We start from the raw sequence: 144,179 nt of genomic DNA, 5'->3' as shown, positions 1-144,179 counted from the left end.
CTGTGAACCAGAAGACCCGGGTTCAAATCACGCTTACTACCATTGTGTCCCTGAGCAAGACACTTAACCCTAAGTTGCTCCGGGGGGGACTGTCCCCGTAACTACTGATTGTAAGTTATTCTGGATAAGGGTGTCTGGTAAATGCTGTAAATGTAAATGTAATGTAGTTTTCCTTGTTTTGTCTACTTATTTATGCAAATCCTTGTCAAACTAGCCCCACACTTAGCGCATACAGCAGTGTGCCTAGAGCCAGTTTAAAAGTAGTGCACAGCAATGGTCACCAAAACTCCGGGAGGGGAAATTTCTGGGGACCAGGCATCAAACTGGCCGCGAGATGTATCGTGTGATGTCCCACACTCATGAGGCTGCTGTTTCTTGTATTTTGTAAAGAGAAACTGTCCTTGTGTGCTTATTAAATCAAAAGACCATGATGCTTTTCCTGTGTAGGGTGAGGCTCTGCATTAATGGAGATAAAGTCATTTCTACTCTTCCTCCATAAGTTGACTTTTGCTTCCAGTATTTTACCAGTAAGCGCATCAGGAGTGATCGGCTGTCAAGCCAGAGTAACAGCACGACACGGTGATATTTTAATAATGAATGAGACAAATGGAGGCATGATGGCCAGAAAGCAGAAAATCACTCAGGCGGGGTCTAAACTAAAAGTAAACAGCAGGGACATGTACGAAGGGTTATGAACATTGATAACCAGCGTCCAGGGAGCAAGGAAATGAAATCAAAAGGAGAACATGGCAACGATAAGAAGGGCTAACAAGACACAGATGGTCCCAGGTTCAAATCCCGCTTACTACCATTGTGTCCCTGAACAAGACACTTCACCCTGAGTGTCTCCAGGGGGGGACTGTCCCTGTAACTACTGGTTGTAAGTGTATAATGGCGCCTGATAAATACCATAAATGTAGATGTTACATCGGTGCACCCTTTTCTCATGGCCAGTATATTTTACATCCTAATAGCCAGTTTTGTATGTGTCCCTGTCCCGCATTGGGTCAACGGAATAAGTTCAATCCTGCACCTCATTTCGCAATGCATTCAATAATTATCCTATCCTAAAGTAAATGTGTCTTTCATATATGTTCTGACTACAACAGTATTTGTTTAGTTGCACATTTGCATATTTGCTCCATATTACTTTTCTGTGTGTAGTGTGAAGTAGGCCTAATTGCATAAGCACTAGAGTGGAGCGTGATGGGAATCTGTGTGTGTGTGTAAGTATTACCCAATTTTTCACTCAGTTATTATACAGTTTTTTTAGCTTTTTTTTTAGTTTGTGAGCCATACTGTAGATGCGGGGAAATGGGCGCATTATAAAGTTAATTATTGGACTATATCGAGAAGACCCTACTCAAGATAATGGGACTCGTGAGATTGCTCATTCGCTTGCACGATTATGATTTAAATGATGTGCCATGATGTGTCTCCTGTTTCTCCTGCTTGGACACTTCCAGAACGGGAAGTGTTTCTGACCCCAACGTGAAACGTCTTGACTCAACTGCCTGGCAGTTTGCTGGTGTTATGTTGTTGAGCTCTAGAAGATCCCAGTGCTCCCTGGGAAGGGAAAAATTAGGACAGATCTAGATTATGTAAGCTTGAGGAGCTCTGTCGGGCACCGAGAGGACTGCATATGACTGCAAGTTGTGCACTGAAGGAGAAAGCCCAAATCTGTGTGTATTATTGAAGTAAACACTGGCTGATTAGTGTTTGTAGGAGAATAGCCGTTTCATTTTCATAAAAAAAAAAAAAAAAGCTGCAGATGAGACTTTTTTTTTTTTGTCAGCACTACTGTTCCTGTGTGGTCGTTCCTCTGAAGCACTTCTGCACTCCTGCCTTTGTGGCTGTAATGTACCAACGTCTGCGTGTGTCTCTGTGCATAAATTATTGAGTCAGTATCTATTCATGCATGCTTCAAGGACTGCATCCAGCGTGGAAACAGGGCTATCCTCACTGAGTGTGTTATGGTCCACCACAAAAAAAAAAACCAAAAAAAACCCTTTACATAATGCACAGTCACCTCTCGTGCCAAAAAACATAACCAATGGCCATTTAGACGTAAGCAAGGCAACGTATAACCAACGTTTTTCCCGTTTCATTTGGTCAAAATGTAATTGGAAAGAGTGTCTTTTAATTAGTGCTTCGGAGCCGATATTCGGAGTGTCACTGTGCATCTTGTACGAACATTTAGCACAGCTTGAGGCTGTGGGTGTGCGACGCTGTGACATTTATACGCGCTCATCGAGTCATGCTCATTCTCAGCGAGGACGACAACGCTCCGCTCCCATCCCGCTTCCTTCCCTCCCCTTCTTCTCAGCTGCGCGAGTGGGGAGTTTCACGCTCATCATTTCTAAGGGCTTCTTCTTTCCTTTCCTTTTTTCAGTAAACGCACCTGGGTCGCATATGCCATGTTTCATTCGATATCACCAGTGTGACCGTCTCTCGTGGTTCCAGCTTTAAAACGCAATGGCCACCGTTTTCCAACGAGACGTTCCTGAGCCTTGTTTGCTGCCGTGAGGTCCTCAGAGTCAGCATGAATAGATAAAAGAAGAAGGTATGATTTAAACCCGAGTCCATCAGTTCATCACACATTAAAGACTGCTTCGTTCTTATTTATACATTCATGTAAATCCCAGGGGACACCTTTGACCTTATTCAGCCCCACGCGCAGCACCAGTTGAAAAATACTGCCTCAGGAAGCAGGGAACTCTTTTACATTTACATTTACAGCATTTATCAGCCGCCCTTATCCAGAGCGACTTACAATCAGAAGTTACAGGGACAGTCCCCCTGGAGCAACTCAGGGTTAAGTGTCTTGCTCAGGGACACAATGGTAGTTAGCGGGATTCGAACCCGGGTCTTCCGGTTCACAGGCGAGTGTGCTACCCACTAGGCTACTACCACCCCTTTTCTCGGACCTTTGCCCTTGCCCCGCGCCGATCTACCGGTTATCAGCCCCTCCCAGCTGCAAATCTGCGCCAAAGACACGTCCTTCCCCCACCACCAAAAGTACAGATTCTGGGCCTTGGCATTCCATGATTAGGGAAGGTTCTGGCCATTATTGTCCCTGATTAATCATCTTAGAAGTGTGCAGGTTTGATGCACGTGCTGGTCGGGCCACATCGGACGCGCACGTGAACCTGTTTAATCAGGTCTTCAAGGGACAGAGCGAAGACGTTGCTACAGATCACCCTGGATCCCAAACAAACAAGACGTCTTATCTGGGAATAACAAATCTAATCCGTGGCAAAGCGCTTTGTTGGCCGCGCCGGTGAGTGTAATCGGCCCGGCGCCGGGTGGATGTAAACAACCGAGTGGCCTCATTACGGCGATGGAAGCGCTGAGAGCATATTGCAGGCGGTGTATAAAAAGCTTGCGTCTGCAGGAGAGTTCCGGGGTGAAGCTGTTATTTCAGGACGCCACACATTCGCCCCCCACCCCCATCTTCCGTTCACGGCACCCTTTAGCGCATGGGAAAGTCGCGGCGGTCTTCAGAGTGGAGCTGCACCGCTCAGTATTCTCGGGGGTGGATGGGTCTCCCTGGAGCGTTATTGCGGGGGCGGAGGAGGAATTCTGAGGGCTGGGCCAGATGGCGGGGTGGGGTCTGGACACGTTTTTAGGGACTCTCGGCCTCAGCCCTTTTCCGTTTCATTACATCATTTATCTGTTGGCTGCAAACAAACCCCCCCGCTGAGTCTTTTACCTGGATTGCACTGATAACCGATGCCATGTTTGCCGAAGTGGAATAGTTTGATGAGACATTGCTCCACTGGGAACCCTGATTATTTTTATTATCTAAATGACCTTCCTCCACGTGCCTATGGTGTTATATTCATGGTTGTGGACAATGCATGCAAAATATGAAGTCCTTATGGAGTTAGACTTGCATTAATATTTACACCCATTTATCCTTGGGATGTTTACCCAGCGAGGAATCAAGTGAACCCACAGCTAGTATTATTCCATGAGCCCTTTTCATTCATCATTATTGTCTAACTAAAGATGGTTGATAGAAGCCAAGAGTGAGAAATACTGTCATTGATCTGAAGAGCCTCAAATATGAAAGGTTTATGTTTACTCTACAACCTCACATGTTATTTCCTGAATTCCTAAATGTACAGTTTTGTTCTGTTATGTACCCATAAAGGAGTGATACCTTGTATGGACTCAAATATTCCCAAAGTCAGTGAATATTTCATTTATAAGGACTGTACTGGTTTGGGGCGGAAAGAAAATCTTCTCTGGTTTGGTGCTGAAAAGCTTCAGGGCAACTTCATTCACAACCTATTAAGCAAGCAAAAAATCGTGCCACACTGGGTTCTTCCATGATTTGGATAATCTGATTGTGATTTAGATAATAGACTCCCCAGCTGTGTTAATGCACATTAAGTCAGTGTTCTAATTATATGGTGAGCCACATTTGAACTGAATAATATACATTCGGCTGGATTTCATCACACACGCCTTGTTTCAGCTTAAACTAGGTGACCTGTTCTATTAATCAGTTCAAAGGTTCATTCAAACAGACATTTGGCCATTTAACGCATCTGAGATTCATTAAATGAATCTGTTCATTACAGCATCCATCAATTGCAATATGTCTCAGGCTAAATGTTTTGCCAAACAATTACACAACATTGTATTGCTGTAGGAAATCTCAATAAATTATTAAATTCTGACATTTTAATATTTTAGTATGTGTGTTAATTATTTAACGGACATTAAATGTCTAAAGATGTTTAGGGGCATGTGAAGATGCTCATTAATATAACAGTGCTTAGTTTTGGCATTTGGAATTTTATGCTGCAACTGTTATAAACATTATCAAGTTTTAATTTTTTTTTTAATTGTAATTTCTCTATTGACAAGGCTGAAGAGAGTGACAGTATCCATCAGGGTCCTTCAGCTGTCCTATCTGATGAAGTCAGGGGAAACTCAATGTTCCTAATTCAAATTAGGACAAATTAGTCTTGTGTAAATTGTAATGCCGACGTGGGGAAAGGAGGCGCAGGCGCATGGTGCAAAAGTGAGGGTTTTAACTAACAACGGGTTCCAATCACCATGACACAAGCACAGACTACCTGTGGGTGATCAGGACATGACTGTGAATTTTTGTCACCTGGTGGGCCAACTGCACCGTGGCATCACATAAATAAAACTACCTTTTCACCAATTTATACACCCCAGATTTCTATATCATGCAGTTATTCCACGTAGTTCATTTAATATCTGTGTTTTTATCAAACTATCAAAAAAAAGATATAAATATATACTTACATGCAGTGGTCTTTTATACTACATTCATTGTGGTTTCTGTATTCAGGCAGAAAAAAAAAAATTCTGTCAGAGCACAGCGATATTATTATGGCACTGGGGAATGTCTTTAGGACCACATCTCATCTAATTTCAAGCAACTTGTCCCTGACACCTCCTATCTGTCCAACATCATGATAAAATGGCTGTGAGTTGACTATGGATGGAAGCCCAGGGCCCCCGGACGTGTACAGTATGTGTGCCATGTTAAGGGCATGCAGAGAGACTGTCATTTTAAAGGAGACTTGCCTACATCTCCTCTGGGTTTTACACTGCATTTAATCCATAAACCAAGAATATGTCTGTGTGCAATTACCTAACAGCCCCCGGAGGAAAATAAAAGTCCTCCTTCAGACATCTGCACAGAGACACATATAATTGAGAGATGGCCATTTTCATTACTGGAAATTCAGTGAACTCTTTTATTTTATTTTTTCTGTTTGAGCTGCAATGTCAACAGTTTTTACAGAAATTTGTCTGAAAACCATTCCTCTCACAGCAAAGGATTATTTTCTTAAACTTTATTTGATTGGGAGACACAATGACATCCTCAATTTAAAAAGAAAATAAAATATTTTTGTGCGTGTGTGTATGTGTGTATGTATACATATACTATATATATATATATACATACATATATATATATATATATATATATATAGATAGATAGATAGATAGAGAGAGAGAGTATATGTGTGTGTGTGTGTGTGTATATATATATATGGTATATAGTATATATTCTGCCAATTGGTCAGTAAGAGTTTCACAAGGCTGTTAGCTATGGGAATCCAGATCAAAGAAATGACCTCTTACAGCAACGCTGCCGAGTATGGGGAGGATATGCCCCACTAGTTGCTATGGCAACCAGCTCAGTTACGGTATTTGTCTCAAAGGCCTGTAGGAAAAAGCAGTGGATAAAAATGACAACCTTTACAAAATCCCATGCAGCAAAACATTTAAAACACAAATGCTCCCCCAAATAGCTTTTCAAACACTGATCTTTCCTAGAGAGTAAAATCCGATACATATTTCACTCTTCACAATGTAATTCCTCATTTAATTATCTTTCCTGTTCTTATGAAAACAAATGTATAATATAAATAATTAATGCCATTAATAATACCAAATAATACCAAATGGTGTATGTATGTTACATTAACTGATTACAATACCAATATCAAATGAGAGGTAGAGAAGTGCATGAAAGCCTTCCTTGTTTTTTATTGGCAAAAAGTATATTATATTTATAGATTATATTTTTTTCAGAAATATCAGAACTTATGTAACGGCGCTTAAACAATATCATCATAAACAGGAAGACACTGGACAGTGATGCTGTCCACATGAATTAGATGAGGACTGCACAGGGTGATGTCATGTGACTGGGTTTTTTTATTTTAAATATATATATATTTCTTTAGTTCTCTTCGGTGACTGTTTGCATGTAGGCACGAATCACAAGTAAATGTTCCCATAGAGGGAATCCAGCATGAAAAATTCACTACTGCGCGTGGAATGGGATCAGGCATGGCCGTATGTAAAAATTTATAATTAAGCAGTCAGGATTAAGTAGGCAATGGTGATTAATGAAGTGTTTGAGTGAGTTCATAAACCGAGTCAAGGTGACTGGAGTTAACCCCATTATGATCTGAGGATACCAAAATGGCACAAACATGTCCTACCCTGCTCATCTGATTTCTCCATGTACATCTGAGAAGTTATCAATTATTTATCAGGCCCAAAATGTATAAAAATGGCTCATTAACATTTTGTAATGAGCTGACTGTCCATTGAATTGAAAGTAGAATTGTTACAGCCAGAGAACTGCATGTTCAACAGTGCAGTGTCCTCCTTTAAAATGCCGTAAAAAAGGCTTTCAGCTGCCATGTCTTGCCATACTGCTGAATTTACACATGCTGAAGGAATATGTTATTTATGATCTGAAAGGGGAACACTGGAATGGTTTTATCTTCTCAAGGCTCCACCACTTTCTGTCATCTCGCCCTGCAGCTACACACGTTTAGGGAAGACAACGTCGTGCAATGTTTGCATCTGAGCTGACTTTGGCAGAACCATACATTTCATATTTATGGCTTTTTACGTTTGGAGGTGCGCGTCTCAGAGCAATACAGCGCAGTTAAAGGCGTTGTCTTTAGTGCAGTTACTCATAAATAAGCTTAAAGTTAACCACAGGTTACACACGATTCTTGTCCTTTCTGCAAAATGATATGCTTTGTGGCACTGCAATGCAATCTTACTGATGAATAAATCAGTAGAAACTACGAAATATTACTTGTAAATTTAGGATTTCAGCAATCAGGAACTGGAATATAGTCTGCAATTCATTTACATTTTCATGTTACAGTAATGGTATTTTGAAAGTAAAAGTGAAGTGATTGTCATTAGGAAACACTGCAGCACAGCACATGGTGACACAACGAAATGTGTCCTCTGCTTTTAACCATCACCCTTGGTGAGCAGTGGGCAGCCATGCCAAGCGCCCGGGGAGTAGTGTGTGGTAACGGTGCTTTGTTCAGCGACACCTCTGTGGCACCTTACCGGGTCGGGATTCAAACCGGCAACCTTGTAATTATAAGGCTGTTTCCATTCTTTACCTTACTAGACCAAGCACTGCAGACAACCTGGACTTTCAGTGAATACTTTCAGATACTGATTCACTAGGGCCCGGGGTAATAACACCGTTAGTATTGTAGTAAACAGGCTCCGTGATGGGGAGAGAAGAGACTCTTGATACAGTGGAGTGGCTCAGAGAAGCCTATTATTAGCTAACACCTATTGACTCAGGTACCAGCACAAGAGCTTAACAGCAGGGCAACAGGGGAGGCATTCACCCAAGATAACTATACACCCTCTACCTGCTCCAGTTACCCCTGATTCCCAGGCAACAGCCCACTACATCCCTCAACACTCACCCTAACGGTGGGTCACCCTTGCCTTACTAACCCCAGAGGTGGCCCTTATGTAAATTAGGCCAGCCCTATTGGCTGCCAACGCTACAGTATTAATATAAAAGAAAAAAAATCAAAACTCTGTTGACGTGTAATAGAGTAAGAGTGCTTGCAGAATGAAGTTCATTGGACCACATAAGAGCCAAGTTTCAGTATTTTGCATTTGATGTTAGCTACAGGGAGTCAGTGCAGGGAGAGTAGCAATGGGATGGTGTAAGAGAACGTCCGAAGGTGGAGGACGATTCATGCAGCTGCTTTTAGGATCATTTGGGATAATGCAGCTCGGATGCAGACCTGGCAGGTGTGAACTTCAGTGGTCAGGTAGAGGACCAGTGACAGGACAAGTACCCGAGTGGCCAGTGTGGTAAGAAATGGACAGTTCCTGTAGATGCTGAAGAGTTTGTATCGACAGGAACAGGATTAGCAGAAGGAGGAATGTTTGTCCACGGTTGGAGTGATTGGGAGAGACACTGAAGAGTTGTCCAGGGAGGTGAATCCGCCAGGATGGACAGCAGTTCAGTTTCTGCTGATGAGCTGCCATCCAGGATGAGATGTCTGCCAGACAACCAGAAATATGGGACAGGAGAGGGAGGAGAGGAAGTGTCCTCTGCACACCTTTTTGAAGACACCTGTGATTAAACATCCATTTATACAACCGTAGGTCTTTCCTTATTTAATCAGCGATATCGAAAGAAGGTGTGGTTACACTTGAGAATGAAGTCATGGTCAGCCATGGCTGCTTGAGTCCAGCTGCAGGACCCTAAATAATAAATGTTTTTTTTTATTATGTTTTTTTTTTACCTAAACTTTGGCATGCAGGGTCCATCTAGTGTTCTAGTGGTGTGCCAGGTGTCACCAAGGTGAAATAGGATTAAGACATATTGGGGTGGTCAAACTGAATGTGTTGCATGATTGTGATTCAATTTTAATATCTGAAGCGGTAAAATAAATCAACACAGCGACATTTTTATTTACTGTATGACAGCATTGCCGTTTTACACCTTTACACTGTGAAAAGTGTGGTGGGGTGAGAGAACAGAGTGTAAAAAACTCTTTCTCCCTCCACACAAAAGCACTGTATTCAACCACTCCAACTTGATGTTACCTGGCAGAAAGAGGCATGGCACAATAGAGATAAAAAAATGAACAGTTTCTAATTTATTAACACCGGTAAATTATTATTGCAATTTGTCATGGCCAACGCGCCTCCAGCCCGCTAGAGGGCACCTCACCAGCCTGGGAGACGACGACCCGGAAGAGGAAATGGAAGCGGGCGGTGGCAAGTATAAAAGGGAGGTAACACCAAGGAGACACGCCCGCTCTTTGTAGCTCTCTCACCCACGACCTACGATAATTGAGATTCCCGTAATACGACCTTCGCCTGCCCACGACTTCGAGAATTGCCTGATCCCCTGGAAACCACGAAAGGAACCCCGACCGGAACTTCCTGACTACAACCTCTTCCTGCCCCTGACCTTGAACCTACCTGACCCATCGGTTAAGACGGGATTCCATGCTCCCCTACCTTCCTGCCGCCCAAGACCTACTCCCGTCCTGTCCAAGATCCCGAACCATCCTGAAACCCGCCGTCTTCCGGTTCTCCTCTGCCCCGGTCCTTCCCAAAGATCCGGAACTGACTCCCCGCTGCGTTGCAGCGCGTCCATTACTTCCTCATTCCTCGCCGGCCAGGCGCCCCCGGTCCTCCTGCCCCGCTCGCCCAGCGTCCTCTACCGCTACGACGGCTTATCCCTACGCCGAAAGTATGTCTGCAAGTACGTCATCGAATTCCCCCTGTGACACAATTACATGTGAATTTTGTATGTAAAAAGGTACCAAGGTTACAGAGAAAACAAAAATGAGAAGAAAGAGTAAAGGGGGAGAGAAAGAGAGAGAAAGAGGCAGAGCCATGAGAAAAAATGAGATGATAGAGCTGACTCGAAAACCGGAAAATCCAGTTTCGATGGAAAGACAGCTGGAAAAGAAAAGTCCCTTCCCCACATGTGAACAGACCTTTATACCCCTGGCCTACAGGAAGTTGTCACAGACCAATCAGAACCTGTTGTTTCTGATGTCACGCCCACGGTGCCTCCCATCTGGGGAAGACAAAGAGAGTGGGCGGTCCTGACGGCCGACACTTCACACGTTTGGCTTTTTTCACAATCACAGCCCGATTTATTGTGTCAGCCAATCAGTATGGTTTGCAAGCGCTAGACTAGACTAAGAGGGAAAAGAAAATGATGTGGTTGGATGTAAATATTTGAATGTTGCATGTTGAGATGTGTGTTACATGTGGGTTGAACACAGTTTAGTTTAGGTGGGCGGTGCCGCCCTCTCAGCATTCAAAATAGGGAAGTGCGATACCACAGATTTCCATTCCGATCAGTATTGACAATACTGAGCCGATTCTGATACTTTATACAAACATTGAATAGACTGAATAGGATGCTTTTACTTTAAATGAACTCTGTAATGAATAAAGGTGAACACAGGAAGTGATTTATTAAGTAAAAGGTCGATGTCTGTGCTGTGATTTGATTCAGCGGCCTAATTAAAGCTCCACACTTGAATCCGCTTCCGCTCCGCATTAAGCCACTGTTGTGAACCGAGTCATTGAGCAGAACAGCGCGCTGCGGCACCTACAAATTTCTACAGCCGCATTTCACACACTGTACGAAGACGGAAGAAGAAGTAGTTCCTAGGTATTGTTTTATACAATCCTGATAGTATCTTCACTTTTCCACATTTACTTTCTGTTGGAACGTGGGACTGATAGTAGAAGAGCAAAAATATTGATCCCATTGTATCAATCTGATACTAATACCAACTTAGATTGATCTGCCAATCCCTAATTCAGAAAACTGGGAATGTTGTAATGTCAGCTCCACCTAGCCTGTTACAAAAATGGACATTTTCATGAAAGGAGACACATGGCTGAGAAAGTTCTGGAATATGGAAACAATGCATGTAGTAGCACATGACGTGGCTCGGCGGGCTGACGGGGGGAGGAAGCGCAGAGGCGGGATATGCTGGGAAGGGGGTTTTATTACAAATAAACAATAAACACAAATAAATAATGGCAGGGTGGCCAATAAACGGGGAATAAAGGGGAGAACGACCTTCTCGTCGCCCTCCAGTGCTGAGTCTTCTTGCCCCGGATCCTGACTGGAGGGGCAGAGTTGGGTCAGGGTCTGGCTGATCAAACGCCTTCAATCTCTCCAGGAAGTCCCGACAACTCATTCTATCTGTGTCTCCCCGCTGCCAGAGGGCTGCGCCCCAGCCCAATGCTGACCCAGTCAGACACGCGAGTATGGTGGTGATTTTATCCGCGTCTGAAAGGGAGGGATAAGCAGCAAAGTACATGCCCCAGGATGTTATAAAAGACTGGCACGTACTTGCTGCTCCATTGTAGGTTCCCGGGACCATTGGGAAGTCCTATACAGGGCTGGGCGCGTAAGTGGAGATGGTGGTGGGCATGTGGCGTGGAGGGTGGTGGACGTCTTCTCTGGCAGGTGGTGATGCACTGCCGTTCAGCTGGGGAACATCCGGGCAGAGGTAAGGCGGGTCGGCGACTGGAGCTGGAAAGGCGTCTTTCCCGTGATGCAGTTCCGGCAGTGCAGTTGCTGGCTGGCGACCTCCCATCGCCCTCTTCCACCAGCTTACCCCGGCATCACCGTCTTTCTCCTCGCTGTTGTCACACCTCTGGGAGTGACGTGGGTCTCCACAGACCTTGTGACGATCCTGGACGGGCACGATGGGTGGAGCCTTCCCGGCACCGACCGCCCAACCGCTGTCATCCTCGTCATAGTCCGTGTCAACCTCGAACCCTCGGATGTCACGCAGGTCATCACGGACGCCTCGATGATCTCGGACGCGCGGGTTGGGCGAAGCCATCCCAGCACGGACCGCCAAAGAAAATCCACGTCATCGTTGCTTTTGTCCTCCGTGTTCTCCCACCGGTGACTCCGAGGGTCGTCCACCCTGCGGACATCCTGGACCCATGGCGCGATCACTTCCCATGGGCAGTACTCTGTCCATTCGGGCTGGAGCCTGCCCACCTCCTTGCTGGAGGAACGCCGGCGTTGTCGCTTCTCACACCCCTGGAAATGACGTGGATCCCCACGGACCTCGCGACGATCGTGGACAGGCACAATGGGCGGAGCCCAACTCGCGTCTCCAGTGCTCTCGTCGTCATCGTCCGTGTCGTCCCAGTCCACGGGGAGCCTGGCCAGCAGAGCGCAGAGTTCCTGGCTCGACATGGCGAAGATCGTGGGGGTCGCATCCTCTGCGCTCGCTGCTCACGTCACTTCCTCGCTGCTGCCGACACCATCTTCTTTGGTCCGCCCACTCCCCCGTTGACGTTGCCGCTTCCGTTTTTTGTGGAGTCTCCCGGGGGTGACGTCATCACACGGCGCCGCGCGCCATGGCTCATCGGGGAGAAAGCGCTCCACCAGAACCGTCGCACCAGGCTGCGTCCTTCGCGGTGCTTCTTTTCCTCTGCCTTTTACCTCTGCGCTTTTGTGGGGAGAGACAGCATTCTGTCAGGATGGCAGGCTGACGGGGGAAGGAAGCGCAGAGACGGGACATGCTGGGAAGGGGGTTTTATTATAAATAAACAATAAACACAAATAAACAACGGCACGGTGGTCAATAAACGGGGAATAAAGGGGAGAACACAAACAAACCTGCAGGCGTGTGGCGATTGCCAGAACTCAGAAATACACACATGCACAAACGTGCACTAAAGTCCACTAAAATGCCGTCGCTCCCGAAGGGGCGGAAATCTCCGGTTTTTATGCGCTGCCCGGATTGGGCACAGGTGATGAGTCCAGCTGCAGTCAATCCTGACACTCACTACGTAAAGCCAGCAAAGATACCTGCACTAGTTATGAATGTTATAGTTGTAAATGTAGATTTTATATGACTTTATATGTTTATTTTGTGTTCCATGACTTTTCAAGACCTGGAGAGTTCTATTTTCAAATTCCATGACTTTTCCAGGTTTTTTCCAGGGCCTACAATCCAGTTCAAACTGAACAAGAAGCACCCCCATTGAGTTTTAAATATTATAGCTAGCTATAATATTTAAGCTTTAGTCATACACTTTAGGATTCATCACGATTGATGTTAACAAATTCATTGCAAATGTAGCTTTTTAAATGATTGACAGCTCAAAAAGATTTAGTTAAAATTGATAACCATGAGATCAGAAACATCGAATTTAAGCTTGGTTTCGTCTTCTTCAGAAGAAAACTTTTACATCAGGCAATATGTCGTATGGGCTCTCATTGTCATCGTTTGATGAGTGCAAGAAGCTGCTTTATTTCAGGTACTAATGCTCAGGTTTATTTGCAAACTTAGTTTTATTGCCTTTGTCCATGTATAGTTAAGCAACGACTCATTTATTTGATATATTGTGTAGCCTGCTGTACATGAATAAAACATAGATTTTGCAATGGCAATAGACTGGCACAAACACTATACAGATACCATTGCACACCGCTGTTATAACATGTTTACAACCCAACCTTATTGTAAAAGCCACACATTGGATAACCTTCTTTGTATTCTGTAGTATGTATGTGTATGAATGACGTGTTAAAATTAGCTACTCGACACCTAAATTTCCTTTGGGATAAATAAAGTTGGAGAATGTTCACTAACATGGGCGTCTCTGCCAAGTCTACTGAACTTATAAATGTATAGGCTCAGTAGTGTGCATGCAAATAATCCTGCAAAATAAAAACAACAACAATCAATTTTGTAACAGCAGGTCCATAAAGTTTCTGCATCTGGATTAATGGAGGTACAAATAGTGCTCCCGTGGGTCACTGAGCCTCGCCGAGCTCTCCATAATTCACGCTGATGCCATATTTATGGCGAAGGACAGGTAGAAGGGCCATAAAAATGCATTTGTTTAGCCCTCCTTTCATGATAGTAACGGATGTAACGTCAGCGCTTTGTGATCATTGTGGCGAGGGGAGTGGGGTCTGATGGTGCCCACGATGTGGTGCCTGTTGTGATGGGGCCCTGGCACCACGCTGACGTGTCTGAAGAGCTGACGCTAATCCTGTTAGTGCTCCGAGTGATCGGCGTGACTGAGGGTCTGAACAAAACAGGGGGAGGCAGGGCAGGGGACAGTGCTGTGTGCATGACTTCTGGACCGAAATAAAAAGAGCCTCATGAACATTTGAGCATCGCGGTTTAAAGCTCTCCATTCACTCAACTCCGAGACGTGAGCGGGGACCATGTTGTCAATGAACCGCCAACAAACCATTCCGTGGTTATTATTTCTTTATGTGCAATTTTTATGACAGGGTGTAAATAAGGGCAGACAGCGGTCTTTTCATGCCTCTGTGTCCCATGAAAAATTGCTGCAGTCATCACTGCCGTAGGCAGCATCCCTCCTACCCTATAGAGGGAGTTATGTAAAGGGTTGCCATGGCCATTATGACAGGACTTACTCATCCACTGAGCTGATTTCTTGAGATTCAGGAAAGGAAACGAAAAGCTTTCGCAAACACCAAAATGCCTTCATCCCAAAGAGACGTGCGTAACCTTTCTAAACCTTCACTGATTTCGTTTTTGTCAATCTGTTTATGTCAGTTTGAGTAAAGGATGGCCAATCTGCTCTGCCCTACCAGCGGGGAATGCTAACACACACGCACATTGTAATGTCCCTGGAGCGTTCGGTTGAGCGGAGTGAGTGAGCGGAATGTTAAAGGTGCTGGGCTCGACGGGCGGGTGCAGAATGCCACCTAAAGGGAGCTGAGAAGCATTGGGGTGACAGCAGATGAAGGCGGAGAACTCGCAGTCCCGGATGTTGCCTCCGCAGCCTCGTCCCAGAGCTGCCGAGCTGCCTTTGTTAGTCGGCATGACACAGGCGGCCCGGGTCAGGCTGGGGACTACGTCAGCACCAGCGATGGGAGGCAACATACTTGAGTTGAGTTTTCGGGTGTCTTTACCTTATTTATTTTCCTACCAACAGAAACGAATCTGTCTCTTCTACTCTTGTTACTCTAGTTACAATTAAAACGAGAGATAATGTTTATTATAAAGCTTTTTATTTTTCAGGGATGGCCACCATCTAGAAATCAAGATGGATTTCATCCTTATAGAATGGGGATTATAAACACACAGCAATGAGAATCCCAGTGGCAGATCCATCTTTGTATGCGATACACAACAAGACAATGGAGGCAAAAATCTCCGCTGTACTAACGTTGGATCATATATTCATCTATACAAGTTGTATCTATTTATGTGAATCCCAAGGGCACCTTTTGCCCTACACTAGAGATTAGTCCCATGCTTAGAGCGTAGCGCTGCACTTAAGGCCAGTTTGAAGATAGTGCCCCTCAAACTTTTAACTTGTAGGTCAGGGGCAGTGGTGGCCTAGCGGTTAAGGAAGCGGCCCCGTAATCAGAAGGTTGCCGGTTCGAATCCCAATCCGCCAAGGTGCCACTGAGGTGCCACTGAGCAAAGCACCGTCCCCACACACTGCTCCCCGGGCGCCGGTCATGGCTGCCCACTGCTCACTCAGGGTGATGGGTTAAATGCAGAGGACAAATTTCACTGTGTGCACTGTGTGCTGTGCTGCTGTGTATCACATGTGACAATCACTTCACTTTTTTTTTTTTCTCTTTTTAAAAAGATGTTGGCTCAATTTTCACCAGAGTAATTTTCTACACCTCTACTTGAGTGAAGAACCCTCTGATCCTCACTCACTTCAGAGGACATCAGAGACTATTTAGGAACGCGTGCGACTCCTCTTTTTAACCAAGCGACTGCATGAAAAGAATGTCTTCAAAAGTCTTCCACTGATCTTCCACCAGCGTGGGTGAACAAAAGCTGTCCACCCCACATGTAAATCGCTGTTTATCACTTATTATTTGTCAAGCCTGGTAATTCCCATGTCAGCTCTAATTACCCCTTTGTGTGGCGATTCGTAAACTTTTGTTGGGACGTCAGTCCCTGTAGTCGTGTAATGATTGCTCTGCGCATCATAATTCGGGGTGAGAGAGTGGTCCGCTCTTATTGTCGTTATTGGTAAAACGAGCAGACACGCGGAGTCACCGAAGCTCTCTAATGGGAAGAGGAATCGGGGGAGACGCACAAAAGCTGTTGTACCAAACGGAGCGGATTGTTGTGTTTAACGCGGAGCGTCGCTCCGGTCCTCCTGACGGAGTGGCGTCTGTGTGGAGAGGCCTTCAGGAGTTGTCAGGGAGAGACACAGACTCCTTTCAAACTGGCACAGGATTAGCTGAGAGGCTGAGAAAGGCAGAAAGAATTAAAATGCAAATTAGCCAGGGATTACAGAGGAAGAGAACATTAACTCTGTTAGTGTTTCTCCTTCTAATTGGAGCCATTGTTGCTTATTTTAAACATTTATCACACACTCCAAACACATTTCACTTGTACAAATGCTGCTTGCATAACTTGTTTTTTTGTGTGAGGCAGAAGAGTCCTCCGCCGCTGTTTAACCAACTTCATTTTTTACGTCTCGTACACGGTAATTAAATGGTCATTTAGCTTTAATGAAGACAGGAGGAGGATTAAAACACATCACCACGCTGGAATGGCACCAGAAAGGTAACTGTTATCTCTCATTGATTCCCTGGACTCACGAGTAAAATTATCTCGGAAATGAAAATGGATAAGTTGCCAGGGTTGAGTCGGGTGTCTATAGCACCTTTACTTCAAAAGACCCCACCAAACCCACACACACACACACACACACACATCCTCCCCAGCAGCAGGCCTGCCCACCCCACTCTTGACACGAGTGCAGACTCAGAGAATTTGCTGTAGGGTCGATTATTACTTGACACAGGCACTCGAAGAACACACTTTGATCTCTGTTCACGTTTTTGGCAGGGAGCGGAGTTGCGTTTGATTATGAATTTCCACACCGAACAATTATTGAAATGGGAGTGTGATGTTTTATAAGTAGTGACTTTTCTATTGACAAAAAGGGGTGAGTGTGTGTGTGTGTACCCTGCAGTGGGATGGCTCCCCACCCTGAGCCCACTCTCCCAGCATTCCAGATGGGTGTTTAAATTGTACCTGGGTGGTAGTAGCCTAGTGGGTAACACACTCGCCTATGAACCAATAGACCCAGGTTCGAATCCCACTTACTGCCATTGTGTCCCTGAGCAAGACACTTAACCCTAAATTGCTCCAGGGGGGGACTGTCCCTCTAACTACTGATTGTAAGTCGCTCTGGATAAGGACGTCTGATAAATGCTGTAAATGTAAATGGGATACAATATGAGTACTAAAGCTGCATCTTTCCTGAACAATTGTAGAAAGTGTGCCCAACCTGTGGATTTTGTTGATATATAACTACATATTTACATATCAACAAAGTCCATAAGTTGTTCACATTTTCTACAATTGTTTAATAAAGATGCAGTTTTATGTTCCATCTATAGTACTCATATTGTATCCCAGGTACAGTCCCTAGTTTTTGGTTTGAAAATGGAAAAATACCAAGTGTACCTGGTCTACCTAACGTAGCCATACCAATGGATTTAATGACTAAAGACCTTAAGACCCTTAGTACCTGTCTAAGTTATTATTCCCTTTAAATACCCCCTTTAATAAAATGTAGTGACTAATTCATGAAGATGTGCTGGTTCTTGAAGTGTTAAGAGGTTAATATGCCACTCTACATACTCCCTAATCCCCGAGCTCTGTTAGGGAATTAAATACAAGCTGCATCAGAACATCCATCTCCGGCCTTTCATCTGGCACTAGTAAAGCACAGTAGTGAAGGAATCCTATAATCGCTGTGAAAGGGAAATGTCTCTGAAGGACAGTAAACATCGGACAATTCAAAATGGACTGTCATTTGAACATGTAAGGATTACGTCTGATATAACATTAGCCGTGTAGAAAGTAGGAAAGCTTACTGCTACTGCCAAAAAGATGGAAGCAGGCAAATAATATACCTGGGCGACTTCGACAAGGGCCAAATGGTAATACAGGACAAACAGGCCGGTACATCTCCAGTATGAAGGCATCTAATCTCAACCCACACTTGATTAGCACAAATTACTGAAACATCAGTGCTAACCAAGACTGAACGCTGTCCGAATGTGTGACCAGTTGGAGTTTTTGTCCACCGCAAAAGCAGCGCATGCAGTGTGCACATGAGCATCAGAAATGGAACAATGGTAGAAGGTGGCCTGGTCTGGCAAGTCACATTTTTATTTTAGACGAGGTGTCGTTAACTCGGCAGCCGGATCCTTACTTTGACATGCACCACCTACGTGCTGCAGACCACGCAGAGCCTTCGTGGCGATGTCAGCGCCCTCTTTCAGCAGCACAATGCGCTGTGCCACACGGAACAAATTGTTCCGGAATGGTTGCGGTCCAAAGTGTTGACTGTGCTTCCAAATTCTTTACATCTCAATCCAATTGAGCCCAGAACACACGCGAGATCCATGAGGACCCACCTCACAGGACCTGCTTCTAACATCTTGCTGCCAGGAACCAGCGAGCATTGCTACGTGAGAGTCATTTAGACAGCATCAAGCAGCTGCTTTTAATGTTGTGGCATATAGTGTGCAGAATATTTGGTGCGATTTGTAAAGCTAGATGTACAATGATACCTAAAAAAATGCTCCTAGAAATACCTAAAAATTTGGCTAGACCCCCTACATCAAACCTTGATATGGTTTCATTCATTAAGAGAAGTGACAGATGTGGCACATAAAATACACTCTTATTAGCCAGCTATTAAGGAGCTGTTAACTGATAGCGCACAAGACGTGTAAAAAAAATAAGTCATACTTCAGGCCATAAATTATTTGATAGCCGAAACGATCGGAGATAGAGTGTGCAGTGTTTAAACAAACATCATCTGACACTGTTCACAAATGAACAGCACTCATTAATCAACCCGCTGTTTCTCAGAAAGGCCAGTTTCCCTACAGCTAGATGGTGACATTCTCAGCTCAGAATATTAACCTGTAATAAACGTGCATGCATTTGGGCGTCAGCCGTTCATTACACAGTTCATGTTAAATGTGCATCGTGTATTGATGCCGCTGCTCAGTTAAAAGTTCATTTAATGGCTTTTGTGAATCAGTGCCATCTGTCACAGTGTAAGGACGTGATCTGTGAAATGAGTCTCAGTCGGCACAGTCCAGCAAATCATCTGATGATCACAGGGGTTTGTCATTTCTTGTGTGTGAATGGTGTGGAGGAGCGGCGCGCCGCAGTCAACTGTTGGCCAACAGCCTCCTCTGCTGGTACAAATGAACCATAACAATACATCTGTGATTATGATAAGTTTTAAAATTTGGGAAAAATAATGTTAATGTTAATTTGAATAGACAGTTTATGGGCAACCTGTCACTTGATAAGATGAGATAAGGAGGCTTCATGAGGTTAGTTTTAAATTATGAATTTCGAAAAAATGAATTTTATCAGAATTATTTAGAAATACATAATATATTTAATTCTAATATAAATAGAAGTACTTTTTATTTATTATGCTGAATTTTGCTGGCTGTATTTACGCCAACGTAATTATCAGGATGAAGGTAATAATATATGTTCAAAAACTCTTATGTTTTTTTGCTTGTTTCCATTGGTAATACATGTTTTCCTCATTGTTTAAAAGGTCTCACCTAGAAAAGTAGTTCACATTTTAGAAAATTAGTTCCAATTTCAATGGAACATCCATTGCACAACCAATGTAGACTGTATTTTACCAAATACTTGTATGTAAAACCCCGATTCAACCCTCTCTACTCTTCACCAGGCATGGGTCAAATAAGGTGTTTGTGGAACACGGAAACATCTGAGACCAGGGATAGCGATCCCTAAAATGACTCAATATCTAGCATGTATTATTAATACACGTTATAAAAACATGTAGGACAATAAAAAAAAAAAAAAACACCAGGAGAATGTTTTTGTGTTTATATCCCTGCAGTGGTCAAAACTTCACTGTTTAGCTCATGCAAGCAGCTAAACTTCCCTTTTCATTATAAAGCTGTCAAACTAACATTTTGATATATATATATATATATATATATATATAAATTGTGTGTCTGCTAAAATGGTGCATTTTACACCATAGTACCTACTAAACTGTTCTATGCACTGATTTATGCATCCATTTTTAGCCTAGATAGGTTCATTGTACAGTGACAGCATTAATACCCAGACTGCACAAAGCATACAATTATGGTACACAAGCTACAGATATTATACCTAATTTACTCTGCAGTGCAATTAAGTTCTTGGCACTTTGAAACTCTTCTTCCCTCGCTTTTTCTAAAGCCTTGTGTTCAGCTGGGACAAATCCTCTTCATTTTGCTCCCTCTCTCATGTGGGATTTTACACATGAATGGGGCCAAGGGTGAGGGGTGATGCGGCCTGACCCCCCGGGTCACACAGGGGGACAAATCCAGCCACTGCTGGCAGAGAGAAAACCCTCCCATGGCCCCTTCAGGGGGAGGAGCCTCGCTAACTGCCATTTTAACAGGGGTGGTCGTGGCCAGTGTTACAACAGGCCACAAATTAAAAATACTGCGTGTAGTTTCATATCTTTAATAAGGGGTGGTCGTGGCCAGTGTAAAACAGGCCACAAATTAAAAATACTGCGTGTAGATTCATAATTTTAACAGGGGTGGTTGTGGTCGGTGTTACAAAAAGGACAGAAATTAAAAATACTGCGTGTAATTTCATATCTTTAACAGGGGTGATCGTGGCCAGTGTTACAACAGGCCACAAATTAAAAATACTGCGTGTAGTTTCATATCTTTAATAAGGGGTGGTCGTGGCCAGTGTAAAACAGTCCACAAATTAAAAATACTGCGTGTAATTTCATATCTTTAACAGGGGTGGTTGTGGCCAGTGTTACAACAGGCCACAAATTAAAAATACTGCGTGTAGATTCATAATTTTAACAGGGGTGGTTGTGGTCGGTGTTACAAAAAGGACAGAAATTAAAAATACTGCGTGTAATTTCATATGTGAATTTTTTCTCACTTTCTAGAGAGAGACGTTGACTCTGCATTTGGTTCCTGTCCTGTTCCTGACTGCTGGCAACAAGTTACTGCTTTAAACTGTGCAGCATTTTGGTTTGATTAAATAAGATCGTTTCATGACACTTTATCTATAAAAGTTTTGGATCTGTTTTCACTCACACGAAATACCTTTTGCAGTGCAAAAATGCTTATTACACTCTGTGCACGCTTTTAGAAATCAGCGATAAAGTAAAAATATATATATATATATATATAAAAATACGATATTTTTTTTGTATGTGTTGATTTTAGATGTAATTTGTAATTTTTGGTTTCTGTGCATTAACAGATAACTACGAGCGGCACGAGTTCGGTTCGAACCGGCGGCGAGTGGCGGGATTGGCGGCCGGGAGCCCCCATGCTAATGAAGCAGCCGGGCCGCCAGATATTTACGTTCGCCGGGGAGCCGCCCTGCACTCGCCACATGGTCCGGGGAGAAGCGCGCATTCGCGCCACTTTTTTTTTCTTTCTTTCTTTCTCTCTCGTCCCCCCCTCCTCCTCCTCCCTCCTTCCTTCCTCCTCGCGCTCCCCCCGCTCGACGTGACGCCGTCCGCGCGGCGAACTTTCTGCGCGCGAGTTCGGTCGGCTTCGCCCGGAGCGCCGGCGGCGGACGGTGAGTGAAGATGGTGGGTCCGCGGGCGTCTTTACTGCGCGCCAGTCGCGGACGTGAAACCTGTTGTTGTTGTTGTTGTTTTTTTGCCGCTTAATTCTCCTCCGACCCCCGCTTTTTATTTCTCGCACCCCGTTTTTTTTGTTGTTTTCTTTTTCGTGCGCTTCAGCCGCCCGACTTGGGGGGGAGAACAGCTCCGTTCGCCGGTGAAACGCGGCGTGGAAGCGCGATGAAAACAGTGTAGTAAAAGAGGCGCATGGCAGCCCCGCTCCTCCATACTTACTGGAACCGGGGCGCTTTCGTGGGGGGAACCGCAGCGGGGCAGGGCGGCCGCGGAGCGGAGCCCCGCCGTCGGACTCGGCGCGGGAACCTACGCGGGGATATTCTCGCCGCGGCGGCGCCTTTTTTTTTTTACTTCTTTTTTTTTTTGGATAAGCGGCTCCAGAACAAAGCGGCCAGCACATGGGGGGCAGCGGCAGGCCGCGCGGCTGTTAGCCGCTTAGCCTGGCAGGCTAGCGGCGGCACGTTTCATTAAAAAAAGAAAAGAAAAAAGACCCACGTCCACGCCGCTCTGGACGCGGCCATTTCTACTCCGGCCGCGAGGTTTTAATGGCGATTAAATAACAGAATAAAATGCTAACTAAGAACCGAGAGCGCCGCCGCGCAGCCCGGGCCGGGCGGCCGGTCCTGTTAGCGAGTTTCCCTCCAGTCACGAGTTGCGCTTTTGTTTGCGCGGCGGGCGCGTAACTCTGCGGACTCGCCGGAGCCGCCGCCGGTCCGAGCGGCAGCGCGGGTTCCCGCGGAGCCGTCGTCCGCGGCGGGAGCCCAGCGCGCAGCGCGCTTTGTGGGATGCTAGGTCTGCTAACTTCGCCGCCGTGGACGGCGAGTTTTCCATTTTCTTTCTTCTTGCGTGGTTTTCGCGGCGAGGGCGCACTTTTAACCAGTTCGCGTTATTTCGCACGCGTTTTTTTATTTTATTTTTATTTTTTTGTCCGCGTGTTCGCCTCCGTCGTTCCCGGAACAACGTGACTTACTACTCCAGTCCGCCGAGGCTCGCTTTTAAAGCGTAACCATGTGGTTTCGGGGTGTAAATACTAGTTGCCGAGTGTTTTTTTTTTTTTTTTTTTTTTTTCCCACGTTGGAGTTACGTGGACGGCGTCGAACGGCGAGCAGCCCCTCGCCGTCCGCCGTGGCAGTGGCGGGACGGGTCGCGGGCGTCTTTGTGCACTTCGCCCCGCGCCCGGGATCGACGCTGGACGCGGAGGAGAGCGCCGTGGACTCGGCGGCGCCATGTTGGTGCGGGCCGTGGGGGAGGGTTGCGGCAGGACCGCGTCGCCACGCGCATGCGCGTCTCGGTCGTTTTTTTAATTCGGATCTCGCGGGCCGCAGTAAAAAACGACCACGTGAAACGCAGGCGCGCTGGCCCACGCGTGGACTTGTTGCGCGCTCATTATGCAAATACACTTAAATTACACGTCCACGGCGTTGCATAAAGTGGTTTAGATCTATCATGATGTGTCTGATGCAATTAAAAAGAGAAAAAAAGACAACTTTTCCCCTCTTCTTTTGCAGGTACTCGCCGACGTCGAAGGACCATGCGGAGCTGGCGAAGGAGTCATTGTAGTGTCAAAGTGCTTACAGTGCAGGTAGTTCCGTGTTATGTCTACTGCAGTGGAGGCACTTCAAGCACTACTTTGACGCGGCCCGCGGCGAGGTGCCCCGACACCGCCTCTCTGTTTCTAGTGCTTATGCTAAGGTGCATCTAGTGCAGATAGTGAAGTAGACTAGCACCTACTGCCCTAAGTGCTCCTTCTGGCATAAGGGGCTGGGACTTGCATCTCGTCTTCGCTGTGCTGCTCCCCCCCCCCGCCCTCTCCCGCCCCCATGCAGCTCTCTGCTAGTTTTGCATAGTTGCACTACAAGAAAAAACGAGTTGTGCAAATCTATGCAAAACTGATGGTGGCCTGCTACCCCGTCTTCTCTCTCTGTCTCTCTCTCTCTCTCTCTCTCTCTCTCTCTGTCTGTTTGCTTGCGTGAGTGCGAATGCGTGTGCCCGTCCCTCTCCTCCCCGTCCCCAGCATCCTTTACGGCAGGTTTCAGCAGTATTAAAGTGCTTATAGTGCAGGTAGTTACTAAAACATCTACTGCAGTGTGAGCACTTGAAGTACTTCTAGATGCGGGCATCGCTGTGGCGTGCGACCGTAATTGGACCGTTGCGCACTGCACTGGTTAGTTTTGCTGGTTTGCATCTAGCTTTTTGAGCGGTTGCTGTGCAAATCCATGCAAAACTGATCATGGCGGTGAATCGTCCGCTGTCTCAGATTAGTAATCCCTTTCTGTGCAGGTTGGGATGAGTGGCAATGCTCTGTGCTTGGAAGGTATTGCACTTGTCCCGGCCTGTTGAGGACTTGGGGAATTTTCCTGCTGCTTAGATGTTGCTTTTAAATTCTCTGTTTAAAGCTTGTATAAGTAAAGCGCTTGTTCTCTTTCTGCTTTGCATTGTTGTCTAATGCTTTCCCCCTTTCTTGTTTTCACACACATCTTAAATGTCTGATTTCTTTGACTACGGAGTTTGTAACATTTACTGTAATAAACATCAAAGATTATATTGTGTCTAAAGTTTTATTGATTGTTATATGGAAACGCAGTTAATTTTTGTGGGATGTGGGGAAAACTGAAATTAGCTGCTGTTTTAATTTGTAAGGAATAATGGTCTCGAGAACCAAATGTAAATTGCCGATTGTGAAAGTGAAGTGGTTGTCGTTGTGAAACACTACAGCACATGGTGTGTCCTCTGCATTTAACCATCACCCTTGGTGAGCAGTGGGCCGCCACGACAGGTGCCCGGAAAGCAGTGTGTGGGGACGGTGCTTTGCTTGGAGGCACCTTGGCGGCTCTGGATTCGAACCGGCAACCTTCCGATTACGGGGCCGCCACTGCCACCACAAAGTGGATGAATTCTAGCAGTACAAGATTCAACAAGTGGTTTTACACTTCTTTCTGCAAAGAAGGTCGCTGTTGTGAAGGTAGAAATCTTATGATGGAGCAGCAGAGATGTATTACTCCCGTTATATTCGTGACCAGCAGGGGGCGCCACATGAGCGCTGGCCGGTGTGGAGGCAGCTTGGATTAGAAATACTTTTAAGCCGGACGAGTAACTCCTGATGCGGGCGAGACGGACACGCTTCTGCTTATAAACAGTGAAACTTGTCCCCTGCGTGTAGCCCGTCAGATTTAGTGGACACCCAGGACGGTGGGACCTCGGCTGTTCGGGATTTAAAACCGTAACCATTCGATTACTTGTGTGTGTGTGTCTAAATATGTTGGGAGATGTTAAAATGTTAATGTTAGCTATGTCAGCTTTACAGTAGGTCAGAAAGATAGTTTATAAATGTCGCTATTCACACAGGGTCGGCACTTACTGGTTCAACGTAAACTTTAAAACTCCGACCGCCTTAAATGCGTACAAGATGATGGTCTTCCAGACATTTAAAACCAGATCTCGTATGAAAGGCTCACTTTAAATTTACAGCATTTACCAGACACCCTTATCCACAGCGACTTACAATCAGTAGTTACAGGGACAGTCCCCCCCTGGAGACACTCAGGGTTAAGTGTCTTGCTCAGGGACACGATGGTAGTAAGTGGGATTTGAACCTGGGTCTTCTGGTTCACAGGCGAGTGTGTTACCCACTAGGCCACTACCACCCTACTTGGTTTCGAATGTGGTGGCTTTGCTCGTGGAACCACCTCATCGTCACCCAGCAGAATGGTTGTCTCAATGATTACTGGGTCAATTCGTTTCATCAGTTAATGTGCACAATAAGAGGCATTCCTGTTCAGATTATGCAGTTCAGATCCCGTTATTTGGGAATGATGAACCCGTAAGGTTCAAGTTTGGACAACAGGGGGCACTGAAGCACAAGGGCTCTTGCTTCTCTCGGCCTGATGAAGAGCACTTGCAAAGCCAAGTCGTCTGTCGTTTCTGCAGGATGCTGTGGTGCTGTTGTCTTTTACCACTTGATCTCGTGAGAGATCTCATGTCCCTCGACAAGCGGAGTCCGAGCAGCTGGCTGAACCTTCTCAAGTGACAACTGGCTGCTGAGACCTCGCCCGCCCTCCTCTCTGCCAGGGTCCCGCCAGTGGACTAGCCGAGGATTTGGTGGTGCAGATGTCCGCGGACCAACTGCTAGACACATTCTTGGCTCCAGATGGGCTGGAAGATTATACCGAGGGTAACATGGCCCTTACGTGTCCACGAATTATCACGGCATGTCCACCTTTTTCCCCCTTAATGCAGTAAGAGATTATCGCATTAACAGCAAATAAGTAAAGTGAACAAACCTAAAATACTTACGCGAGCGGTGGTTCAGAATAGGCGGATTCTGGCCCGGATTCTCAGGAGGCTGTTGGTTGACAGGACTGGCACTGGCGTATCGAAGAGCTCACAGACGGGAAGTAACAGTCTGACATCTGTGAGCATTTTTTTTTAATAAAGCAGAGCTGTATGGCATGTGTACAATCTAGCCATCTGGGATTATATGGGGAAAATGAGAATAATTTCATCTGTGGAGAAAAACCCCCTCATGACTCACAGTCATAACTAAAGTACACTCAAACCTTTTCTGTACCAAATATTAACATATTAAAATTTTTCTCTGCAATGAGTCACAAAAAAACTGAGTTAATAGACGTCAACAGTTTTACAAACTGCTGTATTGATGCATGCATTCAATTTGTCCACGTTCTCCGTAACGGTTACGTGATCTATAAACCATGAATTACTGTTTTATTACGTTGTAGAGGAGGCTACAATGCCTGATCAGATGCACAAACGCAGGGAAACCAAGTTCTACACTGTTAGGCTGTTTTGGAGAACCTTGGTCCAATGGACAGAATATAGAAACATATCCGGCCTAGCGTGGCGAAGGCTCTCATGAATGTGACGCGAGGACTTCACTCCTGTCCCTAACAGGGTGGAACGTGTTCATAGCCGTTGTCTGCACAATCTGCCCATGATTGTTCACTTTTCACCCGCTGAGCGTGTATTCCTAACAATGAAAGATTTCACTATCCTGACCGAATGCAAAAAGAAAACGGGAAAGACTCGTTCCTGTAGATTCATTTGTATTCTTTTTTTTTGGATATACATTTGCACATATTAGATCAGTTCCACGTTGGCATAATGTCAATGTAAAATAATATTCACATATGGTAATGATATGTGTAATAGTATTGATTGTAATTTGATTTGGGCTTAATGGTTATTGTGAAGGGGAAAAATTGCTTATTCTTCATGTACGTCTCCGCCCGTCTTTTTGCACGGTGAAAGAGCATCAGTGCATTCTCTAAAAAACCAACATGAAGCTTGTGCTCCGAGATGGTGGGGTTTTTTTTGTTATTTTGTTGACTTTGGTGAATTCCACTGGGCCAGAGGGCAAAAAAAAAAAACATTTTTATTTTTTTATTCAGGGCCTGTCGGTCTGTGTGTTTGTTTGCTCGGCCGTGCAGCGTTATGCAGAGGATGTCGTGGGATGCAGAGGTGCATATTCATGCCGAGCCGTCTGGGAGGTCGGAAAGGAGCGGTGAAACTCCTCCTCGGCTGAACCCCTCCGTCTTATTTCCCCGTCTGACCTTGTTTGAGTACGTGGAATAACACTCCCCAGTCGGGCCAGGCTATCAGCGCGCCTAACGTCCAGAGACGAACGAGGTCGTGTCTGACGTGCGAGTAAAGCGCTTGATAAAAACTCACATCGCCTTCGTGGCTGTTGGAACTCTTCAGCTCCCCTGATGTTTGCCATCGCAAGATTCTGTTCTTTCAGATGTGGTTAGAAGATGAAATAAATTAGTCCTGATTGGGGCTTATATACACACTTCATTCCGAAAAAGACATGGGAATTTCCAAAAGATATGATATTGATTTGGTTTAAATTTGTATATGTGGCAGAAAACAAGTATTCAGATTTTTTTTTTCTTTTACATAGTGCACCCGTAATTAAAATTTTGCACAACTTGCACAATCGGTGGCTGCCCCACTGTATACACAATACTAGACCCCACCCTACAGTCTCCAAGTGTTCCATTTCAGATATTACCCTCAAAACCGACACACCACCTCTCCTGCGGGGCGTAACGCCAGTCAAGATTCCCCACGTCCATCTGCCAACCCATCTATGACATTTCCTTGTTTTTAATATACAGCGACACCCATTTCTCTGACTGATGCAACAGTCCATAAATATTTCCTTTGCAGTCTTCTTGCCAGCTGTCTGACACTTAAGACTTGAGCTGTGCATGTGGAGAATTGGAATCCGATCGCCTGAGATGTTATTCAATGATGCCTACATGATGAGCATCAGGCCAGTCGGTATTTCGTGACATTAGCCGAGCAAAAATGACTTTCCGACAGTCGGTGTATATTTGTACGGGTTTATGGGCACGCTGCCTCTCGAAATTGCCCGGGGGAACACTGAATTATTGAACCTTAATAATGTTTTTATTATGTAGATCTTTTATGTGGAATATTTTTACACCCTCTTCTTGTTTCAAAGAGTCGGCCTCATTAAGGAGAGGAAGGCGATATTTAAAGAAGTCAAAGCGAGGGTGGCGCTCATCCCAGACATTTGATTCGATTTATTTTTTTTATTCCCTCAGTCTTTTCACTTTTTTTTTTTTTTTTTTCGTTTCCCCATTTGTTGGTGAACACGCAGGAGGAAGGATGTTTGCAGACCGTTTCTGGCGAGGAGATTCTGTTTCCCTCCCACAGTATTATCTTACATTAACAAGCTGCATTTCAAAGAATAGAGTTTTGGCACCAAAGCCCTGATAGGGCCGGCAGGCAGCATTCTGCAAATTTATTAACACTTTAAAAAAAATTATCCACAGAGCAATATGGTAATAATTCTGGTAACAACACAGAATTGTTGTTGTCGCTTTTATGGCAATTTTTTTTATTATTAAGTCATTTAAAACTGGACATTTATAAAAAAGAAAAAAAGGTTTAATTTCTGTGGGGTCTGATGTTCGGTGTGGGTTGCTCTGCTGATGATGTGGACCGGGAATTGGCCGGCTGTCAGATCAGCATTATTGTCTGCCTCGGAGTTTGTAGCGAATGAGACTTCCGGTCTCCAAGGTGATCGCTCCATGCAGCTCCACGCTTGTACAGGCAGCCTCTCGGTCAGAATTTCCGTCCAAGCGAGTCGGAATTCAGACCTGGGAGTGCGGACTTGTTTGACTTACAGCATGTAGACAGCGCAGATTGCACAAAAAACGTCTTCATAAATGTTCCTTTTGATCAGCAGTTGGAAGGAAGCATTTTCTAACAGTAGACCTTGTATGTATGCATATGTAAGAAATTAGATCCGGGTCCAAATCCAGGCCTTGTTCTCCCAGGTTCTTACTGCGTTCGGTTTTGACTGCTTGACTTGGCGATGAGCTTTACGTCCGGAGAAAATACGCTATGCCCTGTCCAGATAAAAGCTGGGAGCTTTATAGACTGAGGTGTTACCTGACATTTCTCCACCTCTAATAATGATTTTTAAATCTCTGTATGCGAATGTATGCCTCTGTATGCTCTTTGTTCTATCCACTTTCTGCCGTGACAAATGCAATTTCCCACTTGTGGGACTAATAAAGGTTTATCTTGTCTTATCTTATCTTATCTTATCTAAGTTGTACATATGTTACAGAAAGTGTGATGCTCACGACATTCTCAAGATGTCGATCGTGTTGTCCTCCTGCGTCGCATGACAGACGGGGTGTTAGTTCTTCATCTTGTGGATTTGTATTTCTCTGATTATTTAAATTTTGTTGTTCTATAAGAAAACAAAAAAAATGTGTGTATTAGGATATTGGGTGAGTGAGAGTGAGTGGATACATGTCAAAATGAAGACATTTCTGAGCCATAGAAATATGCACACATACGCAGTTTCTGAAATGACACAAACACTACCTCCAATCATGTTCAATCTGTTTTTGAATAAACAAAGCAGGCAAGACACGTGCAGATGCAATACAGTAAAGGAACTACCTGTCCTCTATCTAATATGCTTCTATCTGGATAAGGGTGTCTGCCAAATGCCTTAAATGTAAATGTAAATGATGATGATTTTACCGGCCACCACTGTTAGACCAGCTAAGGAAATTCTTTTTAAAAAATCGGTTTGTCATTAGTCATTTTGCCTAAAATGAGTTGTACTAATTTGAATGCAATAAGCACTCTTGAAGGCAAGCACCTTTGTACTTTTTTTCACTTGGAAGTTTTCTAGAACAAGATTTTTATTTACCATTATTTACCTTCAGATCTAAGGGACAGAAACACTGGTACCAACTTTTTATAGCGAAGGAACACCAAAAAGGGACTAGTGAAAAAAATATTTATGCAGAAATCTCCCAATCTTGTCCTTGTAATGAAAAGAGCTCAAACAATGTGTGCACAGTTGCAATTTCTGCTTAGAATTATTTAAAAGTTTAGACTTATTTTACAAGAACCAATGAATTGAATATGATCTGCACGTTGCACTTTTCTCAGTGCTATATATTTATTATGTATAAGTCACAAAGGTTTTATACTTAGCTCGAGGCTTACTGTCACAGCGCAAAGGAAGGACAGAAAAGCGCGATTTGCAGCCTCACATGTTCCACTTGATATTGTCTGACATACGGTAAAACATTTAAAACACCGTTTGTTTTACAATAAAACACTGTAAATGCCAGAATGCCGTTTTTGTTGTAAATAATACCCACTGGCACTCCCCCCTCATCCTGGTTCATGCCAGCGAGTGTGAAGTGTCCCCAAGATGCCGTCTGAGGTTTCACCTGCCAATATATTCACTGGGCACTTTCAAGGAGTCTGGGAAGCAAGAGGTCATTTCGATCAGCAGCGGGCGTCGGCCTGGGAGAAGACGCGCCGTTTATTTACCTCCAGACTCTGCAGCCGAGCCGGGGCGCTTCTGAGCAGAAGGAGGAAGGATGACATATTAGGACAGCCCTCCCCACTTCACAGGTCTAATCTGCAGGCCCTGTGTGTCGACCACTGTTTGGAGATTGAAATCGATTGGTCACCCGGCCATAACAACAGAATGTTGTTTTTTTGAGATTTCTTGGACATTCTGGACAGAAACCGCTGCCAGTCAGCATAAATAAACTGGGCCCTTCATCGAAGTTCGTTCTGCATTGCCTAGCAGGGCCTTTTCTGAGGATGTCTCCCACTTGAATAACACTGTGAGATTAGTTAGGGTGCATCGATCCAGAGCCTGATCATGACTGAGGAGATCTTGAAATGAAGAAACCCAAAGAGAACGATTCAAACATTTTCAAGTGAGGTGATGCGTTGCAAAATCACAATTTCTTGATAGTGAAGTGATTGTGAAACAAAGCACGAGGTGCACACAACAAAATTTGTCCTCTGCATTTATCCCATCAGCCCATTAGTGAGCAGTGGGCAGTCGTGGAGCAGTAAGTGGGGACGGTTCTGATTACAGGTCCACTTCCTTACCCACTAGGCCACCACTCTCCCAGTGCATTCCAGCACTTCTTGTGGTTTCCATTGATCTTGGTCACAGTGTCATAATCTGCAACATAGAAGCGAAATATTATGTTGAAGGGAATGCTAATAATCCAGTTGGGCTTGTTGTATGAAAGATTTGTTTTGCTCTTGAACACTTGTGTTGTATTTCAGTGCATTCAGATTACAGCATGTTCATCGTTTTTGAAGGCAATATCTTTAATTTGGGTGTAATGTCTCTTTCACTGTAGCCACAATCTGAAACAACTCATTTAAACATGGAGTCATTTTACCGATCATTAGGCCACTGAGATTACACTGTGATATGGCGCCGTGCAGTTTCATTATAAAACAGTATAAAGCTCATGCTCTACCAGATTTGATTAAGAAGACTGCTGCTTATGAACTGAAGGGACAGATTAGTTTTTTTGTGCACTGACCTGACATGAATAACAGGATTTATTGTCTTGTCTGAAATGACTTTGTTTTGCCGAGCCATTCTTTCTGGAACATGTTAAAACTGTTTCTTTTCTCTCTCTTGTCATATTTAGTATGTGTTGGATCATTACAACAAGCATTTTTATTGAAAAGATAATTGCTTTTGTGGCTTCACCAGTGACAAATGGATCACCATTATTAGAAAATCACTTCAGTGGAAAATGTGCTGAATAAGCCACAGATTGTCATATTAACTCAGATTACCATGGGAGGGTTGTTTGGAGTGACCCTCATCAATAAGTCTTCAAATCCAGCATCACACCAATCAAAGACATGTATTTGAGATATTAACTTATTAAATGCCATATATAAAACTTGCTCCATTGTTTTGTTTCATTTAAGTATAGTTTTAAAGGTTCTACACTAGTTTGCTCATATATTAGCAATTTAATGAAATGCAAAATCCTGTACTCAGTGCTCTATAGCTGGTGGGTTAGGATTATTGTCATTGATCTTAAATCAGTGTATTTCATAATCCAACAAGTGGTCTTATGATCTAGGTTATAGATACAAAAGTACTGGTACTAAGTAATATTTCTACATTTCTTCCATTTGCTTTTATATATATATATATATATATATATTATGTTAAAGTAAGAAATACAATCAGTTCACGTCTAAAGTAGCCATTTGTTCTATAGTACAGACTTCGTAACCTCTGGCCAAAACAGCAGCTACAGCAGCACTCATTGCAAACCTGGCTGCAAACTGCTCCAAATTGGGTTTCTTTGTTGAAAAGCTTTGTCGGTTATTTCGGCCCTTTCGCTTTCAGAAAGGTCATTAGGGATAATCCTCTTGTCACGCATAACAGATCTAAAATAGGGTTTAGTCCGAGGGCGGGCCAAAAGTTAAAGCAATTTAAAAGCAACAAAATACAATTCAAAGGCCTGGAACCCATTTCAAGAAATTGACGAGACACACAAGTCTGTCAGAAAAAGTTCATGAATAACATTTTCTTTGTGAACTTCAACCTTTATTACCAATTTGAGGTGGAAATGTTGAACTAAAGTCTGATTAATATTTACAGCAGCTTCTGTGTAGAAATACAAACCACCTCAAGGGCCACATATTCAGCTAAGCGTCATGACACGGGGTGAGAAGGATGCTCGACATGTGAAAATGAAAGTGTCTTTAATAACAGAAAAGAAAACAGCATGATGGACCGAAACGTACAGCTAAAGCAACAGAAAAGCAGCTTAACAGCACCAACTAAACAGAACAAAGCAGGACAATTGAGAAGGAGAAAAGCAACATACAGGGAGTGCAGAATTATTAGGCAAGTTGTATTTTTGAGGAATAATTTTATTATTGAACCACCATGTTCTCAATCAACCCAAAAAACTTCTTAATATCAAAGCTGAATGTTTTTGGAAGTATTTTTTAGTTTGTTTTTATTTTTAGCTATTTTAGGGGGATATCTGTGTGTGCAGGTGAATATTACTGTGCATAATTATTAGACAACTTAACAAAAAACAAATATAACCAATTTCAATGATTTATTTTTACAAGTGAAACCAATATAACATCTCCACATTCACAAATATACATTTCTGACATTCAAAAACAAAACAAAAACAAATCAGTGACCAATATAGCCACCTTTCTTTGCAAGGACACTCAAAAGCCTGCCATCCATGGATTCTGTCAGTGTTTTGATCTGTTCACCATCAACATTGCGTGCAGCAGCAACGACAGCCTTCCAGACACTGTTCAGAGAGGTGTACTGTTTTCCCTCCTTGTAAATCTCACATTTGATGATGGACCACAGGTTCTCAATGGGGTTCAGATCAGGTGAACAAGGAGGCCATGTCATTAGTTTTTCTTCTTTTATACCCTTTCTTGCCAGCCACGCTGTGGAGTACTTGGATGCGTGTGATGGAGCATTGTCCTACATGAAAATCATGTTTTTCTTGAAGGATGCAGACTTCTTCCTGTACCACTGCTTGAAGAAGGTGTCTTCCAGAAACTGGCCGTAGGACTGGGAGTTGAGCTTGACTCCATCCTCAACCCGAAAAGGCCCCACATGATACCAGCCCAAACCAGTACTCCACCTCCACCTTGCTGGCATCTGAGTCGGACTGGAGCTCTCTGCCCTTTACCAATCCAGCCACGGGCCCATCCATCTGTCCCATCAAGACTCACTCTCATTTCATCAGTCCATAAAACCTTAGAAAAATCAGTCTTGAGATATTTCTTGGCCCAGTCTTGACGTTTCAGCTTGTGTGTCTTGTTCAGTGGTGGTCGTCTTTCAGCCTTTCTTACCTTGGCCATGTCTCTGAGTATTGCACACCTTGTGCTTTTGGGCACTCCAGTGATGTTGCAGCTCTGAAATATGGCCAAACTGGTGGCAAGTGGCATCTTGGCAGCTGCACGCTTGACTTTTCTCAGTTCATGGGCAGTTATTTTGCGCCTTGGTTTTTCCGCACGCTTCTTGCGACCCTGTTGACTATTTTGAATGAAACGCTTGATTGTTCGATGATCGCGCTTCAGAAGCTTTGCAATTTTAAGAGTGCTGCATCCCTCTGCAAGATATCTCACTATTTTTGACTTTTCTGAGCCTGTCAAGTCCTTCTTTTGACCCATTTTGCCAAATGAAAGGAAGTTGCCTAATAATTATGCACACCTGATATAGGGTGTTGATGTCATTAGACCACACCCCTTCTCATTACAGAGATGCACATCACCTAATATGCTTAATTGGTAGTAGGCTTTCGAGCCTATACAGCTTGGAGTAAGACAACATGCATGAAGAGAATGATGTGAACAAAATACTCATTTGCCTAATAATTCTGCACTCTCTGTATAAAGGGCCAAACCAGCACCAGCTGGGGGTGATTCGAACCCTTGCCTGCATGTCACTGGCTGCGTCTGGCTAACCCAGGGCTGCCTTGGAGTCACAGTGCCCCCCCACAACTGCGCCTTCCGAACCCCAATGTGACAGAAGGTAATAAACCTCGAAAGAGGTTTAGTTCATGAAACAGAAAAGGTGTTAAAATGTAAATGAAAGAATTTCTGTGGACACTGAACAGTTTGTACCCACACCACCCTCCACGCATCTTTGTGGTTCCCCTCACCTGGGAAGGCGTGCATTGCGGCAACCTATTCACCTATGTTCCAAAATTTCAACGCATATAACCAAATATATCGGCCATGGTATATTTCAATGATTAATGAAGACGACATCAAGATTCAAAATTCAAGATTGGTTTATTATCAGTACAACAGCATACACCGTGTATTGAAATAATGTTTCACACAGTTCCCCCATAGTGCAATCATATAAGAAAAATATATATGGATATACACACTAAACTAAACTACATCATCTAAAACTAAAGCTTAAGCGATTCAGTGATTCAAACATGTGTCACGTGTTATTTTGAACAGGGTGTCGTGTCCATTCATCATTGGAATATGGCCATGACCAATATATATGGTGAAAGTTTGGATGCACCTACTCATTTATGGGTCTTGTATTTCTTACATTATAGAACAAAACTGAACTTATTGTAAGTCGCTCTGGATAAGGTCTTCTGATAAATGGCGTACATGGCCACCACCCTGCCCATGGGGTCTACTACCCAGAAGCCCACGCTTCAGTAGTAATTAACCTCCTCTGTTTTCTGCTCGTCTTTTGTTGGGTTGACCTCGCCTCACACTGACTCTTTTTTCTGACCCTCGGCTGAACCCTGACTCCTCTCCTGCCAGCCCCTTGTCTGATTTGGATTCTATCGGCAGCCTGCTTTTTGTTCATCCATTGTTACGTCTCTGAACGTACGCTCCCACGTGTTCTGTGTGGCTGGCTGTGTTTTTGTGTCCTGTCTCTTTTAGGTTGACTTTGTGGGAGGAGTTGAAGCCAACAAGCTCCACCTACCATCTGCCTATTGGCCACCTCCACCTATATAAAGAGTCTTTGGATTGGTTTTTGGGAGGTCCCCAGGGTCTGCTAGGCCCTTACTGTTTTGGGAGGTCCCCAGGGTTCACAGAGAGCTGCAAGGAGCTCCGCAAGGAGCTCCGTTGGGGATCTCATTCATGTGTCTTGTTGCTTTGTGTGGTAGACCCTTTGTTGTTAGCCTGTTAGCTTTACGTGCCCTTTTCGTTAACTTTTGTGTGTGTTTGAGTTGTCCCTCCGTTGGTTAGCTGGGCTGAGTCTGCTGTTTTATTTTACGTGTTAGCACCCTGTAAATAAAAGCACTGTTTGTATGCTTTGTTTGGTTGTGAGTGTGTAATAGTGGATGTCCTCCTCTCCACACCCTTGTCACGTTTCTTAGACCCCTAGTGTTTCGGGCCACTGTTGGACTGCTGTCTGCTCCGGCAGTCCTGCCTCATGTCTCCACACGTTTCCCCAAAGTAACCCCGCCCCTTCTCTTCCCCAGCCGCCAGAGACATGTCAGTGAATGCACCCCCTGGAGCCTCCTGTGATAAGTTGAGGCCAAAATGATTAACCCCCAGGAATTATGGAACAATGTTTGCAGCATAGATGAAACTTGATATAATCAAACATTCACCCATGTTGTTTGATACATTTTGTAACGTAAAAAAAACATTTTAGGCTTGCTGTATATCAGATTTAGTAAAAAATGGAGAGGTCAAAATAGTCCAATGTGAATGTTTGCTTTCAGAAACACACCTACAGTAATGAACCATTCAGCATCCCTGTGCAGTCAACTGGCTTCCAAATGCCATTCAATCAGCATAAAAAGAGTCCAAGGAACAGGGCACCTGAACACATGAGAGGGACGTCTGCTAGAAAATCAGTCTGGAGCTCAGAAGAAAGATAGTAGCTGCTTCACTGTCATCTCAAAGACATTCACTAGATGTCTAGAACTGCTGTACGTGGCATAATACAAGTGCAAGGAGACTAATTCTGTAAGAAACAAACCTGGCCGTGGCCAGATGACAAGATTTCGAGAACTCTGGAGCCCTGGACTTCTACCAAGCTGATTGTTGCTGACCTAATCTCTTCTGGAGTCAGTGTTTCAAGGAACACAGCTGTGAGGGCTCTTCAAAGTGGTGGGCTTCAGGGCCATCGTCCCAGAATGTCATGTCCCCATCTAGGGGTTGGGAAACGTGACCACGAAGGTGAGGGATGTGTGAGGCAGAACACACGAGCGCCAGACCGGAGCGAAATATTGTGCATTTATTTACAGTGAGACGTGAACAAACAATCAGAACCTGGAGTGCTGTACACAACAACAACAACAACCAACAGGAGGAACAACACACACACACACAGAAGGGGACACTATATATAGTTTACATGGGAAAAAAGCCATTTCTCCAACGCTCCCTAAATCTCCTTTCTGTCCTCCTCTGGCTCAACAACAAGTTCTCAAATGCTCCTGCCTGATGAGTTGATTTGTAGATGGATGATGAGGGGATAGGTAGGCTGAACCATCAATCCAAAACTCCACCCAGCTCACAGCCTGAAAGGGAAACACACACCAACACAGAGCACCCCCCCAAACCGCTCACAGGATGTGACACAGAAGAACCCCGTCATTCAAAGAGCAGCACATCAGAACCTGACTGAGGTTCGCCTGAGAACATTGGAAATTTTGAAGTCTGAGCTTTGGTCCGATGAGACTAAATTGGGACAGTTTGGGCACATGGATGTTGCTTATGTTTGGTGAAGAAAGGGAGAGGCCTTCAACCCCAGGAACACAGTTCTCTCAGATAAACATGGTGGTGGGCGCATCATGCTGTGGGCCTGTTTGGGTGCCTCAGGCATCATGAAAAAGGGAATTGATGTGGACATTTTGAAGGAGAATATGTCTTGGCTTAGGTCATCGCTGGGTCTTCCAACACAACAATGACCCAAAGTATACATTAAATTTAGTGCAACATCTCCTCAAGGAGACCAAAACCAAGATCCTGGAGTGGCCCGCACCAACCTCAGACCTCATCTGAGAAATTGAATGTCCATGCCAAGAAACCGTACAATTTGGATCAGCAAGGACAATTTGCAATGGAGGATCGGACCAAAATCTCGCAGGAGACCTGTGCCAACCTAGTAAAGAACTACTCTAAAAGATTGGTGTTGTGGCTCAGAAAGGGTATACACTATTCACTATTAATGTCCAGGGGGCTAAATCTCTGTTTCAAGTCAGTAAAATATCCTTCTTAATCTTGGTGTTAATCATTGTAATGTATAGAATATTTATTTCCAAAATAACAAACACTTGTTGTTAATGGTCATTTTCATGGAGGAATCAAAAGTGTTGTCTAATCATTTTAGACATATATACAGTATAGGCCAAAGGTTTGGACACATCTTCTCCTTCAATGTGTTTTCTTTATTTTCATGACTATTTACGTTGGAAGATTCTCACTGAAGGCATCAAAACTATGAATGAACACGTGTTGAGTTATGTACTTAACAAAAACAGGTGAAATAACTGAAAACATGTTTTATATTCTAGTTTCTTTGCTCTGATTACTGCTTTGCACACTCTTGGCATTCTCTCGATGAGCTTCAAGAGGTCGTCACCTGAAATGGTTCTCCAACAGTCTTGAAGGAGTTCCCAGAGGTGTTTAGCACTTGTTGGCCCCTTTGCCTTCACTCTGCGGTCCAGATCACCCCAAACCATCTGGATTGGGTTCAGGTCCGGTGACTGTGGAGGTCAGGTCTCCACTTTTTGTTAAGTACACAACTCCACATGTGATCATTCATAGTTTTGATGCCTTCAGTGAGAATCTACGAATGTAAATGGTCATGAAAATAAAGAAAACACATTGAATTAGAAGGTGTGTCCAAACTTTTGGCCTGTACTGTATATATGATGCCAAATATATGACACATCACACACACACATACACACACACACACACTAAAAGCATAACAGTAGACACTATTATTTCCCATCTCTTTGCCTCCATCATTTGCATTTTGCATGAATCTAATTCTGCCGACTGGAGGCTTGTTTGACACAGTTGAATTAAGCTTTAATGAGCATGGTCAGCATAAAATGTAATATTCATTTTCTTCTCTCATCTTTACTTATGAAAGTACATCCATCACCTCTGCTAGTTATGAATGCAGGTTCTTGTTTAGTTTCTTAAAGCGCGCTACAATATTGCTCTTTTGTTTCCAGGAGACGACCAAATGATATTATTGATGCATTCCTGAAATGAACACCTTATAGAGCAGATTTTCAGGCAGGTCTTCAACTTACCCAGTAATAACCCGCAGGCCATGCCATTTAATGAAGTTAATAAGTTCTCTTATATATTTTTGAATACGAGTTAAAATCACCCACGTACGTGGCCTTTTATTAAAAAAAATATATATTTATAAAAAAATGTTCTATATTACAATCGTGTGTGTTTATTCTGTAAACAGGTGTGTTTTACTGTACTGTCGTTCTTACCTGCTGTGTGTGTGTGTGTGTGTGTGTGTGTGCCCTGCTCTATATAAGGAACCGTTAACCGCGCCGCGCGCTCCCGGCTCTCCTCCTCCTCCTCCTCCTCCTCATCACCTTCCTCGCCGGAGAGGAGAAGTAAGTTTTTTTTGGGGGGGTTCGGGGAGGGTGGCGGGGAGGAGGCGGACCGGCCGGGTTGACGCGGCGGCTGCTCCGGTCCGCGCTCTCTCCGCTCCGGCATGTAGCGCGCCGCGCCGGCGGACGCCCCGGAGTAAACCATGCGGAGCCTGCGGGCCGCGCTGTGCGCCCTGGCCGCGCTGTGCGTCGGCGCCCGGGCGGACATCCAGACGCGCAACTGCAGCGCGGTGCGGGACGCGGTGGCCGCCAGAGGCTTCAGCTTCGCCGACGCGCCTCTCCACGAGATCCCAGGTAATGCGAGAAAAACTTCACGCGGCCAGATTCTAGCGAGATGAGGGTTGTACGGTCCGAACTTCAGGTCTGCTTCATCGGACAAAATTGTCCATGTGTCCTAAAGAGGACCCGATTTACATTTACAGCATTTACCAGACGCCCTTATCCAGAGCGACTTACAGTAGTTACAGGGACAGTCCCCCCCTGGAGACACTCGGGGTTAAGTGTCTTGCTCAGGGACACGATGGTAGTAAGTGGGGTTTGAACCTGGGTCTTCTGGTTCATAGGCGATTGTCTTTACCGTCAATAAATGCCACACTATTAATTGAACACGCCATATTGAGAGTGGTCTTGTCTCAGTGATTGATTGTAACATAAGAGGCAGGCGAGCAGAGGAGCGGTCCTGACCACGGTGTGTCACCGATGGTCACAGCATCCGCAGACACGGACTCACCTCGTTCAAGTGCAAACCAGCACCGCAGGACGTATGTTCAGCGTTCATGGCAACGACAGCAGGGGAAAAAAGAGCCGATCCCAGGCAAAAAAATTCAGCCCTTGCTGATGGAAGCGTTCGAGGCGTAAATTGAACGAAAGTTGAAACCGCGGAGGTCCGCATCCTGCGTTAATTAACCGGTTAACACCCTTGGAAATGCTTCGCAGCACCAATTAGACCACCAGCACTCTTCCAAGCGACTTGTTCGGTATTTTGCGACTTATGGCGCCAGTACATAAAGCCCAACTGCAGCAGTGTTATAATGTGCACAGAAGTCAGCTTCGGATGTTCGTATGTTATCAGAAACTTTTATTTTATGCCGTGTCAGTCATTTGACCGACCTTGTGCTATATGCCTGTCTCGAGCGTCTTCCTCGGGGGGGACGGCATTTACCACTAATTGTAGTTCGGGAGGAGCAGGGCCACCCCGGGCGTCCGTACGGTTCCCACACGTGGACCGGCTTGTGCTGCAAGCCTTGCTATAAATCCCCAGAAGTGGTGATGCAGCGTTGCGCCGGGGGGTGGAGTTGCATGATAATGATTGCGTGCCTTTATCTCGGTCAGCTTTCCATTGTTGCGCTTGTGTTGACTCGACCCTTTGGTGGTGTTGGTACTGAAAGCAGGGCAGCAGTAGCCTAGCGGGTAACACACTCGTCTACGAACCAGAAGACCCAGGTTCAAACCCCACTTACTACCATCGTGCCCCTGAGCAAGACACTTAACCCTGAGTGTCTCCAGGGGGGGACTGTCCCTGTAACTACTGATTGTACGTTGCTCTGGATAAGGGTGTCTGGTAAATGCTGTAAATGTAAATGAAAGCAATGCCAATTATTATAATTTGAACTTGCCGTTCCTCGACTGTTTCTGCAAAAAAATAGAACTACATAAACCCGTCTGCGGGCAGGTGTTTTTTTTTTTTTTTCTGTGTAATACTGCTCCCAATATGGCAAGAATGCTGATGATCCTTATGGTGTTTTAATTAGGAGGATTGGACTTTCAGTAGAAACTTCCTGGTTGGAAGGGTAGCAGGACGTTACACGGAAGCTGCAGCCTTATCACATCGATTGATTGGCTGTATTACATATTCTCCTCGGCGCACCTCTTCCTTTTAAGGACGCACCGGGCTGGACCCCCACGCAGCAGGCCGGAGCGGCTGCTCCGCATGCGAATGAACGCCAGGTCCGTGCGGAATCGGTCAGGTCGGCCTGAATGTCACAGCAGTGGCGTTATTGACAGCGGCGATGCCGCTTTCAGGGGTGGAGACTCTGCCTCCACGGAAAGGCAATTGTTGAGCAGAAAGCAGAAAGAAAAAAAAAAACCTCGGACCCTAAAGCCATAAATTATTCCGTGGGTCCAGTCATAGCCACGCTCAGGACTGATGTGGTGAGACGCTAAAGCGGCACGGACGGTACCGCTGGACCCTGCTACTTAATGTCACTCTCTCTCGACTGACTCTTGGCCTTGGGGTTGGATGGAAATGACGCCGCTGACATTTTCCGAGTTACTTTGCATGATAAGCAGAGAATTACATCTGCCGGTGGATATGCTGTGATGCGGTCTCTCTCTCTCTCTCTCTCTCTCTCTCTCTCTCTCTCTGTCTAAGAGTGGCTCCTATATAACGAAGTTATCCGAGCCTATTTCATATCTGAAACACTGACACACACACAATAGCGACCATATTGGTGTAGGCTACTCAATGGTGATATTTCGAGAGATGCGCAGCCAATAAGCGTTTTTTTTTCCCCTTCGTAAAATTAACAAACGATCAAAGCTGATATACAAACCTACATTTTTGAGACACAATTCGGACCCGTGGAAAGCCTGTATTATTTGGCCCGATTAAGAGCAATTAAATGATCCACCGCTGCAAAAACGTTTTCCATTTTGCGCCAAAGCAGCTACATCTTCACAGTTTCCAACCCTAATGTGTGCTGTAATTGTCTAGATATACAATCTGCGAAATGCTTTATTTCTTTAGCATTTATTGAAGTGAAGCGCCCTGTTAATTGACAACTGCGACTTTCAGAGCTTGCCACCTTTAGGGAGAGATACTGACTTTCATTTTTAATTTCTCATTTTGGGGTAGTCACATTTATCAAGCCTGACATAATTCAGACCTGTGATGTTCTGCTAATAATGTTGTTATTAAAACCCATTAATCAAAGTTATGAATGCAAAAAAAAAAAAGGGGCACAGTATGATGGTCTGGTCCCTATCAACAGGCACTCCTGCTTTGTGGAGGAATAGTGAAGGCTGTCTGCATGCTAATGTCTTTCTTCCTCAGAGGCACTTTTCATCATCTATTAACCTGCTGTGCCAGAACAGACATAGGGGACACGGTGGTGTTAATACATCACCAGAGAACATGGAGAATGGTGAACTGGCACTAAAAATGGTCTGGCAAGAACAGATCAGATCACACACGGGGGAAAATTCAATCAAATAAAGAGCCATTGTCAACACTTCATCAAAGTAAAACATTCAAATGAAACATGTGCTTGAAATAAATAGCTCTTTAGTGTTGAACTATGACTGAGCAGCTCATGTAAAATATTGATTTTGTGATATAAAGGTTTATGCGTTCCTCAGCACACATTTTCTTGCATATTTATAATTCTTTTTGTTTTACCAACAGCCATTAACCTAGTTCTATGAATGTACAAATCTGACCCCGGTGGCATGCTTTGTTATTATGCCCATTTTAATGCCCAGACTATCTAGCATTTTAGATTTGTTGTCGTGAAAATACGGTTATATTTTTAGGGTTCATCATTCAGCTCTTTGCTATTGCATAGACACACGCACGCACACACACACACACACACACACACACAACCCTTCATTTAGGGCTGGTAGTAGCCTAGTGGGTAACACACTCGCCTATGAACCAGAAGACCCGGGTTCGAATCCCACTTACTACCATTGTGTCCCTGAGCAAGACACTTAACCCTGAGTGTCTCCAGGGGGGGACTGTCCCTGTAACTACTGTTTGTAAGTCGCTCTGGATAAGGGCGTCTGATAAATGCTGTAAATGTAAATGTAAAATTTAAAAGTAAAGGCCCACAGGGGACCTCAGCAGAACAACTTATTGTGAGGTCAAAAAGTTGCACTTGTGAGTACATTTGTGAGTCTGTGCTGTTATGTGATGAAAAAAACACACGGTGACAATAAAGGGCAAGTCGCACGTTTTCAGCGCAGTCTGAACAAATTTGGCTGTGGTTATTCGTTTTTACAGAGAGACTTTGATAACAGGAAGATTTATTTGGTTCTGACTAACGCTGTCCAATTAAAACGTCACCCACGGCAACAGTTTTAATGCAGCCAAGTAAATATGAGGTGGGGCGTCTCCTGTATATGTTTTTGTAGTAAATATAAACCGCCAGCGCTGTTCTTTACCGTGGTGCTAGATAAGATCTGACATTAGAAAGGTGTGTGGATGGAGAACCCTGTACTTTTCCTTTCTTTTCTTATTTTTTTTTTTTTTGTTCTCGTCACCCTGTCAAAACACTGCACCTCCAAGACTCCCTGCGAACGTTCTGCGTCTATCTTTAGCTGACTGTCGTTCGTTCACGCTGACGTCTGGCTAGACAAGCGCACCTCCAGGAGCTGCTGCGTTTAAAGCGCTCTCGCAAGGGAAGTCGAGTGTTTCTCTGTGTGTGGTGACTGGGGTTCCGCGAGGGACGAACGCGTGCCAACCCAGCGAAAACGAAACCCTCGTGCATCTAAATGAGGAGAGATGTCTGATGACTGCGTGAAGGCGAGGGGGGGACCTCGCTCAACCAACAGCTGCTACCTGTAGCACTTAGCCACGCTCCAGTTGCCAGTCATCAGTGTAGCGTAAGGAGCCTTCTCATCACTCCCGAGGGCCTGCTGACCCTGCCGCCCATTAGCATCATCTGCCAGCAGCAGGCTTTCCATTCCCATGTCAGTCGGCTCATTACCTGCCCTTTGTCTCCATGCAACAGAAATGCTGATTCTGTCGTGTTTGTGGTGTCTTTATTACCTCTGGGCAGGTTACTTTGTACGACGTATAAAACGAGAAGACAGCTGCTTCTACAGAGTTCCTTGCTGTTGCTACTGGTGTCATTGATACCTTTCCACGTAGTCAGACTGCTCAAATCAGAGTTTGCTGTCAGTTCTCTTGCTCAGATGTAAATGTGACACGTGCGGCCACGTGCACACAACATGTTAAAAATGTTGTGATTGTCTTAAAAATGTAATATACGTGTTTTTTTTACGTGCATTTGCATGCGTGATCTCAGCAGACCACTAAATCACACGGTGCCATAAACTGAACAGCGCTGCATTCATGTGCACAGGTAGCACAGATCGGGCAGTCGCAGCAACCCAGCAAATGTCTTGCATGCACCAACAAAAATGTCTGCTGAAGACAGTGCCAGTTGGGTCTAACTGGTAAAAAAAAATGCTTCTGGTAACTTTTACTGTAGAACATCTTTTTAAAAAAACAGTGGGGATCCCTAATATGGCACTGAATACTAATAAGCAATCATTACTCAAAGCTAATTGTTTATTGATTAATACCTTGTTATTTAATGACATTTTTCAAATAATTGACACACGAAAATCCATTGCATCTCAGGCTTATAGAACAATTTGCTTGATTGAAGACAGAAAATGTCCTTCACTGAAAATGTGTTCCTTGTTTTTCACTAAAAGTGTTATAGTAGCATCATGGCTTTTAGTGGAATTTATGCTTTTTAGACACTCAGCAGTTGTGTAATATTTGCTCGACCTGGAAAGTTACTGTAAAAATGCATTCAGGCTTTCTCAAACCTCAGGTTCTGGGTTATCAATTGGTGATGACCGTGACTGGGGTCCTCCCGTTCGGCCGTGGGCTGCATTTAAACTGTGGAAGGGACCTTTTTTTCCAGTCAGCTTGAGGGCCCCTGCTGAATTTGTGTTTCTCCTCTAAGGTAAATCAAGAGGTGAAGTATTACATAATGTTCGCAAAGATCAATATCCAGCTGTACCAAGTTCTGTACTGAGGCAACCTGCATAAAACATTTTTTAGATCTCATTCCCATTCCCGCCATGATAAAGGACATTGTGTCTCCGTGGAACATGTCAAGGATGCTGCACTCACTATAACAAATACCCTTTGTGAATGTGGGACAAGTTCATCCTCTGCGGTCAGGGTAGCACAAAATAAATATATAATATTGACACGAAAACAAGCTGGGATGAAATAGCGGGACGCTTAATCATCCGCCGGGCCATCATACTCAGAAAATCGTCGATGATAAGGTCCTTTTTTTTAAAAGCTCTTTTTTTTTTGAAAGGGGGTTGTTTTTTTTGCCTTTGAAGACAGGAGTGTTTTAAAAGTTTAGCAGTGGGGACCAGGGGACCTACCAGATGGCAGTGGACATATGCTCAGGGCCACTTTGGCCGGATACACTGATGAATACCAGACTTCACAGGGTTGGCCTGCCTTTCCTGCATAGTAACGTGGTTTCATTGCACTTGTAATTGTGTTATTGCACTTAAACTGCCGCTCGGTCTTGATGGCTGATGTTTTAATCTGTTAGCCGAGCGCCGTATATATGTCCAAGAAGCACTGATCTGGGGGACCACGGTGGCAGAGAGTGATTAGCGAGCTGCCGTTGCTCAACGTATTTTGCGATCAGCACTTTTGAACTTGTGGGGAATTTCTTAAACCTATCAGCCCGCATTACCTCTGTTGAGCCAGATTTAGGGACACAGCAATTTCCGTGAATGCAAATGATTGCAGGTACGAAATTGCCCTTCTCCGCATCCCACCTCTTGTGCGTGGCGGAAGAGCGGAGGGTAGAAAGTGTGATGAATATAAATGGCGTATTTTATTAGAGTGGAAGGATTCATCAGTGGTGATAATGTGGAAGGTGTTGTCATCTGCAGACGATGACTGACACTCCAGTTGATTGCAGACTCGAGCGGCAGCATGTAATTCCGGATCATGAAGTTGGCGCGTATAGCTGTTGATATAACACTGAATGCATGCATAAGTCTCACTCGTTTCCCGAGTACTTGAACATTTCTTCTGAATTGCGGTGACGAATCTGGACGCCTGCGTGAGGGTCTCCCAGTGAGAAATGGCAGCTCCTGTAGCCCTGTGGCCTACCAGCCTTCAACTTTGCCCTTTATACATGTCAAATGCGTGGGAGTGGCCTAGTGGGTAACACACTCGCCTATAAACCAGAAGACACGGGTTCAAACCCCACTTACTACCACTGTGTCCCTGAGCAAGACACTTAACCCTGAGTGTCTCCAGGGGGGGACTGTCCCTGTAACTACTGATTGTAGGGTCACTCTGGATAAGGGCGTCTGATAAATGCTGTAAATGTAAACGAAATATTAACGAAGTATTAGCTACAAATGCAGATGCCGGGCGTGTTCGTTGCTCTGCTACGTGGACGTCACACCGGGACACGTCTCTTTGTTTTTGCCTTCATACTGAGCAGTTTGCCAGCGGCCACCTTTGGTATAGCAGGGAGCAACTTCCCCCTCAGCAGTCTGAGGAGTGCAGGGTTTGCTCAGCGCTGCGGGTCACTTTCAGCGTCCCTGTACTCCTTAGAGCAATTCCAGAGCAAACAGGAGCCTTGTGTACATATTTGTCTATGCGAATCAGCACTGTGCGCTGATGTGCAGCACTGGCCTGTCGCAGTCACTCGAATTGAGCCGTATGTCTCTGTGCTTCTTATATTTCCTCGGATTCTCCCAACAGTGTTCATGGAATGAATCAACCCTATGGAGTTCACAAAATCATTTTAGAACATTTATAAAACATTTGCATAGAACACAATTGCTGATTTGAAACCTGTAGACGTTTAATTATCTCGCATCGTCTTATCTATTGTCTCTTGGACCTTTGTTATATGACCCAGAGATCGTGGTTTTTGTAAGACAGAGCACACAGGGAGTGTTTGCTAATGGATGTGAAAGTGAAGTGATCGTCATTGTGAAACACTGCAGCACAGCACACGGTGACACAACGAAATGTGTCCTCTGCTTTTAACCCTCGCCCTTGGTAAGCAGTGGGCAGCCATGACAGGCACCCGGGGAGCAGTGTGTGGGGACGTAACACGTAAACCGTATGCCATGTCTTCTGGTTCTCCAGAAATGGAACAGACTCTAGATGAGCGGTGAGGCTAAACATCTAGAACCTTTTTGTCTAAGTGTCATTAATTCTGTCCCCCATAAAACCAGATTTAATGATGTTTATACAAAGATCAACATGGCACCATGATTGACAACTCTTATGCACCCTACTTCCTCATTCTGTCAGAATGCATCCCATGCGCAGGTGTAGAGGAAGGTCCCATCTCCTTTTTTCCTCCTCTGCTTCCGTCCATTTTCTATAACACCAACTGCTGTAGACTTTGCGTATTCAACATTTTAAACTCCATTCTAAGATATGAGCATTTCATTCTGCCTCGTTTTTCAGATTCAGTCTTATCTGCATGTCTCTGTGCTTTCCATACTCGCTGTAACCTTGGGCTGGAAGGACAGTGAATTTGGCGGAGTCAAGTCCCTTGAAAGCTTTGGCCAGGATGTTGATCTATGACAGACTAATTTTATGTGATGTTCTGCGCTGTTGAGACTGCTGGCTGGTCCTGTCGGTCGGTCCGTGTGACAAGTCAGGTGGTGTGCGGCGCTCAGACCTCTGACCATGGCCACTCAGATGTGCCTCACTAACTGCCCCCCGTGTTTGGACGGCCACTCAAAAGGTCACAAACACAGCGGTCAGCGATAGGACCCTGAAAGAGATGAATATGTTAGCCGCTGAACTCGGGTCAGGCCCATCATTTCGTGAGCAGATGGAGCAGATGGCGCAGAGAGGTTCACAATACAGGTATCTTACTTTCTCTCAGCAGCCTGCAGATCTGTTAAATGCTTGAACTGTCAAAGCACGTAGCATATCATGTTCTTCCACTTCTTCCTCTTCGTTTGTTGGTCTCCCTCGAATCACAGGCCCCTTTTACCAGGAGTGATGCTCACAACTTGGATGATTCCAGTTCCCTCATTCCCCTGTAAACCATGTCTATTCATCTCTGTTTTTTTTACTTTTCCCTTGGTTCTATGTGATCACTAAAATTTATGATGTGTAAAACTGGGAATAGAATGTGCAATGTGCTCAATATTAAATTCTTGATGGTGGGCACCATTCACTTTGGTTTATTGGTGATAATTTGTTTCCCTACTAACAAGAACAAGGACTACTGCTACATCTACCACATCTTGAGCTACATCGACATTTACGTTTATGGCATTTAGCAGATGCCCTTATCCAGAGTGACTTACAATCAGTAGTTACAGAGACAGTCTGTCTGGAGGCGTACCCCTTAAGCCTTACATATTGACCTAGGACTATGACTGATACATCATTGCATTGTACTTTCCTAAGGTCATTAAAATCCTGGACGTGGCCAAGACTCCAACTGTAGCACCATAATAACTTTTGTGTCCCTCAAGTGTAATGGTCTTTTTCTCCTCTTTTACCGTCCATCACATCTACCCAAGCATTGATGCTCATTTCTGTGGGCCATCCTGCTCTGCTGCTGTCTAGTCTAATGTTAAACTGGTTTACATTTACATTTACATTTAAGCCATTTGGCAGACGTCCTTATCCAGAGACTTACAACGTGCTTCCAGGTGACCATCAATGAAGTGATCAATTCTGGTTCACTAGGACCCCCAACTATGAAAACAATCTTTTTATTCACTCTGTTGTAGTTTCTATGCATAAGTCAGATAATATGAAGGTTACAAGTTAATCTAAATAAAGAGGAAGGTCTAAATATGATAAATAAAGAGGAAGGTCTAGAGCTGCCATCTGAAAATACTCAGTGACTGTGCTGTTCTGACATCGAGGGATAGTTCATATCACCACTGAGGGGCCAAGACAGAGAAGAGTCTAGATGAGCGTCTTCCTTTTACCTCCATGATGGAGGGACCAGACGAGCAGTACTGGAGGCTCGGAGAATACGAAGTGCAGGGCGAGGTATATGGTTCCTGTTTACATTTACATTTATGGCATTTATCAGACGGCCTTATCCAGAGCGACTTACAATCAGTAGTTACAGGGACTGGAGACCCCTGGAGACACTGAGGGTTAAGTGTCTTGCTCAGGGATACAATGGTAGTAAGTGGGATTTGAACCCAGGTCTTCTGGTTCATAGGCGAGTGTGTTACCCACTAGGCTACTACCTCCTTGTTGATTGCTCCATTCAGCTGGACTCTATGCCCTCTTGGACACCTTCTTCATTTTTTCAGCGCTTGGATTTAATGTCTCGGGTCAAGGGCCTTCTTCCAAGTTCTTGTTTCATTGGATGACTGCTTTCCCGAGGGACTCCAGGGGTGACGTACCCAAAAAGAATTCCAGTGTGATGACTTTAAAAATATTGCTCCTTCAACATCTGGACCTTGTCTGGGCCTTAGTGCACCAGCCTTCTAGCAACGCAATTTTGAGATTGTCAGCCCATTGAGACATGTGATTATGGGCTATATAAGAAATAAATGTTGTTGTTGTTGTTGTTGTAGGTGACAAGCACAGTGCCCATCAGTGGTCACAACATGATACTTCAGCCCTGATGAGTGTCATTATGTTCTGTGTCATTATGTACTGTGTTTTTCATCAGCAGTGTGTACTTTCTGTTAATGCAACTCATCTGGCCAGGCTATGCCATGTGTTTCATCCTGTACATGCATCCTTTGTCACTGGTTTAACACACCTGCTGTATTTGGCGCCTTGACAGATTCTAGGCCTGTGACATTTGGCTCTTCCAAATGTTGCTGTAGACACTTTCTTGCAATCTTTTGTCATTATTGTTGTCGCACAGTGGATTGGTGGGGAACAGTTGTCTCTGTGTATGCAGTTTCTGGACTTCTCCAACACTCAGTGATCTTGCCAACAGAGGGTGCTCAGTGATTGAGGTCTTCCAACGCTTCTGCTGTAGTTCTGGCAAACACTTGGCACGAGTCTTTGTTCTGGCATTTCACTGTGTGCCATTCTGTAGATATTCCAAGCGCTGACGTCATTAGTCCAGCTGCTGATACCATCAACTCAGTTCTTAAAATCAGGTTTTCTTTACCTTCATGCTGTTATTATTATTCATATTATTATTATTATTAAGCTACATATGAGAGGTCATGAATGGCTAAGAAATGTAATATGATGCATTTTAATGATTCCTTTTGAACATTTTCATTATTGTGACAAAGTATGAATGGATTTTTGTGTATTTGTGCCTGTTTTAGGTGAGCACCTGCGCATCTGCTCCCAAGAAAAGACCTGCTGCTCGTCGGAAATGGAGGACAGCTTTGGCCATCAGAGCAAAACAGTGTTTGAAAACATGTTTGATGGAATAAGTGAGGACTTAAGAACCACATTCATGTCGAGACATAAAAGGTTTGACGGTAAGACATACTTTACTTGAAAATCAAGTTTTCAGTCTGTTTCCTAATGTTCTTTTTGCAATATTGGGATGTTACATTTTTTTACATTGCATTTTGAGAAATCTACTGTGTGATTTATAGGCACTTCTTTAAAAGCCACTGTTTTGTTCTAGCTTATCTTAACTAACATGAGATTCCTCTTCAGTTGCTTAGTGCTCGGATTCTCGCACAGCTTTGATGAAGAAGCCTTGTGCCACGTTTCTGTCAGGGGAAATGTCAAATTGGCAAAGCCTGGATTGGTTGAGTCCTTTCCGAGATTCTCAGACATTTTACTCTCCCGGTGTCCATCCAAGCTGCATCTTGTCCTACAGCCTGGATGGACATGAGAGCAATTTGCTACCAAAAATTATATCCTTTACAGCTGCATTAACAGCTGTATATACAAAGCATTTTATATACAATATATATATATATATATATATATATATATATATATATATATATATACAAGAGAGAGAGAGAAAGAGAGAGAGAGAGAGATATATATATATTGCAAAAGCATATTGCAAAGCATTTTATATACTATATATATATATATATACATACTATATATATATACATCTCTCTCTAAGGTCTTTGAGAGAAAAGTTCAATTTTACATTTTTTCTGTCATGATGATTCTGCAACGCAGTTCAGTCGTCGCCCATCTTAGGCCACGCTGGGGGACGCACAGTGAAGCTGCTGCTCCGTTAAATCCCTTTTGCTCATTAGCGTTTCCAGCGTTCAAGAGCCTGCGACTTGCGTGAAAAAAGCACAGTGTTGACTGCTTTGGTGGTTTCTGGGTTGTATGGAGTGCTGCATAAGTGCCAGCCAGCTGGTTGAAGCAGCAGACTGGCATCTGAATGATTCTGTCGAGAATCTCGTGCATATGGCGTGACTTTTGCAACCATCTGCAACTAAAATCCTGCCATTTTTTTCCCCTCAAGCATTGTTCTACATGAATCCAGGATTTTTGCGGAAACATCCTACAAAAACATCTAAAAAACATTGCACATTGCTGTTCATTGGTTCGATTTCTTTCATATGAATGAGTACCAGAAACATAGCGCTTCGCCTTTTTAATGCTTCTATTGGTTGTGAATGGCAAATTTTAAACCTCATTACTTTTTCTGAAAGGAGTCAAGGGCCTCGTCTAAAATGTTGTTGCGGCTTTCAGAGATTAGCCGTTTCACCTCATTCAGCTCTGCTCAAAATGTTGTGCAGAGAAATCTTATTAACTCAATAACCAGCATTTTAAAAATGTAATTTAAAAACCTTAAATAAGAATGGCTATTAAAGGGCAGCACAATGTTTCTGATATTTCCTTCTGATATGTTCCAGTTTGCACGTGATTCATTTTATCATTTTCAACATTAAGTTTGTAATCGCATTGGAAATTGGAGCTTTTTTATGTATATGTCACAAATACTATGAGAATATGATTCATATAACTTCACTTTCCTCAATCACATTTTCTTCATGGTCACTCGTGTACCACGCAGATATGAAAGATTTAGAAATCGTTATATATTTAATAAGGCAACGTATGAAACAGCACTTCTATGTAAAAACCTGGCCTTGCTTTCACTCCGCAGTATGTGCACACACGTTTCAGCTGTGCTCACAGCCGCTACCTGTGATGTTTAATGAAACAGAAATGCTACATTATTGAAGGCAACTTCAGAGTCTATAAAATGGCTTTTAGATCAAAGTAATAAGCAGGTTGTTGCCAGCCATTAGAGTTTCATGATTCCGTCGTCTGGCAGAAATGCAAGTTGTGTCACCTGTCAGTAACACAAAAAAAGAACGGAAATAAATAAATGAAAAGGAAAAGGGCCCAGAGTGCCAATTGTGTCAATGCATCGTCTGCAGATGTAAACTCTGAAAGGCTTAATGAGATGACAGGACTCATCTCAGGGAAGGGTGAAAAAAGACTTTCACTAAACTTTGAATGAATGAATGCCTTTTATTGTCACTATACCCATGCACAAGTGAGATTAAAAGCAACTCCTGTATTGAGGAGTGCTTGGGTGGGTGCAGTTCTTGAGCATCAGGGAGGGGACAGCCAGTGATCTTCTGCTCTGTCTTTACGACTCTCTGAAGCCTCTCCCTGTTTGCCAGACTGCGATGCATTTCGTCAGCAGACCTCAGGAAGGTCAGGAGCAGGTTGGAGTCCAGGTTATACCTTCTGAAGACCCTCAAAAGGTGCATCTGCTGCTGTGCCTTCCCAATGACCACTGTGATGCGGTCTGTCCAGGAGATGACCCCATCCGATATATCGTGCAGACAGATCCACAGAGGACGCCATTGCCGTAGCTCTCCACTCCGCACTGAGCCATCTGAAGCAGTGACAGTTTCATGGTTATAGCTCAGCCCTCAATACAATATTTCCTGACATTCTCATCCTTAAACTGGACACTCTTGGCTCGCCAAACCCCCCCCAAACACGTGCCTGGATAAAAGACTTACCAAACCGACCCCAGACTTCTTCTGCACTCGTACACTGAACGCCGGTTCCCCACGGTCCCCTCTCATTCTGTCCCTACACCCACGACCGCGGTGCGGCCCACGTCAACGACATCAGAGTCAAGTTTGCTGATGACGCCACTGTGGACGGCCTCACCTCAAAAAGGGGCGAGGCAGCTTACCGAGAACAGGTCCTGAGGTTGGCAACCTGGTGCTGAAATAACAACCTTTGAACACCAAGAGAACCAAGGAGAACATTGCTGATCATTGTTTTCGTCCCAACCTGCCACATCATTAGCCGTGTCCCATTTCAGGCATGGCCTTTTAAGACCCCGTACTTCAAAGGCTGCAGCCCCTGAGTGTTGTTAAATGGGACAATCTGGCCTGTGGATAATTTCCCATTTGTGTCACCGGCTGACAATAATGTGTAAAGAAGACAGGAATACGTTGGGACAGGAAGGATCCGGTGGGTGCATCACTGTCTCCTGGAAAAAGGATGATGTATTTTGGGTCACAGTTCAAGGAGCCTTGCTGTTACATTAGCCGCCGCCTCATTGCATCCCCACATTGTAGCAAGTCAGTACCCCCCTGTCATCATGGCACGGCACTGACATTTCATCATCATCATCATCATCATCATCATTATCATCATCATCATCATCACACAAAGCCTCTTCCTGACTGTACAACAATTTAGTAGGTAAAAAATATGTGAATAAACAGTCTATCTAATTTGCCATACTGGCTTTGTACAGTGGCGCGGATCCATAATTTTAGGCAGCCTGGTTGGCTGATCAGTAAAAGTCAGTTGTTATAAATTGATTTGTTATAAATATATTTTAATCTTTTTTGATTTTTTCAAATATGTTGATGATTAAATGTTTTAAAATCCTGTCCATATATGGGGTCATAACCTGGATCATCTTACCTGCACTATAACTCAGTGCTTTCTTTATATTCACTCCTTACTTTAAATTGTAAATATTCAGGACCTTTATTTAATTTTACTTATATTTTTACTTATCTTTGTCAGATCTGTCTATAATGGCTAAATATAACATCATTGCAAATGATGTTATGTGCATGGTATACCTGTAAATATACCTGTAAATATACAGCAGAATCACATGCAGAGTACAGAATTGCATTTTTTTCTCCTGTGGCCACTCGATACGGTAAAAGCTATACGTTGATATCACGACCACTAATAAAAAAACACACTGTTTTAGTACAGTATTACTAAGACCTTCTAAAGATTAACAACTAGTTTTTATACAAAAATGTATATGAACATCACCGTTTTGGAGTTCATATGGCACGATCAATAGAATCTGAAATTTCAGGTCGCTTGTGTGCTTTTCTGAAACCCAGTGGCTTCCGGAAACGGCTCAGATGTGGTCGCGAACAGGGTTTGGTCAGCACTTAAGCACATGGCTGGAGGCGCCCTGTTCCTCAAGAGGAAGGCTACCACTCTGCATAATTTAATGAGTGTCAGGACGGATGCTGTGTGCAGCGTTTGACACACTTATTTGCTACGTTCAGGGAGATTTCTGGAGGCACCGCAGCTGCTGGAGCCCAAACAAGCCTACTGAGAATTTGTTTATGGAATTGGTTTCAGGTTTTCTTTGTCAGTCAAGTTAATCTTCTCGGAACGGGCATGAATTTCCAGGAGTTGCTCCTATTTTCCCGCAGATACCGAAGCTGTTTTTCAGTTAGAGGGGCGGTTTTGTGAATTCCTACATATCCAACTGGAATGAATGGAGTGCAGTGTGAACGGTGTAATATGGTCATTTTGAAAACAGAAAACAATGTTTTATTTCATTAGCCAATGAAAGTGGACTGGAAAACACTTACTGTATATCTTACGGTATATATTTTGTCCGTCCTCCAATTTTGTTTATACACATACATACACACACACACTAGGCATTTAGGTATATTTGCCAAGTATTTTGGGGTTAGAAGTAATTACAGCTCAAAACATGCTTGCCATATTCTTGCCATTTTCATTTTTACTGATTTGTTGTATGATTGTTCAAACAAAATTGGATGGTGGATTGTTAAATGCTATTTAAAAATATATACAGTATATATATGACCATTTACATTGGTAGATTCTCACTGAAGGCCTCAAAACTATGAATGAACACATGTGGAGTTATGTACTTAATAAAAAGGGGAGACCTGGCCTCCACAGTCACCGAACCTGAACCCAACCGAGATGGTTTGGGGTGAGCTGGACCGCAGATTCAAGGCAAAGGGGCCAACAAGTGCTAAACACCTCTGGGAACTCCTTCAAGACTGTTGGAGAACCATTTCAGGTGATGACCTCTTGAAGCTCATCGAGAGAATGCCAAGAGGGCAAAGCAGTAATCAGAGCAAAGAAACTAGAATATAAAACATGTTTTCAGTTATTTCACCTTTTTGTGTTAAGTACATAACTCCACATGTGTTCATTCATAGTTTTGATGAGTTCATTGAGAATCTACCAACGTAAATGGTCCAGAAAATAAAGAAAACACATTGAATGAGAAGGTGCGTCCAAACTTTTGGCCTGTATTGTATTTATACACACACACGCACACACACACACATTGATTCCATGCTGATTATCCCTTGAACAGTGCAGTATGAATTCTGTGTTGAATGCTCTGTGTTTTCAGTGTTACAGTGAAATCCCAGACATACATACATTTACATCACGATTTGTGCCTCAGGGGAAATGTCAGCATCGACAAAGAGACTAAAATAACGAGCTTACAGAAAATAAATACTGCTGAAGGGATTTCAAATTGGTCAGATCCATCAGACCCCAACCAAGTGAAGTCCTGGGGGTGTGGCCAGGAGAGGCCAGGAAGCATGGGCTGTCAGTCAGTGCTGTTGTTAGTGCTTTATTTTTTATTTTTTTGTTTCTTTGGCGTCTTTTTTAAATGCCTGGGATTATTACTGTATGCTCTATGTTCTGTTCTGTTTTTATATACTCATATATTTTGTATTTATGTGTATTAGTGTGGTGTTTTCATAAGATCTTGGTGATGTTAGCAAGGCTATAAGTAATGAGCTTTTCACAACTCTAAAAATGTCTAGTTGTGTCACGGGAACATGGTACATGGAAGGATGTACGCCCACAACTCCATGGAAATGACAAGGGTTTAATGACAGGCAAACATTACATGGACAAGAAACATGTAACGAGGGTATGTCGATGATCCCCATACTCAGCCTAGACACATTCAGGTACTTAAGTAGATTACGTACAGGACAATGGAACAATACGAAAACCTGACCCGGAGTACCAGGGACAGTTTGGGATGATTTGATGTGGATTTGGTATTTGCTCAATAAAACACATGACTTCCTTTTACATTTTTTAATAATAATAAAAAAAAGTAAAGTAGTGAATAGTGCTCAGGCCTTGCAGCTCGTGCCAGTTACACCGGACAGAATATAGGTGATGAAAGTGGAGAAGTTTTCATTCTAGTGAAGACTAGATGTTCTAAATATGAAAACAGGTCTTACCCCCATACACAGTTTCGCTCACTGCATCCGCACCTAAGACTCTGCAGGACCCTGTTAAAAAATTAATCGGTGCGGGTGTTTGCCGCGCAGTGCATACATAATCAAGGTGCCTGGCGAAGCACGCGTCGCGCACGTCCTTTAGCCCCCCACCCCGAGCCCGACAGCATACGCCTCCGGGCACAGCAGCCCCCTGGCAGACGGACGGGTGCCTGGCTGTGGTCTCCTGTCAGGAAAACTGAGAGTTTCCTGCTGAGGCATTAAAGATAGAAACAGCAGTCTTGCGCACCGGAGGCTGCACCCTAAGTCATTCTGTTATTATTTGTATGTTCTTCTGAGTGTAATGCACATTCCTTTCTTGATAGACCACCAGGTGTTGCAAACATAATTTTAGCCTGTCTAGCCTGTCTGCAGTGGCCAGAAATGGCGATGGGTGTAAAGAGTGCTTCACATTCTGCTTCACCGTTCAGAGAACAGACGCTCAGATGGTTGGACCTGGAATTTGTCCCCTTATGTCGTCATAAGGGGAAAGGTTACATGGTGTCTGCACCAAACATTGTGGTTGGTGAATGGTGATGGTGATGTCATTTCCGCCTCATTAGCATTTAAAGCTACAGACAACAAAATGGCACGTCCTGGTGAAATCCCTTTATGTGACTGGCTCAAAATTGGCTGTAATTCTGCACCGAGACTTCAGATACAGTATTAGGGGACCAACAAGACCTACATAAAACTTCTGAGAATGTAAAGGAATGTATTAGACACCCTTATCCAGAGAGCTTTACAATCAGTACATACAGGGACAGTCCCCCTGGAGACACTCAGGGTTAAGTGCCTTTCTCAGGGACACCTTTCTCAGTGCCTTTCTCTCTTGACTTCAATATAAACCGCTTTTCTTTCTGGGCCGTGTCAGTAAGGTAATCCAGGAGCTGGAATCTGTTTGTATTCGGCATTATCATTAGAGGCGTGTGCAATTGCTTTCAAGGTTGATCATAATATCTCACAGGCTGACTTGTATTAAACGTGGAGCAGCATGGCTGTCTGCTGGTCTGATCTCGGGAGAGGCGTCTGTAATTAACTACGGCCCACAGGCCTTCCTCACACCAGCCACTCCACCGCGTCCACATACTCGCACACTATCGCGGCAGCATTTCTTACTCTATATTTAGAGAAAGAGAGATGGAGAGCGCCAGAGTGTCCCTTTGAAGATTAGTAACAGCTGAACGTACCTCTTATCTTCTGTTCATCTTGTACGCTAATTAGCATTAATTTTTTTTACCCAATGTCTCTGTCTTCCTCATGAAATTCTGGTTAATTTATGGCTAATTCTGACTAATAATAATCTGTTATGAGTAAGGATAAAGTTAAATGCATTAATACACAGTGGATGTTTTAACCTTACTGACAAATCTTTATTTTTAATTCTTCTCTACTAAGTATATATCTGTATATTGACGCTTGTCACAATGAGAAGCACACTTACAACTATGTCCTAAGAGAAATTCTGTAACACATCACTCATATTTAGCTGTGCAGAGAAAATGAGTAATTTCTTAGCCGTTATTTATGCTGAGTAGTTCGGGACTAAAAACATTGTATTTATGGTGTGTTGTAGCTGGTAGCTGGCACAATAAATATGTATAGAATACAGTATGTGAACTGAACTGATATCGAAGCTGGTGCTTCTATATGCTTCCCTTGTGTATAGCAATGTTTTATATGTCAGAAAGTAAGCAACGAACAACAATATCAGATATCCCTTGAATTGTGCTTTCATAAAAAAAAAGTACGGCCACACACCAAGCAAATAAATATTTGACTGAAACAGATGGAATAAGTGCTGTGATTTGTTGCAACATCCAATATAATAACCTGTTTTGAAGAGGATGAATGAAGATTTTATGATATTAGGAAGTTTCCTGTTACAAATAAATCTTGCCCACATACATGTACATCTCAACCCTGAATGTGAACAGCAAAAAACAGATTAATATTCCCTGTAAGCTTTCACAAGAAAAATGAACATGTAATATCTGGTGGTCACAGATAGAAAACAAGCTACTTGGACCTACTTGTCTAAAATTAGAATGGAAATATCCAGGTTTTACTCAAAAGGAAAAGCTCTGCTCCCTGTCTTGACCCTGCCATTGCACATCTTAAATGCAACATACCACATCAGGGTGTTGAATACTGCCAGTTGAAATGACTTTTTGGATTTATCTCAGACCTAAACAAAAGCTAAAAAATATTTTACTCAACACTAAAAATATGAGCAGAGATGGTGGCCCTTATTCCTTCCCATAAGCACTTTTTTGTTTAGTTATTTAAGTGTTTGGGTCACGACCCACCACCTCATCCTCACTTTACTAAATGTAGTAAATGACATTTCCATCAAGTGAACTAAAGAGCAATCATTAGCCAAATTGAGTCATCCTTTTTCCAGTCCAAGTCTGGTGGTTATGCTGGATCGACCTGGCAGCCAGAATCCCTCCTACTAGATCCCCTTTCCACAGGTCCTGTTCCATCAAAGCTCTTCATCCTGTATATGCCTACAGAACAAAAAACATCTTCTCTCACAGTTTCTTAGTTTATCACGCTTTAACCTTCATTTTAGAGGCTAAGTTAACATTACAGGTAGGTTGGCTGTGAGCAGTTTTCTTTTGAAGTTAAGAGTGTTTTTTTTTTTTTTAATACAGATACATAAAACATATTTAATACATATTTAATGTACATCTGGCCATTGACAGTCTTTATGTCTTGGTCCAGACAACTTTTTTTAGTCAACAGAAATGATAGTGTGACAGGTTGACCAGTGCAGGGAAGATGCAAGATGAGGAACATGCATCCTTCTCTTTCACAAGATGCATGGTGTGGTTTGAATTTCACCCCCTGAGAGAAAGTAACTAATGCATTCATTATTTATTGTACTGTGTGAGAAAATGTGACGCCTTGGTGCCCATGGCATTGAATCACAGGGCTGCCCACAGATGTACACTGCGGCCCCCAAATAACGTGTGTCCATTGTGTGCGCTGTCCCCACCGAATCATGGGTGTGTGAGCCGCCGCTCGTTTGGTGTGGGTGAATAGAACCCTTCATACCGTATTTCAGAATGTGTGCATCATGCGCTATCATGCGTGGGGAAGTGGCTGTGTGGATGCCGCTCCCTGTATGCTGTTTGGTGTTCTTTTGACCATCACTCCATTTTCTTTTGTGTGAGCGGTTTGCCTCATCACTCCTTCACTTGCGCGGCATTACAATAACACTGCTCTAACAAATTATTGTAGTCATTCACTGTCCATTTTATGATGAGGTAAATGTATCGTACTTTCTGGAATTACTGTATTAAACTGTATCCATAAAATGCATAAAAAAATATCATGTTATTAACCTAAATCACACATGTAAAAATGTCACTTTATCTAGTTAACACTCAACTTGTTTTATACAGAGTTTTTCCTGGAGCTCCTGGACAACACAGAGCGGTCCCTGAATGAGATGTTTGTTCGGACATATGGGAAGCCGTACATGCAGAATGCCGAGGTCTTCCAGAACCTCTTTGCCGAGCTGAAACGCTACTACACAGGCGGAAACGTCAACCTGGAAGAAATGCTCAATGACTTCTGGACGCGGCTGTTGGAACGCATGTTCCAGCTTCTCAATTCCCAGTACTCGATCACAGAGGACTATCTGGAATGCATCAACAAGTACATGGACCAGCTCAAGCCCTTTGGAGATGTGCCCAGGAAGCTCAAATCTCAGGTTACTCGGGCATTCATCGCGGCACGCACGTTCGTCCAGGGGCTCATGGTTGGCCGAGAGGTGGCAAATAGAGTATCCAAGGTAAGATGTTATTTTTTTGTGATTTACACTTTTCAGAACAGGACATTCAATTAAGTCGATAAACTAATACTAATACTAAACTAATACTAATACCCACCTTTTGATTTAATTACAGCATTCGGTCTTCTTAGGTAGTCTGTCAGCATTGCACGCGTTGACTTGGCAGTATTTGCCCACATATTCTTGCAAAAATGTTCTAAATCTGTCAGATATGTGAGGGCATCGCTTTTCAGGTCAGCCCACTGATTTGCTGTTGGATTTAGGTTTGGGCTCTGGAATAGGCCATTTCAAAACTTCCATTTTCTTCCTGTGAAGCCATTCTTTTTTCCGATTTGGATGTATTCTTGGGGTCGGTGTCATGCTGAAAGGTGATATTTCTCCTTATCTTCAGCTTTCTAGCAGAAGTCTGAAGGTTTGGGTCCAAAAGTCATTAAAAGTGAGAAAAGGTTTTGAAATTACAGTCTAATTTTTACATCATAAAATACTGCCCTTTTAACAGGGGTGTGTACATTCATTTTGCTTGTATATTTTTTATATATACAGTGGGGGGAAAAGTATTTAGTCAGCCACCAATTGTGCAAGTTCTACCACTTAAAAAGATGAGAGAGGCCTGTAATTTTCATCATAGGTATACCTCAACCATGAGAGACAAAAAGAGAAAAAAATCCAGAAAATCACATCCTCTGATTTTTTAAGATTGCATGGAAGAATGGGCCAAAATACCAGCAACAGTGTGTGAAAACCTTGTGAAGACTTCCAGAAAACATTTGACCTCTGTCATTGCCAACAAAGGGTATATAACAAAGTATAACAAAGGAACTTTTGTTAGTCACCAAATACTAATTTTCCACCATAATCAGAGGATGTGATTTTCTGGATTTCTTTCTAATTAATAGGTATACCTATGATGAAAATTACAGGCCTCTCTCGTCTTTTTAATGGTAGAACTTGCACAATTGGTGGCTGACTAAATATTTTTTTGCCCCACTATATAAGCTTATATATTTTTGTTAGAGACATGTAATACAGTTTAGAGTTTCCTGTAAAGGTTTTTTAATTAAAAATGTTACAAATACTAATAAAAAGTATAGTAGCAATGGACTCCGTGATGGGGAGAGAAGAGACACTTAACACAGCGAAGTAGCCCAGAGAAGCCTTTGTGCTTTGGAGACTAGGTGTGTGTGTGTGTGTGTGTGTCTATTTATATATAAATAAATAGACACACACACCTAGTCTCCAAAGCACACTGTAAAATAGGTGTGAAATATTATACTATTAAGAAGTCTTTCTTTCTTTATAACCCTGACAATCAATATAAACCTTTATAAAATACATATAATATTGTACAAAAATACAAAAACTGTATACAGCATGTGTGTCTGTTTCCAAAGAAAAACCCTCATGTTCCAGGCTCTTGTGTTCCAGCTGACTCACCAGCTCTGGCTTCCCAATCTGCCCATGGGCCATAATTCTGAAGATAGACGTGCAGATAGACTTCTGCTGTGTCTTGTAATGACTCCAGTTGGGCCTGAGCTCTGTTAAAGTCAACGGCCTGCGGCACATTCAGAGAAGCTGACCCCAGGCAGCGCTGAAATCAATTTTTTGCCCTTTTTTTTTTGCAATGTTTGCTTACATAAGTAGTGGCTCTTCTTCTGCCATAAATTAATCATAGTGGATATATTCTGTTTGATGTGAGACCTATACAGTGGGTTGTAGCCTACAGTGATATCATGAGCAGGCTAGTTATTGATCAGAAAGATAAATGCAAGTCCTATAGCCTCAATCTGAATTGTCTGAATTGTATTATTTAAAAAAAAATCCAATTAATGCAAGCATGATGATTCACTTAAAATCTTTTGTGAAGTAAATTTTACAATTTGAAGATAAGTTCTATGTAAACAATCCATTTTCTTTTGTTCCACATGAGTTCAAGGTGTAACTGAGTTATGTAACCATCAGCTTGCTGTAGCTGAATCCCTTTCATATACTTCATTCTTCAGACTAGTCATCTGCAGAAGCATCAGGCAGCTTCACTGTTGATGGTCAACACAGAAGACCAGTAGTAAAAGCCACACAGGATGAGGTACACTGACACTGACTAAAAAGTGCATCAATAATTTGAAGAGGAAAGCGGAAATACGACAAACCTCAAGCCTAAAACTTGCATGATTTAAAATAGTTTTGTTTGATGAGGTCCAGGCAGAATAATTACAGTTCGATTATCTTCACTTCAGTCGGCCAGACCAGCATGTGTTACGGGTCAAAATTGTGGCGTCAGTACACGTAATTAAAAAAAATGAAACAAGTACAGTTCAACCCAGCTATTTTTTTGTGGATTTTGCACAGGTCACCACACTAAGCTCCACCGATGATGGTTTACCTGATTAATAACATCAGAAAGGGACCACGGAACGTGACGGCCACGTCCAACGCGAAGCCTCTCTCTCCAGACGCGTGCGTGAAGTGAGCCGCATGACGAAACCGACACTGGTCCATGCCGGGCAGTGCCGGGCAACATTTGATGTCGGGGGCACGTGCCCGTCTGTCAGGATGAGTTTTTCTGATCCTTTCTTCAAACCAGTCTCTGAGGACACAGCTGATGCAGTTGTCTACTCCCACTGCGTGGATACACACTTGTGCGCTGAGAGAGGAAGACATCAAAGTGGAGCACAAAAAAAAAAAATCCCACAAAGTAACCTTAAAAGTGAACTTTTAATTGCATCTTATACATCTTCTATGTTCAGTGCACATGTTAAACAGAATAGAAAAAGAGAAACATATATTTTTTAAAAAGGACCGATTAGAGAAAAGATTTCAAGAGAATAATCCTCACTAAGCCCTGTAAAACGTTTTATTTTTTTCTCCGCTATTTATTTTAAAGTCTAGCACGCTTGGCAGCAGTCTGAGTGCTCCAGCCAGCTCCTCTGGCATCACCCAATCAAACAATGCGTGTTCTTGCAAGGAGTCGGCAGCACATTGTCCTTGTCATCTCTTTTGTTGACTTCAGATGACCTTCTGTCTTGCAAATGCTCTCAGTGCTTGCAGACAAAAACACGTCTGGCAGATGAGGAGCCCGCACTATAAAAAAACAACCTATAGAATCTACCCCAACAAAAATTAAGGGAACAATTTGCACACATTTTGTTAAGCTACTTTATATACAATTTTTTTAGTAAATAGAATTTTAGTTAAGATATACTCAACCGAATAGGGTAAATTCTAATGAACACTGCATATTATTAATAAATATTACCTTATTTAAGAAATACCTAAACAAACTAAAACTTAAATTAAATTGGGAATCTTTTATGTTGTACACATTTGTTACCTACTAACATGCACTAATAACTAATCTGTTTCATTTATTAGCCCACACCTATTCTGTGCGTTTAAGATTTACCCCCCAACTACTTTTCAAATGCAGCTGTTCATGTCATCATCTTTAATCAATAAGATTATCAAATACACAATGAGATACAATTTAGGCAGGCAATGCATATTGCAGTTAGAGCCATACAATAGCGGGACAGACAGGAGTACTCCAAATTATCACAGCAATCCCCGCACTTTGCTAAATGTCACCAACCCATCAGCCGAAATAGCAATCGGCCAAACAGTGTGTGCCCACAGTAACCTCCTTGTTCAGGTCGTCCCCTCCCCTTCTCCGGTGGTAACACTGCTGTCCCCACAACATCACCAACATTGACACACAATGTATAAACCATGCTCGTAAACCCCCAGTAGGCGGTCACATGCAGATTAACCCATGCAAAAAAATCCCACCCCACATCATGTGGACGTTGTGGTCCAGCTGCTCTTACACTTAAAAACTGGGTAGTGTGGGTATGATTTACCTAATTATTTTGATGCGGTTCATTACTGTAATTAAGGAGTTTCATCCGACCAGCAGGAAAGCTTTTTTAGTTTCTTTGATGAGGAGCCAGACAATCGCATAAGCGATGATGATTGGCTAAGCTTGATGAGCCAAACAGATGCAGAAGTGAGTGGGATGTACTGGGATGTAATACACATGCAGGAGAGACACAGCAATGGCAAGGTCAAAAGTAGCGCTTTTACGGTGGAAATACAGACATGACTTTTCCCTTGTTTAAATTAAAGGTTAGAATGTATTTATTGAATATATATTATGCCATGGAACTCAGTCTTTATCCACAAGCAATACAAACCCAGTGAAGCTCCTCTCATCATTTCACACGAACTATTGGCCAAGAATGTGGAAGCTGATAGCAGCCACACCCTCCACGATTTTAACATATTGAAAGCTACTTATATAGTTACTTGTATAATGCTGTAGCTCAATTAGTAACTCAGTTACTTTTTGAAAGAACTAGCTAGTAACTATAACTAACTACTTTTTTGATGTAATGTGCCCAACACTGAACACTAGCAGGTCAGAATTTGGATGCACCTACCCTGTGGTGGTTATGGAGACTAAGACAGAGTAATTCTGAAGAATCCAATGCAAGAAATATGTTTAGAGACATAAGCAAGTGTTCTGCACAAACCTTCATGACTGTTCCCTGTTGTCCAACATTGGCAAATGCAAAAGCTCCATACTTTGGAGAGAATCAAATGTTGTTTGCTCTTTTTTGTTTATTTATTTGTTTATTACATAACTGCATATGTGTTACTTCATAGTCCTGTATCTTCTGTTTTGTTATGTAAACCATATAAATGAGTGGGTGTGTCCAAACTTTTGACTGGTTGTGTAGGTGGGTGTGTGTGTGTGTCTGTTTAGATATAAGTAAACAGGGCAGTGAATCAATAATAATAATTATTATAATATTCTTAAGACTAAAGTTTGCTATATACAGTTCAGGTGTGTACAAACAAAAGTTTGTACACACCATCTCATTCAATGTGTTTTCTTTATTTTCATGACCATTTATGTTGGTAGATTCTCACTGAAGGCATGAATGAACACATGTGGAGTTATGTACTTAACATAAAGTGGAGACCTGGCCTCCACAGTCACCGGACCTGAACCCAGTCGAGATGGTTTGGGGTGAGCTGGACCACAGAGTGAAGGCAAAGGGGCCAACAAGTGCTAAACACCTCTGGGAACTCCTTCAAGACTGTTGGAGAACCATTTCCGGTGACGACCTCTTGAAGCTCATCGAGAGAATGCCAAGAGTGTGCAAAGCAGTAATCACAGCAAAGAAACTAGAATATAAAACATGTTTTCAGAAATTTCACCTTTTTTTGTTAAGTACATAACTCCACATGTGTTCATTCATAGTTTTGATGCCTTCAGTGAGAATCTACCAACGTAAATGGTCCATAAAATAAAAAAAAAAACATTGAATGAGAAGGTGTCCAAACTTTTGGCCTGTACTGTAGTTTGAAATTATTACAGTGACAACTGTTAGAAAGAGGCTTGTTTTGAACACCCTCAAAATCATTCTAATGTCTCTATTTTATTTCTCACTGCAAGACAAGCTGCAGAAAATACAGCATAAACATTAAACTATCTAAACCAAAGTCATCTTTGAATGATGATTTTTGAATCATTCACGGCATCCATGGTCCTTTCAGCAACTTGTCGAATAAAAGCATGCAAAATCCATGTTGAAAGTTTGAGACATAATTAGTAACCATATCTTGTCTGGCGCTGCCAGCTACAGTCTCTCGAAACGTTTGAATTGTCCTTTGAGAAAATTAAAACTCTTGATCTGTGGTCAAGAAGAACGTCTGCTGGTGCTTTATGTGCTGATAACAGAAGAGCCCGGTAACGTAGGGTAAAGCATTGCTGTCAGACCATTTTCCTCAATGTCACACTACACTGAGTTGGAGGACACAAGTGGGAGTTTCAAACCAGATATTCACAGCAATCAGCACCATCAGGATACCTGGTTGAGACTGTATTGTAAACTACTCTGCTGCAGCTTTCTCTAACGGTACTAGCCAGGAGCTGTGCATTTAAATGCAGTTTTGTTATTATTTTTAATATCCCCAGTTGATATCTTCACCTGCAGAATTGTGAGTGGATGTCAGTCAATAATAAATAATGTCCATATCGTAATGAAATTGCATCAAACTGATTCTTTTTTTCTACATTTACAGCATTTACCAGACGCCCTTATCCAGAGCGACTTACAATCAGTAGTGACAGGGACAGTTCTCCCCTGGAGACACTCAGGGTTAAGTGTCTTGCTCAGGGACACGATGGTAGTAAGTGGGATTTGAACCTGTGTCTTCTGGTTCATAGGAGAGTGTGTAACCGCTAGGCTACTATCACCCATTTTGGATGCCAAACATGTTCTGAGGTCATGCTCATTGTGAGAAGAACCACTGGTCTGACAGATATTCTGCAGTTATGACTAATATAATCTAATATTACAATTGTAATGCACACGAGGTCATACTTTATTGGTCATGTATTAAACATTTTGTCCTTAAGTGATTTATCATGTCAAGTGTGGTTACTTACACATAACAGAATGAAAATAACTTCTATCCTATTTTGCGATGAACTGCTGCTTGATTGTTCTGTAGAAATAAAGAGTCGTAACGTGTCTCACGTTGTCAGTAATTGATTCTCTGGCCTTGTAGGTAAACTTGACCCCGGCCTGCATCAGAGCGCTCACCAAAATGCTGTACTGCCCTTACTGCCAGGGCATGGCGTCAGAGAAGCCCTGCAGGAACTACTGCCTGAATGTGGTGAAGGGCTGTCTGGCCAACCAGGCCGACCTGGACCCCGAATGGACTCAGTACATCGGTGAGTTTGTCCCTGTCTCTCAAAGGTCGAAGTTGGCCGGCGCGACTTTCTCCAGCAGGTGGTTTTGCACATTCAGAAGCCCATTATTCATTAAACCCGGGGTTCCTGCTGCGGAGACGCAGGCATGGGGATCATATGGCTGCTCAGATAGCACTTCAATGGTGTGTGAAGTTCAAAGGCGCGATACGAATCTGTCATGACATTTCTTTCTTCAGTAATGCTCCGTTCAGATACGCGCCGCATTCAGAAATGTCAGGACCGGGAGGGAATCTCTGGAGGACGACGCAATAACATGTTAGCACGATGTTCTGCCAAACCCTTCGGCAAGAACGTTGTAAGACAGGAAGTGTGGCCACTTTCCTCAGAAGCAGGATGTCAGAAAAGCAAGTTCTCCTTGTCAGAATCGTGCCGCGGCGGTTCCGAGTTTGTAGAAAAGCAATTTAAAGTGTCAGATGATGTTGGTGTGTGTTGCTAGCAGTTGCCTGCATTGGCATGATTGTGTTTGATTGTCTCTTAACAATTTTTACATTCGAGACACCAATATGACTTGATATTTAACTCTGTTGTCAGTCAGTCATGAACATTTTCAGTGAATGTGAGAAAAAGTCACATTTATTAGTTTAGCATCTGTACTGGTAAGTATTAGAGTTACCTGTAATATGCTAATTTGTGAGGAAATGCCATCGTTATACCATTGTTAGCGTTAGCAGCTAATAGAGTGCAGTGAGGGTGAATTTCTTTTAACATCACCTTCACAAACATGTATGGGCGGGTTATATTAAATCATGAAGGGTTAGAATACATTGATGATCTGTCAAAGCGGAGAGATCGTAGTGTCGTTTAAAGGGGACATTATTTCCATTCCATCCCCTCAAATCAGAGGCGTCATTTCAGTTTTACATCACGATATCTGCACTCTGGATACTGATGTGTTTGCGCAGGGTTTTCCGTAATGTTTTGAGCGTGTGAGCTCGATATGATATTGTTGCCATATTGCCCACCCTTACAAATATATCATATTGTAATTGTCATGATCCGGTCCGGCAGGGGTTACTCCGGGTTCGGAGTTCGAACTGGAGTTTCATGTTCGTCCTGTGGAATTTTTCTTGATTGTTATTGCCTGTATTTCTTTGTATAAAGCTCTCCTGTTCGTGTCTGTTCGTCGTCAGGTCATTGTTTGGTGATGTTTCCCTTGTCGCGTTTATTATGTATTAAACCTACGGTGGCCCTGAAGTGCAAACCACACAAACAAATTGAGAATCACAAAAACAAATGAAGAATCACAAAAACAAAAGAAGATTCACAAAAACAAATGAAGAATCACAAAAACAAAAGAAGAATCACTAAACAAAAGAAGAATCACAAAAACAAATTGAGAATCACAAAAACAAAAGAAGAATCTCAAAAACAAATTGAGAATCACAAGGGTGGTAGTAGCCTAGTGGGTAACACACTCGCCTATGAACCAGAAGACCCAGCTCAAATCCCACTTACTACCATTGTGTCCCTGAGCAAGACACTTAACCCTAAGTTGCTCCAGGGAGACTGTCCCTGTAACTATTGATTGTAAGTCGCTCTGGATAAGGGCGTCTGATAAATGCTGTAAATGTAAATGTAATGTAATGTAAAAACAAATTGAGAATCACAATTACATTAACAATCTGGAAAGGGTAGGTACCAGTCAGCAACAGGAGACATCACTGATTGGACATATGCTCAAGTGTAATCATGACATTTCAATTAGTATGCGGACACTGAAAATGCATCTAAAAGAATCTGGACTGTACAGACGAGGCAACTACCGCTGCAAAAGTTCAGTGACTCCTCCACCAACTTTTTCCCACAAGCTGAACAAAACATTCCGCCGTTCAAACGAAATGCGCTACAGGCAGAGGAACGTCCGGTTCCAAAGACGAAAGACTGTCGTCCAATCAGTGATGTCTCCTGTTGCTGATTGGTACCTACCCTTTCCGGTTTCTTAATGTAATTTTGATTCTCAATTTGTTTTTGTGATTCTCAATTTGTTTGTGTGGTTTGCACTTCAGGGCCACCGTATAAACCCCTGTCCTGTGACATCGTGCAAATGCGTCCTCCTTCTTCGCCATGTCCAGCCCAACGTGACAGTAATGTAATTATTCTAAAATTGCTATAGGTTTTTGGCCATGTGCTGACATGGTGTTTATGCATCACACTTCCAAGGTCATGAGTTTGAAACCAGTTTCGTCTCGTCTCCCAACCGCATGCAAACTATGTGAATTGGTGACTCTAAACTGGCCGTGTGTGTGTGTGTGTGTGTGTGTGTGTGTGACATGTACAGTCCTTTGATTATCTGAGGTCATTTTTTTAATTCCTATCTTCACCAGCGTTTCTGAGTATGAATGAACAATCAAGCTCCACCAGATCAAGGAGGGGGGGGTATGTAATCCTTGCACCACGCAGACTGACAGGATCCTGTTTCCAGCTGTGTCTGTCGAGGGGAGCGTACGGATCAGCTTCGCTGGCGGGGTGCTATCAGGGGATATTGTGGGAAGGGAAGCTCGCTCCCGCCAGAAGCTGCTGGAAACCTCAGGAAATCCTCTGCAGCTGCAAACTTGAGCCGCCAACGGCAACCGATTCATCCCGCGCCGCCTTCCCCTCTCCAGCACCTGCGAGCGCCGCCGCATTAATACACTTACACGAGCTAAAGGAAAGAAAGGGCCACCAACTCACATTAGCCTCCGTTTGACCTTCTCCCATCCCATCCCGCTCTCAGAGCAGGAAACGGAGTTGCTGCCAAAAGCAGGCCTGAGCAGATGTTCCTTCACTCTGCAGCTGTGCCTACATCCACCCCGTCCAGAACACGGAGTCCCAACATTTACGTTCCGCGCCGCCGCTATTTACAGCGTGAGGTAATTCGGTTTGTTAGAAACCAGCAAGTGGACGGGCGCTGATGAAGATTTGGTGAATGGCAATGTCAGATGCTGTGGCTTGTTGCCTATTTTGGTACCAGCCGAGAGCCGCAGGTTCTGGAGGAGTGCGTGGCACCGTCCAACCCAGTCATTACTTGCCCTTGGGACGTTGTTTTGTTTGTTCTTGAATAGAAAAATGTCTCGGTCTCGCAACCAGGAAAAAAATAAACTGTGACAAATTCCTCAGCGGTTGGCACAGGAGGGAATCAGATGATGAGGGATGCTGAGCGAGGGGGTCACGGAAGTTCAGTAGTGGACGTGAAGCAAGCACTCACGCACAAACTGGTGTTTCATCCCAGGCATTGAACTGGGTGCCAATTTCACTCTATTGTTGAAAGAGTCATCAGGGTGGGGCCAACATGTTGAAAACATCCAGTCGTGTGATTATGTGCTGTGGCAGTTTAAAACTAGCTTTTCTTGCATAATTCATAGGTATTTTGTAGAACAACTCCATAAACATTGTCATTATAGTGTTATGTTGCTGTACTGTTCGACTTTCTTTCGACAGATTATGTTTCTTAATTCAAATCCATGTTTTTTTGCATTTAGTTGAACTTGCTTTATTGCATTCATTCAATTCTGGGTCTCCAGCAAATATCCAAATAAATATGACATCATGTTTGTCCTTTTTATGAACCACCATAAAGTACAAACGTCCATTGAACTCTTCAAACTGAGAATTATGTAAAGCTAATAGACATCATGATAAAATGTCATTTTAGGGCATAGTGCGCAGTTCTTTTGGAAATATTATTACATTGTACGGGATCTGTCTATTATTTGTCAGTAACTAATAAATAAATCATGATTTTTTGAGTAAAAATAAAAATCATAAAACTCATGAACGTTGGAAATGTTTTTCTGATATGTGCCAGTCTGAACATACGTGCAGCTTGTGAGGCCTTATTAAGATAAATCTCTGGGTTTTCAGCCTCTCCTCCTACGTAACCAGTGGTTACGATGACTAAATGGGTGGCCCTTCTCAGGAACACCCTGTGTTTTGCTCACCATAATCACCGTAGATTTACCGTAAAAACACATTATTCACGTGGCAGAGGAACTGTGTCACTGTGAAAATGGCTCAAAATAAATAAATTAAAAAGTTGGCAAGTCGTGTTTTGGACCGGGTGACAAATTGCCTGAGATTCTCCCTGCTGATACAGAATCATGGCGTACATCGTGAAATTGATGTTTCACTCACCCAGTGGCAGCAGAGCATTCGTTATGTGGTAGAATATTCAGCGGCTGAAATAAACCTTGACCCACTTCGCTGCGCCCTCTGCATTCGTATCATTATTCTCATTATTAATGTGGACGGGCGGGGCTGCAGGTCAGCTAAACACTTTCTCCTTCTGCGTGGCACTTTACAGGGGCAGTGGTGGCCTAGCGGTTAAGGAGGCGGCCCCGTAATCAGAAGGTACGAATCCCGATCCGCCAAGGTGCCACTGAGCAAAGCAATGTCCCCAAATGCTGCTCCCGGGCTGCACCCGAGGGTGATGGTTAAATACAGAGAAGCAATTTCGTTGAGTCACCGTGTGCTGTGCTGCAGTGTTTCACAATGACAATCACTTCACTTCAGTCACTGCAAATAACCTCATTATCTTTTCACCCCTCCATAAAAAATAATGATTATTTCCATCCTCTCTGCAGTCTTTTGTCACCAGAGGGTAAGAGGATCTGTACATTGATTTTTATTTGCTTGTTCCTTCTTTAATTGGCCTGGTTTGTATCCATAAGGTAATTAGATCTTGATGGTTCATTAAACCGTGCACAAAAATACCTTTGTCTGCCAAGGTCTAAACACAAATTGGGAGGTGAGAGGCAAAGAAAATCACGCTGAAAAGTCCCATTTACTGAGGGAACTCTCTACGGACTTCACATGCGTGGCATGAAAATTGGCACTGGGCTCATTAGAGTTTGAAATGTTAAGTGTTTATTTATTTACTTATTTATTTTTCAGTCATTGCAGGCAGAACTCCAGACTTTGAAATAAAAAGCGATTCACAATACCAAAGCAACAAAACTTCAGTACAAATTTGACCGAATAGAATAAAATAGAGTCAGAATGGAGGAGAATTGGAGGTAGAGGGTGTATATAAATGTACAGTACAGGCCAAAAGTGTGGTCACACCTTCTCATTCAATGTGTTTTCTTTATTATCTGGACCATTTACGTTGGTAGATTCTCACTGAAGGCATCAAAACTATGAATGAACACATGTGGAGTTATGTACTTAACAAAAAAGGTGAAATAACTGAGAACATGTTTTATATTCTAGTTTCTTTGCTCTGATTACTGCTTTGCCCTCTTGGCATTCTCTCGATGAGCTTCAAGAGGTTGTCACCTGAAATGCTTTTCCAACAGTCTTGAAGGAGTTCCCAGAGGTGTTTAGCACTTGTTGGCCCCTTTACCTTTACTCTGCGGTCCAGCTCACCCCAACCCATCTGGATTGGGTTCAGGTCTGGTGACTGTGGAGTCCAGGTCTCCACTTTTTGTTAAGTACATAACTCCACATGTGTTCATTCATAGTTTTGATGCCTTCAGTGAGAATCTACCAACGTAAATGGTCATGAAAATAAAGAAAACACATTGAATGAGAACTTTTGGCCTGTACTGTATACTGTAGCTGTTCTTTCTGTGTTTTATTTATGAAAGTATTAGCACTATCTGTTTTCTGTTACTGAGAATTTGGTGTTAAGACCATATAGTCATATTGGACTTATATATATACACACACACACAGAGACATAAATAATTGCATCTGGTAATCTATTAAATATTCAATTTCAATTTTTTTTCTTCTTCCAATCACTTAATCAACACTAGGGCTGTGGGTCAGAGAAGAGGATTCACCATTCAGTCACACACTCGCGGTTCTGTCCAATTTTGCACTAGGCCAATGTGAGAAGCCGGTGGAAATTCACACCGTGCAAGCTCTCCCGGATGATGGAGGTGCGAAGCTTCAGCCGTAGACGCTACTCCTCATTTCCACCACTGATATTTCTCATTATCTGTATGCATTCCAAAAAGTGATGAATTCATTGTTTATTCTTCTGTCATTTATTTATGCAGACAATGAACGTGTGTATGAAGTGAAGGGGGATCTCCAGTTGCCATCTGGTTTCAAATCAAATTTGCACCCTGAAGTTAAACATTCAGAACTCCCTCTTAAAATGCCACATTTAATTAAAGAAGCTGCTGCAAGGACTGAAAATGACTTGCAAATGAATTACGTGCTGAATAGTTGTGCGATTTGACCTGAAGAAATAAAACACTGATGCCTTCAGTGCCGTGCAGAGCTGGATGGGCTTTACACAAATAAACGCCCATGGCTTCCGAAGGGGCTTCATTGAAGTTTGCTGAATATTCATGCAATAATTTCGTAAATTATTAAGCGATTATTGTTTTGATGCCATTTTCGTATTTTTCCAAAGCCACCCAGTGGGATGTTTGCCCTTTTTGTTAAAGAAGTCCCACCAAGCTGTCTTCTTGATTTAGTCCTAAATTAATCCTAAATAATTAAAAAGAACAAAAAAAAATTCCCGCTAGTGCTTTGCCTTTACGCAGCCATTGGTTACGTGTTTTAGAATGACATTCGCAGCTTAATTACTGTAATTGTTATATGTTTCATGACACAATTTGTAAATGAATTAGCTTGTGTTAATTTATTTATGTGAGACCCACACGAGACTTAAAAAGGCCCCCGTCTCGTGCACCACAGAAAAAGCAGGATTAATTGACCTGAAACCTGATAACGCATCGAATAACACATCATCTGAGCGTGCAGTTGTGTAATTTGGATCTGCAGTCGCATCCATCAGAGGTGCTTAACGCCTTGGGCCTCATAGCCCACATGTGATTACAGTTCGTTTCAGGGACATTAATGAGTCGTAAGCGTCTCCCTTATGCGCTGTGTTACTTTAATGAGATGAAGAAACGCGTGATGTCTTCGCGCTGACAGAGGACACCTTCGCACTTGTTCCACCTCGTCCATCTCGAACCCCACGGAAATGGGTTTATAATAGCTGTTTACACGCGTACCGCGGTCTCTGAGGCTTATTTAACTATGCTGGAGCACAGGGTTCAACGAATACAAATACGCTGTATTATGTCCTCCATGAAGCACGGTGGAGAGACGTTAATGGGGTGCAGCTGTGCAGAAGGTGCTGGGGGCAGTGGTGGATTATGGGAGGAACGGGTACATTAACCTTCAGCTGTGGTGCTACCCACCTGGACTTTGTGTTCTAGTTTTCTTTTTGGATAATAAAAGCATGGCATTTACCAGACGCGCTTATCCAGTAGTTACAGGGACAGTCCCCCCCCAGAGACGCTCAGGGTTAAGTGTCTTGCTCAGGGACACAATGGTAGTAAGTGGGACTTTGTGATCGTCTGGTTTATAGGCTACCACCCGGCCTTTTGTATTCTACTCTCCTCTCCTGTCGTTTTTTGATCATTTCTTCTCAAATTATGAACACACTGTCTCGTACACTGGACGTGGTCTCCCTGGCCTTGGTTCATGGCATCTTTTGCTTCTTGTGGACAGAAACCAGCGGTGCCATTGTGTCTGAGGATGTTGGTAATTAAATCGTTCGGATGGACGGCCCGCAAAACCCGTCCGTCCCTCTCGGATTTCGGGCATGCCAAGTGTCTGGACCCGTCTCCAGAACACGTCCGGGGTTTTGTGGCGTTGATTTGTTTTCGAAACATGTGGCTTTCCACTCGAGCAAGCACTGGATCTTGACTGGAACGAAGCGTTTCCTCGACACGTTGAGACAACATAGTTGAAACACCCTTGTCAGATGGGATTACAGATCTCGGGACGGATACACTGGTAAGAAGTAAATAGCCGGGACTAAATGACCCCCAGCTCCCATTAGTAACGGGATCCTGTAGAAAATGTTGCATTATTGGATTGTGCTGCCGGGTTTCGACAGCACCGGTGTAGTACATGCGATCCCCAGGGGAGCGTAGTGTTCCTTCCTAAATAAGGCTGCTTATTATGCTTCGGTTTCAGAGTGTTGTGCCCATAAACCTAGGAATATTAACGGGCCAATATTTTCGATGTGAGATGCATGTCTGCCTCTCTGTTGCTTTCTGTCCGTGGCTGCAGCAGGATGAGAGCTTGTGTGCCGGCTCCTCGCGTGGTGTAACGCGCAGCTTTGACACAAGGTCAGTGCTCTGAAAGCATTGCAGGGCACATGAAATAGAAAGTGGGGGCAGATTGGAGAACTTGGCCTTATTTTGGGGAGAATTCGCAAAGACGAATTCGCAAAGCACCGGGCTATTAGTCTTGTGACGCAGCAGTCGAAAGGAACTTTATCCCTTTTGATATTTATATAATTACCCTGAAGGACTGGGTTCCTCTAAAAATACTATTTATGCAGAAAGATGAACGAATGAACAACTGGATTTATTACAGTTGTAACATCACTTTCTTTTACTTGCATGTTTCATGTATATCAGATTTTTTCTTAGGTGGTGTTCATGCAGAAATTTTCTTTGGAGATGTTCATTTTAAGAATGGCCATTTGTATATTGGTAAATACTTAAACCATTGCTAAATGCTAATTTTCTAAAAAAAAAAAAAAAAAAGAATCACTAATTTCTTGGCTGTGCATGGTGTGGGTTGAGGTATGTTGTAAATTGGCTTGTTTAGATGATGTGAATAAACTTGCACACGTATGAGAGTCAGCATGAAGACATATTTTGTATTTTTATTTTCGTGAAAAATATTGTTTAGGAAATGACCCGATAAAACAATTTTAGATGTGTTAAGAGTTTAATGAGTTCAGATACGTGGGTGAAACAGTCCTGAGCAATAGGACGTGTGAAAGAGAGGCGAAGAAGAGAGTACAGGCAGGGTGGAGAAGAGAGGTGATTTGTGACAAGCGGGTACCAGTAAGAGTGAAAGGGGCGGTTTATTAGACAGTAGTGAGACCAGCGATGTTACATTCAGCCATGTAGTGGACATTTGTTGCCTGAAACATTTCCATGCCATTTACAATGTCAATATTTGATAGGAGATATAAGGTCTATGCATGAGGCAACAATGGCTTACGTATGACATACTGTATATCGGTGGAATTTATTTTGCACATAATATGTTAAACAATCACCTTAAAGTGAACTGACAGAATCTGAGACAGATGCTCGAGACATTTCAGAAGCCTGCTTTAACCGAGCAGCGATGCTGAACTGGGTCCACTGATAATGGACATTTCTCTTCACTCCACCTTCGGCATCGTTCTTTCACACGTGTACCAACTGATATCTCCTCGTCACATTACACAAAGCTTCACCTCATCCCTCAGCAGCAGATCCCATAGGCGCGTACACGCCCATATCTGCCAGCATGCCAATATCATGTCCTGAGTAATGCCTAATGCACACGACAAAGTGATAAGAGCCTTTAAATCAGGTTCATTTGCCTTCAAAAGGTCCGTGTTTCAAACAATATTTTACTTTTCGCTCCACAGAGCAGAGGTGAAGCGCGTGACCTTGGTGTAAATCCGCGCTGCTAAGCTGAGGTTTGATATTGAATATGTATTTCACTCTATTCCTCTCTAGCGTTCTGCTAGCTTCTTTCAGCAACAGTGACTATATAGAATTATTATGTACATTTATGGTTATATACAGTACGTATCAAATGGAAGGTGCCTTTTTTTGGTGAATATGTCTGTCACTGGGGCCGAGCCATGGACAATTAATTTATTTATTCATTTTTATTTTTTTTTCCCCTGTCGGTGCACATACATTTTGACACGGTCACATTGCACCATTAGTTTCCAGAGTGAGCCACAGATGAGCCACACTGCACAGAATCCAAATTACACCAGGGCCATTTTTCACCCAGGAGATTACAGTCAAAAGCAAAGACCAATATATTGGCCTTTTGTGTTGTCTTATTTGTCTCTGTCACCAAGCCGGCACTTCAGCAGGAAAGCGTTTCGACGAGCCGAGAGCGATGAGAACTCTTTGCCCTTAATAAAAGAAAACACAAGTAGATTGTGCATTTACTGCACACTCCCGGCCAATCCCACCATTCATTAGCGTCTCTGTATTAGAGACTTTTTTTTTTTTTTTAAATTGCCTGCCCTTGTAATTTGTAGCAGCTTTGGAGGAAGAGAAAGGGGTGAAATGAGCCGATTTGCATGGTGTTAACCGTTGATAACCAGATTTTGTCATGCTGGATGTGGGCCTATCTGTGGCGGACAGGGTTGGGGAGTGAAGTACGGCCCACACGAGACGGATACACAGCGGAGGAGACTCGCCGCCGCGGCCTAAAATGAGAGCAATTCATTCTACGCTGCTAAGTCCCTCTGCTGTGCTTGGGGACAGAGTGTCCCCGCTGTGACTGCAGAGTGTGTCCCTGTGCCTAAACACTGTCAACCCCCCCTCCTCCCAACCAACAGCTTTCCTGACACATTTCTCTTTCTCTCGCTCTCTTTTTCGCAACCTCTTTTTTCCTTTACTTTCTTTAAACTCTTTTTTTTTTTTTTTGCCACCCGCCCTACTCTTTATCTGCGAGTAGCCGTGGCGTTTAAAGTCTGATGCGCCGTGGTGCCATCTGATAACATCCCCCCCCCTTTTTTTTTTACCCCCCTAAAACTGAATTCTTTGGCTGGGGACTGCATGTCAGATCGTGGCCAAGTCGGTGCTGCACTGCTTCCATTTGCACTTTTTCCCCCTGGTGAGCTCTGCAGGCAGCATTTGTGGACTGGATTGGTCGATTTTACCCTGAGCATAATGGAATATGTAGTTTCACTGTGTTTACATGGACAGCAATAGTCTGAGCTTAACCCGGATTAGACGATATTCTGGTCAGCAATTTTTTATACATTTTCTTTCATGATCATATTTGGAATAAGAATTACACAGAATACGAAGGAATGGCTATATTCTCCATAAACGTTTTTTTTCCTCCAGCATTTCCTGGGGCACAATGACTCTGGACTTTGTCCACCATGGAGCACAGCTTCAGAATAGGAACTTCATTCGGCATCAGTGGATTCAGTCTTAAACGACTCTCTCCCACCAGTCCTTACATCAGATGTGTATCCATCATCTCATATTTCTCATGAAGACTTTAAGAATAGTAGACGGACAAGCAGCGCAAAATAGTTTCGTCCTGCGTTTATTGCCATGTACATAATATTTGAAATATTTGAAAATACTACACGGAATAATAATACAACACTATTGTTTTTTGGGGGTCTTGTGGTTGGTCCTTGGCCTCATCAGTGGTGGTCTAACTGGTAAGGAAGCGGTCCCGTAATCCCGAACCGCCAAGGTGCCACTGAGCGAAGCACCGTCCCCACACACTTCTCTCCGTGAGCCTGTCATGGCTGCCCACTGCCCACCAAGGGTGACGGTTAAAAAGCAGAGGACACATTTCAATGTGTGCACCGTGTGCTGTGCTGCAGAGTTTCACAATGACGATCACTTTCACTTTCTGAGGTGGAACTCTGTGAATTGCATGGAATATTCTGGAATATGATGATGCAAACAGCATCATTTTGAATATTGTCTCATAGTGAATGAGTTCAGTATTCAGAATGTAACTGTAGTCTCTGCTAGACGGCTCATCACATAGTTTTCACATAGTTTTCTCTAACAGGTGAACCATTTTTTCTGGCAGGCAGATCGTTGAAAGCCAGGTCAGATGTTTGCTCTCTTCATTAGAGTGTACTTGCCTAGGGTTCTTCTAACAGCTAGAGGTAATTGGTGGGAAATGGAAAAGCACTTACTTTTTTTTAAAAAAGATATTAAAGTGAACCACCGGCGATACTCGTTTCTTTCAACAGTCGTGCCTGCGTTGACCTACAGGATCCATTCCAGGTATGTGTGTTTGTGGCCACACAGGATTTACATGTTTTTTAACCAGTCAATCTCAAAAGCTTTTTCTACACCTCAATGAAACACATAAAGATACACTAACAGGTACTCACAGGTCCACTAACAGCTGAAAAACTATATCGTGGAATAAATGTATAAGAATATAGAAGCCATCTGCTTCTATATTCTGCTCAGGGGTAGACTGAGTTTGGAATATCGGCGATTCCTACACGTCAAGAGCTTCTGATTGGCTGCCAGTTGGACTGAAAGTTGTGTGTGACAGTGGCCCAAATGGATCTGTTCTCCAGACAGACAATTGTCCCGTTACAGAGCGTACAGAGCGCCTGCTGTGCCGAATATATCGCCTCTCCCTCCCGATCTGCCCTCACTGTACAACCGACCGTATTTTGACAGATGCCATGTTGCTTGTGACGGACAGGCTTGAGGGACCCTTCAACATCGAGTCCGTCATGGAGCCAATTGATGTCAAGATCTCTGAAGCCATCATGAACATGCAGGACAACAGCGTGCAGATCTCCCACAGAGTAGGTGCAACCATCACCTCGTCTTTTCTTATTTTTTGCACTAGATAAGTTACAGAACACAGTTCAGAACATTCTTACCAATCCATCCACCAGCAGATGACATATCATGTGACAGGACGGGCTGGTCCTTATCCACATACTTTGGTAAATAGTAGGAATGATGTTGCTCGTGTCTGTCGGTGCCCATCCTGGGACACTGGGCACAGGGTTGGGCACCAGCCCACTGGAGGTCACACACACACACACTTCACATATTCACCTAGTGTACATGCCTTTGGACGAGGGGTGGGAAATAGGAGAACCCGGAGGAAACCCTCACCAACACTGGGAGAATGCGTAAGCTCCGCCCACACATGACCAGAGTAGAGAGTAGTTGGGATCTGAAAATCATGTGTGAGGTTCTCATCATGGAGAAGGTTTGAGATTTAAAGGAGGCACCTGTGGCACCTTTTTTTGGCATTTTTTAATCAGTGCAGGGCCTGGAAGCCACCGTGCCAGATATAATTGCGAGAACCTTGGCTTAACAGCGCTGCATTTTTTTTTTTGCCCACCACAAATTGTAGATACTCAAGGAGAGGAGGGGTATTACATGGGGAATTCTGGCTGAGGTCAGGTTATAATTGGACCCGCCGGTTGGCCTCTCGGTAATTCTGCCTGCGGACGGAGCGCGGCGCGTAATTTGAAGCCGCAAAATTACATACGGTCGGTCGCGATCCCCGAAGAATCACAGCTACGGTTCACTTGGCTTTACGTTGACCCTTAGTTGCCATTGTGTTGTTCTTGCACACTGGAACGCACGTCGTTGTCGTCATTCTCAGTTTTCATGTAATTCCAGCCTTTCCGCGCAGAACGACGCTCGGACACGTTTATCTTCTGTAATTGCAGGTCTTTCAAGGATGCGGTCAGCCCAAAGCCTCAGGAATGGCCAGGCCTGCCCGCGGCATCTCGGACGCGTTCAGCGGCCGCTTCAGGCCGTACGGCCCGGACGAGCGTCGCACCACCGCGGCCGGCACCAGCCTGGACCGACTGGTAAGGGAGGGAACACCATTCGTCTTCTCCGGGCTCTGGCACCGCTGATTGAACCCCCTTCTTTCCCCCTTCAGTGGCCGAAATGAATGCCTCACCTCTGTCTCCTGGTCAGATTTGTGTTCGTTGACGGATTGGCAGCGGAAAGTGCAAAGTTGTCATCGCTCCTGGCTTGAGACTCACTAGCATTGCAAAAATCAGCGCGGCGCCTTCCGATTCTCTTCCGAACTCAGATGAGGTCACGGCGCGGTGACCTCTACCAATCTGATGGTGATCTTAGAACGGGACGTGTAGCTGACAGTCCAATTCAGATGAGGGACATTTCTCATTAAGGATTATCTCAGGGGCCGGTGAGGAGATACCTTACCGTACCTTTCTCTTTTTAACCTCTTTTTCTCCTCCTCCTTGATATCAGTTTTGGGTAGTTCTCGATAAACATCTCTAGAGATGATGAGACAACGCTGGGGAATGGGATCCATCTGGACGCCGCTCCTTCGTCCGGAGGATTTAATATGAATTATCTGTCCAATTATGAGTTCTTATTCTGTCTGTGTTCCTTCTGAGGCTTAATTAAGCAGCCAGTGTTCTCTGCTGTGCAAATACATTTTCATTAAAACCTCCCTGTCTGTCTCTCTCTCCTTCTCTCTTTTTTAACGCTGCCTGCCAGAGGATTGTCTGGAGGACAATGCAACACAGTGTAAGCTCTGTCAGTTTCACATTTGACTTCAGCCATTCTCTTTTTCCCCCTCAGAGACCCCAATCCTGTCTTCTTGTCTGTTATGTGGTTCCGAATGCACGGAATAAATAATGCTTTATCATCTTACCAGACGTCCACAGTTTGAGTTTGAAGAGTTTGAAACTTGAGTGCCACGATGGTTCACCATTACGGATAACAAGATTGATTTTTTTTCTTCGTTCTTTTCTGGACGTCCTGTTTTGATAGCAGCGAAATGTTCAATGGGCTGAAAACCATCGACATGTTTATCAAATGCAGAGGCTTCTGTAGCGAAAATTCACTAATGGAGTCGGGTCCTGGATGGCAGGGCACCATGCAGTGAGGAGGTCGAGGCTGGTGCACTCAGGAGCCTGCAGGAAAGGACTTAATTCATAAATGGTACAAAACAGGGAGCCTTCTATATGGAGGCGTGCACCTATTCGCTTAACTCTCCTAAAAATTAGGGCTGTCAAAATGAACTCATTTATCGTGGCAATTAATTTATTCATTTTAATATTTTACGCATAAACAATAAATTATTTTGCAGTTAGGCTATGTTTTGTTTGCTAACATGTGGAATTCTACTCACATGAAGGTGGAAAATTAAAACAAATTTTGAGAAACCTAAAGTTTCCTTTAATTTACTGTCAGAGTCTGCAGGGTTGTTCATGTTTAAAATGACAAGATAATCTCTTCTTCCGATTTTTTAGGAATAACTAATTAATGCATACATTTACTATTTGTATTTACAGTAAGGCTGTTAATCAATTCAAAAAGTAATTAATTACACATTTTCCCATCATTTAATTGTGATTGAAACAAATGTAGACAAGTGTGGGCGTCTGAGACGGACTCTTTCATAGTTTTATATATGCATTGAAGTTAAATTTGGTCATTGGATAATATGCAATTAATAAGTGACCTGGAATTAATAGTAATGACATCACTACTACAAATACAAATAATAAAATGTATTTGTAGTAGTAAATAAGGAATAGTTCATTTGTAGGTGGCAGATGCTGGTCAAAAATACTAGTCATTGGCAATAAAATTTGTCGTTGGACAAAAATAATAACAATAATAATACTTCACACTAATATTCAAGCATTTGATTTTAATTTATGAGAAACTGTTATGAAATTAGTCTGTGATCCATACAAGGGCCACCTAAAGCATTTTCACGATAAAAGCCACCAAAATTAGTTATTTTTTCTTGATTTGTATTTTGATCTCTGGTTTATTATTAGATAAGAGCACTGTCATTCAGCAAGATATTTTTATATGAACCACAAGAAAATTATCCCGTATTCCCAAAGTAGCTCTGCCAGGAGCAGCCACGTTTAATTAGCTACTTCTGATTTCTGTAATGATCCTTCTGCCTTCTCGCTCTCTCCTCTTCACATGTCCACACCATGCTGGTTATCTAACACGTATTTGCCATGCTTCTATCCTGCTTGCTCACCTGTCTGGATGATCACACTCCCACTTCTCCAAATGCGCCTTAAGCGCAGCTGACAAAGGAGGCTTTCCCCCGTTCTGCCAAACAGCTTTGATTTCTCATTAGTCGCAGAGTGTGTGACATAAACGCATGAGGTGCCTGTGATCACAGCATGGGTGTGCTCACCATCTCCGGGTGCCAGTGGGAGTTCCTAAAGAATCTGCTCCACCCCTCTTATATCCTGCAGCACCATCGGAAGCCTCCGCCGTGATCATGGACATGAGACCTTATCATGAATGAGCTGTCATCCCTTAGTTTCCTGTCAGTAGAATGCCTGATGGGATGCTAGAGGTTGATGAGATTGTCAGTATGGCAGTAGATGAATTTGTTTGTTTTTTTGGTTTATACTTAACATGCTGATGCCCTAATGTGGATAGAAATTGAAATAAGGAAAGATAAGATAATGCTCTATTAATGTCACAACTCGGGGTTGTGGGGGGAAGGAAGCACAGAAGCAGGACATTGTTTTAATAAACACAAAATAACACGGCTCGAGGGACAGAAATAGAAAGACTTTAAACCAACCCGAAGGTGTGTGTCATAAAGACAGGAACTGAAAACAAACGCAAAGGGGACAGGAGTACAGACCCACATCAACACAGCTGCCACTGCCTGTTCTCATGGAGTCCTGACCAATCCAGCCTAACTGGTTTCAGCCTGGATTTATCAGGACTCAATAATCGCCCCGTCTCCATGCCGTCTCCGTTGGAGGTACAGGGGCTTCACGGGACTCCGCCCAGTCTGCGTCCATTGGGACCCAGCAGGCCGTCTCCCTGCACGTCCCGACTGGCCCAGCTGCCACCCTGGGGACTCAGTGGCACTCTGTCCCGTGTAGGCTGTCCCAGGCCTGAGCCTGGCCTGCACTCCACCCTGGCTACCTGGGGGACCAGCCCTGTCACTTCCCAGCCCCCCTACCCCCCCTCAGAAGAAGCCACAAACCTGGCCTGCGCCCCCCAGAAAAAACTTCGGGGTAGCTGTGGCACTCTCGGCACTGGTGTGGCTGGCAGGCACGTCTGTCTGGACACAGGATGTGGTGGGATCCAGCGCCTGCATTTGTCCAGGATGCTGCTGCTGACCACTGATGGCTTTGAAAGGTGCTGTCAATCTTCTTTCACTGCTTGTGGTGTAATAATGTGTCCAGTGGGGGGCATAAGCCTCTTGTCTGCAGAAACGAATGGGGATTTAATAGTAAACAAAACAAAGCGGCATGGGGGTCAACATAAAGGTGAAACACAGAGGAGAGCAGACAGACATGCACATGTGACCTGGGTGGGAATGGCATGGGGACAGACAAGGGCTGCACACTGCAGGGATAGATTTAGAGAATCGATAAAGGAAATCAGGGAGTGATGAGACAAGGTAAAGACAAAGCACCGGTCTGGAAAGGGCTTTAATATAATGTCACCCTCAATGTCATTTGTACAGAAGATCCTAGAAGTTCTTATTTTAATCTTTTTTTTCTTGTCTTGTTATCTTCAGATTACTACCTTTTTACTCGTAATCTTAAAGTTAATTTCAATATCGGTTATGATGCGATAGCAAGAAATATAAGTTGTGATCTTGAGATAACATGACCAAAAAAAGATTAAAAAGCATGTGTGAACATCTGCAAACTGGTGGTTAGTTCTGCCTCTTTTTTCACTGCTGACTGCAATGTTAACTTTAAATTACACCTAGTAGAAAATGACATAAAATGCCAACAGTGGTCATCACAAACATGTCATATTATTCAAGCATTAGTAAATCTGTGAATTTAACATTTGGGAACACCCCCAATGTGAATGCATGTAGCACCTCCGAAATATTCCCCCATGAGACACATGACAAATTGTTACACTTTCTTACTCTGCTTTTGTATTTCTATATTTATTAGATTCATCAGCTTTGATCAACTCTGTATTTTTCCACCAAAGAAATCTAGGCTCGAGTAGATTTGCACCGTTCGCAAATTAGCATAGAACGCAGCCACCTGATACGCATGGGTCCATGTCCATAAACTCATGCGCCTGCACGTGTCCGGTCCTAAATGGCTTATGTACGTGGGGATTAATTGTGGCTGCCAGTTGATTGCATTTGGCCAGCTGAGCTCATGGTTTCTGGGCAAATGTGGTGCCTCGTGTGAGAAACTGGATCCAGATGCTCTTCTGCCTTTTGTATTATCTGGGTTCTTGTCTGTCTGTCTTAAACGCTGCATCTTTTACTTCTTTTTTTTTTTTTTGGTATTCTTCTTCTATTTGTGTTTTCAGTGTACTTGTGCTGGGGCGTATTAATTATAACGGCTGCCTCTCTTTTTTTCTCGCACTCTCTCTCTCTCTCTCTCTCTCTTGCTTTTTGTTCTTTGGCACAGCTTCATTAAAGTACAGCCATTTTCATAGCGCCAGCATTTATTTATCTTTGCTCGAGCCAGGCCATTATGTAATGCTAGCTGCTGCAGATTCCTTGAGCATAATTATAACTGGAAGCAAAACCACACCAAGGCAAACATGTAAAAACATTAAGAGTTGCATTTATACTTCTATTTATTTACATTTGCAAATATATAAAGTTTATTTTCTGCATCGCTGATTGAAGATCTCAGGCAGTGAAGTATGTGAGAGCAGAGCTGTTAGCTGTAAACAGATGTTCAGAAAAATGGGCAACTATTATGGGTACTACAAAACAACAGTGGCGGTGGTATGGCTCTGTGTTGTCATGGCGACCACATTTTTGAGTTTTTTTTTCCTTGCGCCCGGTTTGGAAAGTGGGGTTAAGGAGATGAGTGCTGTCAGTTACAGCGCTGCTCATGCTGGAGCCATGTTGTCAGTGATGAACGGCCACTGGATTGAGATGTTTGCATGTGCATTTCCGGAACTTGCCGTGACTGCTAGATTTACAGTGCACACCTTGTCTTTGGATCCTTACATTAACATTTACATTTACAAGATTTATCAGATGCCCTTATCCAGAGCGACTTACAATCCGTAGTTACAGGGACAGTCCCCCCCCTGGAGACACTCAGGGTTAAGTGTCTTGCTCAGAGACACAATGGCAGTAAGTGGGATTTGAACCTGGGTCTTCTGGTTCATAGGTGAGTGTGTTACCCACTAGGCTACTACCACCCTACAATCCTTACAATGTTACCTGCATTTTCTGGTCAATGGCCAGACTTTTCATGCAGTGTATCACCTAAAAAAAATGTATTCCTCATATGAATATTATGAATTCCCATAACTTTTACATTGGTGCCTTTTGTGTTTGTACAGTGGGCAAGCAAACATTTTAAATGTCTCTTATTATTACCAAAAAAACCAAGATGTCTCTGTCACAGCGCGAACCACACCGCCACATCAGAGGGGGGCGAACACGACCAAGCGGCGTCTGCAAGAACCATGAAGAACAAGAAATAAAAGCAGTGGCAAGCCATGCTCATTTTTCATGGAGACTTGCTACTGCTGTTACTTACATTTACATTTATGGCATTTATCAGACGCCCTTATCCAGAGCGACTTACAATCAGTATTTACAAGGACAGTCCCCCCCTGGAGCAACTTGGGGTTAAGTGTCTTGCTCAGGGACACAATGGTAGTAAGTGGGATTTGAACCTGGGTCTTCTGGTTCATAGGCCAGTGTGTTACCCACTAGGCTACTACCACCCTTACTGGATCGTTTCACGTGCATGAACCTGTGTTTATCCCTGGATCTCTCGGATTATCCCTCACTGTCAGATTGAGGTCTCCTTGACCCCTCTCCTGGCAGGTTCCACTGGTCAGATGGAATTTCTGGGCCTTGACCCCTGCCTGCCCTGCGACCATTCTCTCAGCCTCAACTTTATTGGACAGTATTCACGGCAATGATCCAGGCACGGCAGTGACTTCTGTCTCCAGCGCATTCCCTGTCTTAACTTCATCACACATAATTCTTCACACCTGTCCCACGGCAGCCACGGGCAAAAGCACCCGCTCCGGATCCCAGCTGCAACCCTCCGTTCCCGGTGACTTTGCAGCCCCTCCTTTGCACACAGCGCAGACGGTCTTAAGTTCTAATTCCATGTCTGCGAATGCGCCCAACAGCTACGTGCCAGACAGTCTCTTACTGTGAAGTCACAGTGTCCCTGGGCCACCAGGTGGCACCAGGTCACAGACGGGTCCTAATAACCGATGCACCTGTTAAATGTTACTGCTTCACCTCACTCCCTTGTCATGGTCTGGCCCATATGTGTCTAATTTGCTTTGATGTGTCTAAATTGCTTTGTTTTGTGTGTTCAACCCATTTTGAACCACAAGCTGGTTAATTTCTTAATAATCTCACTTTTTTGTCCACCATGTCATGCACCTGTGCCTCGTTCTTTACCCAACATGGCATCACACTTAATATTACCATAAAGCATAAAGTTGAAGATGACAGTTTGCCTCATTTACATGGATAAATATATAAAAAAAAGGCTTGTATCTGAAAGTTAAGATAACATAATCCTTTATTAGTCCCACAAGTGGGAAATTTACATTGTCAAGTGGACAGTACAAGATAAGAGCAGCAAAATGTGTTACCTGCTAACACCTGACTATTACAGCTTGTTAAGGCTTTTTGTAGAAGCTAAGAGATCATGCAGGCCGTAATTTTGTAACATTCATCCTAGGTTTGACTGGTAGGTTTTACCTACCAGTATTATTATTTTATTTTTGCTTTAGTTACATTAATTGGCCTACTTTTTTATGCCTGCTTGTATTGTACAGCACTTTGGTCAGCCTTGTTGATGTTTTAAAACTGATCCGTTATGGTATGGTTTGGCGACCTCTTTTCATCATATTTTTTATGTTTATTTGAATCCATTCTTCCCTCTACCTGTGAAACGTTCCCCACCAACTTCAGCACAATCGCAAATCCTGATTGACCTGCCCCCATTCTTAATTGTTGATATTCTTTTCCTGGTGTTTGGCACCATGTTCGTTCCTCACAAGCCTTTGCACAAGTTCTGTTCCGACCTCATAATTCCACTGGACGAGTGTCCATAGTGCATCAGGTTCACTTCTGTTATCATGAAGGTCATCGCATATACCGCTGTTCAGGTGTCATAGTCTGATAGTTTTGTGTCCCATAGATGTTTTTTTTATTTGCCTTTCCAATTATCAAACGGTTCTTCCAGACCTCCATCTTTTTCATTAACTTGTTCAAATGAATGACAGAACAGACAAACTACAGCCCAGCCCACACCACACCTTCATAAATTCTTGTATCGGGTACCACGTTTTCATAAACGGTTTTAAAATGCATTTCTTAGCAATCATCATACCATTTACCAAGACTGGATGAATGTCATGATCGAAAATCCAAATAGTGCCGTTCCAGGACCTGGCAACAACTTTCAGACCTCCATTTGAATTTTACTCTTTACCATTCCTGTATCGCTGTCTTCTTCTATCCTTCTGCTGTTTTGTCTTTTCAGAAAGTGAGGGCAATACTGAGAGGAGCCCATGGCTGTTGATTTGATGTGTGAGAATTTCTACATTGTCTGCATCATCTGGCCTTTACTAATTATAACTGTGAACAATCCACAGTTCAACTAAGCTAATTATGGTCTAGAACACTGGAAATTCAAGTATTCAAATGCATCGGGGTATGTAAACTTTCCCTTTCCTTTTCTCACTCTGTAACTGAGCGAAACAAAATAAAATAAAAAACACAAATCTTGCATTAAATGCTGAAAAGAACTGCTAAACCATACTCAATAACAGACATTAGGTGTGCCCTAATACTGCTGGTCGTGGCTCCAAACCAGTGATCCTGCATCACTCTGTGGGGCAGTGGTGGCCAAGCAGGTAAGGAGGCAGCCCGGTAATCAGAAGGTTCGAATCCCGATCCGCCAAGGTGCCACTGAGCACTGTTCCCACACACTGCACCCACTGCACCATGGGTGATGGTTAAAAGCAGAGGACACATTTCACTTCACTTTCACTCTGTGGTCAACACATCTTACATCAACACATCTTATGTGGCATGCTTTGTGAGCATGAGCAGCTTGTTTATCTCCTTTAATCAGATATTAACAAGTGGTGGCAACATACCGGCAGCCGTGGGACGCCGTCCTTCTGTCTGGGAATGACGTCTGCCTGATCTCTTGCTCACTCAGCTCTCTCACCAACAAATGGCCTTGCTATTAAAGCGCCGCTACACTCCATATCTGTCAATACATTAATGAGGTGCTTTGGCCCCATTATGCACTGGTCCCGGCGCTCCTCCGGAGATCGGGCGGCTGGGAGAACGGCCTGCTGGTGATTGCCCTGTTCTTCAGAGCAGCGTGCTGCATCCCTTTAATCATCTGCTCTTTCAACAACTTCTGCAGTCATCGCCCAGGGCAAATCACCGCGGCAGCCGAAGGAGAAAAACTTGCTACCATTTCATCAACATTCTGTCATTTTCTTCAGCACCGTGGGAGCTGCGTTTGATAAATTAAGGCTGCAGTAATGAAATATGTTGCCTAACTGTATGCTCATGGTAGTTCGGAGAACCACCGGCATCAACAAACTCATTCGTTATTTAAAGCTCAGCTCTTTTTCATCAATGCTTTTAACGGGTTACGGCCCGAGTATATCAGGGATGCTTGTGAAACGCCGCGTCCCGTTAGATCTATAAGCGCTGGTCTCATTTGTCTCCCGGAGGACGAGGAGGAGAGTGATGAGCCAGCTCTCTGTTTTCAACATGCCTAAGTTCTGGAACACGGTTATCACAAGAGATTAGGGAAGTAAAGTCTGTGCATGTTTTTCTTTTTCTTAAAACGGCGTCTCGATTACTGCTGTTGGTGTTCCCCTGTTTTAATTATTTTATGTGACTTTTGGTTCTTGGTCCGCTATGAACAACAAAATGCTGTTAAAATTTAGATCAAATAAAATTATAAAAATATGACAAAATAAAAAATAAAACTATAAAAAAGTGTTAAGGGAATTCTTAATATTTTAGAATATTCCAAAATATGAAAATATGGAAGAACAGTATACGGTTAGAATATAACTAAAAAGTGAGATACACGCATAGATATCATACATGTAAGGTATATTATACATGTAAACTTTCATGGTGAACAAAGTGATTTATTGATTTCTGTGATTTACAGAAAAACGAGACATAAATATGAAACTGATGTTTCATTTAATTTTAGTAGCAATACCCTAGTGTTAGAAAATGATGTTGTAACGTGACTGTCACGACTGAGGGCTGAACGGCGAAGAAACAGCACGAAGGCCAAAAACAGGAACAAAGGGAGAACTTAACCGAACCCGCAGGCGTGTGGCGATGGCCAGATCGAAAACAAAACACAAGATGTCTCCAGGAACACGTTAATGCAGCATCCAGCGCCTTCCTCTCCTGCTTTATGGTGCCCTGATTGATCAGCAAATCAGGTTTTTTCATGAGACCCATGGCTCCCAGCTGTGAACGTCCGACTGGACGAAGTGGCCCCTGATCGTCACAGGACACCCCCACACCCCACATCCCCAGGGTCACCGCTCGTAGGCGGAGGAGAGGAACAACGGCAGCAACCATAGGGCTCCGGCACTGCCAGCATTGCTGGTCCTTCCTGGCAGCGGAGGACCCGGATCCTTTACCTTCTTTATGCATGGCAGCGGCTCCGGCCCCTCAGGCAACCTGTACACAAGAGACAGGGCAATGACAGTCCCCGACACTGCACCTCCCTTGTGACGCATCCTGCGTCCCTCCCTGCATCTGACAAGGAGGCAGTTCCAGACCGCCTCGAGACCTGTGACCATACCGCAGGGAGTTACCATTGTATGTCCCCCTCGACGCTGTCTGCATCGCACCCTGCTGCCCCCAGGGAGACGATCCTCAGGGGGTGCCGTCTGAGCGTGTTGAGGCCCTGCCCCTGCACGTCTCTGCTGGATGTTCCAGTACTCCAAGGACCACCCGTGGACAGATACTCGTACCACAGGATTGATACCCTGCCACCGCATGTCCCTTTTTCTGTCTCCAGCCCTCCTCCCCACGCAGGGAGGCGGTCCTGGCGCAGCCAGAGATTTTTCACTGTACCGCACGGCTGGACCTTGGGAACATGTGCAGCCTCTGCCACTGCATGTCCCTGCCTCCAGCAGAGCGAGAGACATGCTGGCCCTCTCCCTGCATATGTCTGCTGGAGGGGTGTCAAGGGACCCCTCCCAGCTCAGCCCCGTTGGGACAAACAGCCCCTCTTCATGGCAGTCCCAGCTGGACAGTCTTGCCACACTGGGGACTCTGTGGCACTGGCCCGTGCCTGGCTGCCCTCCTCACCGGCTGCATGAGGATCCAGGCCTGTTGCTTCCCTGCCCACCTTCCCCTCTTCAGGAGGAGCCCCAACCTGCATAGCACCGTTGCCGTCATCTTCGTTGCCGTCGTCCCTCTCAACCTGGGCGTGACTGAGGATGGCGCAGAGCTCCTTGCACCTCAGCACGTCTGCAATGGGGGATGAGAACTCCGTGCCACCCTCCCACACATCTTCACCACTGACTTCAGCTTCGTCCTGCTCCTCCTCCCACACACTCACCCACAGGTCTTCCCACTTCCGGGTGCTGAGGATCACACTGGGCCCGCCCACTCACCACGGCTTGGTTTGCCTATACAAATGCACATGCAGGACACAGACGTTGTCTTGCATTAATGTTTTTCACATATGCTGCATGTTTAGGAGTTTCTGTTACATGCTTGTTTGGCCATTGTGCCTAGTTTCTTTTTGACTATTAAAACACCCCTTTTTGTAATTTTTCTCTTTCTCACCCTGCTCAGCAAGACAATGGGTTATTCAGGTCATTTGAGGACATGTGAATGGAGAACTTTATTGACCCAATATGTTTATTTTGTAATATAATCTGACAGTGTTGTGGTGGGGTTACGTTATATAACGGCTGTGACTGTTTTGGGAAGATTTTAGACAGGTCTGGACCTTTAAGCCAGCTCCCTCCTGCTTAGTTCCGACATGACACTAGGAGCCGTCATCTTCGCTGTAAGTCTCCTGAACATCTGCCTCTCTTGGAAAAGGAAGTTGTCTCCACTGTGCAATGTTACACTGACAGGCCGTGAGATCTTACAGGCTCATGCCTCTAAACAACAGGAGGCTGGAGTCAACACTGGTAACGTTCATTCCTACCTTTTCTAAAATATTGAACATGTATGGTTGACATGGGCTTTTTACCATAAACTCCTCTCAACTAACCTTGTGTCAGAACCCCAGAAAATGGCATACGTTGCTTTACAAATAGTTTACTGAAATACGTGGGCAACATTTCATATAAATCTTGCATTTCAATTTTGCGCTGTTTTCCTTGGATGGATTAATCTCACTTGGAAGAAAGTGTCCCGTGAAAGTGAAGAGCATACTCAAAGCATTCATTTATTTTATATAGAACAAACGTTTTCTTTAGCAGTCTTCTTGTGATTTCCTTGCTCCGCCCATTTCTCGTGGCATTATGTGTACTTGGTTCCCGACCAGCAAAGTTTTAGCACTCTGGAGTGAGGGGTATTATTTTAGTGACAGGCCCCGGCCTTCCTTAAGACGGTCCGTGATAGAGCAGCGGGCTCTACGCCAGCAGGCTTACTGCAGTCAGGTCTCTGGGCTGAGGTGGAAATTTGAGGGGATTTGGCCACACCTGTTGCTGCGAGACTCCAAGGGCGGACATGTCGGCCAAACGCTTTATCCTGCGCCTAGACCATAACCACTGGCCACCAGCAGATCATTCGGATTTACCGCAGATTATGGGGTATTTATAGCACCGTAGTCTCCCAAATGTGCGTCAGGTCTTTTTTCTTCTTCTTCTCTCTTTCTTTCCGAAAGTACTTTCATTAGCGATTCTCATCACAGCCGGCCATTTGAATGCAGTGGCAACAGGAATGAGGGGTCTGAAAATGCCGTGTCATCACTGGAACGGGAAGACATGTCACCAGCTTCTCGCGCATGACTCTGCCATCTGTTCTTACCTGTACATTCAGACTGTAAACAAGGATCTCGAGCGGCAGCAACAGGACCATTTCTTCTTTTTTTGTCAGTCCGCTTTGCCCTTCTTCATGCAGCCTGTGCAGTTATGCAGTGATGCGGAAGTATAAATCCATTTTTGCATTCTATATGCAATCGCTTCGGTCCAAAAGTCCCACTGGCCAATGCTGTCAGCCGATTGGCTGATTGACAGATGGCTGGAAACAAAAAATGTGAAATACGTAAACTCATGACTACAATTCAAAGCCAAATAATAATGAATTCGTAATAACTTCATGTCATTGATTCATGGACTGAAGTGTGTGTGTGTGTGTGTTCAGGTGTTGCTTGTATTAATTTTTTTTTTTTTTAACTGCTTTGTATTTTGTCTATTTAGAGCTGAACATGAAATCTGTGTGTATCTGGAATATTCCTAGAAGTGTTAGGGGGTGAATTGGGATGGCGTGGCTGTGATATTTTATTGTCGCGGAGCTGTGAAATATGCGGACGAGTGTGAACAGATGGAGAGCCGCTGATGGAGAGTTGTTTATAGCCGCACCGAGCCCAGAGGGAAGAGTTTGTAAGGGGTGAGACGGCAGTGATTAAATGGCCTTGTGGCAGAACGCGTCCTGCCAGGCCTCGACACTTCACCTCACCACATCACACGTCTCCATGTCACTTTCTTCTGCTAGTTAAACACTCCCATCGACCTCTACCTTTTACTCTTTAGTAGTTACTAGCCTTGGATTTAATAAACGCAGCCTAATTATTGTTGTTAAATATCTTAAAATATCAAATATAAACTAGAAACCAAAATTCCAGAGGAAATTTTGATGGGCCTGTCCGGGTGTTTTTCATAGGAGCGCGGGCAAGACCTCCTGAGCTGGTCTCAGGTGTGAACTCAGGCGGTGTTATTAACGTATACGATGGAGCAGGCAGTCACGTGAAATTTGTCGACGTTCAGAACATGTTGAAAAGATAGCATGTTAATGTTAGCATGCTAACATCAAAAATGCTAACAGAGCGTGGCCAAGGTGCGTCACGTTAAATTTGGAGTTGTTTGGAGCATGTTTAAAAATTAGCATGTTAGCATGCTAAAAAAAAAGTCAAATTTTTTGGACTTCGGCCTGACCTCTCCCTTTTTTGTGTGTTTCAAGGTCTTAATGTGGCAGCCACTAATGCACGACATGGCCTTTTTGCTTGTTTCCTTATTTTCTATGTTTGCCTGACAACTCTTGGGGGTAGCAACACATCCAATATGTCAGATTGTGTGTCTCGGCAAGCCCTTTGGCCTCGCCTCGACTCCCTTGTCTCTAGCTTTTACGGCTGGTCACAGGGAGCTGAAAACGCCTTCCTCTGCACAGTAGTAAACTGTACTTTTGACACTTTGAACCCGATTTGTGGGTGGGCTGTACGACCTACCAAAACAAACAATATGTCATATTGTGCGTTGTTTCTGTGCTTCACGGTCTTAGCGTGGCAGCCTTGAATGAAAGACATGTCCTTTTTTGTCCAAACCCCTGTTGGGGGCACCGACTCGGGGGCACCATATGTCAGATCGTAGGACTCGGGTCGCTAGCTTCAGCGTTTAGCCTCAGGGAGGCAAAAATGTATCCCCAGAACAATAGTAAGTGGTCTGTCATTCTGACAGGCCCAAATTAATAGTTGTTAAGTTTTTGAACTAGTGATAGTCAGGCTCTGCCCAGTAGTATATTTTTGTCTCAGCTGTGTGTTTCTGCACCACCAGGGGCAGTGGTGGCCTAGTGGTTAAGGAAGCGGCCCCTAATCAGAAGGTTGCCGGTTCGAATCCAGATCTGCCAAGGTGCCACTGAGGTGCCACTGAGGTGCCACTGAGCAAAGCACCGTCCCCACACACTGCACCCCGGGAGGCTGTCATGGCTGCCCACTGCTCACTCAGGGTGATGGGTTAAATGCAGAGGACAAATGGTGTGCACCGTGTGCTGTGTATCACAAGTGACAATCACTTTTACTTTATAGTTATAGTTATTCGTCTTGATGTCTTCAGTTTAGTAGAATGCATTTTACTCATGATGTGTTTGACAGCAGGGGATGACAGTCAATAATAAATGTAATTCTTATTAGGAATAAAAGTAACCTAGTTAAATAGGCCTGTGCTAAAATATTTTCGGGTTGATTACTCATCATCAAAGGTATGAGATTGACTTTTACTCCCCAAAAGCTACTCTTCTAGACTGTGATAAAAAGAAGCTGATAAACTGAATGCTCATACAACTGAATATACATTCATATTCTTTTACCAGGGGGCAGTGGTGGCTTAGCAGCTAAGGAATCAGAAAATCTCGAACCGCCAAGGTGCCGCTAAGTCGCCACTGCGCAAAGCACTGTCCCCACACACTGCTCACCAAGGGTGATGGTTAAAAGCAGAGGACACATTTCATTGTGTCACCGTGTGCTGTGCTGCAGTGTCTCAATCACTTCACAATCCCTTCATTTTTACCAGTTACCAGAATTAAAGGCTTAATTTGACACTATCATAATTTTTCTAAGCAATTATATTGCAAACCACTTCATAAGTACTGCTATCTCTCGTAGCTGCTGCCAGACTCTTTTGTCTCGGTGAGATTTGATTGCCGACCTTGCAGAGGAGCTCAGTTCGAGTTAAGAGGGCTTTGTGTGTTGCCATGGCCCCCACTGACCGCACGATTTTGACCTGTTCACTTTGCCATTATCAGATAACAGAGCGTTACGGCATATTCCTGCCCTTCCAATGTCTGGCTCTTTGAATTAACATGTGTGAGATGAGAATGTCCTTGACTCCGCTTTGGTCGTACTCTGATGTGTATCCGCATTTTCTGTGTGTTGTGCTCGAGTGAACCGCGGTTGTGGTCAGGGGTGTGTTGGAGAGTCAGAGCTGTCAGGTGAATATTTTATTAAAAGACTCCCAGACAGTCAGAGTCTTTCGGCCGTGAAGACTTTCTGATCTGGATGCAGTCAAATCTGAAGAAAGTTGCGGTTTTGGCCCCTCTGTGGGGTTGAGCCAGTCTTGTACTACAGACTTTAACTGAAAGCACCAAGATGTCAGGATGGAGTTATTTCTACATGTTTGATGCTGACTGACATGGAGAAAGAATGAATGACACCTGAGTGCTTTGATGCTAGCGCTGCTTTATTGGTGTGCACAGATCCTTGTAAAACCAGAAAAGGAATTATGCAAGGTGACCACCAATATTTAACCTGTGGCCTAGCGGTTAAGGAAGCTGCCCCGTAATCAGAAGGTTGCCGGTTCTAATCCCAAGCCGCCAAGGTACCACCGAGCACAGCACCATCCCCACACATTGCTCCCTGGGCGCCTGTCATGGCTGCCCACTGCTCACCAAGGGTGATGATTAAATGCAGAGGGCACATTTCGTTGTGTCACCATGTGCTGTGCTGCAGTGTTTCGCAATGACAATTAGGGCTGCAACAACGAATCGATTGAATCGATAAAAATCAATTACTAAAAGAGTTGGCAACGGATTTCCTAATCGATTCGTTATGTCGCGCGACACGGAGACGTTTGATTATTTTAAAAAAACTTTATTTGAGCGCGGAGCGGAGTGAACACACTCGGTCTCTCTCGCGCACAGACGCTAGCAGAGTTTGCCGCCTCATAGACAGCGCGGAGCAAAAAAAAATAAAAAATGAGCGGAGGTAGAGGAAAGATACATGGCGGAGGCAGAGGAATCTGCGTGAAAATATGCAAAAGCAACATGGCACGGCACGGGAGCACCACGGCAATGATCCAGCACCTGAAACGCAAACATGTTGGAGTGTTTGAGGAGGAAGAAGGGAGTTCAGCAGCAGGGTAAGTCGCTACAGAATCCTACTTTAGTTCCGTTTTGAAGTGAGGAACGTAATGTCCCTGATGCTAGTGTTTACTCGTTATCCAGCTTGACAGGCATGACAAGTTAGCGTTAGCACGTTAATAACAGTAGTAAAGCAGGGGTGCTATAGTTACTTTGCTTTAAAAGACTAAAGACATGTTTTTATTCACTAGCCTTTTTTGGACCATTCATTTGTCTATCTGTTGTCATGTAGCTACATATAGCAGTCAAAATATCTAAAAAATCTTAAATCAAGATTACTAGACAAGAAAAATGGCATGAGAAAATTAAGTGATGCTTAAAACGTCTGTTTGAGATTATATCTCATTAAGATTAGTGTTCTTACCCCATTGGCAGATAATTTAGCTTGTTTTAAACAAACAATCACTTAATTTTTAGATGTTTTATCAGAAAACAAGACATAATGTCTTATGCTATTTCATGTGTCTAGTAAATGTATCTTGATTTTAAGATTTTTTTAGAGATTTGGACTGAAATCAGGACAAAACTATTAAGTTAGAAAAGCATTTTTTGCAGTGTGTGTCAGTGTGAGAGATTGTGAGTGTGTGTCTGCGAGTGTGTGTATCTGCAGTGTAGTGTAGAGAATAAGTTCTGACATTCAAACAAATCCTGTTAAATTTTCTGATTTGTATTGTTCTTTATTTTTTTTATAAATTATTTATCGTTCTGGCAGCTCAGGGGGCACTTTATTTTTTTTTTTTAAAAGGTCTATATTTGGCAGATGTAAAGCATACATGTGTATGTTTTTTGTGTTAGTCCATTTTTATTTTATTTTTTACTATAACAGCTCAAGGAGCAACATGTTTGATTTTAGTTCTGTTTTTGAATAAAGGGTTGGAAATGAATGCTTTTCTTGTTTTGTTTTTGTTATCCGATTCTATGATTAATCAAAAAAATAATCGACAGATTATTAAAATAATCGTTAGTTGCAGCCCTAATGACAATCACTTCACTTTCAATCTGTACAGTGAAATGCTCATAAGATACTGGAGGGCTGGCCACATGGAATCTGAAGACAACAGGACGTACTCGATACAAGTAGCACAGGACACGTCTATCACATTAGAAAAATTAAAGTAACAAAAAAAAAAAGTTTAAGCAAAACTATCTATTTTAAATGATCTCAGCTATCCGGGAATAAAGTGTTGATGGAATACATAGGGGGAATGTAATCACAAAAAACCCCAAAGGCAAAACAGCGTTCCTGAAGAACAAGGCTAGCAAGGTGCTATATCTGGAGCATGGAAATATATAGAGCTGAAGCATCAAACCTCAAAGCAGAAGAAGAAAAGAGGATTGAACGTCTAGAAAGATGGATGTGGAGAAAACTACGAGAAATAGGTTGGAGTGGCAGGATCTGAAGCAAAGTGCTGCGCGTATTGACAGGAGAAGATGAATGGAGGATAGTGGAAAAAGTACAAGAAAGAAGAAGGAGACAGAAAGCAGGGGAATAAGAGGAACGGCTTCAGGTAAGCAGAGAAGGTAGGCTAGATGGCAACAGACCAAAGCGAAGCAGGAGGCAAAGAATATTGAATGGACAAGGAGCATGTAGCGAACTGAAACTGGAAAGATTCGTGTTACTGCCGGCTTTATCAGAGAAAGTGAATTATTATTTTTGTTTTCCATTACGTGAATCCGGCGTTGTTTATCCAGTGTGCGCTGAGATTTTTCTGCAGACAGGTTTTTCAGATTCCTCCATTAAAGGCACACTGACAAAAGAAAAAATAAACCGTACACATTAAGTTAATTCTGCATGGTGTGTACGATGTATAGAAACAAATGTGCAGCACTTTTTGGTGTAAATTAGAAGCGGTAACACTGCAGGATTTCAGCAGAAGAACCTCATCCCATCTGTGAAACTCGGTGGTGGTGGGAACGTGGTTTACTGCAATCCTGCCAGGACTGCTGTCCATCGTTGTTGGAAAAATGTATTCTGAATTATATCTGCAAAATCGGTCCATGAACTGGATCTCAACAGAAGCACGGCAATAGAAATGTTCCGGAAAGACCTGGAGAGAGGAATTCATGTGAGGAAACCCACCACCAACACAGAGATGAAGCATTACTGAATGGAGGAATGGATGAAAATTTCTCCAAACCGAGGTGAAAAATCCCATGAGGTGTCAATAAGTCCACAAAATGTTATCAATGAATGTTAAAAATTTCTAAAGGGGCCAAGCGCCAGTATATAGATAAACGATGACACGAAACAGCGGGCAAATGTCTGAAATGCAGTTTATTTGCCATTCATCTCCAAATGCTTTTTCACTTTTCTGTGGCGTTACGGCGTAACAGCCGTTACGTCGACCTCCTGGTTCCCACTGATAATCCCTCCTTCAGACAGATATTTCAAAATAAATGCAACGTAAGTCGGAGCTGCCTGGTGGGAGACATTGTGAAGCAGCCTGCTTTTTGCTTCTATTGTTGCTTTTCACCCGACTTTCCAACTTTGCTGAAGGGATTAGCCTATAATGGAACGTTTAAATGCAACTGCCGGTGTTTTTATGTTTTATTAAAGCTGTTCTGCACTATAATGTGTCTAAAAGAAAGATTGCATTGCAAACAATGTAGTCAATTACCTCATCCAATTTATTGATGAGTTGCTATAAACGCTGGCAAAATACTGATATTGTATTGCATGTTGGTGCAGATTTGGCTGTTCCATAAAAGTAATATTACTGTATTGACTGGAATCAGAGAGAGTTTTTAACTTCTTCAAAATACATCTGAAGAAGTGGCGTCGTCTTGCATTCGGTGTCTAGACAAAAAGAAGGTGCCTGTAAATGGTGCCAGATTGATAGGGATGACGTGGTTTATTTGCACTTTTTATTGCCATAAATCAAATGTAAAAATCTTAATTCTCTAGCTGAATCAAATGTCAAATATAATTTTTTTTTACACAGTTTTCTTTACTGAAATTGTCAGGCTGATTGCTATGCAATGAACTGTACAGCAAAGCTGTGAGGTAGCAGGACTTGCAACCCTACAGGCCTGCTGGCCCAGGGCCTGGAGGACATGTGTCTGTTGGGGATGTTTGAAGGTCGCGTGAGGCACGACTCGAAGCCACTTGGGTTTTCTTCTCCATGCCACCCACCTGACGGAGTCCCAGTATTAAATTTTAATCCGTTGCTTCTATTGTCTGTCTGTGGCATGTGAGGAACATCAAGGTCATGTGCATTCTTTCATCCCTCGCCCTCCCCCTCACTGTCTCCCTTCGTTTCCCCATTACCATTTAGCACATCACCCTCTGTCACCACTTCACAGGAGCGGCGTCCATGCTTTCTTTTTTGCATACATTATGCAGGAGGACAGCGAGAAACTTTCTTCCCGTGGCTTACTGTGTTTCCCCTGCAGCGTACCAACGCAACTACATTCATCCGGACAAACTTCCCCTTACAGTCCAGCATTACTGCTCCTTTCCTTCAGGCTGGTTGTTGACTCATGCTCCACAGCAAGTGATACATATATATATGTATGTATTAGTGGTGGGCCTTTATCGGCGTTAACATGCTGCGTTAACATGAGACTCTTATCGGGCGATAAAAAAAATATCGCCGTTAATCTATTCACAAAGTTGGGTTGGGAGCTGGGTCTATACTACGCAAGCTATTGTGCCGGAGTTAAATGGTTACACTAGATTTATAAGTATATTTCTTCTTTCTTGTGTCTTTTAGTTTATTATTTCCTAAAGACTTTTATTTTGTTTTTGAGACCCGGTTCAGGTCTCTTGGACACATGGCGTGAGCTGTGAGAGGTGCGTGGGGTTTGTGTGCAAAAAGTTATTTCTTTCATTTTAATTGATGTATTATGTATATTTTAGAGAGAGGTGCAGAAAGACGCGATGTGTGACGCGATGTGTGACGTGACCTTGCTTTTTGTACAGAATACACTTTGCACAGCAAATCTCTTGGGTGTCAGCTCATCATTTGTGGTTCAAGAAACGAAATCAAAAAGTTACACAACGCAGAAGAAGAACCACTACACTATGATGACTTTCACCTTGATACTTTAGCGTGGATGTATACCTAGCCGAACTGTACTGTAGGGGGCGAGAACGAGTCTTCGAACTGTGAAATGACCACATCAAACGTGACGCGGTAACATGGATGCAGCTATTTAACTGAATAAACAGTTGGTAAACACAAGTACATCTTATTGAACATAATTTATTTTCATCACCAATTATCATAGTAGAACAGCTTTCTCAAGCAGTTTGTGATGCATTTTGGAAACAGGAGATGAGCCCCTGGTCTAACACGCCACCTGGCTTGAGAAACCCGTTCTCAAATACTTACTTTTAGTCATTATTTGGGTAGCACACATATTCTGAATGCCTTCGGCAGAATTCAAACGAGCCATTTTAATCTAGATAACTCTAGATTTATCTAAAATATAGATTAATCTAGATTAATTCCATATATGTGTGTGTGTGTGTATATATAATTAATCTATGCCCACCTCTTATATATATATATATATATATATATATAACGGATTATAAAATAAAACCATATATATATACACACACACACACACCTGATTTTTTATATAAATATACCAGAATTCTTATTCTATCTTAATTGATCTCTAGGTATAGAATGATGGCGACTTGGAAGAGAGAAACATGCCAATTTAAGTATTAGCAATGTGGCTCCATCTAGTGTTCATATTGCTGCATGTACAATATCTGACCAGAGATGTAGAGTCTATACAGCATGTTGGTGATGTGGCCTCACCCCTCTAAGGTTAAATCTTGGCTTAGACCTTATGTGTGTGGAGTTAATGTGTTTTCCTCCAGGTTTTTTGACTTTTTTTTATTTTTTTTATTGTTCTCTTTGTCCATGTGAAAGTGAAGTGATTGTCATTGTGAAACACTGCAGCACAGCACACAGTGACAAAAACAAAATGTGTCTACTTTTAACCATCACCCTTGGTGAGCAGTGGGCAGCCATGACAGGTGCCCGGGGAGCAGTGTGTGGGGACGGTGCTTTGCTCAGTGGTACCTTGGCAGCTCGGGATTAGAACCGGCAACCTTCTGATTTTGGGGCCGCTTTCTTAACCGCTAGGCCACCACTACCCCTAAGTGGTTGTAGTCATATTAACCTAGTGGGTAACCCACTCGCCTGTGAACCAGAAGACCCAGGTTCAAACCCCACTTACTACCATTGTGTCCCTGAGCAAGACACTTAACCCTGAGTGTCTCCAGGGGGGGACTGTCCCTGTAACTACTGACTGTAAGTCGCTCTGGATAAGGGAGTCTGATAAATGCTGTAAATTTAAATGTAAATGTAATATAACCCCTGTTTGTGAAAGTCGTGTGGATATGTTCGTCTGCACACCGCCGTGACAAACTACATTTATGGTCTTCAGCGTGACCTGTTTCATTGGCTGCCTAATGATTATTTTTACGCAGGACATTCTATACTGATACTTTTACTGTTCTTTTTTGCACAGCTCCTCCATGTAATTCTTTCTTTAGGCTGTTGAAACGTATGAAATGTATGCCATTAAATATTTATGATTTTTTTTTTCATATCCGTAGATTCATATTAATTCCCATATCTTTAGGGAAATTACGTACATTGAATTGTAATGAGTCGTAATGAGTAGAGGGGCGCTCTGTATTGTTTTTAGATCATCTGGAGGAATTCAGCCCTGTGCAGAGGTTGTACGTTTTAATGGGAAAGGTGTTCATATTAAAGATTTTCGTGGCATGGGACATGGTGAGAGGTGTGTGTGCTGTACATAAGATGTGTGTATGTGTATGCATGAACACTGCATGGTAAGAGTGGGGCCTGTGGCAGTCATCGGAGCAGTTAAAATGCTAAGGCATCCATGTGACGGGATTATCACATCAAACGCGGTGGCCCGGCCTACAGCGGCGGGGCACCAACAGTGCAGGCCCTTTCATGTTCCAGTCAGCCACAGCACACACTGCCCTCAGCCACGAGCATGACAGAGGCTCCAAATGAAGGCTGGGACGTTGCCTCCCAACATGGATTAGTGTGTAGCCAGAACGTAGTGCGATGACATGCCCGTCATCCGCCTGAACGCCCTGCCCCGCTTCTTTTCCTGCCAGGGTGTTGGCAGAATGTATTATAAAATTAACATTATATGTGTTAAATATAACATTATATTTGTTATTTTGCAGCCATTTGCTAAAAGCATTTAAGGTAATTTCCCTCATTAATGTACACACATCACCCAATACTGACAGAAAAAACACAGAATTGTTGACATTTGTGTGGATTCAGTAGCAAAGAAAAAACCAAAACACCACATGGTCCTAAGAATTTTGACCCTTTGCTCAGTATTAAGTAGAAGCTCCCTTTTATTCTAATACAGCCATGAGTCTTTTTGGGAAAGATGCAGCTCCCTGCAGCGGCAAAACACCCCACGGCATGATGCTTCCACCACCATGCTTCACTGTTGGGACTGTATTGGACAGGTGATGAGCACTGCCTGGTTTTCTCCACACATACCACTTATACCACTTAGAATTAAGGCCAAAAAGTTCTATCTTGGTCTCATCCGACCAGAGAATCTTATTTCTCAACATCTTGGAGTCCTTCAGGTGTTTTCTGGCAAACCCCATGCGGGCTTTCATGTGTCTTGTACTGAGGAGAGGCTTCCGTCAGTTCACTCTGCTATAAAGCCTCGACTGGTGGAGGGCTACAGTGATGGTTGACTTTCTGCAACTTTCTCCCATCTCCCAACTGCATCTCTGGAAATCAGCCACAGTGCTCTTTGGGTTCTTCCATATCTCTCTCACCAAGGAACTTCTGCCCCGATAGCTCAGTTTGGCTGGACAGCCAGCTCTAGGAAGGACTCCCAAATATCTTCCATTTAGGGATTATGGAGGACACTGTGCTCTTAGGAACCTTCATTTTTTGTAACCTTGGCCAGACCTCTTCAGGCAGTACCTTTGACCTCATAATTTTCATTTGCTCCGACATGAATTGTGAGCTGTAAGGTCTTATATAGATGGGGGTGTGGCTTCCTAATCAAGTCCAGTCAGTATAATCAAACACAGCTGGACTCAAATGAAGGTGTAGAACCATCTCAAGGATGTTCAGAGGAAATGGACAGGTGTCACAGCAAAGGGTCTGAATACTTAGGACCATGTGATATTTCAGTTATTCGTTGTTAATAAATCTGCAAAAAAGTAAACAATTATGTGTTTTCTGTCAAGATGGGGTGCCGTGTGTACATTAATGAGGGAAATAACTTAAATGTTTTTAGCAAATGGCTGCAATATAACAAAGAGTGAAAAAATTAAGGGGGTCTGAATACTTTCCATACCCGCTGTATACAGTCACATCTTCTCATTCGTACATAACTTCACATGTGTTCATTCATAGTTTTGATGCCTTCAGTGAGAATATGAAAAATCATGAAAATAAAGAAAACACATTGAATGGGAAGGTGTGTCCAAACTTTTGGCCTGTACTGTATATTCTAAATTGATATTTGCCTCCAAATCAGCTTTTTTTTCATCTCGAATGGTCGAATTTAAGATCCAGAAATAACCCTCCTGTGCTACATCTTCATTTTACAAGTTGATTGAAATGGACATATTTTTTAAATATATAACTTATTTTCTTATGTAGTACACTGTAATAGCCTTTAGTATTTTTTTTTAAATAATTGCACATATAATATAGTATTTCATTTTGACTGTAAAAAGAATGCCATGAGTGTGTTCAGATATAATTTCTGCTATTTAGCAGTTTTTAATACATTTGGTTTATTAATGGATTCTGTGATTTCTTTTAATGTCTGTTTATTTGTTTTATGATTTCAATTCAAAGTTCAGAGCATAACAATTCTAATAGAAAAAATTTATTACGTTCTGTTGTGTTGGTTTAGCAGAAACACATACTTTTAGGAAAATATACTGCATGAAATAAACTCCAGTCGAGGTCAAATAAATACAAAAATCATGTCTTGATATGCACTAAACTCTGTGCTCTTTTAGGTCATCGACATCAAAGAGAAGTTAAAAAGCTCCAAGAAGTTCTGGTCCAGCCTGCCTCTGGGTATGTGTCTGGGGGAGGACGTGACCGCCAGTGAGTCCAGCGATGACGACTGCTGGAACGGACACGCCAAGGGCAGGTAGGGGTGACTGTCCTCACAAAGTCTCAGAGCTTTTTAGCACCTGGCACTCACCGAACCTTTTTTTTGTACATCTGAGCTGGCAGTACACGGCATTCAGTGTATTTGGGCTCTTTCCAGTCTCTGACCCAAATACAATTGTGTGAGAGGCTTTTTCATTCTGTGGAATAAATCAGGGGCCAGATCCCTGCGACACTGAACCGTCTGTGAGCAAACCAATGGTCCCAGTGTGGAGTTCCAGCGACTAAAACCAGCCCATTGAGAATCCAGTATTTAATTACAGGCCAAATGAGCACACGTCATATCATATTAATGACAACATGGGCTGCTGAGAGTGGATTTCTTATTACAAACAATTGGCCAACGTTAACATTTGGCTGAGCACTCCGACCCCAGAACTTTCAATATCATTAAATATCTTTTACATGTCAGTTGACATTTCCGCAGCTAGTTGCATGACTCAGTTTTGGGCCGTGGGTGTCTAAAGTCTTCATCCCCCTTCGGCTGTTCCCCTTAAAGGTCACTAGTGGATAAACCAGTCCGGTCAGCCGCATAAATGATTTGGCAAACGTTTTACGCCAGATGCCCTTCCTGATGCAACCCTCCCCATTGACACTGTCAATAGGGAGTCTAAATTAATATAAGATAATAATGAGTAATGATTCTAATGAGATACTATGATTCTAATGAGATACTATGATACTAATGTATCTTGATACTAAGTAATACTGATACTGAGAAGCTATTATTCTCCCTGTGTAACACTGCGGGAAGGGAGTAAGTTTCATGTCAGGAGGTACAGCTTTCCTTCCGGAAAAAGGAGGTTCTTGTAACAGAACAGATTTTTCACAGATTAAATGATGGGGAGTGAGCCGAAGAGGCTCCAATCAACCATCTTAAAATTGGTATGCTTCTGTGGCAGTAAGGAAAGTCCTCCTTGTGTTTTTGGTTTTTCTGGTTTAAAATGTCCTCTAAGGATCATAAGTGTAACCACTGATTAGTGGGTCTGCAGACAAAAATCTTGGTCAAAAGAGCAAGAGCAAAAGCCTGTGGAAGAGATTTCCTTCTGCGTAATGCCAGGGGATCTTCGAAGTGAATTATGCACAACTTGCGAATGGCATTTCACTGAGAGCTCTTAGAAGCTGGAGATTTGACATTTCTTCAGCAGTTCAAGAGTTCACACCTTCTCCCCTGACACTGACGAGCCTGTGAGGCTCTCTCAGAATCTGACGCAAGTCTGGACTGCCCTTGTCTGACCCTGATGTTCCCGACCCATCGTCTGTCCAACGACCTCCAGCCCTCTTGTTCTTCTGCCACAGCCGCAACCATCAACTCCCTCTATCTTCCTGCCTCCTCCTGTCTCTTCAAGCGTCCATGTCCAGTTGCACCCAGTCCTCCTGCCTCGACCACACTCCCCAGGATGTCTGCAAATGCGCCTCCCAGCACCCCCCTTGACATTATTTTTATTGAATATGGCAAGATGCTTCTGTCATCACACAAGGATATTTGCCGAGTGCTTTTATTCAGAGCCTGAAGAGTGTAATACAGGAAATCTGCAAATTCTGAACGTAGAGGAGCTTGGAATTCACTTCATGGGCCTTATTTACTAGTGTAAGGTCAGATTGGATAAAAAAGAAATAGTGGGGTCTAGTGGGTAAGGAAGCAAAATCGGAATGTTGTGCATTCAAATCCCGAACCACAGAGGTTCCACTGAGGTCCCCTTAAGTAAGGTACCGTCATGTCCAAAAATGTGCAGAATCACATTAATACTGTTTTTCACAAGTCTGCTGCTTCAATTTTTATTTTTATTATGGCAATTTGCATATTCTCCAGAATGTTACAAAGATTAAATTGCAAAGTCCCTCTTTACCACAAAAGTGAAGTCCAGTTTCTGCTGCACTTCAGCCCTGCCACAAAAGGACCTGCTGAGATCATTTTGGTGAATGTTGACGAGCACAAGGCTGGAGATCATTCTGTTATACTGGATGCTTTAAAAGGAGGGTGATGCTTGAAATCATTGCTCTTGGTTAACCATCATCATGGAGAGAGGTTCAAGTGTTGTGAAGAAGGCTTCAGGGTGTCAGAGAAAGTCCAGGAAGTGCCAGGACCATCTCCTAAAGATGATTCGGCTGCAGGATCGTGGTGCCACCAGTGCAGAGCTTGCTCAGGAACGGCAGCAGGCAGGTGTGAGTGCATCTGCACACAAAGTGAGGTGAAGACTTTTGGAGGACAGCCTGGTGTCAAGAAGGGCAGCAAAGAAGCCACTTTTCTCCAAGAAAAACATCAAGGACAGACAGTGGTGGCCTAGCGGTTAAGGAAGCAGCCCCGTAATCAGAAGGTTGCCGGTTCGAATCCCGATCCGCCAAGGTACCACTGAGGTGCCACAGAGCAAAGCACCGTCCCCACACACTGCTCCCCGGGCGCTGGTCATGGCTGCCCACTGCTCACTCAGGGTGATGGGTTAAATGCAGAGGACAAATTTCACTGTGTGCACCGTGTGCTGTGCTGCTGTGTATCACATGTGACAATCACTTCACTTTATTTATTATTATTAGACTGATGTTCTGCAAAAAAGTACAGGGACTGAACTGTAGAGGACTGGGGTAAAATCATTTTCTCTGATGAAACCCCTTTCCGATTGTCCTTGCTGCCATCTTGCCCTTTTAAAGGAGTCGTGTCACCTCATTTCCGTGGCGCTCGTGGCCCGAGCTTCTGCACTCGTGAGCGGAGTCACGTGACACTTAATTCAATTGAGAATTTGTCGCCAATCCTCAAGAGGCGGGCGGACAAACAAAAACCCCAAAATTCTGACAGAAGTTGATTGACAGCATGCCAGGGCAAATTGCAGAGGTCTTGAAAAGAAGGGCCAACACTGCGAAAAAGCCTTGCTTGTAATTATACTTCAAAACACCACAGAAACAACTGACAAAAAGATCTAAAAACACTGAAGCAGCAGGATTTGTGAAAAAAAAAAGTACTTAAAAGTACTTAACTATTTAAGGTAACCAGCTGCAAAGCATTTTTATGTTGCCATAATACCACAATTACATTTTACATTTACAGCATTTATCAGACGCCCTTATCCAGAGCGACTTACAATCAGTAGTTAGAGGGACAGTCCCCCCCTGGAGACACTCAGGGTTAAGTGTCTTGCTCAGGGACACAATGGCAGTAAGTGGGGTTTGAACCTGGGTCTTCTGGTTCATAGGTGAGTGTGTTACCAACTAGGCTAATACCACACCACATGGGTGTGAAGTTCAGAGAATTCAAAAATACTTTACAGCTAGTTGCTTTAAATTTTTAAGTTTTCCAACGTTCTTTTTTACAATGCAGCTGGTCATCTGCAGGACGTTCCACCCACCAGTGGTGAATCTGGGAGTGGTTTTACCCCACAGAGGAGGAGTAGACCAAGCGGGGTGTTGAGTGGAGGGTGGTGCTCTGTCAGGGATGGGCTGAGGTCCTGATACCTGAAACGTGCTGCTGTCAGGGGCCACTGGAGTGAGATGAAGCTGTGCCACAACCTCAGTTAAGTTGAGGTCAGAAAGTGTTGCTGCATAAGCATTGTTTCATTACGGGGTTCAGAACTTAATTCCTACACACAAATTAGGATTTATAGTCTCACTCTAACATTGCCCTGGTTAATTAATCACCCGAGCTTCTGCTTGTTACCGGCCCCAGCAGGGACCTGTGTGGAGCAACGTGTCTGCTTTCCATTCCATTCAAACAAAGTGGTTCTGCTCTGCAGGTATTTTCCTGAGGTGCTGAAGGACGGCCTGACCCACCAGGCGAACAACCCCGAGGTGGGAGTGGACATCACGCGGCCGGACACTCTAATCCGCCAGCAGATCATGGCCCTCAGAGTGATAACCAACAAGCTGAGGAACGCGTACAACGGCAATGACATCTACTTTCAGGATTCTAGTAAGCTTAACAGTATTTGTGTGATGTTGTTATTACAAACTTTTTTTTGTCCATGTTAAACCAAAAATTCAATCAGAGTTTAGTTAAAAAAATTCAAGTGAGATTACATAAAATGACACCAATCTTCCAAGACGTAATGTATAAACTTTTATTTGTGACCGAATCACGTGCATAGCCCTGATATACTTATTCATGGCAGTTTTTACCAATAATATAATAACACACTGAAAACTGTCAAATTCAGCTTACACAATTAAACAGTTTTGTCATATTATTATAATATATAATCATAATTCTGTTTTTCAGGTGATGAGGGGAGTGGCTCTGGCAGTGGGAGTGGCTGTTCCGAGTCTTGTGTACCGGAGACAGAGCCCACGCCTACAGAGACTTTAGTTGTGGAGGCGGGACGAGGGGAGGAGCAAGCCTCGTCCGCACACGCACACTCTTCCTCACTTGTCCTCCTCATCCTCCTCTTCTCAGCCCTGGCAGTGCGCAGCCACTGGAGATAGTGCCACACACACTCGCACATGCTCTCACACACAAACACACACACACTTTCAGACTGCTGAGATTTCTATACTGTTTTTTGTATTTTATCTGCCGACAGGACTTCCATTTTCTTTTTTAACTGGGAGAGTCTGCGGGGCGTGAAGCCGAAGATGCTCGGCTCAGTCCAGCAGGGATCCAGCCTTCCACTCGCATTATGACTGTTCTCACTTTTTTTTTTCCTCCTGTGCTTTTTTGTACTCATTGGCTTAACTGCTGCAAAAGCAAAAAATAATAATAATAATAAGCGGGGCCATATACACTGTGTCATCTACCGTGGTCGCTTCTGTGTTTGGGTTATGAAGGGGGATGATCGATTTGAATTTTCCTCTCGCAAAAGTGAGTTGAGGCAAAGTGTTCTTACTGTATAATCCAGTTTTTATTGAATATCTTTTTTTAATGCAGATGCTGTTGCTTCATTGATGAACACACTGACATATATAGCTGAAGAAGTAGTATCTTCTATCAAATGCAGAAAAATAACTCAAAATAAACTGGAATGTCAACTCATCTTCATTCACACGGAAAACTGATTTGGTTATAATTGGCTGGTTAATAAAACCACACTGATGCTATTTTTCCTTACAAAGTTTTGCTTTAAGGGTGTGGCTTATGGGATAATGATAAAACTTTATAAATGTGTGTGGAAATCCAATTTCCTTCCATTCGTTTTTTTTTTTTTTTTTTTTTTACTGTGAGCACAGGAACTGAAGAGACACAGAAAGCGGCATGCTGGAGACGTGTTTGGGTGGCAGCTTACGGTGCGATTAGCCATTAATTTCTGGCATCAAACAGCCAGATGGTCAGGCACGTCAAGCAGCCTATAACAACGGCGGCGGCAGCAGAGGCTGGGAGGAAGGGGATGGCGGGTCTGGGGGCTTAGAGCTGCTCCGAAATGAAGGGAGGTGTGGAGGAAAGGGCGCGGAAATGGTTTTATCTCTGAAACTTTGGCGCCTCCACTCGAGGTGCGGATGGTGAAAGGCCGCCACGGCGACCTGTGAAATGGGAATTTTAAGAGGCTGTTTAAAAAAGGAGAAAAAAAACATTGAATGCACCAGTGAGACCATTCAGCGGGGGCAGCTGGTGCAGCTGAGTGTGACAGGCCACCAAAAAGTCCAGCATTACTGAAGCCGGCAAACAAGCCGCCAGTTGTTTCCACTTCCTGGAGTTAGTCGTCGTGGTTTTACACCATTTTTTAAAAAAAGATTTCCTCATAACCGTTCAACAGATCCACTGTTCATTGGTGTTCACATTCATTGAATCTATTGAATGGATGAGTTTCACTATTCTTCCTTTGTTTACAATTAAAGGCTGCAGTTCAAAATACTGAAGCAGTAAAAAATAAAAGTTAAAATAAAGTCTGGTGCAATGTAAATAATTCAGATTGATTGTGCAATGCTAAATGTTGTATTGATAATAAGTGCAGCTAATGACTCTTGGCTGAACAGCACGTGATGTCTGGGAGAGAAATTAATACAATAACTAAAACACTTTAAGATAGAGTCAAATTTGCTTTGCTGAAGACTAATTTTGAAGATTGATTAATTTATTATCACACTTAAATTGAATGATATAATAAGGAAAATGACCACTGGTGTCTGACTCAGAGTGTTGTGTCCTCCTGCAGATTGGCATCTTATATTTAAGCATGAATTTGCTGCATGTTGCAGTGTCCACACTGCTAATGGTTAGGATTGGCTCAGTAAAAAGAAAAATAATAATGATAATAATAAACCCAAAAATCTGAGGGAATACTCATTACACAGTGCATCCATAAAGTATTCACAGCGCATCCCTTTTTCACCATTTTGTTATGTTACAGCCTTATTCCAAATTTTATAAGAACTCTACACACAACACCCCATAATGACAATGTGGAAAAAAAGGAATTGAGGATTTGGCAAATTTATATATAAAAAACAGGACTGAGGAAGTTTACAGAACAATTTCTGAGCTTTGACGGTCCCAATGAGCACCGGTGCCTCCATCATCCATAAGTGGAAGAAGTTCAAAACCACTAGGACTCTAGATAGCGCTGGCCAGTCATCTAAACTGTGCAACCGGGGGAGAAGGGCCTTAGTCAGGGAGGTGACCAAGAACCTGATGGCCACTCTGTCAGAGGTCCTCTGTGGACAGAGGAGAACCTTCTAAAAGGACAACCATCTCTGCAGCAATCCACTATCAGGACTGTATAGTAAAGTGGGTTAGTAAAAGGAACATGGCAGCCCACCTGGAGTTTGCCAAAAGGCACCTGAAAGGGTTCTCAAGATTTATTTCTTTAATGTGAGTGTCAGGCGTCACGTTCGGAGGAAACCTGCTCATCACCAGGCCAATACCATCCCTACAGTGGGATTTTGGGATGTTTTTCAGCTTCTGGAACTGGGAGATTAGTCAGGATATAAGGAAAGATGACTGCAGCAATGTACAGAGACATGAAAACCTGCTCAAGAGCGCTCATGAACTCATGAATTTATTCAATTTTGGAATAGGGCTTTAACCCTGTGGAAAATGTGGAAAATAAATGTGGAATATTTTCCGAATGCACTGTACGTATGTAAATGACTGAAGGTACAGGAAAAGTGTCTTGTACGACTTTATTGTATACTAAACAAAATCAACACAGACTGATGCCTAAATGTACCATAGTACAAAAAGACTGGTCTTTCGTTTCTTTTTTTTTCTGTTTGAATGGTAACATTCAAAGGTCTGCATGGCAGAAGTAATGTGGAGCAACAACGTGAACTTTTATCGCTAAAACTTTTAGCAACAACTGGCATTTCACTGTTTCATTTACATCTGGCACCATGACAAACAAGCAGAATGTGAATTTAAAAAGACAAAAAAGGGTTCCCCAAAGGAAATACAGAACAGAATGACAGATATGCCTTATAATGTCTAGGGGGGGGTTGTAATTCCTTCTTGCAAATAAAGAACTTTTTGCAGGTGCTGTCTGTTTTTTTTTCTCTTTAGGACATAATAAATTCTTCTTTACTTAACTTTACTTTACTTTGCAGACGCTTTTATCCAAAGCGACTTACAAGAGGAAGACACCAGCAATTCTCGTTCGATTTCTATAGATTTTGAGTTTACAAAACTAAGAGCCGTGATAAGGCCTAACTTGTCAGAAAAAGAACATGCTCAGAAATTGTTCATTGCTAGATGAAGAAATGTTTTAATTTATTTTGTACAGTGTGCGTGTGCATGTGTGTTTGTGTAAGTGTTAGATTTGTCTGAAATACTTTTTGAATAAGTAAGTTTTCAACTGCTTGTGGTGGTAGTAGTCTCGGCCAGTCTCTTCTTGTAAGTATAAACATATTTCTAAATCTACTTAATGCTTTTCAATCTACAGTCTAATTATAATGCATTATATATTACAATCTAATTATACATTATTATATTCCTGTTATTAATTGACATTAACAGTACATTAACCTTACGGTTCGATATATAATTTATTGCATGTAACTGTCGGAGTGTCTAGGGTTCTGTGTATCTGCTGTGAGTGAACTCTGCCTTCAGCAGTGGCTCGAACTCGCGCCTCCTCCTCTGATGTGAGTAGAGAACGAACAGCAGGAGCAGAAGCAGCAGGCCCAGGAAGACTCCACCCAGGGTGGATCCCAGCACGATCATGGGGGCTCCTCCGGTTTCTGTGGACGATTGATTGGTTTAAAGTAACGCTGAAGGAGGTTAGGTTTTTGAACATATGAAGTGCGATGATGTACCTTGTTCACACCCGAGTACCATATTGGTTTGGCCGGCAGTTGTTTGATCTACATGTGGTCAAACGAATGCTTTGGAAAGCACTCGTCACAGCTATATGATTTGTTCAAGTAGATATAAATAACGTAGCAGGCTCTCAATGTTCATCACATGCCACACTGCTGGTGCTCTAAACCCAAGTGGCATGCTGTCTACTGGCTTTCACAGAAAACTCTAGACACCCCAATTATCTTAGCTTATGACAGGTCTCATCCCCAGAAAAACAATTGGGGAATGCCTTTTGTTCATTCATTGGTTGAGCCAAATCATTCATTTGCTTGGAAAAATTACATACCTTCCAATTCTATGGCATAAGAGTAGCCAAGGTCTGCTGAGGGGATAGAAAGCTCCTCATTGGTGACAGGAGGAAAGAATGGCACCATGTTGTACTCCTTGTTGTGCCCAATTGGCGCCATCTCATCAGGGAAGGTGGCATTTTTGGAGAACCGCCGCATCCACTCGTCATATATAGCGTCCGTGAAGGCATGAAGTACCTACACAGATCAACCAAAATTGAAGTGAAAGTTGAATTGATTGTCATTGTGAGACACTGCAGCACAGCACACGGTGACACAATGAAATGTGTCCCCTGCTTTTAACCATCACCCTTGGTGAGCAGTGGGCAGCCATGACAGGCACCCGGGGAGCAGTGTGTGGGGACAGTACCTTGATCAAGTGGACCTCAGTGACAACTTGGCAGACTGGGATTGGACCCGGCAACCTTCTGATTACGGGGCTGCTTTCGTACCCGCTAGGCCACCACTGCCCCAAAATTGATCAGCCATGTAGTGCAAAATTCAGTACCGGTCAAAAGTTTGGACGCACCTACTCTGTGGTGGTTGTGGAGACTACGATGGAGACATTTTGAAGAATCCAGAGCAAGAAACATATTTAGAATTTTTGTAGCAGGAGAAAGTGAAGAATGTTTGATGAATCTGTTTTTTCAGAGTCGCCTCTTTTTACCTTCATGACTGTTTACTATGTCATCATCAAAAGCCACTTCATGAGATGCACATTAACATGAGTTCAGCATAAACCATCAGGACTTTTGGAAACTGTCCCTGTTGTCAAACTTAGAGCGGTAGAGAGAAGGCAAGAATGTGCAATGCTGCCATCACATCAAAAGCTCCCTGATTTGGTAGAGACATGTTCAACTTTTTCCTTTGATTGCTTTTTTGCTGTTGTTGTTGTTTATTACATAACTTCATGTGTGTTATTTCATAGTGCTGTGTCTTCAGTTTTGTTCTATAATGTCAAAAAATGCAAGACCCATCAATGAGTATGTGCTTCCAAACTTTTCACCATTTTATCCAACTCTGGGATGAATTCATACCAAGAAGATGGGATCATTGGCAGCAGAGTGTGACAGAGCGCTGGTCCCATTCAGAAATGAGTGAACCAGGTTGTGCAGGTTGGTGGCCGAACCATCCAGTTCCCCGTCTGGCCTGTCGTATCCCTCCAAGGCATTCCTTTAAAGAAAACATGCATTGTTAAACCCTTCACGTTCCTCTCTGTTGGCATTAGTTGTAGACTTTTTAATACTGAGTCCACCTGAAGCTGAAGGTGGAGTTTGTGAAGTAAGGGGGGCTGTCAAAGTCTCTGAGGTTGAGGCAGCTCCGGACATCGTTCATGGTGGGCAGGCTCATGTTGGTCCTCTGCATCATACCCCTCCGTAGAGGGCCCTCATAGGTCCCATTGCAAAGAGTGACAAGGCGGTTGTATTCATCAAGGCTGCAGAAGAGCTCAGTGTTACAGAGAAGCTGCAGCCACAAACCTCATATGCCAAGGATGAGACAATATTATAGCATGGTGAGAAAGTTGTACAAAATTATACACAACAAGCATGTGCTACGAAGGAGAAAAATCATCAGTGTTGAGATGAAACCACCATCCTAGAAAATTAAGACATTAGCATTACTGATAGGATTAGGATTTTTTTTACAAAAAGTTGTCTAGTTGTCTAGTGAGAAATACATTGGATACATCTATGAACCAGAAGACCACAAAGTCACAGGTTCAAACCCCTTTTACTGCCATTGTGTCCCTGAGCAAGACACTTAACCCTGAATTGCTCCGGGGTGACGTCTGAGTCTAATTTTCTCTCAAGGCTTCTTCCAATTATTTTTCTTTGTCACTGTTGCCTTTGGCCTGCTCATTGGGGGCTTTGAGCATTGTGCTAATCTCAGGCACATTGTAAAAAGTGCTTCACAAATGAAGATGAACTGATTGACTGTACTTGACATGTAGCCTATTTGTGAATGAATATGGGTGTCGACCGAAAGACCCCACCCTTAAAAATCAAATTACTAATTACCTTGTTGGTAAAGAAGAACCACTTATGTGATTCTGTTGATGGTAAGTTGCTCTGTCATCTACACAAATTTCTGGGGAAACAATGCAGAGATGCAGCAATGCGGCATCTTTTGCACTCTGAATCAGTGGTGTTCCTTTGGGAATACACCCAGCCCCAATATTATCCAGTGGCCAGTGTATTGTACCATATGCAACACTCTAATTTATCTAAAAGAAAAGTTTATCTTATTAAATTTTTTTATTGTTGCCTTTTTCCTTTCTTTAATCTCATGGTCATTTGTAATTTACACAGCCCTGTGGGGGATCGAGGTGAATGTCACTGCCTGTTGTATTTGTATAACTGTGCATGTGACTAATAAAGAACCATGAACCATGCACTGTCCTCGTGAAGAATTAAATTCACTTCTCCAGACCTCACCGCAGTGAAGGTATTCTGTTAAATGAGCCGGGTTGAGATTCACAGACCTGTTGCACACCACTCCCCACTTGGCAAATCTGGAGCTGGGGCTGATTAGTGAAGGGTCATTAGGATCTCGGCCCCCCAGGAGGGAGTCTGTGCACACATCACACTCTGAGCCGCCTGTGGCAAAGTTCCAGTACGGAACGGCAAAGTTTTCATTTCCTGTCAGCTTCTGCGAACAGAAATTTCCAAGCAGACAAATTACAGAGAAGACCGTGAAATAGACAAAGTAAATGTAGTCAAATGATCATTAAATAAATGTAAAATATAACACATGAATCAAGTTAAAAGGAAATGCCTATGGGGATAATGAGGTGCCCGTACCTGCAGGTCCCTCTCCAGACTCAATAGATGGTATCTGTGCCAGGTGGTGAAGGCTGGACCTTTGTGGGAGAAATCGATGGCTCTGAATGGACGCCCAGGCCCTACAAGAAAAACAAGGCAGAATAATATTTCCATCCCGTCCTAAAGCTCAGGCGTGTGGTGCATGTACACACTTTAATCTCTTTTAAAACCAAGAGATTTCTATATTTTCAGAATTTGAAACTCAGAAATCCTGGATATAAACATGGCTGTTAATTGTTCTCAGAAGAAGAAAAAAATTCTTCTTCCGACTGGAAGAATGAAAAAAAAAATGCCTGTCACATGAGAATGCTAAATTCCTGCCATTTCTAATAGGCTTAGCCAGAGCCGGCTTATGGCGTGTGCAGTTGTAGGTTTACCCAGAAGAGTGTCCCGCACGGAGTAGTAATGCTGCCACACAAAGTAGTCGTAGATGGAGATGTTGTTGAACTGCGGCTGGGTTCCGTTTGGACCCAGGAGGCCGAGCCAGTGCTGGGTGGCCACCACGTAGTCTGGGTGGGTGGTGGCTTTGGCCCGGTCCAGAACGTTCAGGAACTCCTGGAGCTCGGCAGGGGTCAGGGCGTGGATGTTCTTCCTCACCACGGGGGACTTGCGCTGGTCACAGTTGGGACCCCTCCAGCCGAATTTACACTCGCCACAGTTGTAGCCAGCAAAGTTGCCTGAATTGGAACGCCATAAAAATGCACTCAGTTATTGGACAAATTATTAATTAGATGTAGAACGTATTATACTACATTTCTGTATATGTGGGCGTTTTACATGTGTAATAATTAAATGAAGGTTAAATAAATCATATTCAAACGCACATGTATTAGTACAGTATATTCATCCTAGAATGATCCTAGTAAATAGCAGAACTTCCTCTTACCATTGCATTTGCACGTCCGATTGAAAAATTTAGTCGGCCATCTTTCCCGGTCATCTGTGTTCCTCAGACTGTACGGTCCGCCCCATGGTTTGGTGTCCACTCTGATGTCGGAGCAGTTCCCTCGCCCCGATAAAACCCCGCAGATGTTGGCAGGGTCAGGGCCCAGGGGTGGGCAGCACTGCTTGGAGACGATCGCCTCCACGATGCAGCAGACCCTGGGAAACTGAGCCTTGACCGAATCGGGCCACCTCAGCGCACAGACCAGCCCCAGCAGCAGAAAGCCCTTCATGGCCTGTCCCTGTCAGTCTCCCACGTCCAGTGAAATCAATTAGGTGACCGCTGCGCCCTAATGACAAGGCTCATTCGGGCTTCTGAAAGCGTGGAATGGAGAGTCTTCTCTAGATTAGCACAGCGGTGACTGCGATTTCCTGGCTGTGTCTTGCCTTGTTTCACAGTTGCTAACTCCGGCCCCTGTTTTAAAGGCTGCTGGAGAGGATTTATCCAGTGGTCTCATGATAGTCACCTGACCACTCTGAACTATGCGCCAGGGAGAGCCCTTAGGCGCCACTTTCACAGGCTACTTCTTCATGACTGAATCTGTACAATTCTACGTAATAAAACCATGTCTCCTGAGGCCATGAATGGGGGGGAATGGGAAACGGGTGAATGTAATAGCTAGTAACAATGTTCATTAAGATATATATATACACACACACACACATGTATGTATATATACACACATATACATAAATACATACATAAATATAAATATATGTGTGTGTGTGAAAATATTTGTATATGCATGTACATTGGGGTTGGAGCGTATTATTAATAATCATGTTTAAACCATCTCTTTATAGGATTTTTGACAAATATGTGAGTGGGTATATTATAGGAAATATATTTTCTGATCAGAAGAAGTCTGGTCATACAAGCATACGGAATCATATTCCATACTGTATATTTTGTCTCATTTATCTTACAAATAAAATTGGATTTCTTATTTTCAAGCTCGTTTCTTTAAACGTGAGAACAAGTATGTATTGTTTCTACTCTGGTTCGAGACCCTTGAGGCACAAGGTGCTGCGGTGATGTCTGCTCAGTCATATGAGACATGCGGACCCCGTCTTTTCTGCTGTATGGTATATGTGGAATGCCATGTGATGTATGCTTCATGTGACATATGACTTGATTATTCCAGCTGATAACACCCTGCTGAAAACAAAGACAACATAATAACAATTTTGCTGGTAAAGGTTTTTAGCCAATCTGTACTGGTGTAAAAGTAAACCATCACGAATGCAGCAATCGGGTCAATCAGCTTACCCTGCTCAGACTTTTTCAGCCAGGAAGATTTAGTGCTGTCGTAGTGTATTTGTGTTCCAGTTGCAGAAGCAGCATTGTTTTACAAATGCTATTTCGAAATAGTGTTTTATTATATTTATTCCTATTACACAATAACTCATTTAAATAATCATGTGCTTTTTAGAAACAACTGATTAGTCAATTTCCCCTTCTCTTATCTATGTTATTATTATCCATCTTAATAAGAAATAGTGACACAGTGGAAGAGTTATGGGTTTTATATTATTTTTTGTATTTTAAAAAAGTACATGCAACATCTTCAGCACATTTTTTAAGGTCACGTTTTGAAAGGCCCCTTTTATGACACATGATGGCGCTAGAGAGCTGTCGCCAATATTTTACACTTAAATGAACGGGCTTGTAGAGATTATAATAATAAAAAATGTAGAGATCTAAAATAATAGTTTTTTTTGTCTTATCCTGTGTAATCGTTCATCGATAAGCAGATGCTGAATGCTTCATTTGCTAGTTTGCTAGCTAGTGTTTGGAATCAGCACGCTGTTAAAAAGTGAACACTGGCCCAACTTAAAAAAAAAAACTGTAATCAGTCTGGCCTAATATTTCAGCATTGACGTACGGTAAATTCACCAGGTTACAGCAGGTTTGATTGGTTCGTGTACACTACGTTGACGGTAAAATATTGGGTGTGTCAGATTAATCATGCCCCCCCCCCGCCCCGTGCGGTAGCCGGGTATCCATTTGTCTGGCTGCCTCTTTTGTTTCAGTCGCACCCCCTGCCCGTGAGACATTTATTTGTTTTTTCACCCTTTGATTCGGCACTAAGTGCTCGGACGTTGCATGTGCGTCATTTGAGTGCTGTTAATATTTCTCTCCGCCGCTAATTGCACCGACGGGGAATATGCATCCAGAGCTGGCCCCCCTTTTGTGCTCAGACAATGTTGGCCGGTCTATTGAAGAGTCCTCGGTGGCAGAGCCAGTGGATGTGGCATTGTCTTCTTTTTTTTTAAAATGGAAACTTTCTAATGAAAGGCCAGCGTCACATGCAGGGAGTGTTTTTGGCCTTTGAAGTGCAGCGGACGAGAAATCCCCGTTAATAGCGTTTCAAAGAGATATTGTCGATGAAGGTGATGCTTAATACGTGAAACGATCTACTTATTATCATGCTGATGGCAAAATGCATCCACTCGCTTAATGGCTATATGAATGGCGGCCTGTGTGCTTGTTGCACTCTGCACACATTTCGCTGAATGTAATGTGTTGGGTAAGAAAGAGACGAGCCTTTCAGATTGTAATTGAAAGCACTTCAGGTTCTTTCAGCGCGCACGGGGCCTGGTTATCTGGAAACTAAAAGGATTAACTGAGACAGGACTGCTGCTGGGCCTTGGATCGATGGTCCAACACGTTGCCATTGTGCCACTGCCGACAAGTTAACAAGAGGGCTAATGGAAAGCCTGCGATCTCACATTAAGGTTTTGAGCGTCGGAGCTCAGTGCGCGGCACTCTGCTCAACAACGTCGTGCATCTTGGCTCTCGCAATTATTCTAATTGGAGCTCGGAGGGCTGGAGTGCAGAAAGGAAATATGCATGAATATTTGAAGCTGGTCATCATTATCACAATTCGTCTATCAATACCCCGATCATGGTGTTAATGTAACACCCCGGTTTACTGCAAAACGTTCAAACTGCAAGTAGCACTAAATCAAGGTGATCTATGAACCAAAAGACCACAACTTACGACCTTTAGTGACAGGGACAGTCCCCCTGGAGACACTCGGGGTTAAGAGTCTTGCTCAGGGACACGATGCTAGCAAGTGGATTTTGAACCTGTGACTTTGTGGCGAGTGTTTTACCCACCAGGCCACCGCCACCCCAAACTGTTGAAAGGCACTTAACCCCACAATCTGTGGAGAGGGATGTAGGAGGGTCTTTTTTAATGTGACGTCACCCTGAGTATGAGATATGAGCAAACAGAAATATTTACTCATACGTTTCTAAAACGAGAATCTCTCCCAGCCGACATGGAAGAAATGATTGATGATCTCAATATTCCGACGCCGAACGGCTCAGCCGTATATCTAAATTAACATTCAGCGCCAACTTATATCCCGGAGTCAAAATCTTTGCCCCTGCGTGCGCAAAACCGTTTTAATTAGCGGCTGGAAAACAAGATTAATTGTTCATTTGGGAGCGGCGCTCTAGGTCAGCCATTTCTGAAGACGTCGATGATATCATCTCGGGATTGTGGTGCCGATTCAGGCGCAGGAAGCATGACAAACACCGCCGTCAGATAACATGTCATTAGAGGTCAAGATGCATTGAGCGCAATACAGATGTTATCCATAATTAGCAAACACGACGTGGGTGCGGGCTACCTATAACGCTTATTAGACGCTGTCGCAGGCCCCGTCCTCATTACTAATCTGTCCCTTGTACCATTAGAGATGGAAATTAGGAATACAAAAAGGACCTTGGGCACTTTTTTAATCAGAGTGCATTAAAGTGCCATTAAAAGGGATAAGAGTGTTATGTGCTTAGTAGTGATGACGCCCGGCTCCAGCCTCACAAACACCCCCAGCTCCATCCCAAGCTGGCCCGGACCCTTCGCGGTAAATGGCACAGAGGGGACGGGGGGTCCGAGAGCCGGCGCGTGGAATGTGGGCTGCGCCGCTCCTCCCGAGTCGGTCTCTTCAGTCATTCCCGCCCACCTCTCTGCCAGCTTACCGATTTACATTTCGGCATAATGCGGGCATTAGAGGAGGCGCAAGGCAGCCCTGATAAGTTACAAAGTGCTCCGGGGGTAAACCTTGTAAGAGCGGTTTTGGAGCTATTTACAGTGTTCAAATCCTTCAGAAATGCATAGCTTGAGGACGAGATTGCTCATTGCGGGTGATGCTCTGCACACAAAGCAAATACAATGCTGGGAGACGGGAGGGTTTTTTTTTTCCTCCCCTTTCCCTTCTTTTTGATAGAAATTGACCATCTGACATTAATTCTAATAGACTGATCCAATCCCACGGTACCAGAACTGCACAGAAACCCACGACGGGGAGCAGGCAGAAACTGGCATGGTTGCGGCCAACTTCTGCCAGCAGTGGCATGGGAGGGAAGGAAGGAAGCTTTTTGAAAACAGCCTTAAATGAATTCTAAGGTGCAATTTAATTTTCAATATGGAACTATTAAACTTCTCTGGTAAATTCTCTGTGAAGATATGTTTTTGATTGTGCAATTCACATAACAAAATGCCACTGAAAATGCAAAAACTCCAACAATGGTGCTTAAAAAGCAATGGATTTTCGTCCTTATCGAAATTGCTTTTCGTACAGTTGTTCCATTTGAAATGCATTTAATTGCAAATAATAAGAAAAAAAAGAGGAGAGGAGAGAAAGGGCGACAATGCGCAGACTAAAGCCCTTTTTTCATCTGCGGCGAGTGAGCGTATTCAAATCTGAATGGTCAGACAATGAGGAGAGCGACTCGTGCTCTGAATAGCCTCTCCAGCCTCTCATGCTCTCTTACCCACCCCACCTCTTGCTCAATTCCAGACCAACCCATGACCTACTCCTTCCCTGCACAGGGACAGGTCTTTCCCAACTCCCATCATCGTTTTTCCTCAGAACCTGGACCCATATCCAATAAAAATGATGAAATGTGTCCTCTGCTTTTACCCATCACCCTTGGTGAGCAGTGGGCAGCCATGACAGGCGCCCGGGGAGCAGAGTGTGGGGACAGTGGGGTACTCAGTGGCACCTCAGTGGCACCTTGGCGGGTCGCTGCCCCCACCACTGGGGGATACAGCTAAAGTAACAGACTTGGTACTGAAACTGGTGCCAAACAAGGTTTTTAAGGATGTTCGCTCATGTGATGTTTAAATAATACAGAGTGAGTTAGTAGAGTGCCTTAGAGCTGTCAGTCATCATGTTCTCCCCATTTTGAGCCATTCCGGGTAGTTAGTTTCTCTTCTTCAAGATACTGATATCTCCCAAGTGGTTTGTTAGACAACAACGCTGTAGTGCTGCGCAATTTGAAAATTGTACACACATCCACAGCGAACCATATTCTCTAATTCTGCAAATCTTGGAGTTGCTTCTCTTAACTGGTTTGAGTGTAAAAATCTCACCAAGCCCATGGATTTGAGGGTGTCCCCAGCCCAGGGCACTTATCTTGTGTCTGGGTGCTGTTAATATTACCATATACATATGGTTATGTATATATATTCTGAAATGTTTTTATCTCACCTGTTTCAGCACCAGCCACCAAAAGCAAACTTGTTGTATAGCAGAACACACCTGGCAATAAAACTCAATCCGGATGGCGATATTGAGAGGACCGTGGAGCACAGTGCCGTTTCACTAGAGTGAGGGTAAAAAGTAACCCTTCAAACTTTCCAATACTGCTGGGAATTCTATTTTTTCCCCCAACAAAGCTTTATACATATTTATACAAGCCCCAATACTGATAGGAAAGTGGCAGGAGGAGAAGGGAAGAAACATCTTGGAATTGCAGAGGTAAACTGTATGTAAATGCCATAAAGTAATAGACTTGTAGTGCAAATCACACCATTTTATCTTTAATTTTGCACCCCCACCCCACCCCAACGCTCCACACACACACATACACACACCTCACAAACCTTCCCCCCCCTCCTCCACACCGTCCTCTTTCCTCTGGCTTAAAGGTGCATCAGAGATATGCATTTAAGCATATTCAGAACACGGGGCGTGAAATTAAATGTGTGGCAGAGTGAGAAAAATATACAGACGCCGGAGATGCCTTAAAAAATAGTCATTTATGCAGATGGAGAGGAGCGAAATCATTTGCAACGGGATGACCCTCTCTCCGAGCATTTCTCCCCTCACTGTTCTTCGCTAATCTCGCACTGTATCTTCATTTTTCATTGAACTCGCCAGTTTGCTGCTAAGCAGCCTTGTAGATAAGGCAAAGTGCTAAAAGGAGACGACAGAAGGAGCTCAGTGGGCCCGTTTCTATTGCACTTTCACCCAAGGCAATGGGCAGAATTTAACGGATTCCTTCCAACATATGTTTTTGCCAGATAAGTAAACAGTGTGTGTCGGAAATGAAAAAAAAAAAAAAAAAAAAAAGCATTTGCAATTTAATGACATTACAGCTCCCAGCTTAGCCCGCCGTGCTGCGAGGCGCGGAGCAGAGAAAGGGGAGCTCGGAAGAATGGAACTGGGTGTCATCAGTTTTTTTTTTTTTTTTTTCTTCGTCTTTCCCTTTTCCCCACTGCGAGAAGCGCCACCGAATTCTTTTCAGGCCCCCTTCGCCGCTTCGTGCCTTTTCTCCCTCCATTTTACTCCCCTTGCGCCATTCGTTTTTTTCTTCTCTTGAAATGACGACGATGATGATGGAGTCATCTATTATTTTAAGTCCCTCTCTCTCTTGACCCCCCCTTCCGTTTCTGAGGGCCTTTTGACCCCCAAGCCCTGTTATCCTCGTTTTTCTTTTTTCAGACTCATTTTTCAGACCACAATGGCCCCAAACAACATGGTGGTGTTACATCTGGCCCTAACAGTCATGAGGCTCCTGGGGGGCGTTCCTCTGAGCAGCAGAATAACCTCGGCTACGTTTCAGGCGCGGTGACAGAGCCACACACAACCATGACCCCCCCGCCGAACCGCCTCCGTCCCCCCAGCTCTCCGACTGCCGCCTTATTATGGAAGGCTAATTGTGCAGGAAAGCAGATTATGACAGCGCTGGGATGTACTCCTTGACCATGGACTAATGTGATGACAAGTTTGGGGACCCCTCTAAGCGGCAGGCGCAGCGTGCCAGGGCACTTTTTGGCACCGGCGTTAATCTGCCTTTGGTATTAACTCAGCAAACCGGTTTGTTTGAGTACGGATCAATCGCTCGCTCATTATTTCTTACAAGGAGGCTTTATATTGGAGACGCTTGCGCGCCGTTGATCTCTCATTAAGTGTGCTATGTAAATGCACTGGCACGCCCGCGCGTAAGGGATCCGGCGTCACCCCGGGGCCCGGGCTTGCAGAGGCATGCGGCGGAGGGAAGGGGGCAGGAAATTTGGGTCAGCGGCGTTCGCCAAAACTGGAATTTCAGGTCCCCGCTCTCCCTCTTTTTTTTCCGAGGCCTGCTCCCGCGCTCTATTCATGCGCGGCGCCGTGTTTTAAATGTCAGGCCCGGAGCTGTCCAGCAATTCAGCCGAGACGCCAGGAAAACAAAAGCATCTGATCCAGCGGTTCGCGTTACCTCTGTAATCGCCCCTGGCTGCGGCGCACATGCCGCCACTCTCTGCACCGCCGCCATTTATACCCTGTAATACCCCGTAATACCCAGCTGTGGGGCAGAGAGGGACGTCGTGATGGGAAATGTGGGAAATAAACAGTTCAAAAGCTAAAAAAAAAAAGTTCACCGTGTCAATCAATAGTAAAACCAGGTTGCCAGATCAACGGAAAAAAACTGCGAATGTAAAAACCCACAGACTGACAACACTGCCGTCATGACTTATTGTTATAATTACAGGGTGAAAGGCCGAACCCCTCCACACACACACAAAAAAAGAAGAAACATGCACGCCTCAGAAGGAGAATTCAAACGTTCGCTTGTGCGTTTACAGATCCGAGTTCATCAGGTGCACAGTGCGTCGAGGACAGCGTAAAAGCGGTAAAAATACACACGGGCGCGGTGAGTGACGCAACACCGCAGTGAGCCTGACAGCACCAGGCACTGACTTTGCATTTCTATGGCGTCCTACATAAATCCTATAAACCCATTCTCATTACTGCTCAGCCTTGTCAGGTGTGTGTAGTTTTCTCCACACAAACACACACACACACACACGCCTCTCCTAATGACACCTGCACACACCAGGAAGCTGTACGAAAATAACAGTCGCAAAATACGGAAAGTTTGTGCGGGAGTTCGGGAACCAAACAGCTGAAGAAGTTGTTTTCCACATTTCACATCATCACCAACAATGAGATTTGTTCTCTCTGTCCTCCGAGCAGAAGTTTCACACTTCATCTGCACGAAAGGAGAAAGAAAGAAAGAAAGAACTCTTGCCATTGGGTCAGTAGCTGAGGAACACAAGGATCTCTGACTACGAAACACACACCGGTACTTCAGCAAGTCTTTCACGGCCGTGTGACGCTTTGTTTGCCGTCACAATGGAAGTGTGAGGGACACGTCTGACATTGTTCTCCGCAAGCCGTTCCTACCTCGGCAGAGAGAGAGAGAGGCCCACACTCCTTTATCAGGAGTTACAAACTCTCTATTGTAACTGCTTCCACGACCTGCCACGCCTTCACGTTAATCTCCACCGGGTGGGGTGGGGGGTATGGCCTGGGGGTCTCCGACAGGTTAACGTCCCCTCAAGACTTTTTTTATACGTTAGGACACATGAAATCAACAGGCAGATCCCTCCTCTTTCTTTCATCGAATCATTCAAACCAGTCTGTTTCTGTAATGTACAGAATAAGTAAGTATGTTCATTATATTCACTATAATTCTTTGTTTTACAGAATTATGTCAATCTGAACAAAAGGAAAGTGCATTATTAGTCTTGACATGACAATTATGACAATTAATGTGACAATCACCAGGGAGCTTTGCTCTCACCCAAAATCTTATTTTCTTAGAGTTAAGGGGGTTGGAAAGTGATTCATTAAATCAAGTCATTTATAGATACATGACTTTCAATTAATATAATACTAAATATTAAAATATTCTACGGAACTTGATGACAAAGTTCACATCATTGAAAACAGAAGCAAAAACTGCAGCCCTGGAATAGTAAAGGGAAAAAAAAAAAAAAAGAAAAATGTGATGTAAAAAAAATGCACATGAGTAAACGGCGTAGATTGGTTGTTTTGCAAGATGCATTAGTTAAACATTAGAAGAACATTAGTCTGTATTTGTCTCACTTACGCACGAGACATAACACGCGGCGCTTCTCATTAAAAAGGTGCAATCTTCACTCCCCCCTTCCCATCTCCGAGGTAATAGGCTGAGAAAATAATCTGTTTTATTGATAGGCACACGCAGCTGTGTGTGTGTGTGTGTGTGTGTGTGTGTGTGTGTGTGTGTGTGTGTGTGTGCCAGGTACTTATCTTCCCCCCTGTGTCCTGTCTTACACAAGGGTATAATACTTTCTGACTGTTCCTCGGGCCATCAGCTCTTCAGATTCATTATTTCTCATTTCTGATAGATACGTTCTCTCTCTCTCTCTCTCTCTCTCTCTCTCTCTCTTTGCCCAGAGAACCTGAGAATTTAATACGAGGCCCGCCAATCTCTGCCAGCGGTGGTGTGAGAGTTGAAGAGAAGTACGTCATGTCAGGCCTGGCAGGCCCCTTCACACCAGACACATTTCTTTTAATTGATGGATTCATACAGCAATATAATAAATAAATAAATAAATAGATACCTCACACTTTACCTCAGGGAGGGAGGGAGGAAAGAAGATACTCTGGGAAAAATAAAACTTCACTGAAAGCTCCATCTAATGTCTTGTAATTATATGATAATGTGGCACAACACAAGAAAACGTGTATTAATACTGTCTGCAAATACTGGGTGTGTAGAAAATAATCTCCTTATTTTTAATTTTTTTTGCTCATGTGATCACTTGTCAAAGGCTGAGGTATCTGGAAACTCTAATCCGGGGGTTAAGTCAAAGAGATCGGTTTCCTATCTGATCTCAAAGAACGAGATTTAATCCCGTACACACCATGAAAGTCACACAGGATTGGGACATTAAAACGTCCCCAAAGTGAGCACAACAGAACTCCCCCGTCCTTTTCTTTGGATTTTAAGGTCATTATTTTCAACGCTTGTCGTCTTTGTTTCATCCCCCCTCTATTACATGCCCAGAATAAACTGGTCTGTTAATGATCCGTAATTTAAACCGGTGAATAACACCGAAATGATGTGACAGTAAATGACGGCGAGGTTTTAACCCCTCAACACTCCAGGAATCAGCACCTTCATTACTAATTAATTGTGCATTAATAAAGGGAGTAATTACATGAAATGGGAGCCTGAACTGGTGTTAAGGTGATAAACTCGGCATGCCAGGTGACTGGTCCCGATTTATCAGTTACTCCCCTGTTTAAATATCAGACCACCTTAAATAAATGCATTCAAAAGGCAGGATATGGAAGGTTTGTGGGGTCATTCGGGGTCATCTGAGATGGTCTAGTGGAGATCTGCTGGAACGAGTGCAGTAATCTGATTCAGACAGCAGTGGGAGCTTCAGCTTCAGAAGGCCTGCGGGGAGGAGGAGCTGCACTACCGCTGGCGGCTCAGGAAAAGTGCCACGGACGGAGAGGTGGCTCGATGTTTCCATGGCCACGTCCTCGCCGTTCAACACCTCCTGTGCATTTTAGCTCGAAATGTCTTCATTAAGCCACTTCAAATGTCATTTAAGCCAGGTGTGGCTTTCTACTGACCTGAAGGGTGTCACAATTTCTTACACTGTGGGGTTTTTGTCATTTTATGCCCGAAGTATGTATGTCGTGTCCTTCTGATGAAGTTTAAGATGCATGAACCTCTTAATTCTCCCAGTTTGTTGACATTATGGGACGGCTTTGGTCAGGGTTTCCAGCTCGCCCAGTAAACACCGGCCTCTCGGAGAGGAAAGGCCGCTTTATCTCCTGCCGAGTCATAATTGGAGTCCTTTTCATGCGAAGATCTTAAGGAAATCCCAGTCATCTCCCGGCAGAAATCTACCGTTGCCGGTTCACTTCACCAGATGAATTCCCAGCCTGCGGCTAAATGATGAGCAATTTGATGAGGAGACAAAGGCAGAGCAAACCGTGGCTGTATAATTTGGGTACAGTTCTGCTTACAGTCCTCCAGCACAAGCGGAGATACGCGGCATCTGCCTGCGTCTTCAAGGCGAGCTTATCGGTCCAACTCTTCCTCGAAAACCTGAACACCAATATAAATACAGCACACACAGGGCACCAAATACCCTGGTACACCCGTAAATTCAGCTCATAAACACTCCACTATTCTATCAACACACATCACTACAAAATATAGATCTACAATAAAATACATTCTAAATACAGTTCTCGTAAGAGCACATACGCAAAAAACCAAAATGCAGAGATAAACTTGAAAAACTTTGTTTTCCAGTTCCAAAACTCTGAAATAAATCAAATTTTAAAAATAAGAATGTATGTATATTATATAAGAATATATATTATAAATGTATGAACAATATCACGCATATATAATTTAAAAGAGCTACTGAATACATTTATCTAAATTTATATGTAGTTTTGTTTTGCACAATGTAATGATAAACAATATTTACCCAGATACACAGGACATACAGCGCTCTTACTGATTTATTACGCTGCTATAAAAAAAATCCTAATATAAGCACATAAACAGAAACCATTCATAAACAGGCACTGTTTTACACTTAATTACGAATTAGCTCAAATGCACCCTTATGTAATCATTTTACAGATACTTACCTGCTTAAAAGTGACTGTTTTGAAGTATTTTATGATTTTAAAAAAAGACTTCAGAAACAGGACTCTTTTGAAACAATGCTGCAATGTTAAAGTTCATCCGATGCTGTAACAGAGCAACGCACCAAATCTATCTCACATCCCGAACTCTGAATGCTGAATGCTGGACTCGTTTTTTGGCAGCTTTGCACTGCTGGACTGCCATTTGACTTTTTTTTTTTTTTTTGCTTCTCTCCATAATTTTGGCATATGATCCCTGATCTCCCGAGGGCCGTCTCTGTGTATCCACTGCATTATGTGCTGCACCCTTCACGCAAAACTTCGCCACTCTTGAAAGTGGAGAGGCAGACTTCAGAGGACGTGGGCTGTTTATGTGAGCGCGTATATATAGACTTCTCATTTCGGCAAGTGACCTTGGGCACAGTGACATGTATGATTCCGAAGCTTTGATTTGACACGTCGAGGTGTTGTGGAAAAGGTGCAATGCGAGATAATTTCGGCATTTTCCCCCTCCTGGGAGCGTACAGAGGTAAGAAATGTAGCAGGTCCTTCACTGGAGATTACAGGTAATACAGTCCATTGCCTCCATAAACATTCTTGACACAACCTTATGATGGAGCGATTGCTTGAGGAGAGACTTTTCACACTTTGATTTGCCTAAAATGAGCTGCTGAACTCTTTGAGGTTTCTGAACGGAGGAACCCACTTCTGCAAAAGATCTTCTTTTCCCATCCAGAATCTGACACCTGATAACAACACCCACCTACTCCAACTTGCCGGCAACTTCTACATCAAAAGACGCACAATAGAGAACTTCGAGTTCCCGGCGAAATCGAATTCAGACGTCAATATAAATCAGTGTTCCGAGCTTGGACTAAAGTACCAGCGTAATGTCAACTGATTCTATTGAGATTCCTTTTCAGAATATATATAATGTACATATGTAAATGGTTTTCCTTTTTAATTCCCGAATCCGCTTATTTACAGTTCTGGAAGATTGAAATATATATCTTGATTTGACCCTTTGTAAGCATATTTCTGGTAGAATGACGGCATCAGGGTTGGAATATGTAATATTGTGGAATACGAAACAGACTGATTCTCAGCTACTGTCGATTTTTGAGTAGATTTATATCGCCCAATGTGGTGGAATGCGGCCGAAAAGGCTCAAATAAAGGAAATTTGTCTTCTACTGGACTCCCATTACTGGTCATTGCTGTGGGATAATTAGAACTAAAATAAATGGACGAGCCAACGTCAGTAGAATAAAGGATTTGGTGGTGGGTCGTCTTCCTGTTTGATGTTATTTTTATGGCCATGAGGGAAAACGTGTATTAAAAATCGAAATTGTATTATGTAAGTGTAAGATGTGTGAAAAGAGGCTGAAACTAAGCTAATTTGCACTGGAAATTTCTCAGCCGCTGATTGGGCCGGCGAGCTGAGAGTGGAGATGCTCCTGTCAGCGTCCATCCAGGCTCCATTCATTCAAGTGCTGTCCTGCGTGCACGCCGTGATGTGGAGGTGATGCCGTCGTGGGTGACCTCTCTTACCAAAATGCCACAAGTGTGACACGTCGCGGTGTCTGGCTGGACAGGTTTGATCCGTCTCAACTGTGTCACAAACCGACGTCGAGTTTGACTTTATCCCGGCGCCTACACATAACTTCGCATTTATTCCCTTCTCCGTTCCTTCTGCAGTAAAAGCAATCTGCAACGTTCATTTGTTGCTGAAAAAAAACTTTTTTTTATATTTTTTATTTTTATTTGATATTGTCCAGTGACAAAATGAACTGTCATTTTTTTTATCGTAGTTTATTTTATTAGTTGACATTAAATGCAATTTTGTACCCAAGTGTAACGTTAAAGAGGAATAAACATCCATCTGTACATCCATGTAGTATGTCCCCTTTTTCCTGGGCTAATTCACCATTGCGGGGTATCAGCTAATGAAGGGCACTGATTGGCTGAGAGGTCCCGTAACTGGAAGTCAGACAGGTCGCCCCTACATGGTCAAACACCCCGCTAACCTTAACTACCACACTACGTGTATCTACTACCTTAACTACTACACTACGTTACGTTTTTAGTACAGCAACGTAGAAAAAAACTAGGTTTCTGTACTCAACCCTGTATTTACATAAGTCATTTTCATTTAATAACTTTTTCCTGAATCTCTTGAGAACACACACACACACACACACACACACACACACAGGGGAAACACTTCTGTCCGAAGGTACCTTATACACTGAGCTCACAAAGGCTGAGACGTCTGAAGCTGCATGGTGGGTGGCGACAGCGTTTCTGATTTACCTCCACTGGTGGGCCGGAGAGAACCTCACCCGCATGGAGACCACCGGTGTGGACACCAGTCTGGCTTCCAGACCAGTTACAAATAAGAAGTTTCAAGGAACGACCCTCACACAACACCTCTCTCTGTCCCTCTCTCTCTATATATATATAGGGTTTGACCTTTTTGTTATGTGTCTGCAGTTTCATGACATCACACCTCAGTAATAAAACTAAAAAAAAAAAAAAAAAAGAACTTTTCACATATTTGCATAGTTGCATCTCCACCTTTTTCCCACCGAGCCCCTTTCTGCACAGGGAATAAAGCATATCTATTCAAAAGGCATTTAGTCCATTTCTTTCTTGGCCGGTAAACCCATTCATCAATTGTTCTGCCTTGTAGATTGCATTCGAATGCTAATCTAGCGTGTTAAATATCTTTTTGTTCCCCTTTCACCGTTTTGTCATTCAGTTTATCCAGTTTTGGTCACCCATTTTATTTATTTATGCGCCTGCTCCTATTCACGCGCTCATGTATTTTTTATTATGTTGTTTCACTGTCATGCAGTGTCAACTCACTCCATTCAGTGTGGGCTACTTGAAGGGCTCGGAGGGACAAAGCGTGTACACATTGCAGAGCTATTCACTCCGGCCAGCTGGATCGGCCGGGGAGAGAGAAAAAAAAAAAGCGGGGCCCTGTGAAAAGAAATCCTCCACAATGGACACAGAAGAAGTGCACAATGCTAACAGTTTTCCAAATACCACTGATTGCTTTCATCACAATGAGGGAAAGCAGACGCTTTTCGCCGAGCTCCACTTCAACAAACAACGCTCGCACAAAAAAAAACTCCCAGCCCGCGTTTTGTTCCCGGACAAAACCTCCTCGACCGTCTAAATGCCCCGAGTGGAGGGAGGAGGGGAAGAAAGTTCTTTTAGGATCTCTTCCCCTCTCCTCGGGTAAAATGCGATAAAAGGACGGAGAACGAGGGGGAAATGCTCGCTGAGCTGGTAATGTGCGCTCCTTTGTGGACCTGACGACCTTTTTTGGGGATTTTTTTAAGTCAGTGAGGTGTTGGGCTTTCAAACCCGGGGCCGAAATGGCGATACAAAGGCTAAGAAAAGCAAAGAAAAGCACCGTCTCTTCTCCTTCTTCTTCGTCACCACAACACAAAAGCCAAATATGTTAAGGCCTCGCCGTAATAAAAGTCACGGGGAGACAGCGCCTTCTCTTTAGCGGTCACCCTGAATTTTGACAGGTGTAAGGAGTTTGCGAGGTGTTCCCGAGAAGAAACCGGAGGCTCCACGGAGAGAGGCTACAGCGCAGGATACGGGCCGGTGAAAGGGTTCAATTAACCGTGTCGGAGATAATTATCCCTGGACAGTCCAAATTAGTTTTGCATAATCGCTGTGATCCGTATGAATTAACTTCTTAACGTAATCTAAGAGGGGTGTGGCTTTTTTTTTCTTCCTTTTTCCAAAACACTGGATTGAATTTTAAAAAAATAATAATAATAATAAATAAATAAAAGTCAGAAGCACACACGAGTTTGGTGTCATGTCTTCGTGGGGACCCAGGGTAATAAATAAATATGTAAATACAATTACGGAAGAAGATGGAACTAAACCCTAATAAATTTAGTAATCAAACGCAAGAGATGTTGCTCTTTGAATTTAGATTTTTCCACGATATTTAACTATTTCAAATACGATTTCTGGGTCGGCAAAAGCTGAAGTCTCACACGCACACACACTCACACACACACACACCGCCGTGCTGTGAGAACAGGTCGACACAATTAGATCAGGGCTTCAAGAAGCTCAAAGAAGCGCCTGTTCGACGCGGCCTAAAAGGTTCCTTTCCACTGCTCACGGGGCCTTAAAAAGAGGAGACACACACACACACACACACACACACACTACTCGTTTTTTTTTTATCTCCCTTCCTATTCACGATTAAAGTTGTGATAAATCGGGGCTTTCTGGCTCCTGATTACAATGCGCTGCTTTGGCTTCCCGGAACAAAGGCGCTCTTTGGAGGAGGATACCTTACACTTCACCTGGACCCGCAACCCTACAGCGAACTTCTCTCCTGCTCCCCCTGCTTCTCGTCCCGTTTAAAAGGTTCTGATCGTAAATGCAACAAAAAAAATAATAATAACGCACACACCACCATACAAAACCTCCACCTTCACGCCAACTGAGCAGTTCGAAGAGGTTCGGTGTATAGACCTGTTTTATTAACTGTCCCGACGGAATAAATTACATCTCGCGATGATGATGATCAGCATCATCGTCAGCATCATCATCGTTATCTTCATCTCTGTTGTGCAAAACAGGGTGTAATGCGTTCACTAAACAATAAATATCACATACATCTATTTATATTTATAATAAAAAAAAAACTGAAAAATGTACAGCAGAAGTCCTATAACACTAGAATGCGATCAAATAAAACTTTTCCCCCCGTTTCATTTCATATTTACACGTTTATCTGTGTCGACGCGGATTGTCTGTGTTGGGGGGGGGTGAAAATGATCAAAAGATGAAAGTAATAATTAGACGATCGTTTCTTTTTTTTTTTTTTATAAACACTCGGTTACACGTTTAAAGTCGGCATCGTGGACGTCAAGTTCGGTTCGGCGGGACGCTACTCGAACATACATACACGCGTGGCACCCGGCCCCGTGGCGCGTCATAACGCGGCGGCGTAGGCCGGGTAAGGTTCCAGCTGCGGCTTGCCCATCCCGGGCAGCAGAATGTACGCCAGCGGGGGCTGCAGTCCCGCCGAGGGCCACGCCGTGCAGTTGCACGGGATGACGTAGCCCGGGTTGCCCGGGGACGGGTGCGAGTGCGTGTGGGTGGGCGCGGCCGCGCCGGGGAAGGCGGCGGCGGCGCCCGGGTAGGCGAGCGGCGACGCGTACGGGAAGGCCGGCGGCGAGACGTCCGACATCTTGGAGCCCAGGTCGAAGAAGGAGTAGGGGCCGGCGGACACGGCGGGGTTGAAGAAGACCCGGGCCGCCGCGGCCGCCGCCGCCGCCGCCGCCTTGTCGGGGTTCCCGAGCAGGGACTCGGGGAGCCCCCCTCCGCCGGCCAGGCCGCCCACCTTCAGCGCGTCGTGCTCCCCGAGGTTGTAGGGCACCGGGAAGGCGAACTTCTCCTTCTTCATCAGGGTCTTGGGCTTGCGGCGCGGCCGGTACTTGTAGTCGGGGTGCTCCTTCATGTGCATGGCGCGCAGCCGCTTGGCCTCGTCGATGAAGGGCCGCTTCTCGGACTCGGTGAGGAGCTTCCACTCGGCGCCCAGGCGCTTGCTGATCTCGGAGTTGTGCATCTTGGGGTTCTCCTGGGCCATCTTGCGCCGCTGCGCCCTGGACCACACCATGAAGGCGTTCATCGGGCGCTTGACGTGATCCATGGGCTTGGACATGGGCGCCGCTGCCGGGCTCTGGTGTGGCGACGCGGGTCAGCGGGCGTGGCGCATGTCGCTCGGGTGTGGAACGGGCGGATCTTCACTTACTGCATCCCGCGGGAGAGTCGCTCTCATTTATCCTTTATTGCGCATTAAAAAAATAATAATAATAAACCAGGCGGGTCACCAGCTTTCGGCCCAAAAAAAAACTAAAAAAAAGTTACGTTTTCTGACGCATGTTGAATATCCGGCCGCTGTCGGGGGTGAAAAGTGGAGAAAAGTTGTCTCGGTCTGCGGACGGCGGCCTGCTCTCACCGCGGTCCGGCGTGAAATACGGAGCGCGCACGCTCACTGGCAGGTAGCGGTGAGAGGCGAGACCGCCGGCGCGCATGCGCAGTGTGGCGCCGCGTTGCCAGATCCGCTCGTTTTCATTTGTCCCCTTCCTTTCTGAATACCGACAATGAAAGTCAGATAAAGTGGCTGTGGTGGTTAAATAATAGTTTTTGGGTAGAATAATAGTTTATTAATTAAAAATAAAATAATAATTAAGCTGTTGACACTTCTCTGTTTAATGCATGCACAGAAATGCGCAAAGACACAATACGTCAAATTTCAGATCCGAGGAGCGATCTTTTAAAAATGTCCCTCCTGCATGCAGTGGACATGTAAACCCGGTTTGAAGACCAAGGGGGAGATTAAATACGTGGATATAAGCACCTCGAAGGGTCACGTTCTGCTGACAACCCGATAAGATATAAGAGAAACTTGTTTTTTTTGGTCGTGCAGGTTTACCTGCTTTCTGAAGAACCGGGGGCGCCGTTTCTCTCGTGATCTGGCAACACAGCCCATCTTGGCGGGAGCCGCGAGGCCGCCGAACTGTGTCCGACTCCCCGTCACGTGGCGAGCAAGTGGTCCGATCGTCCCGAATCGGGTCTTGTTCATTTTTTAATGCTTTATTTTTAAATCTACTTTCAGTCGTAAATATTGGGTCGTTTCGGCCTAAACGGCCAAATAGTTTTAATGTAGTTTACATTCTTAAAAAAAAAAACCGAATAAATTAAATTGTAAAAATAATGATAAAAAATAATAATAATAATGCAATTTTCATTAAACGTTTTACTTGTTTTTATTCTAGTTGCAAAAAATTCTCAATTCTTACGAAAACCTAAATGAATAAATGAGGTTGTAAAATATCTGACGCGACAGCTCTGCGGATGATTGTGTAAAATTCGATATGCGATAATTATTCCTATGCATTTTTTTCGTATGGAGGTGCGTAATAACTTTTAAAGTTAGTCATTTGCCCTGAGAGTAAATAGGGAAAACGTGGAGAGAAAGAGAAACTGGGGTCACTTTTTTTTAGACGACTAACACGTTGCGATTGGCAACACCCCCATAACCACAGACACAAACACACACACACACACACACACACACACGCACGCACCACGTCACTTCAGCCGTATTTCTTTTAATCGCAACCGAGAGGGATGAATTGCACTTCAGAAGGAGTTGTGCCCCCGACACGAGGGAGGGTCCGTTCCCGTTATCTGCCCCACGCGGCTCCGTCCCGCACCTTCGACAGGAAATAATCACAGAAATATTTCATATTTATCTGAAAAAAATGTCAATGAGAAATCCATCACTCTAATAGGGAACGTGAATAATAATGGCAATGAGATCAAATTAATACAGTCATTCAGACATTTAGAAAGCGTCTAGTTATTGCAGTTATTTGTATTATTATATTCAGAGCTTCTTGAAGCGTTGTCTTCTTTAAAAAAAAACTCATCAGGAGTCACTGTGGAATAATGATTGATAACAGTTCATTCAGAAGAGGACAAAAAAATCCTCCGCGATAATAAAGACGCGTGGTTTATTTATAAGGACTATTGTCGCGCGGAAAGTTATCCTGGCGGTGAATGACGGATGGGGGGGCCATGCGGCGGTAAGGTTACCCCCCCCCCCCTCACACACACACACACACACACACACACACACCCTTCTTTTATTCACACGGATTCTTACAGTTAATTACGGCCGTCATTGTCAGCGGAGACCCGCGGAGAAGGTGACGGCGACACGGCGATGACAGGGTGACAGTGGCAGTGACTCTAAAACAATATCGTTTCCACGTTAAAGATATTGGATATTGGAGTTCGCAAATACCACGCCTGAAATGTAAATAGTAATGTTTTGAAAGGAAAGAACGATTTTAAGGAGATTTCATGACACACACACAAGTTGCGAATTTGCGCATAAATTAGAAAATGTAGACAATTCGAAGCCACGTGCACGTGCATGTATACATGTCCGTTCGAATATTCTGCTTTTTTATTTCAGCAACTTTAACTCAACTCGGGCAAATTTCAGGTTTAAATCTGAGTGACACGTGCTTGTCTTTCCGAGTGTGTGTGTGTGTGTGTGTGTGTGTGTGTAAGGTGACACGCCATCACCCGGTTTAACCTCGCCGCTCGGAGGGTTTGAGGAGGGCCGCGCGGAACGGAGACGCCTGTAATTGGCGGGCGCGAGCACGCGCGCTCCCGCTCCGGCCGCTTTCCGCCGCGAGGAAGGCGCGGTCCGCGCGGGCGCGCGAGCGTCGCCGCTGAATTATTCAGAGCGGAGGGACGGAGGGGAGGGCGGCGCTGATGGAGTGTGAGAATGAAGCGAGCGCGGTCTGCAGACGGATAAAATCATCATCGTCATCATCATCATCATCATCATCATCATCATGCCATATAGTCAAAGCTTTTAATAACAGAAGCAGTTTGGTGGAAAATAAAACCGTCACACCCTCCGAATAAGACATTTTCTTCCCTGAGAATATTACAAATAGACAACATTTATCTACAGTTATTGTTATGAATATTGTAATGATTTCCAGCAATAACCAGTCCGGAAGTGGACGTTTCCCCGGTGACTCCTGGCTGACATGCCACCCTCCGAACTTCTAACCCAAAGTTTGCTTTCATCCCGGGGTTGGGATCCCAGTGGGAGGGGGAACCAATTGTGTTCCTTGCTGTGCAAAAGTCTTAGGCACCAGTACAGACCATGAAAAATAAAGGTTCACCTAAGATGCAAATAACTAATGTGACACAAGAATAAAAATATCGATTTCCCTAGAGTGATAACTGCAGGATTTTTTTATTTTCATGAAACAATGACATGATGTCTCTGTCTGTTGACGTTTGCTTGGTTTACGGAGTCGGGAGAGACCGACACCCAGTTCTTCCAACACATCTCTACATATCAACATTACTGCGTCTTTCACTTTTCTATCATTATTATTTGTGTGCTTTACACACAGATCCCATCCTGAACAATTTCAGACTTGGGAAGTTGAACCTTTCATCAGTTTCACTACAGCCTAAGACTTTTGCACAGTGCTGTATAAACACATCCAGAAGGTTAATCGCTGGTATGGCTAGCCGTGTATTCACCAAGAGTCTGGGGATCTAGTAGAGAGGCAGGATACGGGCCCGTCAAAAGCAGAACAACAGAGAAATTACTCTCTAAATCCAACAGTAAGGACACCTATACACACACACACACACATACACACACACACACACACACACACACACACACTTGTAATGAACAAACTCATATTGTGGAAGCCACAGATCTGCAGGCTCCTCTGCCCCGAACGTAATCTAATTAAACAGCGAGCTCCACCAAAACCAGGCGGTATTGAAAGTCAATTTGGCGCCCAGTAAATACCACGCTGCTCATCTATCTTCTCTAAATACAAAGTCAGCTCGTGAGATGCTGCTAATTGTCCCGTACAACAAAAAAATCCAAGCAACTGCTATTAAAAGCTGTTCGTGGTGGTTTTTTTGTTTTGTTTTGTTGAAACTACAGATAAATGAATAACAATGACTTTAGTTAATATTAATAAAAATGCATAATTAAAACAAAAGAAGCAGAATACACAGTTTGATTTTGTCTACAAACCAAGGCCAATAGGAGTGCTGAACGTTTTGGGATATCCATTTTTTTACCGCCTTCATTGAATCGTAAAGAAATGGGCGGCCTTTTCCCCTCGGCAGAATCCCGATTTACAGGCTCTCGAGACAAGTGCGTTCATAAAAGAGAGGCATCCATAAATTCATAAATGTCCCCTTCCATGCGTTCGAGTCCCGGTTTCGGGGCTCCTCTTCGGGGATTCGCCAATTATTCTCCAGCCGGGATTTTGGACTCCCGCCGGTGGGGTCCCGCCGCTCCCAGCCACCTCGCACTCGCATCCAGCCAATTTATCCCTCCCACGCCCCATCCCAATATGCTATTAATAATCATTTGACCTTTGACCTGAGTGTTGTGTGAACGTGTGTCGCTGTTTCAAGCATCGTGGATGAACCCCCTTTTTCCCCTGGACACCCCAGAACAAGCTGTGATGGCCGACCGAAGGTTCTTCTTTCTTCCACGGAACGTTCTAGGGGGGAGACGGGAGACGGTAGAGGAGAGGACAGCGGTGCGGCGGATGATAAGGGCCGGTGCGGCGGGGGCGTTTATTTATTCAATCAAGCCGGTATCTCGGCACCTCGAGGCAAGCTCAGAAGCGGCGATCTGGATCATTACGGAACCGTCTTCAGAGCCATTTTGTCAAATCAAATTCTCCGCCGGGGGGCCCGCGCCGTGCCCCCGTAGACGCTGGCATTTCCCCCCCCAGCTCGGTTCTGAACACTGGCGTCTTATGCCCCGGAGGCGCCGGGATGACTTTTTATATTTGTATTTTTTTTTTGCCGGCATTTAAACCAGAGCGGCATTATCATCATCACGCCTCCTTCCTCTTCATTATCCCGGCTTATCGGGCCAGCATCGCGGCGCGGCCCGAATAGAGTGTTGTAATTACCCAGCCTGCCACCTGATAGCACGGCTCTCTATCGGTTTCATCGCGCCAGGTCTCGCTGTCTCATCACACTGACAGAAGGGAGGCATGCAGGGGGGCGGGGCGGGGCGGGGCGGGGGGCTCGTGGCTCATTTCAACCCCTACATTCATCGCCGGGGGTTGCTATCGGGTAAAACTGATGCACCCCGGCTATTTTCTCTCTCTCTCTCTCTCTCTTTTTTTTTTTTTATTCATCCGTCCACCCTGTTCCCCAACACCACAAAGGCCACTCTTGCCCTCTCTCCCCCTCACACACACACACACACACAGACACACACACTTGTCTGTTGCACTCTCCCCTTCATTGTGAATACAGAATTGAAGCCGTTTGGCACACAAAAAGTGATCCAATCTCCTTGAACCTGCAGCATCGCCCTGACACACCATTAGGCCTTTCATGTTGTGTCCTCGTCCTTCCAGCGGCAAAAAGCTGCTTGTTCATCTGCGACAGCCCATTCTCATTCAAAGGCACACGGGGAGAGAACTTGTTGCATCCCCCCTCTTTCAAAGGTTGAAAGCGGTGGGTAAAAAGGGGGCTTTTCACATTTTTGACTCTTATTAAATTTATAACATGACCTCTACCTGGGAGAAAGAGAGTCTGTGACAGCGGCGGGCTTTGTTACGCCAAAGCTAGTCTGTGCAAAGCCTCTTAAAACTTTAACAGAACATCCAGAAAGCAAATAAAACCTTCAGAAAGAGTGTATAAGACCAGCCTCAGGGGTCGTGGCAACATGTGCACCGGCGCAAAAGATGAACATTTTTTTGCAACGATTTCGCCACATCTTGCTGTCGAAGTCAGTGGCTGGATAATAAGAACCACAATATGAGTTCGAAAATAAAAAAAAAACTGAATTTCATGGAATTGTTTTCAGACTTGGATTAAAAAGGTTAAAACCGACTGTGTGAATGAAGACATTTTTTGGACTTGGACACTTTGGTTTTGAGGTGCTGGATTTTTTCAGACATTACATGGCTTTTTTACTTTGTCCACTGTGTAATTACGAGTCTTAAAAACCTAAGCCACTGCCAACAAACACGTTTAATTTCTCTAATTGTAGACCTGTCTTTGAGGACCTTCAACCTGTGCAGTGACATTCCTCACAATGCCAGTGGGACCAGGGACATGAATGTGGCCTCCATCTGAATAGGAAACCTGGTTAGATGCCCTGGAACTTGGAGCAAAGTTCCCATGGCCTAGTTGCCTCCCACCAGAAGCACTCCAACGGCGCTTCAAAAGGGAAATCAATCTTATTTGAGGAGATTAAGTGACCAGGATAATAACCGTGTCATTGAAAGAGGGAGAGTGAGAACTGCCCCCTTTTCAGTGTTCCTGCAGATGGCTTATTGTTGCAGCTGAATGTTGGATCTCTCAAGGTAACCCTGTTATGGCAACGACGTCTCACGTAAAAAGAGCGAGCGAGCGAGTGTGACAGAACAGCCATTAATTGAGTGCATGCTCAGATGTGAGCCGCCATAAGCATAAATTTCGGTGCGGAAGATAAACACTAAATCGGGGCAGTTTGGTCAGACCTGGCCTTTTCAATGGATGAAAGGGTCCTTAGTAACAACAGCAGCCGTGAGGTCCCCCACACAGTATTGGTACAAAGTGGGATAACTGCAGTAGACTCAAGCACTTGCTCCAGTGTCAGAATAGTGTTCTAGTCAACTGTGTGTGTGTGTGTGTGTGTGTGTGTGTGTGTGTGTGTGTGTGTGTGTGCGTGTGGTGTTAATGGCGAGCATAAGCTCCACTGACACCATGATCGATACCGGGGCCTCTGTCTTGTCAGCACCTCCCTTTTGAGGGGCCCTGACAGAGGGCGTCTGGGGGGATCTAATTATTTGATGGACGGCCCGGCAGAGAGTCCCCGCTCCCACAGGCTCGTCACATGTTGCCCCATCAGCCTGTTACTCACCGCGAGCCCAAAGGACAGTTATGGGAATTATTGATCCGGATTTGACTTAATATCCGCTCCTCTCCATAATCAAGTGCGCACTGAGACAGGTCAGAGAACACGGCACTGGGAAAAGCGTTTTTGCGCCATTTTTGCACCACGGACCGGTTTTCGCGTTTCCTCCACCATTGCACATGCACAATAAATACTTAAAGCGTAATAAATACTAACGATCATGTCATGGTGACCAATCGGGAGAGATGTTCGCTTTTGATGCTTTCTGGCTCATCAAGGCTACCCCACACAGGTCATAGGTGCCAGTCCCACGTTTGACCTCTGTGACCCCATTTTGCTTGTGTAATTAGTGAAGGCTGATAGTCTAGATAAAAGTGTCAAATATCATCAGCGATCAATGCACCATGGTGCATTTATTTAGTGAATAAATTCCACATAATTGATTAATATGATGCATAAATAAGGATCTCTGTGATGTTGGGAATTTTTGACAGCAAGTCTTGTTGCAAAAAGAAAACCGTCCTTCACAACAGACCAACATCAAAGGTCTCAGTGACTGATATTGAAGTCATTATGAACGCTCCTTTTCTTCACGGCCGCTTTTCATGTGAGGCAAAAGTCGAGAACCGTGCCGAACAACACCCCAAACTGCAGGCCACACCAAAGGCCCGGCCACTTCCCGTCCTGGGGGACGTCCTCCCGACGCCAAGAGCCGGAGTCCGCCGAGCCACAGTCTCAGGGCAGCCATTTGCTCCCAACCTCCCCCCCGCTGAGGGTCAAGTCAAATCAATACGGTAATCCATAAATCGCCCCGTGGATAATTACAGAGCTGTAATTACAAAAGACATTCATTTACTGCCCATTTTCTGTCCAGGACAGTACTTTCGATTATTTCTATCAAATAAAAGACACAACTACAGAGTCAGAGCTTCCACCAGGGCTCAAGGCAGGACAGAGGACCCCTGTGTAGCCCCCCTCCGGGGCTCCAACATTGACCCATCACTCGGCCCGAGGATGGACTCATATTCAACACACTTTTTCAACAGTTTTGTGACTGGCCCCAGGCATTTGCATCACAAAGCGGAATATCCGCGGTGCCACCGGAGCTTAAATGGAGCTGGACAAAAAGGCTCCAGCCAAAATGCCATATTGCTTTAGTGAAAGTACAACCTACATGCGTTATGGTCCCCTTTTTGTCTTCTTCTTCCTCCTCCCGCACAACTACTTGTGGCATTCTCTTCCTAAGCCCCTCGATGCAGCTGGTCCGCCTCTTGCTGTGCAATGCCAAGTGCAAGGAACGGTCCCTTTTCAAAAGAATCGAGAGAAATCTGGGCTAATGTGTCTCACAGAAAGACTCCCATGGAGCCACGGCCTCTCATTCTTCGGCCCATTCTCCCGCTTTTCTCCCCTCTTGCACTTGGGATAATTGCAGTTTAATTGGGTGACAAGAAATGAAAACTGTGTCCACATTATCTAGGATTATCTCCCTTCCCCCCCCCCCCTTCCCTGAGCCTGCCATCAATTCAAAGCGGCCCATTTATCAGGGAGAGGAGGCTGGTGCTTGGTCAGCTCTGGGAACCCAGTTGGTAGAATGATGCGCCGGGGAGGGGGGCAGGCAGAGGGGAACGGGTGGCAGCCTGACAGGCGAAGACAAATGTTTCTTGTGGCCCGCCGCAAGCGGGACATTCATCTTCGAGATGCATGTTGTTTTGAAGCTGCTAATCAATAGAGATCGCGTGTTAAAAATGCGTAGCAAATAAAAATAAACGAACGTAGGAATGCAAAAATCCGCGCCAGCGTCACCGTCACCCCGCTGACACCGAACCCTGCGATTTGTGTCAAAGAGCCACGGGAAGGCCTCCGAGTTTCAAAGAATCCGGGCGATAAATCACGCACTTTGTTCTGAGGGGCGAATATCGATTTCGCCCGATGGAATTGTTTGAAATGGAAATTTCTTACGGTGGACTGCGAATTTTGCGCGGATTTTCCATCAGTGGCCGTGCCCCAGTTTCGAAGGCCGCCCAGGCTGGGCCCGCAAACATTGAGTCATTCTCTGCTGGCTGTACCTTCCCTTTTGTCAGAGCTGTACTCAACTTTAAAAGCCCCTTTCAGGCGGCATGAATGCACTTCATTTTCTCCCAAAGAACTTTGCATTGATAGCAGGAAAAAAGCAAGGTTGTTTAGAAAAGGAAGGGGAGACAATGGGAACAAAAAGCCAAGCTTTCGGATTCCATTATGAACATTGCGTCCCATTCTTCTCAGCTGTTTATACATTTTCTGCACAATAATGCACCCTTTGCCATAATATGTTCCTGCTCCTCTCAGCACTCATCCGAGATGGGCCTTGCATCAGGGACGGCGCTAAAAAAAAAAAAAAAAAAAAAAAAAAAAAAACGGAGCGGTGCCGGAGACGCTGTTCCCTGCCTTTCATCGGGGAAAAGGAGATCAAGGTGAGGCTAACAGATCAGGAGCCTCCTCCGTTAATGCTGCCTTCCTTCTCCCCGCAAAGACGCACTGCGGAAGCCTCTTCAGGCCGAGATTTTTAAGGTGTACCGTTGGCCAGACCTTGTGGTCGGACACTCGTGACCTCTGGCGCACAATGTCTACGCTGAAGAGCTCCGTGCTCCACATTCGTTGGTTGACCTCAGCGCCTGGTTCTCAAGGGCCACGAAGGTCACACAGGATGTTGTTTGCTGGGTATTTTCGTAGATCAAGCTAGTAGTAATAATAATAATAATAATCAATTGTCATTTATTATTAGATTGTTTGTTAAAAATTTGTATAGAATGTCTCTATAATTAAAGCGTTAGGTTCCTTCACATCTGACCATTGCTAACAGGCACAAATTCTTATGTCACTTGTTAAACCCCAAATCCAGTAATTTACACACGAATATATAAAAGTAAATATTTTTCCTGGTAAATATCTTTAGCTGAGCGGATGTTTCTGAATGTGGCACAGTGTCCACATCGCTCCCTCCCTCCCGGCGGTGTC

At 43.9% G+C, this 144,179-nt stretch overlaps 3 protein-coding genes and 1 long non-coding RNA gene across 5 annotated transcripts; 2 read left to right on the top strand and 2 right to left on the bottom strand.

The window, feature by feature from the left end:
- Positions 1-21,873: 21,873 nt before the first annotated feature.
- On the top strand, positions 21,874-24,550 carry LOC114797262 (uncharacterized). The gene is made up of 2 exons (XR_003750832.1): positions 21,874-21,947; positions 23,517-24,550. It is a non-coding gene; the product is annotated as an uncharacterized LOC114797262 (long non-coding RNA).
- Positions 24,551-39,465: 14,915 nt separating this feature from the next.
- Positions 39,466-109,657, top strand: LOC114796967 (glypican-6-like). Of its 2 annotated transcripts, XM_028991530.1 has the most exons (10): positions 39,466-39,737; positions 50,466-50,624; positions 60,074-60,465; positions 67,039-67,204; positions 79,402-79,532; positions 80,418-80,561; positions 81,226-81,255; positions 104,544-104,680; positions 108,426-108,601; positions 108,908-109,657. In XM_028991530.1, the coding sequence occupies exons 1-10, from the start codon at positions 39,587-39,589 to the stop codon at positions 109,108-109,110; spliced, it is 1,689 nt and encodes a 562-aa protein (XP_028847363.1). In that variant the 5' UTR covers positions 39,466-39,586; the 3' UTR covers positions 109,111-109,657. The 2 variants fall into 2 exon arrangements, with proteins under 2 accessions (XP_028847363.1, XP_028847364.1); XM_028991531.1 differs by lacking the exon at positions 81,226-81,255 and having other exon boundaries at positions 39,467-39,737.
- A 2,658-nt stretch (positions 109,658-112,315) lies between these two features.
- dct (dopachrome tautomerase) lies at positions 112,316-117,378 on the bottom strand. The gene is made up of 8 exons (XM_028991079.1): positions 116,911-117,378; positions 116,402-116,701; positions 116,004-116,104; positions 115,685-115,851; positions 114,458-114,637; positions 114,240-114,375; positions 113,202-113,400; positions 112,316-112,794 (listed from the first exon to the last, which is right to left on the bottom strand). The coding sequence occupies exons 1-8, from the start codon at positions 117,197-117,199 to the stop codon at positions 112,625-112,627; spliced, it is 1,542 nt and encodes a 513-aa protein (XP_028846912.1). The 5' UTR covers positions 117,200-117,378; the 3' UTR covers positions 112,316-112,624.
- A 15,821-nt stretch (positions 117,379-133,199) lies between these two features.
- Positions 133,200-134,706, bottom strand: sox21b (SRY-box transcription factor 21b). Its single transcript, XM_028991861.1, has one exon. The coding sequence runs from the start codon at positions 134,406-134,408 to the stop codon at positions 133,677-133,679; it is 732 nt and encodes a 243-aa protein (XP_028847694.1). The 5' UTR covers positions 134,409-134,706; the 3' UTR covers positions 133,200-133,676.
- Between the last annotated feature and the right edge of the window lie 9,473 nt (positions 134,707-144,179).

The sequence above is a fragment of the Denticeps clupeoides genome, chromosome 9 (genome assembly GCF_900700375.1).
Source record: "Denticeps clupeoides chromosome 9, fDenClu1.1, whole genome shotgun sequence".
Lineage (NCBI taxonomy): Eukaryota > Metazoa > Chordata > Actinopteri > Clupeiformes > Denticipitidae > Denticeps > Denticeps clupeoides.
This window is presented reverse-complemented; position numbering and strand designations above follow the sequence as displayed.

What these genes read in the sequence shown, in the direction of transcription:
- LOC114796967 (XM_028991530.1), top strand. Translation starts at nt 39,587, where the DNA reads ATGCGGAGCCTGCGGGCCGCGCTGTGCGCCCTGGCCGCGCTGTGCGTC. An exon ending in CGAATGGACTCAGTACATCG is followed by an intron (nt 67,205 to 79,401) that starts GTGAGTTTGTCC and finishes GTATTTTGACAG; the next exon opens with ATGCCATGTTGCTTGTGACG. An exon ending in GGAGGACAATGCAACACAGT is followed by an intron (nt 81,256 to 104,543) that starts GTAAGCTCTGTC and finishes GTGCTCTTTTAG; the next exon opens with GTCATCGACATCAAAGAGAA.
- dct (XM_028991079.1), bottom strand. Translation starts at nt 117,199, where the DNA reads ATGAAGGGCTTTCTGCTGCTGGGGCTGGTCTGTGCGCTGAGGTGGCCC. An exon ending in TGGGGAGTGGTGTGCAACAG is followed by an intron (nt 114,638 to 115,684) that starts GTCTGTGAATCT and finishes GCTCTTCTGCAG; the next exon opens with CCTTGATGAATACAACCGCC. An exon ending in AACTCCACCTTCAGCTTCAG is followed by an intron (nt 114,376 to 114,457) that starts GTGGACTCAGTA and finishes TTTTCTTTAAAG; the next exon opens with GAATGCCTTGGAGGGATACG.
- sox21b (XM_028991861.1), bottom strand. Translation starts at nt 134,408, where the DNA reads ATGTCCAAGCCCATGGATCACGTCAAGCGCCCGATGAACGCCTTCATG.